This window comes from Bos javanicus, chromosome 3, assembly GCF_032452875.1.
Source record: "Bos javanicus breed banteng chromosome 3, ARS-OSU_banteng_1.0, whole genome shotgun sequence".
NCBI lineage: Eukaryota > Metazoa > Chordata > Mammalia > Artiodactyla > Bovidae > Bos > Bos javanicus.
Window position 1 is genome coordinate 17,000,521 of NC_083870.1, and position 144,179 is coordinate 17,144,699.

The following is a 144,179-nucleotide window of genomic DNA, read 5'->3' on the forward strand; positions in this document are numbered from 1 at the left end:
CTCTTCACATGAGGTGGCCAAAGTACTGGAGTTTCAGCTTTAGCATCATTCCTTCCAAAGAACACCCAGGACCGATCTCCTTTAGAATGGACTGGTTGGATCTCCTTGCAGTCCAAGGGACTCTCAAGAGTCTTCTCCAACACCACAGTTTATAAGCATCAATTCTTCTGCGCTCAGCTTCACAGTCCAACTCTCACATCCATACATGACTACTGGAAAAACCATAGCCTTGGCTAGACGGACCTTTTTTTGGCAAAGTAATGTCTCTGCTTTTCAATATGCTATCTAGGTTGGTCATAACTTTCCTTCCAAGGAGTAAGCGTCTTTTAATTTCATGGCTGCAGTCACCATCTGCAGTGATTTTGGAGCCTCCCAAAATAAAGTCTGACACTGTTTCCACTGTTTCCCCATCTATTTCCCATGAAGTGATGGGACCAGATGCCATGATCTTCGTTTTCTGAATGTTGAGCTTTAAGCCAACTTTTTCACTCTCCTCTTTCACCTTCATCAAGAGGCTTTTTAGTTCCTCTTCACTTTCTGCCATAAGGGTGGTGTCATCTGCATATCTGAGGTTATTGATATTTGTCCCAGCCATCTTGATTCCAGCTTGTGCTTCTTCCAGTCCAGCGTTTCTCATGATGTACTCTGCATAGAAGTTAAATAAGCAGGGTGACAATATGTAGCCTTGATGTACTCCTTTTCCTATTTGGAACCAGTCTGTTGTTCCATGTCCAGTTGTAACTGTTGCTTCCTGACCTGCATATAGGTTTCTCAAGAGGCAGGTCAGGTGATCTGGTATTCCCATCTCTTTCAGATTTTTCCACAGTTTATTGACTTAGAAAGATGTAAATCTATTTAAAGGTCTAAAGATAGTTTCCAAGATCTTTCAGGAATGTAACGCTTTAGTTTTGCTAAGTTAAATGATGGAAATTCCTTAGATGCCTAGATTATTTCCAAATAAGATAAAATGCTGAAACATTAGTTGCTAAATAAGCCTGAATTTACTTACTTTTTTCTTATTATTGAAAAACTAAAGATGTTTGGGTCTATTAGAAAAATGTTATGTACCACTGAAAAAAAGTTATGCTATGAGGAAATGTATATTTTTAGAAATTATAAAATGTATAAGTTTGCCAAAGAAAAAATACTGGTATAACAGTCTTCAATTGGTTGCTTCCTACTTTTAAATAGAAATTAAGGTTTCTAAGGGTTAATAATTCTAATTAACATATGTAATTAAAGTTACTAAAATTAAGAAGGAAAACATTCTCATATGCAAAGAAATTTTAGAAGTATAAAGTTATGGAAATGCATTTTGTTAAGGGAAAAGAAAGTAATTTTATACTAAAGAGAGGTTGAGAGAGAGAGGAGAATGGGACAAAATTCTGAATGTAAAGAATTAAATTATAGAAGATTTGTGGAAAAGGAACCTTGGAAAAAAGAGTTTTATATTTGGTCAAGGTGGCTAAGATTAAAATGAATTTAATTAAGTGAATGAGTTTTAATAAAGAAGTAAGCTGATACAAAATTAGAATCTGGCTTTCTCTCTCTAATAACAGGAGAGCATTTTCTTGGAATATTGATCTATTTTGAACTTGGGCCATGGCAGTTAAAGTGCTGAGTCCTAACCACTGGAACACCAGGGAATTCCCTATTGATTTTTTTTGGTAACAATTGTACAAATTTTTTTACCTTTTAAGTACTAATAATATGTTATAACTTCCTGTATTTGTCTTTGAAATCTTTTATTGAAACTTTGGTTAAATGGATAAGTATTGTTTCACAGTGACTTATGATCCTATTTGACCAAGTGTGTAAAAAATCTTTGATAAAATTTCCCACATCAAATGCTAAATAAAGCCCTTTTGACCGCTAGCTAACTTAGAGAATCAAAGGGCCCCTGAAACATCTCCAAAAGAGATATTAAACTAATTAGTCTCATTCATCATGTTAAATTACATGCAACACATTATCAAATAAATAATGATAAATCTACTTAGGTTATATTGTATGGATAAATGTCACTAACATAAATATGCTAGAAATTGTATAAGATTCATAAAAGTTGGATATGTCCTGTTATGTCATCAATTATATTTCTAGTTATTATGTTCAAATGTTGTATGTCACAGAAATGACCAAATATCTTTTTCAATTGCATTGTCATCAAATCTTTAATGTGGCATTTAAAGTCTTTTGGCATTTAAAGACAGTTATTATCTTACTCTGATGTTTTGGGGGAAATGCTTTAAGCTTCATAGATAGGACATTTTTTAAAAAAACAGACAAGTTTCTGATGACTTTTAGATAATACCAGTGAAACTAGGTAAGAAATTACAGAACTCTAATGAAAACGCTGATGGCTTTCTGAATATACTAAAAATACTAACAAAAGATCAAGATCAACAATAATTATATGGGACTAAAATGAACTGATGAGTACAATTCTAATTTGTATAACTTTTTGTCTGGAATATTCAGTTCAGTTTCAGTTCAGTTGCTCAATCGTGTCCGACTCTTTTCGACCCCATAGACTGCAGCACGCCAGGCTTCCCTGTCCATCACCAACTCCCGAAACTTACTCCAACTCATGTCCATTGAGTCAGTGATGCCATCCAACCATCTCATCCTCTGTCGTCCCCTTCTCCTTCTGCCCTCAATCTTTCCCAGCATCAGGGCCTTTCCAATGAGTCAGTTCTTTGCATTCAGTGGCCAAAGTATTGGAGTTTCAGCCTCAGCATCAGTCCTTCCAATGAACACCCAGGACTGATTTCCTTTAGAATGGATCTCCTTGCAGTCCAAGGGACTTTCAAGAATCTTCTCCAACACCAGAGTTTAAAAGCATCAATTTTTCAGTGCTCAGCTTTCTTTATAGTCCAACTCTCACATCTATACATGACGACTGGAAAAACCATAGCTGGGATATTACTGATTTTTTAATCTTTGTTTTCCAGTTATAAGGACAACTTTCCTTTTAAGCTAACTATGACTTAACAGCTATTTGGTAAATTATACCTTTGTAAGGACAGTTGAAACATTTATTTTTTTTCTCTCTCCCTGGTCCTTTTAGAAGTTGGCACCTCTTAGTGCGTGTTCTTATTTTCACAGTAATACGTGTGTGTGAGATAAGTTGCCTTAGTCGTGTCCAACTCTGTGAGACCCTATGGGCTGTGGCCTGCAGACTCCTCTGTTCATGGGATTCTCTAGGCAAGAATACTGGAGTGGGTTGCCATGGCCTTCTCCAGAAGATCTTCCTGAGCCAGAGATCCGCGGACCGCGTCTCTGATGTCTCCCCTCCTCATTGGCCGGCGGGTTCTTTACCGCTAGCGCCACCTGGGAAGCCCTGGCAATATAATTATTTAATATATTTGCTAAGAATCTGTTCTCCTTCTAATAGGACACAATTGGAAACACAATTATGAAGACTTTGGCTGGAATATCATATTTGAAGGAGACATGCATAGAATCAGATGTGACAGCTTTAAGGAGCTAAGATTGATGTTATTGAGTCTTAAAGCCCTTTGGAAAAATAGTCTGGAACCTTCCTTACAGGGTTCCCAGCAGTCTTACCAGGTGAGTAAGAATGGTCACTTCCTGGCAGGCACAAGAACCTCAGGATATTTGGGGGACCTCAGACAGAGAGGAATTCACCCAAATTTGTAGGGATCACAGGCAAGTCTGATGGCAGGTTGTTGGCATGGTTTCCTGACCTCGGAGGCGTTTAAAAGTTCACTCTGGAGATTTCTTATGAAAAGTTCTCAACAAGCTGATTTAAAAGAGCCTATTGGTCAATAGCTATTCTTGCTGGATTTATGTTAAATAATCAGACCAAGTTTAATGAAACTAAATTTATTTTGCAAATATATTAGTCTTAATTGGCTATCTTGTTTAGAAATGAGGGTGATTTTAGAAAAAAATTGTTTCAACAGAAACTATAGTAAATACTTGTAGATTTTAATTAATTAATTAATTTTGGCCACACCACGAGGCTGGACTTTCCTGTGTATGTATGTTATTAAACTTCTGTTTGATGTTTTCCCATTAATCTGCCTCATGTCAAGTTAATTCTCATACCAGCCAGAAGAACCGAAAAGGGCAGGGAACATTTTCTTCCTCTCTGACCGAATAAACTGGTGATTGCCAGGGGAGGGAGATCAGGGGAGGATGAATGAAATAGTAAGGGAGATTCAGAGGCGGAAACTTCTAGTTGTGAAATAAAATGTGAAAATTATAAGTAAAATAAATGTGAATGGAATAATGTGAAAATAAATGTGAAAAGCAAATGTGACATTATATCCCCATGGGGATATATATACAGTGTAGGGGACACAGTCAATAATATTGTAATAATTCTGTATGGTGACAGATGAAAATTAGACTAATTGTGGTAATCGTTTTATAATGTAACATTGAATCACTATGTTATACACCTGAAACTAATATGATATTGTAAACCAGTTATACTTTAATTTAAAAAAGAACACAATTTAAAAAAGCAATCCTCATCAGTGGTGCTGTCCTTGAGCTGTGAATGTAACTTTGTGGACAGTTTGACAGTTACTGAAGGTGCTGTCATCTTCATCTAGACTGAGAGGGGTGAGGGGCAGCTGGTTCCATCTCCTAATGACCCCATTTCTTAAAAAAATTTTTTTAATTTATTTTTTGTCTGTACTGAGTTTTCATTGCTTTGTGTGGGCTCTCTCAAGTTGCTGTGGTGGGGGAGGGCGCCATTCTTTATTGCCATGCGGAGGCTTCTCCTGGCCGTGGCCTCTCTCCTCGTGGAGAACAGCCTCTAGGCACGCAGGCTTCAGTAGCTGCGGCTTGGGGAGGTAGGAGGGGGCTCCGGAGCTCAGTAGTTGTGGCAAACAGACTTAGTTGTCCCAAGGCATGTGGAATCTTCCCAGACCAGGGATCAAACCCGTGTCCCCTGCATTGGCAGGTAGATTCTCAACCACTGTACCACCAGGGAAATCCTCATTTCTTGCTTAATTTGAGATGCTTTTGAATTTCTTTTCGGGGCCTCCTGTCTTTGTTGTTTGTTGTAAGGTACAGTTTCTGTTTTAAAGAATATACATTCAGTTTGCTTTGCCTTCCTTGTGCTGTGCTTAGTCGCTCAGTCGTGTCTGACTCTTTGCAACCCCATGGATTGTAGCCTGCCGGACTCCTCCGTCCATGGGATTCTCCAGGCAAGAATACTGGAGTGGGCTGCCATGCCCTCCTCCAGGGGATCTTCCCAACCTAGGGATTGAACCCAGGTCTCCTGCATTGCAAGCAGAGTCTTTACCATCCGAGCCACCAGGGAAGCCCTTGTCTTCCTTATTGCCTTCATATATGAATATGGATGATAATTTGGAGGAACTGGTATCAATTTTGGTACTAAAATGTCCATCATCCTTTGCCCAGGGATAAGAAGAATTATTTTTTACTATGTTGATTGCCATTTTCTGTCACCTTTTGCAGATTATGGAGGTATAGAAAAATGTTTTCTAATAGAGTTAATCTTTGTTTGAGTTGAAATTTTAATGTAACCTATAATTCTTAGGTACACTTCAATATGAAAATGGTTAGGGTTTCAGGTTTTAAAAAATATTGAATTAATGTTGCTATATTGACAAAATACTAATAGTTTGGTACCTAAGAATTACACAATGTACCAGAATACAGAAATATATAAAACAGGCATTATGATCACTTATTCTTTAAAATAAACGAGCAAGCAATCAAATTCCCAACCAAGCAGGATACTCCTCTGCCTGCCCTCACTCTCTCCGGGAAGGAAGACTACATTTGCCTCCAGGAATGAGTAAAAACTTAAAAAAAATTCTTTTAATTTTATATTGGAGTATAGTTGATTAAGAATGCTGTGATAGTTTCGTGTGTACAGCCAAGTGATTCAGTTACTCATTTACATGCATCTATTCTTTTTCAAATTCTTTTCCCATTTAGGTTGTTACATAATTCTGAGCAGAGCTCCCCCTGTTATACAGTAGGTTCTTGTTGGTTATCCATTTTAAATACAGCGGTGTATACACGTCAGCCCCCAGTTCCCTAACTATCCCTATCCCCCTGGTAACCATAAATTCCTTCTTTAAGTCTATGAGTCTGTTTCTGTTTTGTAAATAACTTCCTTTGTATTATTTCTTTCCAGATTCTGCTCATAGGATATTTCTCTTCCTCTGTCTGACTTCACTCAACACGATAATCTCTAGAGCTATCCATATTGCTGCACATGCATTATTTCACTATTTTAAATGGCTGCTGAGTAATGTACCATTGTATATCTGTACCGTGTCTTCTTTGCCCATTCCTCTGTCACTGAATATTTAGGTTGCTTTCATGTCTTGGTAAACAGTGCTGCAATGAACACTGGGGTGCATGTATCCTTCCAGATCATGTTTTTCTCTGGATATATGCCCAGGAGTGGAATTGCAGGATCACAGGGTAGTTCTATTTTTAGTTTTATAAGGAACCTCCATACTGGTCTCCATAGTGGCTGTACCAATTTACATTTCCATAAACAGTGTAGTAGGGCTCCTTTCTCTCCATTTCCTCTCCAGCATTTATTATGTGTGAATTTTTTTTTTTTTTGATGATAGCCATTTGAGTCAAAACTCTTTTAGTGCCTCCCCCTTCCCCTACAAAAAGAAAAGACGATGTGCACTGGCCTTCAGCCTGCAAAGAGCTGGGGCGTCTTCATTAATGCTTAGTTCTTTGCACGTTACGTGACGCATAAAAAAAAAAAAAAAAAAAAGACAAGACAAGCATTTCTACTCTCTTACCAAAATTTCCTACAAGTACATCATTTCCATTTTACTGGTGACACACAGTTCCTTCCTGTTGATGTTCCACATTTGCTAGTGTCCCTTAATTTTGGACATTTAGATGGTCCTTTCCTCCTCCCAGTTACAGATCACCTATGGTAAATATATTAATAAATATAGATTTAAATTGTGAGTTACTCTCAAGAGTGTGAATTATTACCAGATTGTAATTAGTTCTGAGGCTCACACCCAGCTCTAGCTTGTGATTTTATGTTCTGAGAAGGGTCCTTGCTCACAGCTCAGAGCATTTGTTTAGGAACACACAAAAATATGACCCAAAACTTGATCAGGAAGTTGCTGAGTTTGGTAAGTAAAAACCTTCCTAAGAAACTGGGAAGAGCCTTAAAAAAAAAAAAGTATGTGTGTATGTTTGCCCTGAATTTGGGGGGGAAAAAAAATTCCACCTCCTTCCTTTTCTGATCTCTTATTTGAGGTCAGAGTGGGGTTGGGGTGAGGGGGGCGGAGAGGCTGGCAATGATGGAAACCAAGGGATCAGGCTGTGCCAGGGTCTGGAACCTGGAAGATTTTCCTTTTCACCACGTGGTGGGAAGGCTCTGACCAGCCTTGTGACAGTCCAATTACCAGTCCTCTGGTGCCCCCTGCTGACCATTCAGTCTCCACTCAGCGTGGTCCTGTATACGGGGAAGCCTGAGAGGTCTGGGGTGGTGAGATTTTGCCAACAGATTGCCTGGAAGAACCTGATGGCCAGATGTCTTGATCAGAAGCCAGACCCTTCCTCTTTAGTGCTGAGTCACACCGCTCTGCTAATGGGAAGCCCTACAGTATAAGGAAAAATTGAGTTAGACCCGGTTTGTCTTCCACATTGCTGTCAAATTTGTCTTTCTGGCTAATAAAGCTGATTCTGCAGCTTAAAATCCTGTATTGACTTCTGCTATGGACTGAATGTTCCTTTCCCCCAAATTCATATGTTAATCCCCAACATGATGATATTTGGAGGCTGGGGCCTTTGGGAAATAATTGGGTTTGGATGAGGTCATGGGGGTGGAGCCCTCAGGATGGGATTGGTGCCCTTATAAGTGCCCTCTGCTGGTAGAAAGGAGCACTGCACACATGCTGGATACTTGCCCTGGTCCCTAGATCTTGCCGTCCATCCCATGATTTGTCCAGGCAATTTCTTCTGTCTCTCGGGAAACCCACTCCAGGCTCAAGTGTCACCTGCTTTGTGACATGTTAGGTCTCTGCTCTTAACTCCCATAGCACCTCTTACACCTGTCTATATTAGTCTGGCTACGACTTAGTGGAAACACCTGCCTATAAGCCTCTTCTCCTTCATTTCCCCTTCCTTCCATCCCCTCTCCTGATACTCACACTTGGAGCTACTCAGAGCGAGGGACCGTGTCATCCTTATCTTTATTTTAGCACAGAGCCCGCCACCTAATAAGTGTCCCATACATCTTTGTCGGATGGATGGACACACTTCTACACTCAGGAAGGATGTGGGATAAAGGGCTAGGAATGGGGGACTGCACAAGAATTTTTACATAGAACTCGGAGCCACACAACTTGAAGCTGGAGAACAAGTTCAGCTCTGAGGCAGGGGGATGGAGGAATTGATTAGTCAAGATCAGGCTTAACACGTGGGTTCTGAGTCTGCACATACCAAGCAGAGGGTTTCCATGAGTTACCCTTTCAGAAACATGGCTGAGGGGTGGCGGGGAAACACAGCTATGGGTGGGCATAGACCTGGAATTCCACTCTCATGGAAATGCCAGAAGGACCACGAGGAACCCGGGGTGTGTTCACTGCTGTGTCCCTCATTCCCAGCGCCGTTTGGGGTGCAGAGCAGGTGATTCACGAAACATAACCAGCTTATTGAATGCTCTGCACTCAGTGAAGTATAGATGAAAACGAATCTATTCCCTCCAAATGCTCTCCGTTAAACCTGATTTCTCATTCTTCTCTACCTGTGGAGGAAATCTTGCAGCTCTTAATTTTCAGGAAGTGAAAAGTTGAGTCCAGACTTCCATCTCTCATCCCAGTGAGAGCCCTTGGCCTGCCTGGTGGGGGACGAAGAGGGGTGGGGGTGGGGGTTGTGGGGTAGGGCGGTGGCCTCTTCACTGTTCCCACGTGCCCTTTCACCCTCCTTCCCTGCTCACCATGTCACCTCTGGCACTTCTAGGGGGACAGAGACAGGAGAGACAAGGGGTCACAGAGGTCTCAGTGACCAGGGCACACATCAGCTGGCCTTGGAGTCCTCATGGGTGGGGGCTCAAATGCTGACTCTCTCAGGGCGAGGGTAACTTTTGTGGGTTTGTCAGAACCCCCCTACATTGATCCTTTACAGCATCTCACCTCTACTCTGCTCTGACATCCAGCAGAAGTCTCCATGCAGGCCCTCATTTGGGGTCCCTCCATCCTGGAGGCAGGCCCCCTTTGGTGGGGGTCTGGCCATAGGACCCCAGCAATTGCCCCACAATTGCGGGAGGGCAATCTCACCCCTTGGCAGGCATCTCTCCATACCTGCTGTTGGAGCAGCCAGCCTCTTGCCTGGAGGGTTCAGGTGTCCACAGGACACAGCCCATTCCCTGAGAGGCTCTCACTTGGCTTAAGGGGAAGGAGAAGCGCCTTGCCCTCCACCTCTTTGGGGTGTCTCCACCACCCTGCCTCCCTCCTGTCTCTGACTGACCCCAGCCTTTCCTTCCCCCGAGTCGAGGGATAGGTAAAGACATTGCCTTTTTGCTTCACCTCCTTCCTAGGAAGTTCTCCATAGTTGGTCAAGAGCCTCTCTTTAGAATGTGTAGAAACTTAACGCTTTGACCTCAGCCTGTGGCCTCCGTCAAAAAGAAGACAGTTGAAAAAGTTCCATTGTTTTTTTTAACATCCTGTTATGTCAAGGTTGTTGGACAACAATCAGCATCAAGGCCTCAAAGAACAAAGAACTTCATTTGGGCTCTTAAGACCTGCAGTCTGGAGGCACAGATTGGGGTCAACCAGAAAGAGTGTTCTGAGGAAGAGACAGTCAGGGGCTCACAAAGACAAAAGCCACAAATCTGTCCTCTGACACAAGGAAGGAAGTATTGTCTTTAAGGGATAGGCTGTCGTGAGTTATTTTAGGGTAAGTGTCCGATAAGTATCTTGGAACATCCAGCAGATGCTCTGGATGTCTTTGTGAAGACAATGAAAGGTTAAAAGGTCAGTTTCCAGATGGGCTGAGACGTGCATAGGTCTCAGTCCCTCAGTGGCCTCTTGGCTCCATTTTAGGGCGTTCTCTTAGCAACACTGACTCTAGGGTTTGTGGAATGAATAAAGGGATGACCAGGAAGCTTCCTGGGTCAGCCATGAGGTGGCAGGAGGGCAGCGAGGGGGGCCCAGCTTGGATCCCCAGAGTAGACTGGGACCTGAATGCTGGCTCTCTCATTTCTTGGTTGTGTTTTGGGGACAGCTGCATATTCTCTCTACAATTGGCTCATCTCTAAATAGGGATAATTATAGAAGCCACCATACAGGGTTAGGATTAATGAGATGATGTAGACTAACGAGAACTCAAGTGGCGCAGTGGTAAAGAATCTACCTGCCAATGCAGGAGATGTGGGTTCGATCCCTGGGTCAGGAAGATCCCCTGGAGGAGGAAATGGCAACTTGCTCCAGTACTCTTGCCTGAAGAGTCCCATGGACAGAGGAGCCTGGCAGGCAACAGTCCATAGGGTTGCAAAGAGTTGGACATGACTGAGCCACTTAGCACATAGATTAATAGATGATGAAGTCTGCAGGAGAGTCTTCACTCTGGTAGTAATACATTTGTTGGGGTTATTGTTCCTCAGAGGCCAGGGGCGGCTTTGTCAGCAGGCTAAGGGTGGGGTTGGGGCTCAGGTTTGGTTGGAAGCAGCAGGAGGAGAAGAGACAGGGAGTGAGGAATTCAGTCCAGAGGGGAAGCCAGTTTCCAGCTCCTGGATTGGGCAGCTGTTGGAGGAGAAAGTCAGAGATGAATCCCCACCTTCCTAGCCACCCTCCCCCTCTCAACTCACTCAGCCTGGTTGCAGGCAATCTGCACTTCCTCACTGTGTGGGGAGGACCCACTCAGCCCTGAGCTGGGTCCCTGGAGAGTGGCCTTGGTGGGCAGGAGAGAGGGTCCTGTTCCCTCCGAGCCCCAGACCAGGTCCTCTCCTCCCCCTTCCTCTCTGCTGGGTCGGCCCCTCCTCCCTGCCCCAGGACCTGGGCCCTCATGGCTGACTCATGTGCTCTTGGGGTTCTCTGGCCAAAAAATTCCACAGCCTCCCCTCTCTGGTCTTGGAAATGGAAACTCTTCTTCATGGAGCTGGTGTAGGAAGCCAGCTGCGCAGAGCTGGCAAGTCAAACTGGACCACATGACCGGCGAGAAGGGCTCAGTAAGGTCAACTGCCCCATGAAGGCCCATGGAGGCCAGTTGGCTCTTGGTGTGCTTGCTGCTTTCATTTTCATGCACGCAGGTCTGAACACTCTCTCTTCCCCTTCTGAGGAACTTTCCTTCCCCACTCTCACTTCATTCTGGCTGTGCTCCCAGTTATACCGCTTTACTCCTACAAGCCGCAGTGGGTGCGTGAACGCAGGCTGGCTGGTCCGACAGCCTTGTCCCCTGGCTCTGCGGGCCCTGGCTGACCTGCTGTGCTCAGTCGGAGGAGACACCTGGTAGCTGAGGGTCGACGACCACGCTGACCTGGATGCAGTGTGGCTTTGCTACGGGAGTGATACAGCAAGAGGGGGCTCAGAGCCGAGAGGACATTGTGCCTGAAACTAGGGGTCAGGTCCAGGTGACACGGTTTCCTGAAGGTCAGCTTTTGATCTTGTCACTCTGGAGTTTCAGTGTGACAAAGTCGAAAACATGAGGGGGAATTGGAAAACTTCAGAGAACAGCTTCCAGCCTGAGATCCTCTGGAATGTCTTATCGGGTGGAATTTTTGGGGTCTTTTGCAATAAAAACAAACTACACAAATGAGGTGTCAAAATGCTCTTTTCTTCAAGCCTCAAATCCAGCTCTTGTGGACGATGTCAGCCTGGCCACAAGATTATTGAAGGGCAGACATGTGACCTTGTTCAGTTGCTCTGTTGTGTCCGACTCTTCTTTTTTGTTAAGTTTATTATTATTATTATTATTTTGTGTCTGACTCTTTGCAACCCCGTGGACTGCAGGACACCAGGTTTCCCTGTCCCTCACTATCTCCTGGAGCTTGCTCACACATGTGTCCATTGAGTTGGTGATGCCATCAAACGATCTCCTCTGTCATCCCTTCTCTCCTGCCTTCAATCTTTCCCTGCATCAGGGTCTTTTTTCAATGAGTTGGGGCTTCCCATCAGGTGGCCTAAGTATTGGAGCTTCAGCTTCAGCTTTAGCACTAATCCTTCCAGTGAATATTCAGGGTTGATTCCCTTTAAGATTGAATGGTTTGATCCCCTCCAACACCACAGTTCAAAAGCATCAATTTCTTGGTGCTCAGTCTTCGTGGTCAACTCTCACATCCATATGGTCAACTCTCACATCCACGCATGACCACTGGAAAAACCATAGCTTTGACTAGACGGGCCTTTGTTGACAAAGTGATGTCTCTGCTTTTTAATACGCTGTCTAGGTTTGTTATGGCTTTTCTTCCAAGGAGCAAGTCTTTTAAGTCATGGGACCCAAACTGGGCCAATTGGGGTCCTTTCCTGGGGGAAGGATGCTAGAGGAAGAAAGCTCTCATTGCCACACATATGTGATAAAAGCCGTCTGTCTTCTCATGGAGGAAGTCCTCCTAGGCAGAGGAGAATGGGATCTTCTAAGAGAGACAGGGCATCAGTGGATCCATCACCTAGAAAACAGGTGATATCATTTGAGTCTTGGCATTTCTCTGTATCCTCTAGTGATATGAGGTTTTTTTCCCTCTGAAGCTACATTTAGTTTTGTTCTTTTCAGTCAGAAGAGTCCTCATAAGACATACCTTCAGAACCCCTGCATTCACACTCTGTCACAGCAACTTATATCCTTGGTGGTTCTGCCCACCCCAACCCCAAACTCCTTGGGCCACTGTCTTTTGTCCACCTCCCCCCTCCCCACATACACATACAGTCGAGGATAATTAAGAGATAACTACTGTATTAATGTCTTCTCCTCCCATTTGGCTCTGCAAATGACTCTGTGAGGCAGATGGGCTAGCCAGGTCAGCTGTACTCCTACTTTACGGATGAGGAGACGGGCTGAGACAAGTGAAGTTCGGGGCCTGTGGCTCAGGGCTGGTGGTGGGGCTGAGACACATGTTCTGGTGCTGGATGGCATTGCAGAAGGGAGGGAGGTGGACTTTCAAAGGGCAGTTAACTTCTTTGAAACTTAGTTTCTTCAGCTGAAAAGTGGGGATAACATGATCCACCCCACAAAGTTGCCATGAGATTGCAAAGAGAGCTTCTGGTGAAAAGGGGTCTGGGCTGCATCCCCTGATACCATCATGTTCTTATAGAATGACTCATGACAGTTAGGCGTGTGTGCATGCTCAGTTGCTCAGTCATGTCTGACTCTTTGCAACCCCGTGGATTGTAGCCTGCCAGACTCCTCTGTCCATGGAATTTTCCTGGCAAGAACACTGGAGTGAGTTGTCATTTCTTCTTCCAGGGAATCTTCCAGACCCAGGGATTGAATCTGAGTCTCCTGCACTGGGACATGGATTCTTTACCACTATGTCACCTGGGAAACCCTTCATGGAAGTAGAGAGAAAGACAAAATCTCTACGGACAACAAGTATGAAATATGAGGAAGAACGAGGGCTGAGGAAATCTGGCAGCACTCTCCTCTGTCTTCTCTCAGGAGAGCTTCTTCTGCTTGTGAAAACAAGAGAGACATTTGTTATCTGAGCCATGGGTCCCAAACTGTAGCATGCATCAAAATCACCCGAAAGGCTTGTTAATACACAGATCGCAGAACCATCTGAGTTTCTAATACAGTAGGTCTGGTGGGGCTGAGAATTTGCATTTATCGCACGTTCCCGAGTGCTGCTGCTTCTGCTGTTTGGTGGACTGCACTTTGAGAACCACTGTCCTCAAGGGTCTTCTCTGCAAGGGCTCGGAGCTGGAGTTGGGGGCCCTTGGTGGTCTTCCCTCTTCTGGCTCCACTGAGTGATACCCCAAGCCCTCCCACTACTTAGGCTGCTGGACCAGAGTCACTGGTGGCTTTAAGTTAGTGCAGAACCTGAAAGGACATTGGTGTCACATTTTTGGTGCTTGCATTTTAAAGAGTTGGGCTAGAGATAATAAAGAAAATAAAGATTTGGATGCATATGTAATCCTTCCCTAAGACCCCTCCTCCAAACCTCAAACCCTGCACCTCCCAACCCCCAAGGAGCCAGGGCAATGACTGGGTGGGATTGGAGTGCAGGAGCAGACAGAGGTCACTGAGGTTACAGAACAAGCTCTGGTCCTGAGATGGTGCCTCTTGCAGCTGATCAGGGCCAGCATCTGCTGGTTCAGTAGGAAGGTGGCCCTGGGCCTGAAGACTTGGCTGAAACTTCCATCTCATTTTCTAACAGCCACATGGATGTGGGTGGGGGCCTGGATACCTGGAAGAATGGTAGTGTTTTTCTTGACCGCTGGCATGGAATCTTAGTTCCCCAACAAGGGTTCAAACCCGCATTCCCAGCTTTGGAAGCACAGTCTTAATCACTGGATCACCAGGAAAGTCCCAGAATGGCGGTTCTTAGAAAGGGTAGTCCCCTTCTCTCTCTCCTAATACGGGCAAGGAGGGAAGCTCCTGGCTACACAGGGTTATCATTAACTGGACAAGTCTCTTGAAAGGTTTATTTTATTTTAAGCGTGTATTTGCAATCCTGTTTTTCTCTCTATCCATCGGAGGTAGCCAGAGCCCCGAGATCTTTCCTGTTCTTCCCAATCTTTTGATATCTCATCAGTTCAGTTCAGTTCAGTCACTCAGTCGTGTTTGACTCTTTGAGAATGCAATTCCCAAAGAACCAGAGGGCAGGAAGAAGGTGTAAGAGAGCAGAAAGAGGAGCCTGGAAGTGGTCTGTGACATTATTGTAACAGTAATAGCAGCTGCTAAGTAGTCTAATAGGATTGTGAGTTATCACTCATGGAAGGCCTGGCCATTAACATGGGTGAGGTAGGTATAGGGGGACAGAACAAACAACAAGTCAACAACAACAAATCCCAGACTTACTCTAGAGCTGTAGCGTCTAGTACATGGATTAGCTTTTTATATTATTAAACATAATTCTCATTAGGAGTTTCCATAATGTGGTCCAGTGGCTAAGACTCAGAGCTCCCAGTGCAGGGGGCCCAAGTTTAATCCCTGGTCAGGGAACTAGATCCCACATGCCGCAACTAAGACCTGGCACAGACAAATAAATAAATAAACAAATATTAAAAAGAATACTTGTTTAAAAATTCATACTAATGCCTGAATATCTTCATTGCACACAGATAAATTAGAAATTATTCACATTATAAAAAAATTATTTGGGTTATATAAAAGGCTTACAACATCTTAACACTCTTAACAGAGGGAAAAATTAAAAACACAATTATTCCAAGCACTGTGGATTAAGTATCAAGTGCAAAATTAAGATGAAGCAAACGTGAGGTTATAATCATAAAAAGTGTTTTCCTTGTTCTTCCTTTCTTTCTACTTGAGTTTGAACAAGAAGACAAAACCCCGGTTACCTTGCAACCTGATACTTCTCAGGTCATTATGCTAATCCATTTATAAGCATCATATTTAATCCTTGCCAAGTGTTGTCACCGTGTTTTCACACATGAAGAAACAGCTTTAGGAAGATTAGTAAACATGCCCAAGATCACAGAGCTTGTGTGAGTCCAGGTGGGCCTGATTCCACACCTGGATATTTAATCTCAGCACCAGCCCGTGTGGTGACGATTGTTCCTGAGCAAGAGGGCAGAATAAAGAGAGCTGAAGTAATTATGTACAACACAAAGAAAGAAAATCTCCTTGGGATAAAAAGATAAAAGAATGTGTAGGAGGAGGACTTACTGCAATCCATGCAAAATTTATAAAGGCAGAGATGCCTAGACACGCTCTGGAAAAAGTTATTGGATTATAAGAGGGAAAATGTTATCTAGAAAGAAATGATTCAAGTGACTCGTACTTCTTAGAATCTGCTCATAAGGGTCACAAGTGAGCAAAATCTTCAGTTTCGTGGGGAAAAAGTTTTTGACTCAGAATTTTATAACTAAGTTATTGGCCATCTGTGAAGGCATCAGAAAAATATTCTCAGACCTGCCAAGGTCAAAGTGATCTAATTATATTCTCTTCTGGAAGTAAATATACTGATTATATTCTCTTCTTGCAATAAGTTACTGGAAGTATGACCCCAACCAAAAGATGAATCCAAATGAAGAACTTGAGGCATAGTGGCTTAGAATTCTTAATAATAAACCAATAAAGACACTTAACTTATAGTTAGGTCCACTAACAAAATATATTATTAATTTACTGTTCCACTAAACTTTAAAAGTAAGCTTAAAAATAATTATTTCAAGAAAAAATACAATGTAAACACAATAATTTATTGGCAACAATTGCAGTTTAAATTGTAAACCATATTAACATTAAACAGGAAGTGGGTTTGGAAAAAGCAAAAGTGTATACATTTCTTTATATTATATGAGGAAAATGAAAGGATACAATTTTATTCTTGACTTTCAAGATTAGAATAATATTCGTAGAAAGTTAAAAACAATTTTTTAAAAGTATCCACAGGAAAAATGGAGAGTGAAATACATGTTTTCCAAGTAACTGGAGAAACTATGATGAAATAAAGCTTGACCCCTGTAACAAAAGTAGTAATCAGAGGAAGAGCAAGAAAGTATAAAAAAGGAGAGCATTAAGAAAGCAGAAACAAGGGAAGTATATTAACCATGCCCTGTTAACGTATATATTGTTATATAATATTGCACATTAAATAATACAAAATTATGTGTACAGTATGTTTCCAATTTTGATATTACTCTAAGTATACGTAAGAGGTAACATATACTCTTAAGTATATGTAAGATGTAACAGCATCTCCCATATTGCTTTCTGTAGAGCATTACTTTCTGTGAGATGTTAATAATTGTTCTAGAAAAGGAGATGTGGTACTGCAAGGTGGGGAGAGCCTAAGTGAAACCTTATCAGACAGGATTTATTTTTTTCGAGTCTTCTCAGAGCCTTGTTGAATATGGGAAGTGGGTAATTTTTCATTTTGGCTGCCCAGCTCCTGGATTTCCATTTCATGTGTGGGGAAGATCTCGTCTGATGAAGTGGAATCCATCTGCCATTGTAGAAGCTCAAAATTCCAGTTATATACTTAATTTCTTTCTTCCTTGACAACTGCACCAAACAGAGATGCACCTGCCTGGAAGCTTGGAGGTGGGCTGGGCACCCCAAGAATCGGGGGTTCTGGAGACTCCTTGCTGGCCTTGGCAGCATCTGTGCCAGTGCCATGATGGCTGTGCAGCCCAGGGCCCATGTGACCACGCAGGTCCCTGCCAGCCTGCTACAGTGGCACAATTACGTCTGTGCTTCTGTTTGCGTGACTTTTGTTTATTCTTGCCCATTTTCGCTAGCCCGTAAGCTCTCATTCCCTAGTCTTCTCGGTGAACCTGTCAAATGTCTAACGTCATTTGACTAAAATCTTTTCCTGTTCAAATCAGTTTGAGGCAGTTCCCATTGCTTGCAATTCTGAACACTGACATTATGTTAATGTGTAACTATAAATTTCTAAAAGGGAATTTTTTCCCAAAGTGATCTGCCTACATTTTTTTCTTTTCTTTGCAGGAAACTTAATCTCCTGTGAAATTAATATGCTGTGGAACATGAACTGGAAACTTATGGTTAGAAAAAAATCTGGAAGAGAACATAGTAAATGAATCATAATGGATATTTGGCTCCAAATAATGGGTTGAGGATTTGTGTTTGTGTCTCTCTCCAGATATTCCATTGGAAAGGGGTGGAAGCTCATAGCAGGAAAGGTGATGTGAGAGGCATCAGACAGTGAGTCAGAGACTCAAAGATTTACAACAGATGGAAAATTGAAGGAGGTATGTTGGTTGAGTGAAGGAAGCCTCAGACAGAATATGATGCCAGGAAGGGAATGGAGTGAAACTGGAAACTCATATGCATTTTGGAGTACCAGGGAGACTTCAGGATGAGTTGGCCATGGAGGATGGGAATGAGTAGGGGGCTGGCATTGCTAGAGTTGGCTGAAAGTCTGTGGGCATCCAGAGCAGCCACATACCTCTCCTCTCTTCCTTTACCTGCTTGCAGAGCAGTAGCTGTCTGGACCCAGCATTTCCCTAAAGAAAATGAACAAGCTCCCTGGAACTTCTTTTTTAAAAAAATCATATCTGTTTCTTTCTGGCTGTGCTGGATCTTCACTGCTACATGGGCTTCCTCTCATTGCAGAGAGTGGGGACAACTCCTTGTTGTGGCGTGCAGGCTTCTCACTGCTGTGGCTTCCCGTGTTGCACAGCACCGTCTCTAGGCACGTGGGCTTCAGCAGTAGTTGTGCACTGACTTCGTTGCCCTGCGGCATGTGGTATCTTCCCAGACCAGGGATTGAACCCAAGTCCCCTGCATTGGCAGGTGGATTCTCAAGCACTTCTTCTGCTGCTGCTAAGTCACTTCAGTCGTGTCTGACTCTGTGTGACTCCAGAGACGGCAGCCCACCAGGCTCCCCCGTCCCTGGGATTCTCCAGGCAAGAACACTGGAGTGGGTTGCCATTTCCTTCTCCAATGCATGAGAGTGAAAAGTGAAAGTGAAGTCACTCAGTCGTGTCCAACTCTTCGAGATCCCACGGACTGCAGCCCACCAGGCTCCTCCGTCCATGGGATTTTCCAAGCAAGAGTACTGGAGTGGGGCGCCATTGCCTTCTCCAAGCACTGGACGACTACAAATTCAGCTGGTAAAGAGCCAGCCTGCAATGAAGGAGACCCCAGTTCGATCCCTGGGTCGGGAAGATCCCCTGGAGAGGGCAATGGCTACTCACTCCAGTATTCTGGCCTGGAGAATTCCATGGGCAGGGGAACCTGGCAGGCTTCAGTCCACGGGGTCACAAAGAGTCGGACACAACAGGACAGAGCGACTTTCACTTCACTCCGATACCCCGGAAGTCCCATAGTTGCCTTTTCTTAACCAGAGGAAAACAACAACAACAACAAAAAATCCAAAGCAACGAGTGACTTGAGATAAAATAGAAAATGATAAGAAAGTCATGGTGCAGAAACAAAGCAATCTAGAATGTGGCATGCTTTTGAGCAACGGACAGGATGAAAGCAAAGAAGGCTTTATTCAACTTTGATGCTAGGTCTGTCCTGTAAGAAACCAGGAGAGTGACCCTGGGCCACTAGATAAAACAGAGTCATCTTAGCAGCTTCTGGCTGTGGAGTAAACAATAATTATGTTGCCATAGCAATGTAAGCCCTGTGTTTTGGTTTCAATTATTTATACTAAACCTATAAACAGAGCCTGAAGGTTTAATTACGGTCCCAGAGCAGAACATAAATCTTTTGCACAACAGTTTATAAGACAGAAGGTGGGAGGAGAAGGAAGGGGGAGGTGACTGGTGGGGAGGCTGAAGTGCTGACAAGTTCATCTTAAAGAGGGACAGGTTAAGAGGCACTGCTGCTGCTGCTAGGTCGCTTCAGTCATGTCTGACTCTGTGTGACCCCATAGACGGCAGCCCACGAGGCTCCCCCGTCTCTGGGACTCTTCAGGCAAAAACACTGGAGTGGGTTGTCATTTCCTTCTCCAATGCATGAAAGTGAAAAGTGAAAGGGAAGTCGCCCAGTCGTGTCCGACTCTTAGCGACCCCATGGACTGCAGCCCACCAGGCCCTCCATCCATGGGATTTTCCAGGCAAGAGTACTGGAGTGGGGTGCCATTGCCTTCTCCTAAGAGGCACTGGCTGAACGCAAACAAAGGGGGCCTCCATTTCTTATTAGAAGTTGCACAAGTAGTCAAGAGAAGAGCTGGAATGATAGTTTATCAACACTGGGGAGGAAGACAGGGAGAAGAGTTAGGAAGTAGAAAACAGGCAAGTTAGGGACTTCGCTGCCAAGTCAGTGGTTAAGACTCCAGGCTTCCACTGCAGGGGGTGCCACGTTAGGTCCCTGACAAAAAATTTTTTAAAAAAATTAAAAAAAAAAGGCAAGTTAATCTTTATTGTTTATTGTAGGCATTCAGCAGATAATGTCTTAAGCCAGTGCCTGGAGTAAAAGAAGCATAAGCCACGAGCATGGCATGGTGATGAACAGTGAGTACAGAATAAGTGAAAGAGAAACAGTTAAAATGATGTGTATTTGGAGAGAGGATCTGCAGGCTGCAGGGAATGCTCTTTTTTTTTAATTATTAAAAGTTTTTCTGAACCATTTAACTCTTAAAAATCTAGGTGCTTGCATGAGTTGGGTGAATATATAAAAAAGGAGGTAGCTCTGGAAAATAAAGGGCTTCCCGGGTGGTGCTAGTGGCTAACTTGCTCGCCAATGCAGGAGATGGGGGATCGATCCCTGGGTCAGGGAGATCCCCTGGAGAAGGAAATAGCATCCCACTCCAGTCTTCTTGCCTGGAAAATTTCATTGACAGAGGAGCCTGGCAGGCTATGTATAGCCCATGGGGTCACAAAGAGCAGGACACGACCGAGTGACTAACACTTTCATTTTTCTTGCTGAGGGCCCTCTAAGATTCCCAGTATCTGCGTCTGCCGTGGCCTGTGTGGCCAGTCCATGGTGTTGTCTGAGGAATGTAGAAGGATACAGGAGGGGGTGATGGAAGGTAGGTAGGGGTGAAGCTCCGGCCGTGCGGGTAATAAAGGCCTTGGGCCCTGGGGAGAGGTGAGCTCATTGCTTGCTTTCATGGGAGATGGCTGTGAGAACCACAGCAGTGGTCAGGGAGGAGCTTATGTCATGATCCACTCCCAGGGTGTGTTGATTTTCTAGTGTTTCCTCCTTTTTTATATATTCATCCAGCCCATGCAAGTACCTATATTTTAAAAAGTTAAAATAGCGCTTTAATAATATGATTAATATCTGAGGGAAAAAAAATCAATATACCTTGATCCTCTTTGTCTCAGTAAAGTTCAGAGCAAGGTGACGCTGGCCCGTCCTTACCTTCTGGAAGCTCAGCTGCTATGTTTACCCTGGTTTGCGGCTGGAGATCTGGCCTGCAGCCGCTCTGTTCCTTGAGCTTGCTCTCACCCGCCTGAGGAAGCCAGGAGAAGTAGGGGCTAGCCCCCAATCATAGAATGACCCCCAGGAAACTCCTAATTTAAGGAGGGAAGACCCAAGTCCTGCTCTGAGCAGGAGACAGCCCCTGAACGCGAATTGCTAGTCTAATGATAAGGATAAGGCTTCTCTCTGGGTGGGTTAAAGTAGGCCTGTGGGTCTCTTCCTTGCCCTTCCAGCCTGATGCCAAGAAGGTAAGGATGTGTCCTTGACTCCTGGGAGCAGTAGCTGCAGGGAATGGTATATGTGAGGGGTGGGGACATCAGCCGTCTCAGTTCAGAGAAGCAGGCAGGACGAAGGGGACGGACTGCAGAGCTGCCTAGGGCCTTTTCCGAAATAGGCCAGGAGAGGGCAGCAGCGTTACTCTAATAAGAGGAGCGGGGCGAGGGGAAAAAGGAGGGAAGTCATTCCCATTTAGGGGGACTCAGAGAGAGGGGTGGGGCAGGAGGGCGTGGCAACCCACGTCAGGATTCTTGCCTGCAGAATCCCATGAACAGAGGAGCCTGGTGGGCTACCGTCCAGGAGGTCGCAAAGAGTCGGACACAACTGAAGTGACTTAGCGCACGTGTGCGCCTGTGTGTACATAAACACAAACACACACAGGAAAGAGGGTGGGGAGTGGTTTACTGGAAGCTGGTGGAGGCAGACGTGGGTCCTTTGTATGTCTTTCCTTTGTTTTTAGGTGGAAATTGAGGAAAAGATTAAATTTCACATGTAACTCATTGTTACAGGTTACGCATAGAGGTAGTTCAGAAAACAGTCTCCAGAGCAGAGAGAAGCGTGAGAATGTAAAGACTCCTGTAATTTGCAGGCATCTTGGGGAGGGCTTTGGACAGATGTGGAACTGGGGGCACAGAGGCAGGGCAGGCAGGGCAGGGGCGGTGGTAGCAATGCACGGGGGACCCCTGTTCACATGTAGGCAACAAAAGCAAGTTAGATGTTTTACTTGTTTATTCATTTATTTTAAGGTGGTTTTAGTATGTTAAAGTCTTTATTGAATTTGTTACAATATTTCTTCTGCTTTTATGTTTGGGATTTTTTGGCTGCCAGGCATGTGGGATCTTAGCTCCCCAACCATGGAGCAAACCCGCAGTGTTAGCCACTGCCCTGCACTGCCAAGGAAGTCCCAATTTATTTATTTTAAAAAATTTTATTTTTAATGAACATCTTTCTCGTATTTTTGTGTTTTTAATTTAATTTTTTGGCTGTCCTGAATGGCATGTGGGATCTTAATTCCCTGATCAGGGATCGAATTTGAGTCCTGTGCAGTGGAAGCCCGGAGTCTTAATTGCTGGACTGCCAGGTATTTTGATTTATAGATTCTGGTTGAGAGAAATATATAAAGGCCTAAAATACTTTGGAGATAAGTGCTGGAAAAATGTGAAATGGTCAGTCGGTGCTTGTGGTGTTTTGGGTGATACTGTGAGACCTGTGACTAACAAACACGAGAAGTTGCCCCTCTTTGTTGACATGGTATGTGCTCTTTGGCGATGGCAGGCTGGACCTGCGTCGGGATGCTTTTGGAGAACATGTTCACAAATAAAGCCACTGTGAACTTGTCCTTCTTGGAGTCAGAATTGAGGCAGGCAGAGCCAGTTCAGTTCAGTTCAGTCGTTCAGTCGTGTCCGACTCTTTTCGACCCCATGAATCGCAGCACACCAGGCCTCCCTGTCCATCACCAACTCCCGGAGTTCACTGAGACTCATGTGCATCGAGTGAGTGATGCCATGCAGCCATCTCATCCTCTGTCGTTCCTTTTTCCTCCTGCCCCCAATCCTTCCCAGCATCAGGGTCTTTTCCAGTGAGTCAACTCTTCGCATGAGGTGGTCAAAGTATTGGAGTTTCAGCCTTAGCATCAGTCCTTCCAAAGAAATCCCAGGGCTGATCTCCTTCAGAATGGACTGGTTGGATGTCCTTGCAGTCCAAGGGACTGTCAAGAGTTTTCTCCAACACCACAGTTCAAAAGCATCAATTCTTCAGCGCTCAGCCTTCTTCACAGTCCAACTCTCACATCCATACATGGCCACTGGAAAAACCATAGCCTTGACTAGACAGACCTTTGTTGGCAAAGTAATGTCTCTGCTTTTGAATATGCTATCTAGGTTGGTCATAACTTTCCTTCCAAGGAGTAAGCATCTTTTAATTTCATGGCTGCAATCACCATCTGCAGTGATTTTGGAACCCCAAAAAATAAAGTCTGACATTGTTTCCCCATCTATTTCCCATAAAGTGATGGGACCAGATGCCATGATCTTCGTTTTCTGAATGTTGAGCTTTAAGCCAACTTTTTCACTCTCCTCTTTCACCTTCATCAAGAGGCTCTTTAGTTCCTCTTCACTTTCTGCCATAAGGGTGGTGTCATCTGCATATCTGAGGTTATTGATATTTCTCCTGGCAATCTTGATTCCAGCTTGTGCTTCTTCCAGCCCAGCGTTTCTCATGATGTACTCTGCATAGAAGTTAAATAAGCAGGGTGACAATATGCAGCCTTGATGTACTCCTTTTCCTATTTGGAACCAGTCTGTTGTTCCATGTCCAGTTCGAACTGTTGCTTCCTGACCTGCATACAGGTTTCTCAAGGGGCAGGTCAGGTGGTCTGGTATTCCCATCTCTTTCAGAATTTTCCACAGTTTCTTGTGATCCACACAGTCTAATACTTTGGCATAGTCAATAAAGCAGAAATAGATGTTTTTCTGGAACTCCCTTGCTTTTTCCATGATCCAGTGGATGTTGGCAATTTGATCTCTGGTTCCTCTGCCTTTTCTAAAACCAGCTTGAATATCTGGAAGCTCATGGTTCACGTATTGCTGAAGCCTGGCTTGGAGAATTTTGAGCATTACTTTACTAGCGTGTGAGATGAGTGCAATTGTGCAGTAGTTTGAACATTCTTTGGCATTGCCTTTCTTTGGGATTGGAATGAAAACGGACCTTTTCCAGTCCTGTGGCCACTGCTGAGTTTTCCAAATTTGCTGGCATATTGAGTGCAGCCCTTTCACAGCATCATCTTTCAGGATTTGAAATGGCTCAACTGGAATTCCATCACCTCCACTAGCTTTGTTCGTAGTGATGCTTTCTAAGGCCCACTTGACTTCACATTCCAGGATGTCTGGCTCTAGGTAAGTGATCACACCATCATGATTATGTGGGTTGTGAAGATCTTTTTTGTACAGTTCTTCTGTGTATTCTTGCCACCTCTTCTTAATATCTTCTGCTTTTGTTAGGTCCATACCATTTCTCTCATTTATCAAGCCCATCTTTGCATGAAATGTTCCCTTGGTATCTCTAATTTTCTTGAAGAGATCTCTAGTCTTTCCTGTTCTGTTGTTTTCCTCTATTTCTTTGCATTGATTGCTGAGGAAGTCTTTCTTATCTCTCCTTGCTATTCTTTGGAACTCTGAATTCAAATGGGAATCTTTTCTTTTCTCCTTTGCTTTTCGCTTCTCGTCTTTTCACAGCTATTTGTAAGGCTTCCTCAGACAGCCATTTTGCTTTTTTACATTTCTTTTCCATGGGGATGGTCTTGATCCCTGTCTCCTGTACAATGTCACGAACCTCATTCCATAGTTCATCAGGCACTCTATCTATCAGGTCTAGGCCCTTAAATCTATTTCTCACTTCCACTGTATAATCATAAGGGATTTGATTTAGGTCATACCTGAATGGTCTAGTGGTTTTCCTTACTTTCTTCAATTGAAGTCTGAATTTGGCAATAAGGAGTTCATGGTCTGAGCCACAGTCAGCTCCTGGTCTTGTTTTTGCTGACTGTATAGAGCTTCTCCATCTTTGGCTGCAAAGAATATAATCAATCTGATTTCAGTGTTGACCATTTGGTGATGTCCATGTGTAGAGTCTTCTCTTGTGTTGTTGGAAGAGGGGGTTTGCTATGACCAGTGTGTTCTGTTGGCAAAACTCTATTAGCTTTTGCCCTGCTTCATTCTGTACTCCAAGGCCACCAGCTCCCACCAACTGGAGAATCTACAAGCCAGGGTGACCTTTATGTCGGCTGCCCTCTGGGGCCATGACTTAGGGAATAGGGTCTTGGTTTTTGTGACAGGCAGTAATGTTCATGGCAGTTAAATGATGACGCCTGTGACATTACAGGCTGAATGATGTGTTGGAGAAAATAAAATCTCAAGCTTTTGTGGAAGGAAGAGGTCAGAAGGTTTGCTGTGGTTTGGGAGGCTTTGCACAGCAAGGGAGACTTGATCTGAGTTTGGCAGGTGGAGGCCCATGGGTGGGTGAGAAAAGGAGGAAGGTGCAGCCTGATGGAGGGTGTGCAGTGGGGACTGTGAGACCTGTCCCACCAGAGAAGAGCTGTGGGCTTTGAATACAAGGAGGCCTTGAGTGCAAAGGTGGGAGGAGTTGAAACTGATATGGTGAAAAGCACTGATCTAGTATGAAAGAGGAAATTACAGAAGGAGGAAGTCACATTTAAAAAAAATTTAATTTTTATATATTTATTTAATACCTTGGCTGCTTTGGGTCTTAGTTGTGGCACACAGGATGTTAGTTGTGACACACGGACTTTCTAGTTGCAACGCGGTGTCTTAGTTCCCCAACCAGAGATTGAACTTGCACCAGCTGCTTTGGAAGGTGGATGATGCTTAACCACTGGACCACCAGGGAAGTCCCAGGAGGTCACATCTAGAAGATAGTAGAAATATCTTTACATTACTTTGAAGATAGCAGAAATAGCATACCAAGCTGCATCAGTGAAAAAGCCAACTGGATAACCGGACCTCATTTCTCTCTACCTTATCCCTCTTGACCTCCCTTTGGGATCTGATGATCTGATTTCCACATGCTCAGGTTTCCAGATATTAATATTTGCTCTACCTCTTTTTCTCTTAGTGATATAGATGGGAGGCAGGAGTTCAGCCCAAGTGGGCCCTGTGGCTGGACAGTGTGTGGTTGGGACTTCTGATTTCTGAGGTCTGATTTCTGGGCAGCTGCAAGGAGGGGAGCTGGAGATTGAGTGTCTCTATGATTAGTCTTGGGAAGAGGAAATTTGTACCAGTTGGGATCCTTTAGGCTGCAAAAAAACCAAAAAAACAAAAAAAACCAAACAACCAGAAAAACTGATTTAAATTGGATTCTAAATGGAGCCTATTATCTCATAACAAGAAACCTGGATGTCAGGGGTTTCTGGTCTGGGAATTCTGCAGCTCAACCATGCCAATTTCTTTGTAATTCTTTTTGCTCCCCTCTCCAGCAGTATAGTTCCCTCAGCAACAACAATTAACATAAGAAGGAGGTATTTCCCCTCCCCCCACAAATTCTTTTTCTTACCAAGACAGAAAATCTTTCTCCTAAATTCTCCAGAAGTCTTTCTCCTTCACAGCACTTCAGAACCAGGTCCCTTGGCCACTTCTAGGAGCAAAGGAACTTTGAGATGTCTTTGGCATTTTCAACTTTCTTCATGGAAGGTGAAGTTTGCCAAAAAAGAGGAAGGATGGGGAGGGGCCGATAGATGGTTGGTGACCAACAGTGATTGCTGCAAACCCAAAGGATGAAGGGGGATGGAGTTGCTGCAGAAGAGAGGCAAGAAGACCAACTCCTGGGGCCTTGCAGGAGGAAGAGGAGGAGAGATTTTGAGGTTAAAGATGGCCTATGTGTTGGGGTCCAAAGCATAACTGTGGGCTTGTGTATTTGATGTGAGGGTGCTTCACCCACACTGGGGCTGGGGTGTCCTGAAATCTGACATCAGAGCTGCCTGTTTCTGTTTTTCTTCCTGCCAGTTTCAACCACGATGACTTGCCTTGAGCCCACAGGGTGGAGGGTGACATTGCATCATTGGCAATAGAATTCCTTCCTTCTCTGTTGGGAAAAACTCCGTGGTGACCGGGCACTCCTGGACATGACTGGGAATGAAGAACTGGGACCAGAACACATCTCTTTCTCTTGAATTTCCTGATCCAAACGTCTTGTCCTTAGCAGTAGGAGGGCAGCGGTGCAGATGAAACAAATAGCAGACACCTGTTAGACAGGGAAGAAACAGCCCTGTCCTTGGGGAATTTTCAGCTCTGTAAGGGACGATGGGCCTAAGGGCTCTGATAAGACCTGTAAGTTGGGAGGCCTCACTGAGGGACGCCTTTGTGGAAACATAGATTGGATGGGAGGTGCTAGATGGAGGGGTGCTCAGCTGGGGAAAGACCAGGGAGGGGATTCAAGGAAGAGACCCAAAGGGCTAGGGTGAGAGTTTAGGGAACAGAAGAGAAAGCTCCAGAAGTCAGCCCATCTTGCCTCCTCAGGAGTCTCCAGAGCTTGCAAGTGTGAGTGTTGACCTTGTCCTTATTCAGTACCCAGGACACTGTCCTGGTGAGGCCGTGCCGCAGGGCCCAGGCTGGGCACAGAGAGGATGGGGTGAGCCGCCTCACCCTAAGCTTAAGTTGGAGTTTTCTAAACATGCTGAGGGGTGACCGTGGGCTTCCCCTTAGAACCCAAACTGCATATACCAGGACGTCCCACTCCAAGAGAGCTGAGGTGGCTTCCTTCTCCCATCTTGTGTTTCAGCAAGCTCCTTGGCTTGCCAACTAAGTGGTCAGCAAATTACGTAAGTGTTGCCCCGCTGAGGAGTCAATAGCAGCCCTCTAGTACCCTCCAAAGAAGGCATGAGTGCCTGGCTTAGGGTTCAGGAGCTCTGAGTTAAGACTGTGCTGTCCCTCCCTGGCAGTGTGGCCTTGGGAGAGCCACATGACCTCTGCCAGCTTTGGCCTTGTTATCTGTAAACCAGCTGCGCTGTTCAGGGCTGGGGGCAGGGGGCTCCGGTGGGAGCCGCAGCTCGGTGTCCGTGTCCTGTGTGACTTCAGGCAGGCTCACCTCTTTCAATCCTTGGTTTCCTCACTCAGAGATGGACAGTGGATCGTTTAGAGAGTTGAAGCTGTGCCTGGCACCTGGTTGGCACTCAGTGAATGTTAACTTCCCCTCTTTGGTTCCTGAGTGTTTCTTTTTCTTTTATAGCCTTTCACCTCGGGATAAGGGAGGCACTATTATACACCGTGTTGCTATCTCTTGCCAGGGGCAAGGTAAGCAGCAGCATCAGCCACAGTGAAAAGCCAAAACAAAATAGGTCACAGCTCATTAGTCTTTAAAAGGGATTAAAGTCAGACTGACGGGCTGGCTGGGACCCAGAGTCAAGTCGCCACCTGACTGTGGTGAGAATTAAGGGGATAAAGCCAGTGTTAAGCCAGTTTTGTACCTTGTGGTGGGCAACCAGATACAAAGAATTGACTGAGTGTTGGGTTTTCAGACAGGACGGCAGGCAGGTGAGGGGCCTCCCACTCGGCCCCCAGCCCTCGGGGGTGGTGGGGTGGGGCTCAGGCTGCAGCCTGTCCAGGTTTAGGACCAGGGAGACCTTGAAGGGCATTTCCTTAAAGGGGAAATACTCTGCATTTCTCTGGAGTCCCTGAAAATGGTGAGGAAGGGCTCAGTGTTTGATTAGCTCTTCTTTCTGGTTGAGGTGAAGGAGGAAGGTTGGTGGGTGAGGAAATGGCTTTCTGCTCCTCTTATTTTATTTATTTGTTTACTTTTATTGAAGTATAGTTGATTTACAGTGTTGCATAGTTTCTGCTGTACAAGCAAAGTGATTCAGTTACACACACACACACACACGCATATATTCTTTTTCATTATGGTTATTGAATACAGTTACCTGTACTATACAGGAAGACCTTGTTGTTTATTTTATATCAGAAGTGTATATCTACTAACCCAAAATTCTTCTTTTATCCCTCCCCTCTCTTCCCGTTTGGTAACCAGAATTTTGCATTTTGTGTCTGTGAATCTGTTTCTGCTTTGTAAATAAGTTCGTTTCATATTCTACTTTATTATTACTGCTTTAACTTTTTTGGCCGTACCTGGTGGCATGTGGGACCTTATTTCCCAGATCAGGGATTAAACCACATCCTCTGCATTGGAAAGCAGAGCCTTAACCACTCTACCACTGGGCAAGTCCTGTTTCACCCACTTTTAGATTTCACATACAAATGACATCATATGGTATTTGCCTTTGTCTGACTCTACCTACTATGATAATGTTTAGGTGCATGTTGCTGCATGGATGGCATTATTTCCTTCTTTTTACGGCTGAGGAACTTTCCACTGTATACATGTACCATATCTTCTTTATTCATTGATCTGAAAGCAAAAGTGTTAGTCACTCAGTCGTGTCCAACTCTTTTCAACCCCATGTACTGTAGGCTCCTCTGTCCATGGGATTCTCCAGGCAAGAATACTGGAGTTGGTTGCCATTCCCTTACTCCAGGGCATCTTCCCAACCCAGGGATCAAACCTGGGTCTCCTTTATTGCAGGCAGATTCTTTACTGTCTGAGCCACCAGGGAAGCCCAGTCTTCTTTATTCATTGATCTGAAAGTGAAAGTGTTAGTTACTCAGTCGTGTCCGACTCTTTGTGTTCCCAGGTACTGTAGCCTGCCAGGCTCCTCTGTCCATGGGATGCTCCAGGCAGGAATACTGGAGTGCCTTGCCCTTCCATTCTATATGTGTACCGTATCTTCTTTATGCATTGCTCCGTTGGTGAACATTTAGGTTGCTTCCATGTCTTGACTATTGTAAATTGTACTGCTATGAACATTGGGGTGCAGGTATCTTTTTGAACTAGAGTTTGGTCCAAACATATACCCAAGAGTGGCACACGTTGGTCCTTCTTTTATCGGTGCTCTCAGCCCAACTGTGCTTGTATCACAGGGCTCTGTACCTCTTCTCCTTTGGGCCCAGAAAGAAAAGGACAGCTCTACTTTCAGGATTCAAGTAAAACCTTGATAAATTCTAATGATCAATTTTAGAGTCATCAAGTTTTTCCATTTCACTCCAGTGGTTGAATGTCTACATTCGTATTCTTGAACTCTGATTATGGCGTGCACTCACTATTGACACCTCCTCTCCACCCCCAAACCCACTGCTACAACCACTGCAAAACCCACTGCCACTGCTACTGCAGAGTCATGAAGAACGTGGACTCCAGAGCTGGACTGAGTGAGTGAGTGAGTGAAAGTTGCCCTGTCGTGTCTGACTCTTTTCGACCCCATGGACCATAGCCCACCAGGCACCTCTGTCCATTGAATTCTCCAGGCAAGAAAACTGGAGTGGGTAGCCTATCCCTTCTCCAGGGGAACTTCCTGACCCAGGGATCAAACCGGGGTCTCCTGCATTGCAGATGGATTCTTCACCAGCTGAGTTACCTAGAAAGCCCGATATGAGGTGGTTTCTAAGGAGCAGCACCAGAGACCATGGCAAGGACAGCTTGACTGGACCACATGTCATATGGTCCTAGAAAAACAAGTGAAGCAGGAAGGACCTATACATGCACATATCACACAATGTAACAAATAACATAAAGAAGTGAATGAAGTCCCTCAATTGTGTCTGACTCTTTGCGACCCCATGGACTATAGCCTACCAGGCTCCTCCCTCCATGGGATTTTCCAGGCAAGAGTACCGGAGTGGGTTGCCAGTTTCTTCTCCAGGGGATCTTCCCGACCCAGGGATCGAACCCGGGTCTCCTGCATTCCAGGCAGATGCTTTAACCTCTGAGCCACCAGGGAAGCCGAAACAAATAACATAAAGAATGCACAATTACCCACCAGCTTAAGATATAAACCATTATCAAAGACCTAAATGCAATAACTAAAACTATAAAACTTTTGTAAGAAAACATATGAGAAAACTTTGTGACATTGGATTTGGCAATGATTTCTAGGACACAACATCAAAAGCTCAGCAACAAAAGTAAAAAATAGACTGGATTACATCAGAATAAAACTTCTGTGCATTATAGGATACAATCAAGTGAGTAAAAGGGAAATCCATGAGATGGGAGAAAATATTTGCAAATCTTGTATCTGATAAGAGCTTAATATCCAAAGTGTATAAAGAACTCCCAGAACTAAACAACCAAAGAAATAAATCTGATTGAAAAATAGGCAAAGGACTTGAATAGGTATTTCCCCAGAGACATGCAAATGGTCAATAAACACATAAAAAGTGCACCACAGCACTCACCATTAGGGAAGTGCAAATCAAAACCACAATGACTTTCCACCTCACACCCGATAGGATGGCTAATACAAAAAAAATAAAAAGAAAAAATCAAGTGTTGGAGATGTGAAGAAATTGGAGCCATTGTACACTGTTGGTGGGAGTGTCAAATACTGTGGCAAAATGTGTTGTAGTTCTTCAACAAATTAAACATAGAATTACCAGGTGCTATGCTTAGTTGCTCAGTCGTGTCTGACTCTTTGAGACCCCATGGACTGCAGCCCACCAGGCTCCTCTGTCCATGGGGATTCTCCAGGCAAGAATACTAGAGTGGGTTGCCATGCGCTCCTCCAGGAGATCTTCCCACCCCAGGGATCAAACCCAGGTCTCTCGAATTGCAGGGGGATTCTTAACAAGCTGAACTGCCAGGGAAGAAGTAGAATTACTGTATGATTCAGCAGTTTGATGTCTGAGTATATATTAAAAATACTGATAGTTAAAAGCAGAGTCTTGAAGAGATATGTGTACACCCTGGCTCAGATGTAAAGAATCTGCCTGCAATGTAGGAGACCAGGGTTTGGTTCCTGGGTGGGGAAGATCCTCTGAAGGAGGGCTTGGCAACCCACTCTAGCATTCTTGCCTGAAGAATTCCATAGACAGAGGAGTCTGGCAGGCTACAGTTGGGCCGGACTGAGCAACTAACACTTTCACTTTGATGTTCGTAGCAGCATTATTTCGGAGAAGGCAATGGCACCCCACTCCTGTACTTTGCCTGGAAAATCCCATGGTTGGAGGTGTCTGGTAGGCTGCAGTCCATGGGGTCGCTAAGAGTTGGACACGACTGAGTGACTTCACTTTCACTTTTTGCTTTCACACATTGGAGGAGGAAATGGCAACCCACTCCAGTGTTCTTGCCTGGAGAATCCCAGGGAAGGGGGAGCCTGGTGGCTGCTGTCTATGGGGTCACACAGAGTCGGACGCGACTGAAGTGACTTAGCAGCAGCAGCAGCAGCATTATTTACAAAGGTCAAATGGGAGAAAGTAACCCAAGTGTCCATCAACAGATGGATGGGTAAACAACATGGGGATATTTACATCCAACGGCATGTTATTTAGCCTTAAAATTGAAAAAATAAGGAAATTCTGACACATGTTATAACATGGATGAGCCTTGAGGATATTATGCTAATAAGCTAGTGACAGAAAGATAAATACTCTGTGATTCCACCTATATGAGGTACTTGGCAGTTAGACTCATAGAAGGAAGTAAAATGATGATTGCCAGGGGCTAAGGGAGGAGAGAACAGGGAGTTGTTTCAATGGGTACAGAGTTTCAGTTTTGCAAGATGAAAAGTGTTCTGAAGATGGATGTTGGTGATGGTTATGCAATAATGTAAATGCACTTAATAGCACTGAACTGTACACATAAAATTGGCAAACATCATGTTATGTGTGTTTTTACCACAATTACAAAAACTGTATAAACCACTGCAAATAAAGTTGAATCCTCTTTGGTCCCACTACTCTCTCATGCCCCTACACTCAAAGAGACTGTCATCTTGAATTTGGTGTTTATCATTTCCCTTGTGTATTTAGTATTGTTTTGTTTGCCTTAAACTTTATACTTTTGAAACTTGATTTGTCTTTTTTTAGCACTGTCTTTGTGAAATTCACCCATGTTGATACTAGTGCTAGTTCACTAATTTTCACTTGTATGTAGTACTGTATCGTGTATCATATTTCATTTCATGAATACTGCATAATTTATATACCCATTTTCCTAGAATTCTCCTATTTATTTATGTCTCCTGGAAGATAGACTTACTTCCTTTTTTTGCTGTTACAAACAATATTCCCATAAATTTTCTTACACATATTTCTCTGTATACAGGATTCTCTAGGGAATAAACCTCCATGTGAAGTTGCTGGGTCAGAGGGAATGTACATTTTTCCGACATTTGATACTGCTGAAGTTTTCTCCAAAGAGGTTATGCGAATCCTTTGAGCAGTGTTTGAATTTGTGCAAAGTCCTAAATGTCAGATTAAATATTTTCCCTAATCTGATATCCCAATGATATAATTGAAGCTTGAATTTCCATCATTGCTCTTCTGTGAACTGCGTGTTCTTATTCTTTAAACAGTCTTTCTATTGCATCGTTTGTCTTTTTCATGTTAATTTGTAGTTTTAAAAAAGTGTATTGGATACTGTATGTTTGTCAGTTATATGTGAAGACATATAACAATACAAAACAAATATTTTCCCCTGGCTGACAGATTTTTTTCAATAGTGCCTTTTGATGAACATAAATTTTAAATTTAAGTGTAGGGAAGTCTTCCCTCCCTGATGCCCCAGATTATACTCTTTTTATCTTTAAGAAAATCTTTACTGCCCTGATGTCATACAGATCTTTTTCTATAGTTTTCTTCTAAAGGTTTTAAAGTTTTATTTTTTACAAGTTTATATTTAAGTTTTTAACCCAGCTGGAATTTATTTTTGTATGCTATGTAATGTAGCATGGAAACCAGTTTTATTTTTTTCTCCACAAGCATAATTATTTCAGTGCCACTTGCGAACTAGGCTGTCCTTTTCTACTGATTTGCACTGTCCCTCTTGATGGCACCCCCTTATTCTCATTTCCATTTATATGTGTGGGCCTATTTCTGGGATCTCTATTTTGCTCTATTTCTCTGTCTCTGCACCATTACTTCAATGTTTGAATGACCACTGCTTTATAATGAGTCTTCTATCTGGTAGGGAAGTCCACTTCTTTGTTCATCTTCTTCAAAATTACCTGGGATCTTTCATCAACATTTCAGAGTTGATATATTTTATTAGATTGATTCCTGGATATCTACAATTTTTTTTTGTTCTATTATAAATGGCATTAGTAATTTCCCTCGGCTGAGTTGGAGAGGGATAAATTGGGAGATTGGGATGTACATAAGCACAGTAATTTATATAAAAAAGATAACTAATAAGGACCTACTGTATAGCACAGTGAACTTTACTCAATACTCTATGATGACCTATATGGGAAAGGATTCTAATACAGAGTGGATATATGTATGTGTGTAACTGATTCACTTTGCTGTACAGCAGAAACTAATACAACATTGTAAACCAACTCTACTCCAAGAAAAGTTATTAAAAAACTTCCCCTAACTGTTGTCAGTAGCTAGGGATACAACTGACTTTTGCAGACCGACACCTATTAGGTGGTCCGTACCTGTATACGTAGAGTGAGGGAGACAGGTCACGGAATTTCTAGGTTGCTCTGCTCTCCAGAGCACCTGTCAACGGCTGGAGGGACGGAAGTTCAAGTGGCTAGTTTGGACCAGAATGGCAATGTGGTGAAGGACAAGGGGTGGCAGAAGTGAGATGGCAGTGAGGGAACTGGATGAGACAGCTGGAGAGATTTTGGTGCTCAGACAGCACAGTTTAGTGGAGAGGAAATGGTTTCTGGTAAACATTTCTGTTAAGATTTCTGTATGCTGCTGTGCTTAAATCTACATGTTGAGCCTTTTAAGGAAGCCTAGAGCTGCCACTGTGGTCACGTTTGTGCCTCTTTTGACTGGAGCTATGTGCAAATCCAGCCAAGTTGGTGAAGTAGGGTGGGGAGGAAGAGCCAGTATTAATGGGATTAGACCTTGTACCGAGTAGTTTACCAGTAATTGCTAAGTGGTCACATCCACTTCAGCTTTTGGGTGGGTGTCAGAGACAAAGCCTTGAAGGGAGTTGCACTTACAGAATGGGGTTTGATATCTTTGCCTGGGTAATGGGGAGGTGGGTTGTCTTGTCCTTCCCAGAACCACCTCATAATATCCACAAGTTGCCCATAGATATCAGGGTAATGTGAGGAAGAGTATTGCAAGGCCAGCACTTAATAAGCCCTGAGTGAATAATGCCCTTCCCCTCCTGTATGCTACCTTGAGAGCCACTGTGGTCAAATTGGGTGTGTGGCCTTGGGTGGGGCTTGCTGTAAGGGGCACAATGACCCTGGACCCACGACAGATCTCACCACAGTCATGACCACTGTCAGTCCCATTAGAGCCTTGGGAATTAAAACTCAGTCAAACCCACACCAGAAGCCACATGAGAACTTCTCTAAATTTCTAGCTTGGCAGAACTTTGAAGCTGGTCTTGCTCATTTCCCTTCTTTGCAGGCATGATGGGATCCCCTCACCCCTTCCCTCCACAAGCTTTAATCTCTGAGGAGCTGGGATTAGGGCAGGCCGTCTCCTTTCTTCTGCATTCTGTGGCTAGAGGTCTGGCTCAGGGTGTGGAGAGAGAATTAGAGGCAGGAGAGGACCTTAGGGAGCTCCCAGTCTAAGTGGGGAGAATAAGCCTTGCTCCTGAGAACCACCCAGGGTGAAGGCAGAAAGCTCTCAGCCTTGGAGGTTATCGAGTCTGAGGGAGGAAGACCCAGACTCTGCTGAGAAGGGAGGAGGTGAAACAATCTGGGCAGCAGATCTAGGGTGATGTTCTGGGCAGCAGGGCTCTGAGATGGGGTGGTGTGGGGGTGGACATCAGGGCTAGAGCCCCTGGAGGGGACAGAATTTGGAATGGGAGAAGGGGCAGCAACAGGGATTACTTAGACTTATGGTGGCTTAAGCCAGGCCTGGGTGGTAGATGGAAAGTGGAGGGAGGAAGGGGCTGCAACTGGGCTGCGTGGTAGCAGATTGTGTCAAGGCGAACTTAAGCTTCCCAGGTGGCTCACTGGTAAAGCATCTGCCCACCAGTGTGGGAGATGGGGGATTTGATCCCTGGGTTGGGAAGATCTCCTGGAGAGGGAAATGGCTACCGATCCAGTGTTCTTGCCTGGGAAATCCCATGGACAGAGGACCCTGAAGGGCTATAGTCTATGAAGTTGCAAAAGAATCAGACAAGACTCAGTGACAAACAACAGCAAGAAGCTTAGGCAGTAAGATCAGAGAAGAGGTCCTGCACTGCTGCCAGCATCTAAGAGCTAACCATTTACAGGAGCCCTGCCCAAGTAGGGCAGCGCCTATGGCAAGGCAGGTGTAGCCAAGATCCTGGGTTGAGGGCAGGGGTGTGGAAGGTGAGGTTCCTGATTCCCAGGGTGAGGAGGGGTTTTGAAAAATGCTTACAACTGACAGTGGTTTCTCTGGAGTCCTCCTTCCTATGGTGGAGCTGAGGTGGAGGCAAAGTGGCTTCTTGGACCCCTCGCATCTTTCCTCTCCAAATCTGGTGTCTTTCCCAGGGCCATGAGTCAACAGCAAGTGTCAGCAGATGATCAAGGAGCGTTTCCACTTTCATGACTTTATGAATTCAGCAGAGAGCCACTTTGACCTTCCTGTCCTGTGTTGGTTGCTGGTAACACAGCCATGAATCAAGGGAGACTCTTTTCCTAGAGACACTGTCTTCCTGAGGATTCTATCCTACAGGGATATCCTACAGGATTCTATCCGTGGCTTCAGGGGAGGTCTTCCTGACAGATGCCTAAGACAAAAGGATGAAGGGTGAAAGGATGGAAGGGTGTGTGGAACAGTGTGGGAGAAGCCTCTGAAGTGAACTGGGATGGAGGATTTGGAAGGAAGCCAGAGGAGAATGGAATGTGGGGATGCTGGGGAATAGAGAGCCATGAGCCTGGAGGGCAGATCTCCTGGGGAGTTTGTACTTTACATGAAGAGAAATGGGAAGCCTTTTTGCAGGGAGGGGTGACTTAGGGTGACCAACTTGTTCTGATTTGCTGGGGACATTCAGGTCTTAGCAGTGAAAATCCCATGTCTGGGAGACCCCTCAGTCCCAAGCAAACCAGAATGAATTTGGCTGATTAGATTCATATTTTAAAAAGGTTATTCTGACTAAAGAATAATAATGGGATTAGCAAGGGCAAGAGAGAGAACAGTAAAGAGGTTGTGGCAAGGAGTAGATTCCAAATAAAGCACCTAATATTTATTGAAGGTTTACTATGTATCATTATGGTTCTAAACATTACATTTATTATGCTATTGAATCTTCAGAAAAAGTTATAAACTAGACAGCATTCTCATTTTTATTTTTGCAGGTGAGGAAAAAGGCCTAGAGAAATTAGGTACTTCAGGATACTCCAAGGTCAGACATCTCATGAGTGGTGGTGTGGGATCTGAACCTGGAGGTCGGACTTTAGTCCCTGACACCACACTAAACTGCTATGAGGGCAAGTATTGTGTCTGTGCCAGTGGAGAGAAGACTAATTGAAAGTTTGTGTTAAAAATAGGTGGACTCCACTCTCTTTTCCTACCTCTGCAGACAGGTAAATCTTCCTTCCTTACTCCAGCAGTCTCTAAATGAGGACCTCAAACAGAGCTGAGGGCAGAGGTGCTGCACAGAAACCAGGGCATTAGGTAAGAGGCTATACATTGATTGGAGGGACAGTCTTAGCTTCTCCCTCCACTCATCTGTGAGACACTAATGGCTGGCTTATTCCCTTCAGACTAGAGACTTGGCGATTCTTTTCTGGGGAAACTGATCACCACAAGACGGCCCTTCTCATGTGTGCGTGTTTCTTTTTTCTGTACCACCAAGTAATTCTCCAACACCAGCTGGCTGTCCTACAGTTCAACTCAATTCTGACACCATTTACCTGGAGATAGCATCGGATCCCACAGGTAGATCCCACAGGCTCAGTCCCACAAAACTGTCCCCTCACCTGACTTCAGATGGCAGTGGCAAGTCCAGGCTGTTACCCGTGCCTCTGGTCAGCTGCTTATAGATCAGAGGTTCCCATGTTCCCCTCTTGGGGTTTGATTAGTTTGCAAGAGTGGTTCATGGAACTCAGAGAAACATTTCGCATACTTGATTATAAAAGGCTCAGGAACAGCTAGATGGAAGAGATGCATAGGGCGAGACATGTGGGGAAGGATGCAGAGCTTCCATGCTTTTTCTGGGAGTGAATTCTCCCTGAAACCCCACATGTCAGAAGCTCTCTGAACCTGTCCTTTTGGCTTTTTATGGAGGCTTTATTACATAGGCATGATTGATTAAATCATTGGCTACTGGTGATAGATTCAACCTCCAGCCCCTCTCTCCTTCCCAAAGAGCAGGGGGTAGGACCAAATGTTCCAGCCCTCCAATTGCATGGTTGGTTTCCTGACAACCAGTCACTATCATTAGGTGCTTTCCAAAAGTCTCCTCATTAAAATAAACTTTGGTGTAGCTGAAAGGGGTTTGTTATGAATATCAGCATACTTCTATCACTCAGGAAATTCCAAGGGTTTTGGGAGCTCTGTGCCAGGAACTGGAAGGAAGACCAAATATATGTGTCTTATTATAAATTGCAATATAACAGCCTTCCCTAAAATGACTCAATCAGGTCACATTATAATGAAGATTACCGACTGAGAAACCCCGACTTTTAGTCAGAGCTTCTCAATAATTTTTAGTGCCTCATTCTTAAACAAGAGCAGACAGTCAAGGATCACCAGACATTTAAGGGAAGTCTTATATATGAAAGATTAAGAAAAATCCCAAAGATAAATAGAAAAACAGATAAAAGGAACTTGGGGAAAAAGTCAGCGAGGTCATAGAAGGAAACTTTACAGTATCTTCAGAGAGTTACAAGAAGATACAGCATTGAATCAGTGATACAAGAAAAAGAAGAAATTTAAAAAAGAACATCCAGGGGAGAAAAAGGTCTTAGAAATTACAAAATGGGCTTGCTTTTACATTTCCCCTTTTTTGACAAAAGTTAAAATTCAAGCGTGTTAGAAGATAAAGTAGAATAGAAAATAGAATTAAAAAAATAAAAAATAAGACAGAAAAGAAATGAATATTGGAGGATCAACTCTGGAAGTTCAAGAGTGGAGAGTGGACCAAGACAATGGAGGGAAGGAAATGATCAAAGACATGGTAAAGAAAATTGTTGTATCTGAAAAGCATGTTTAAATATAAAAATATGTTTTTATATTTGATTGCCCAGCACAATGAATTAAAAAAAAGGATTCTTAGCAAGGAATGTCATGATGAAATTTTAGAACAATGTGACAAGGGAAAGATTCTTAAACCTTTTAGTGGAATGAAACAGAATACAATTCTGGAAAATAGAAGAAAATCATAGTCTCCAAACTTCTGAAGGAAAATAATTTACAGTCTAGACTCCTATACCCAGACAAACTATCAATCAACTATTGGTAGAAAAAAATATTTCTATATATTCAAGGTCTTAATGTTACCTCCTAAGAACCCTTTCTCAAAAAGTTACTGGAGGATGTGCTCTTGCAAAACAAGGGATTAAGCCAAGAAAGAGCAAGGCATGAGATCCAGCAAATAGGTGATGCCACATGAAAGAAACATGAAGGGAAATCCTAGGGTGCAGATGTAGGTAAGATGCAAGAAAATGGCCTTGCAGCAGGTCTGTAGAGATTTGAGTCCAGATTGGAATATGAAAATGGAGGACTCCAGGAGAGATGTGTTCAGTTTAATGGCTCAGTTGTGTCTGACTCTTTGTGATCCCATGGACTGCAGCACGCCAGATCTCCCTGTCCATCACCAACTCTTAGAACTTACTCATGTCCATTGAGTTAGTGATGTCATCAACCATCTCAACATCTGTCATCCCTTTCTCCTCCTGCCTTCAATCTTTCCCTAGCATCAGGGTCTTTTCCAATGTGTCAGTTCTTTGCATCAGGTGGCCAAAGTATTGGAGTTTCAGCTTCAACATCAGTCCTTCCAGTGAATATTCAGGACTGATTTCCTTTAGGATGGATTGGTTGGATCCCCTTGCTGTCCAAGGGACTCTTAAGAGTCTTCTTCAACACCACAGTTAAAAAGCATCAATTCTTTGGTGCTTAGTTTTCTTTATAGTCCAACTCTCACATCCATACATGACTATTGGAAAAACCATAGCTTTGACTAGATTGACCTTTGTTAGCAAAATAATGTCTCTGCTTTTTAATATGCTGTCTAGGTTGGTCATAGCTTTTCTTCCAAGGAGCAAGCATCTTTTAATTTCATGGCTGCAGTCACCATCCACAGTGATTTTGGAGCCCCCCAAAATAAAGTCTCTTACTGTTTCCATTGTTTCCCCATCTATTTGCCATGAAGTGATGGGACCGGATGCCATGATCTTAGTTTTCTGAATGTTGAGTTTTACGCCAACCTTTTCACTCTCCACTTTTCCTTTCATCAAGAGGCTCTTTAGTTCTTCTTTGCTTTCTGCTGTGAGGGTGGTGTCATTTGCATATCTGAGGTTATTGATATTTCTCCTGGCAATCTTGATTCCAGCTTGTGCTTCATTTAGCCCAGTGTTTCTCATGATGTACTCTGCATATAAGTTAAATACGCAGGGTGACAATATACAGCTTTGACTTACTCCTTTCCCGATTTGGAATCAGTCTGTTGTTCCATGTCTAGTTCTAACTGTTCTTTCTTGACCTGCATACAGATTTCTCAGGAGGCAAGTAAGGTGGTCTGGCATTCCATCTCTTTAAGAATTGTCCACAGTTTGTTGTGATCCACACAGTCAAAGGCTTTGGCATAGTCAATAAAGCAGAAGTAGATATTTTTCTGGAACTCTCTTGCTTTTTTGGTGAGAGGTGTGTGCAAGTAATACAAACAAAGCTGTAGATCATCTAACATATTTAACTGAAGTGAGAGGAGGCTTATGATTTTGTGGACAGTTCTAGTAGGGTTAGTGATAGAAAAAGAGAACGCTCAACAAATCAAAAAAATAGGTCAGCTATTAACACTTGAGAAAACAAAAAGTTGCATAAGGAAGAAAATATATTCTAAGTAGATGACATTGTTTAGCTCTGAATAGCAGTTACATAGTCATAATACTGTATGACCTGAATTCTATTCTAACCAAAAACTGATATAACTATACTGGATGAATTGTGGGGGAGTGAGTAGTGGAAGAATATGTGTGTGTGTATATGCTGTAAAAATACTAAATCCTCATTTTCCAATATAGGAAGTCATTAGCTAGTCTAAAAAAAGTGAAAAAATCATCAACTAGAAACAGAGGGCTATTATCCAGAAATATAAAAGTAAATACAGGAAGACATGGATCCAAAGATTGAAGTGGTTGCCTCAGGATGGGAACTTGAAAGTGAGGAGAGGTGAGGTGGGGATGCTGATATTAGCCTTGTAGAACTGTTTGATTTCAAAGTTAGCTCTGTCGCCAACCGTACTTATATAGCATTGACTAAAAAAAATTCTGGAGGGATCAGCAGGTCTGAGAGAAAATGAGGAGAAGTGTTCTAGACAGAGGGTACAGTAAATATTTCAGAGGGTAGCGTATGGTCTCCTTGCTGGAGGTCTGGGAGCTAGGAAAAGCCAGTGTGGACGTCGGTGGGGGTTGGGGATGGGGTACAGAGGAGTGAGCCAATGGAGTGGTCTGGGACCCAGGGGAGTAGAGGGAGGCCTTGGTTTCCTGGGTCGTGGGCTGTGTTTGGAAGTCTGCAGAGCTCATCTGTGGTCTCTTGCCTTGGAGGTGGAGTTGGCTCAGTGACAGGAGGCAGTGGTCAGAGAAGGAAGAAGTAAACTGAGGAGGTTCTATACTTCCAACCTATGAGTCATTCTGAGATGAACAGCCTGAGACCTAAGGGGTGGGAAGGCTTTAGGGGCAGAGGCTGAGGAGGAGGTCCTGAGCATGGAGGCTCTGGGGTGGGCCAGGCACTGATGGGGCCGAGGCTGGGCTGGAGGAAAACTGCGCTCATGAGAACTGTGAGAGGTGGGGGAGCAGCGGCTTACAAAAGCCAGCTGAAGCATCATTCACATAGCAGTGAGTGTCCAGCATATACAGATGAGTGCTCAGTAAGTATTTGTTAAATAAATGAATACATGATTGTGTTCTCACAGGTGGCTGCACTGATGCTCTCCGGTTAGACTGGAGTCCCTTATTTTCTCTGGCTGAATAATTTGCCTAGAGAGGAGATTCATTCATTAAACATAATTTATTTAAAGCTTTACTATGTTCCAGGAACCAGTCTAGAGATTGGGGACACAGCAATTAACAGAATAGAAAACAATCCTGTGGGCTTGGTGCTATGTTTTGGAGGAAGTAGCTAGTGGTTACCTGGCACAGGCTATACCTTCAGTGCTGCTCCAAGCACTGTAGATTAACTCCTTTAATTCTCACAACTTTATAGAAAGATGTTATTAATTCTCTTGTTTTATAGACGGTGAAACCAAGGCAAAGAGAAATTAGATGGGATTTCCCTGGTGGCCTAGTGGCTAAGACACTGTGCTCCCAATGCAAGGGGCCCGGGTTCGATCCCTGGTTGGGAAACTAGTTCTCACAACACAACTGAAAGTTTGAAGATCCTGCAATGAAGATTGAAGATCCTGCATGCTGCAACTAAGAGACTCGGTGCAGCAACAAACGACAAGAACAAAAAAACCCCAAACTGAACTATATGGTACCCCACTCCAGTACTCTTGCCTGGAAAATCCCATGGACGGAGGAGCCTGGTGGGCTGCAGTCCATGGGGTTGCTGAGGGTCGGACACGACTGAGCGACTTCACTTTCACGCATTGGAGAAGGAAATGGCAACCCACTCCAGTGTTCTTGCCTGGAGAATCCCAGGGATGGGGGAGCCTGGTGGGCTGCTGTCTATGGGGTCACACAGAGTCGGACATGACTGAAGTGACTTAGCAGCAGCTGCAGAACTATACTTGAAAAAAATAAAATCAAGACAGACCAGCCAGAGACTCTGTCTTGTGGTGCCTTGCAGCAGAGAGCGAGCTTGTCCATCCATCTGTGAAAGCGGGTGAGACAGGCTGGACAGGGAACTGGAACTGCTGGGCCCATTGGCTGGCCACCCCTGAGTCTCTGGGAGCAGAGGTGCTCCCAGTCCTCTTGCTACAAATCAAACCCCAATCCTTACTACTGCTTCTCCACAGGGCTGGCAAAATGGCCAGAACATTTTAAAAAAAAAAAGAAAAAAGGCTACTTTTGGGCATTATTTGTAAGCAAGGGTGAGAATTCAGTGGGCAGATGTTGGCACTCACAGAATCTGAAGGGTGGGATTTGGTGAAGAAAGAAGCACAGTTGCTCAATTTCAGTGTGTTTGCCTCCAGCTGATTTATGTAAGTGCCTGAATCTGTAGCTTACACGGAATGAGGACTGGGCTGGACTAGGTGGGTGGAAGGGACCCCAAGTCTTCTTTGATGAGAATGATCCAGGAAGCTGAATTCACAAGAGGGCTGGGTTCTGGCCTCAGGAGAAGTGGAGGGGCTGGGCGCCTCCTTCCCTTTCTGTAGTTGATGTAATCTTTTGATCTAGCTGCTGCTACGCCCTGTGGAAGCTGAAACTGCAGCGCCACAGCCCACTTCTATTAACTGGAGTGTATCCGTGAAGGGAGATTTGGGATTCTAAGTCACAGGGTTTTACAGTGTCTCCTCGAAGTACACCTGAACGCGTCGGCAACAATCACACACTCTCTACGTCTACGCACTTTCTCTACGCACTTTTTTCTCTACTTTTCACTACGTCTACTCTACGCACTTCCCACCTTTCTGGGTGCTTTCATGGGTTTCCCAGGTGGTGCTAGTGGTAAAGAACTTGCCTGCCAAAGCAGGAAATGTAAAAGACACAGGTCTGATCCCTGGGTCAGGAAGATCCCCTAGAGGAGGGCATGGCAACCCACTCCAGTATTCTTGCCTGGAGAATCCCATGGACAGAGAGGAGCCTGGCATAAGCTCCTATGGACCCATACAGTCCATAGGGTCGCACAGGATTGGCCACGACTGAAGCGACTTACCACGCAACCGCGCAGGTGCTGTCGCATCCATTACCTCTGAAAAGCAGAATATTCATTTCCCATTTGACAGATAAGACAAAGACTTCTCAAAAACAAAGGAAGTACAGATTTTGCCTAGTGTCACACCGAGTTAGGACACTTCTCTTTTGGCCTCGGGGGTCATTATGTTAGTACTGGAGTCATCCCTCCATCTCCTGGTCAGCCGCGACTGCATCCCATAAACATGCGTGTTCTCTGTGACCTCCCGCTGTGAGATGGGGACATGGAAATGTAGGTAAGACCTCAGTGCCTGTTCCTGGGAGCCTGCTCCCTTGTTGAGGGGATGCCTGTAGAGAGGCAAATCCCAGTGCCATGAGGGTGTGCCACAGACAGGTAAGACTGCCCTGTGTCTGAAGCAGAAGGGGGAACTCTATTATCTTGAGGTAGTTAGGAAAGTCTTCACAGAAGAGGTGACTTTTGAGCAGACTCTGAAGGAGTGTGAAGACTTTTCTAGGGAGAGGGAGGTGGGGGGGAAGCCAGGCAGAAGCTGTGGCAGAGACAAAGTCATGGACAAGATGGGTAAATGTCAGGACTGAGTACAGATTTTGTGCGTGCTAAAATTTTAGGAGGATCCTCCATTCAGAAAAAGAATACATAAATTTTTATTTAGAAAGAGGAAGAGGCTATCGCAAGTCATGAATTTCAAAAAGTTGGTAAGTACCACACACATTACACAAGTCATAAAAATGGCAATATTTTGATTAACTGGATGACTCAACTGTCTACTTAACTATTTTTTCTATGTTTTCTTGGCTCTGTGATCTTTGATTGCTTCATATGACAATCATTTTGCAAAATCATGAGACTAGAAAGACAATTTAATCTTTCCTCTGATAGTGTTAATTAGTTTGCTATTGATACTTTAGAAAAGATTTTGTTTTCAGTTTTACAACTTGTTCCTGGTAATGTCTTGTAAATTCTTAGGATTATTGCTCAAAATCTTTATAAAGTTTCTTTCATATACGACCTGTAAAGTTTCAGGGCATCTCAAGTTATAAAATATACAATATCAAAAAATTTTTCTATTACAAAATTTCTCTCAAGAAAGTTATTTTCAGATTCTTTTCCATTATAAGTTATTATAAGATATTGAATATAGTTCCCTGTGCTATACAGTAGGTCATTGTTGGTTATCTGTTTTATATATATTAGTGTGTATATGTTAATCCCAAACTCCTAATTTACCTCTTCTCTGCCCCTTTCCTGGGTGGCTCAGACAGTAAAGAATCTGCCTGCAATGCGGGAGACCTGGGTTAGATCCCTAGGTCGAGAAGATCTGGAGAAGGAAATAACAATCCATTCCAGTATTCTTGCCTGGAGAATCCCATGGAGAGAGGAGCCTAAAAGGCTACAGTCCATGGGGTTGCAAAGTGTTGGACACTGAGTGACTAACACTCTCACTTTTTCTTTTACCCTTTTCCGCTTTGGTAGCCATAAGTTTGTTTTCTATGTCTGCGGGCCTATTTTGTGAGTAAATTCATTTCTATCATTTTTTTTTAGATTCCATATGGAAGTGATATTATATTTATCTTTCTCTGTCTTAATATGATCATCTCTAGGTTCATCCAGGTTGGTGCAAATGACATATAAAATGTAATCTTAAATAGTTTCCTTAAAAATAGTTTTAAATTGAAGAAAAAAATCATATACTAATGCATAAATGTGGAAGCTAGAAAGGTGGTACTGATGAATGTATTTGCAGAGTCGCAGTGGAGACACAGACATTAAGAACAGACTTATGGACACAGTTGCCGGAGGTGAGGAAGGAGAGGGTGGGAGGTATGGAGAGAGTAACATGGAAACATACATTACCATATGTAAAATAGATAGCCAGTGGGAATTTGCTGTACAACGCAGGGAACTCAACCCTTGGTAACAACGTAGAGGGAGGGGTGGGATGGGGAGGGAGGTGGGAGAGATGTTCAAGTGGGAGGGGACATGGGTAAACCAATGGCTTATTCATGTTGATGTTTGGTAGAAACCAACACAATATTGCAAAGCAATTATCCTTCAATTAAAAATCAATAGATTAAAAAAAAAAGGAAATGGTAATGGGTGATCTATTTATGCTGTCAGGCTCCCATCTATGCAACACCCTGAATTGAGATAGTTTTAACAGATTCTTTCCTTACCTTAACAAATGGCTTCTGTGCAGTAATAATACTTCATATAAACATAAAAAAAAAAAATTTAGCTTCTCAGTTGCACTAGCCATACATCAAGTCCTTGATAGCTACATGTAGCTAGTGGCCAGTGCGTTGGACAGGGTAATCTCTGAGAGTCAGCTTTAACTGGGGCCAATTGTAACATCACAGGATCTTTTGTAAATCACCAGGGAAATAACACGACAAAAGCAAATTCTCCTATCCCAGGAGGTGGATCTCAGGAGACAAATCTTACCTGTTTTTCACAGTTCCTTAGCAAGGTTCTTGCTGGTAATATTCAAGTCTCAGTTATAGGTGCTGCATATTGATACTTAACTTTAGGGGAGCAAATTCCTTTCAGAGTGGCCTATGGACTAGCAATATGAGATCCAAGGCTCTAGAGCCTGCTGAAGTCTCGCTCACTGCTGCTCTGGGCCCTGATGGCCACACAGCTCTCTGGGTTTCCCCTATCAGAGTCCGTGGGGCTGTGCTGACAACATTTATGGCCATCTGTCTTCTGGGTGGTGGGCTCCTGCCTGGTGGATCCTGATGTGACATACCAAGGACTTCATAAAACAGCAGAAGGATTAAGAGTCCGGCTTTGGAGTCAGGCTGACCTGGGTTTGTTGGCTTTATACTACCTGCTAGATGACTTGCTCACATTATGGAACCACTTTATTTTTTTATTTTTTATGGAACCACTTTAAATCTCAGTTTATTTATCTGTGTAATGGAGATGCTAATATTCATCTAATAGAATTCTCTTGCAGATTAAATAAACTGACTTGTAGGGGAATTCCCTGGACTTCACATGTCCACTGCATGGGTCCTGGCGTCAGTCCCTGGTTGGGGAACTAAGTCCCTGAAAGACACATGGCGTGGCCAAATAAACAAAAAACTGGTGTGTAAAGCACATATTGTACTTGCTTGGCACAGTGTTCAGTAAACAATAGTTTACTAAACAATAGTTCTCAATATCTATAGCCATTTTTTCCTGAATGACTGGAAGGGGAAACCAGGAGAGGCCATGTTTCTTTCCTCAGACACAATGAGCTATATTTCTTGGGGTTCAGCAAACTCCTCATCACTTCTCCAATTTAATCTATGATTCTATAACCCTGCTTCAACCTCTGGGGCTTGGATGGCTCAGAGGCACAGGTAGCCCCAGGGTTCTGGTGAACCCCAAGGCTCTGTTGAAAATTTCTGGGCATATCCAAAAGCTGGTGGAATACTGGCACTGGGTCAGCTGTGAGCCCCAGAGAAGCACCTGTTCCTTACCAATTTGTCTTTCTCTTCAGTGACTGCTATAGACAGTATGTTTATGTCCCCCTAAAATTCCTATGTTGAGATCCTAACTCCCAGTTGATGGTGTTGGAGGAGGGGGGCTTTGATAGGTGATTAGATTATGAGGGTGGAACTCTCATGAGTGGGATTAGTGCCCTATTAAAGAGACCCAAGAAAGCTCCCTAAGTTTTGCATGTGAAGACACAGTGAGAAGATGATGTAACATGTACTAAGTGTGTGCATATTAAGTCGCTTCAGTCGTGTCTGATTCTTTGTGACTCTAAGGACCGTAGCCTGCCAGGCTCCCCTGTCCATGGGTTTCTCCAGGCAAGAATATTAAAGTGGGTTGCCGTGTCTTCCTCCAGGGGATCTTTCCAACTCAGAGACTGAATCTCCATCTCTTATGTCTCCTGAATTGGCAGGCGGGCTCTTTACCACTGGTGCCACCTTGGGAAGCCCACGTGCCGTGCTGTGATGTGCTTACTTGCTCAGTTGTGTTTGACTCTTTGCAACCCCGTGGACCATAACCCGCCAGGCACCTCTGTTCATGGGGATTCTCCAGGCAAGAATACTAGAGGGGTTGCCATGCCTTCCTCCAGGGGATCCTCCCGACTCAGGGATTGAATCCACATTGTCTCCTGCTTTGGCAGGCAGGTTCTTTACCACTAGTGCCACCTGGGAAGACCATGTACTATGTACCAGACAGCAAATCTGCCAGCACCTTGACTTTGTACTGCCCAGCCTACAGAACTGGGAAATAAATGTTTGTTGTTTAAGCCACTCAGTTTTTGGCATTTTTGTTACAGCAGCCTGAACAGACTAAGACAGCAACTCCTCACAAGGTCCAATCAGCCTTTTGGATTCCTCAGGTGTAAATCCCACGTGCAATATTGAAGAGCAAGGGAACTTCCTGTGACTGGTTATCAATCATTGTCAGCTCACCAACTAGCTCTGACACCAACTGGGCTACGTGACCTGGAATGAGTCAGCACTCCCTGTGCCTCAGTGTGTTTATCTGTAAAATCAGGGTGTTGGGGCTACACCCATCCCAGGTCAGAAATTGATGCTATGAGTCTCCAGTCACGAGGAGCCACTGGGAAAATGCCTCCAATGGGAGCTGAGGACAAAGCCATATCTAGGATGACCAGAGCCCACTTTAGCCCCTTGGCCACTAACCTGCCTTTGTCTTTGATCTTCTTTAGCAATCTGGGCTGATAAATATTCCCAGAGAAGTGCCTGGGGGCCAAGTCAATCTTTCCCATATTCCCACTAGTCCTCATGCTCCATTGTCCTGGCCACCTTCTGCCTTGCTCTAAAAGAAGAGGTCAGTCCATAGGTCTGTAAGAAGAAAGTCCCATTATCCCCTGGGCACTCTCCTTGACTAATCAAAAAAAAAAAAAAGTACATCCTCAGTAGTGTCCTGGATGTTTCCCTGGCTGAGCAACTAACACGTGGATTTCCTTCTCTTTGGGGATAATTTTTTAGTGTGCTCTCAACTGCACATACCTAGGGCCTAGGGGGAAAAGGGGGTGCTATGTAGTAGGGAGTTCTTAGTGATAAAATGTACCACTGTCCTTTTCCTTTGGCCCCAAACCCAGTCCGGCCCCAAAACTAACCAGCAGCATGTGGTGTAACCATGTGCATGCATCTCTGTAACAACTTGCTTTCCAGAGTCCAGACTAGGATGACTGGCTTGTCCTGGCTTGACTAGGACTTGACCCGTTTTAGCACTAAAAGTCCGATGTCTAGGAATCCTCTCAATCCCAGGCAAACAAGGACAATTGGTCCTCCTAGTCCAGCTAACTAAGTCGCTTCAGTTGTCCGACTCTTTACGACCCCACGGACTGTAGCCCACCAGCTCCTCTGTCCATGGGATTCTCTAGGCAAGAATACTGGAGTGGGTTGCTATGTCCTCCCCCAGGGGATCTTCCCAACCCAGGGATCAAACCCAGGTCTCCTACATTGCAGGACCACTGAGCCACCGGGAAAGCCCCATTAATCAACTATATTCCAATTAAAACAAAACAGAAAAAGCTTAGGTCTTAGGAAAAGAGGGACAGAAATTTACAACTGTGGTTGATCCAATGGCCTCTTCTGATCCCTCTATTTGGTCAAGAAGTCTGGCAGGCATTTCTTCTGATTTTTTACTCTGGAAACAGTCTTCTTTTATGACTCTTTGAGAGCGTTCCTGGGATATTTATTTCTGCTTGTTCTCATGCTTGTGACCAGAGGTGGTCAGGCCACTAAATGTGTGTTTGGTTAGATGGAGGCTGCCCCAGAGTATGTTCTGTGGACAATGTGAGGTGTTATGCTGGTGTACAGGCTTTTGTGCATGTCTGTATGAATGTCTGTGTGTGTGTGCACATGTGTGCGTTAAGAGTTCCAGGAATCTGAGAGGGCCTGTCCAGAATGAGCCGAAGTCATGTTGTTCATTACTGTTGTCCTGCTGTGGACATTAGACTCCAGCCTTGACTTTCCAAACTGAGGAAAATTTTATTGCTAACTCTGAGACTTGAGGTAGAGAGGCTAGAAAGTCTTGCTCCTTTCTTGGTCCCCACAGGATGTCCTAATAACTGGCATCAGGGCCTGGACTCTTCCCACATGGAAACTCAGCTCTCTCCTTTCCCTGTGGATCGCAAGCACCACAGCCTTTCTTCTGCATCATCTCAGAGGCCTCACAGGGCCTGAGTGGTCCCATTCCCAGAATCGGGTCCTGATCTTGTGCCCTTCCAGAGCAACATGATGCTCCAGAAAACCACTCAGATTTTATTCTCTGTGGGGTGACTTCTAGAATACAACGTGAAAGACCTTGGGTGGAGATGGGTGAGGAGAGTGGCCCTTCTACGCCCCCTCATTCATCTGGATCAAAACTGAAAATACACTTAGTTCTGCTCTAATTTAGCTCTGTCCTCACGCCCTTTACATCCTCCTTCCTCCAATCCTTTCCTACCCATCTTATCGTCCATCGAATTTATTCTTTCCCCACAGATCCACACCCAGTGACAAAACACATCAGTTATTTCTTTTCTTTCCAGCAGCTCTTTGAAAGCAAAGATGAGTAATACTCACGTTGACAAGTCTTGAGTGGCACGTAGCTCTACTCAGATCTGATTCCATAATCAATCACACTGATATCTTCCCCTTGTATCTCTGACACATTTAAGAAGAGTTTTATTGCTACACAAAGACAGGGTCACAGTCAGCCAAAGTTTCAATGCAAATGCTGGAAGTTTTGCATGCATTACATTAAGATTTCTAACACTTGCACAGATGTGTTGAAACTGTATTATCAAGCATGTGAAACATCCACTTAAAAAAATTAAAACCCAAGCTAGATGTACTGGAAGAAGACTCTTACCTCACTCTGGTTTTGAGAGCTTTGAATCCCCCATACTGCCCCGGCCAGCTTTCACTGAAGGCTCAAGGCATGGATCCTTCTTCCCTTCTTCTCCTCTGACATATCCTGTGACTGGGGCAGAGACTCCACACTGACCAGCTGAGTTGCCCCCTTTCCAGTCCCACTTCTCCAGTGCACGGGGATGAGGGAGGGCAGCAGTGGTCTCTGCAAGCATTTCTAACCTCTTGTGTCTGCTACCAGTTCGTTACCATGATCAAGCTTTGCAGAGGCCCTTTTGCCTCAGTCTGTGTCTTCCTATCTCTATTTCCCCAGCCAATTCCATAGTTAAAGCCTGTACAAGAACTCTTGGTCCAGTCTCCTGGCTTTTTGCCTCCCACCAATGTCACGGTCATATTTTAGAGGGCGACCTATCTGAAGAGATGCTTCTGATTCTGAGGATGTTGTTCCTCTCCTGGGCACAAATTGTACCGCTTCATAGAAGAACAATTTGTTATAGAACCTGGTCCAGTTTTCAGTACACTTGCTCCCTCCTTGGTGAGTTTCTACAAGTCAGGTTTGCACTTTCAGTAACAGATCTGTCAATAATTCTGTTAACACCTCTTACGTGTATTGAATACGTTCATCTCCATCGTTTCTTGCTGTTCGTGGACCTGAGACTTGGCTGTCCTGGGTCACACAGAGATTTGCTAGTGGAGCTGGGACCAGAGGACCTAGTACTCTTGACTCTTGGGTCAATTCTTTTATTAAGATTATTTCATGCTGTGATTCATTATGTATTTATTTATTTTTGGATGGGGGCATGCCTTCTCTGTGTTGGGAGCTGTCTAGCTGTGACCATTCAAAGAGGAATGATACCTGACTGGCCTTCAGGGAGCTCCCTGTGATGCTGTGTTGGTGAGAGAAAGATGTAAACACTGACATTCAGTATTATTGGGGGGAGGAAGTTGAGAAATAGGGATGCACGTGTGGGCATTATGGCAGGAATGAGAACTCTGTTGGGTGAAGCAGGAAGGTTCACAGAGCAGTCGGAGAACTGGGGGAAGGGAACTGGGGGCAGTGTGGACAGAGGCAAGTGGTCCAGGAAGGGCTGGTGTGTCTGGGGCCCGAGGGGGCTCAGTGCGATGAGGGGAGGAGGGAGGTGAGCCTGCAGCCTGACTCAGGCTCTTCCTGAGAGTCCTGTTCCCTGTGAAGAGTAGGCCCTCTTGATGAGATGGCCTTTGTCTTCTGGTTCCTTTGCTGGTCCCGGAGGATGAATTGTGAAGGGGTCTATGCTGATGATGCCACCAAGAGCCTGGTCTTTGCCCTCTAGGAACTTATACTTTAATCATTTGTTCTCAGACTCTCTCCAGGATTCAATCCCCCCCAAAACTCCAAATGAAACCAAAACAAACAAACAAACAACAACACAAAAACAACCCCCAAAACCTGGGGATATGTTTAAAATGCGGATTCTTGGATTTCACCCCAGATAACCGGGGTCAGTAAGCCAAGAATGGGACACAAGACCTGCATTTTCACAATATCTGGAGCTTCTGACCCAGGTCGTCCCCAAAGCACACACCGAGGATTGCCAGTCTACGCAGAGGTGATGATGCAGCCGGCTGAGCCAGATCTTAACAATGGGACAAGTGTTTGTGTTAAGTCAGCAGCTCAGGCCACGCATCTGCTCTTGATCGGAAAAGGAGTAATATAAACACAGAGCAACCTTCTAGAATTTTCTTCACTGTCTTTGGAGAAGAAAACATTCTTTACTGCCTCTGGCTGTTGCTTGGATCACTGCATCATCCTGTGAGGCTCAGGTGACAGGAGCTATAGGCAAAAGCAGGACACTCCCCCTTCTAGTCCCTCCTGCAGCCTGCTTCACACCTCCAGACACTTCCCTGGGCACAGCCTCTGGGGGAAGCCAGGTCCTGGGCTCTCCATTGGTCCTTTTGAAGTTATTAAAAGTCCTGGAAACTCAGGCAAGCTTTTTTGTATGTAAAGGATTAATTATCAACTGTGAAGATACAGAACCAGAGAAGTGTGGGACCTCGGTGGGGGAGGGGCTCTCCTATTCCCGTTTCAACTTTGTCCTCTGCAATGGCTCAGGGGTGTTGACAGAGTGTCCAGTCCTCTCTCCAACCACCAGCTCCTTTTCTTGCCTTTAACGCAGCTGTCCTGCCTTTGCTGGTTACATGTGGATGGGGTGGCAGGCAAGCCTCAAGTGTGGAGAAGGAGACTGTGCTGCATATTGCCTTTGCTGAGGGTGATTCAGGAAGTTTTACCTGAGGTTTATGTGAGGGTCAGGCTCTGGGAGCGCTTTGCAGAGGTGGGGAGGGGGTGGGTGTCATTTCCCTAACTGAAGCTCTGCCCTCAGGAATAACTGCTCCTCCTTCCCCATTGTATCTAATTGAAGTCTTTCAACCAGGCTACTGTTACACCCAGGGAAGCTGTAAGCATGCATAACCCCCACCCACGTCTGTAAATTGGCTGTACACTGGAGAGGCCCACTTTCAGACTCTGAATCACAGATGTCACTCAGCACATCAGAATCTCTATCAAAAGGAACGCCACCTCTTCCCATTTCTCAACCTTGCCAAGTGTTTCTCACCCATTGCCTCCTGTGGTCCTCAGGGTTCTGTGAAGTGGTGTTTGTGTCCCCACTGATAGACGAATAGACTATGGCACAGAGATGGAAGTGCTATCCCGGCCAGGCCACATGAAGGGTGACTTGTCGGGTTGGGCTAGTACCCTGTGTTCCTTCCTGATCAGTGCAGAGACAGTGCCACTCTGGGGTAAACCAAGAGATGAGGAAGTGCCGCTGGAACCTGGGGTCCCTGCAAAACCTCTTTGAAGAAGTCAGGAAAAGCTCCACAACAGAGGTAGCTATTAACCTACATCTGAAAGAGGGATGTGTTTCCTGGGAAAAAAGGAGGTGGAAGGGAATGCCAGGTAGAGGACTTGACAGGGAGGGTTCAGGAAACCCTAAGGGGTCCAACGAGAAAGGAGGGGAGAGGCCAGTGCTGGGTAGGAGAGGTAGTCTTCTTAGAGACCTGTTTTTCTCTGGCTCAGAGATGGTACTCTGTTTCCAGGACACTGAGTATTTGATGAAGGAGTCTGGGTCCTGCTCCTGGAGAAGTTACACTCAAGATCAAGGCTTAAACTCAAATATTTTCAGAAGCAAGGGAGCAAAAATTTGTGACAGTCTGGTAAAAAAAAAACCAAGCTAAAGTGTAATTTAACTCCATTTTCAGTGGAAGAATCCAAAACTCAGAGAAGAGAAACAGTTCGTCCAGGGACACAACCACTGTGGAGCAGAACTGGAGGCCGTGGGTGTCCACTGGCATATTCCTTTTGGAGTGATCAAACTGAAAATTTAAATTAACTATGATTAATATGCCAAGAGCTATAGTGGAAAAGTGGGAAGTAGGTAATATGTAGGATTAGATGGATACCGTAACTGGAAAGATGAAAACTCTAAGAAAGTTATGCAAATAGTAGAAAATAGACATAGCAGAAATAAAAAACATTATAATAGCAACGAATGTCTTTGATGGGCTCATTGGTAGACTGGCTACAATTGAAAACAATCAGTGAGCTTAAAGATATGTCAATGGAAACTTTCTAAATAGAAAAGCAAAGAGAAAAAAACAAGAACAGAATATACAAGACAATTACAAAAGGTGTAACGTACATATAACAGGAATATCAGAGGAAAAGAAAGAAAGAAACAGAAGAAATATTTAAAGAAATAATTGCTGAGAATTTTCCTAAATTAACAACAGATACTAAACCACAGATCCAGAAATATCAGAGAACACCAAGCAGAACAAATGCCCAAAGAACCACATCTAGGCATAGATTATATTCAAATTTCAGAAATGCAAACACAAAGAGAAAATCTTGAAAGAAGCCAGAGGTGGAGAACACTGCCTCACCCTACATATAGAGGCACAAGAATAAGGATTTTACTGGATTTCTCTTCAGAGACCATGCAAGCAAGAATAGTGGGGTGAGTTGGACTGTGAAGAAGGCTGAGAGCTGAAGAATTGATGCTTTTGAAGTGTGGTGTTGGAGAAGACTCTTGAGAGTCCCTTGGACTGCAAGGAGATTCAACCAGTCCATTCTGAAGGAGATCAGCCCTGGGATTTCTTTGGAAGGAATGATGCTAAAGCTGAAACTCCAGTACTTTGGCCACCTCCTGCGAAGAGTTGACTCATTGGAAAAAACCCTGATTCTGGGAGGGATTGGGGGCAGGAGGAGAAGGGGACGACAGAGGATGAGAGGGCTGGATGGCATCACTGACTCGATGGACATGAGTTTGAGTGAACTCTGGGAGTTGGTGATGAACAGGGAGGCCTGGCGTTCTGTGATTCACGGGGTCGCAAAGAGTCGGACACGACTGAGCGACTGATCTGATCTGATCTGGTCTAAAGTGTAAAGACAAAACCCACCAAACTAGAATTCTGTATTCAGTGAAATTATTCTTCAAAAGTGAAAAAGAAATAAAGACAAAAACTGAGGGAATTTGTTGCTAGTTAGACCTGTCTTGGAAGAAATGTCCCAAGAAGTTCTTCAGGAAGAAGGAAAATGACGTAGGTCAGAAACTTAGACCTACATAAAGAATAAGAATGTTAGAGAAGGAATAAATGAAGATAAAATAAAATCTTTTTTCTTGAAAATTTTTTCATTTGTTATGAATTTACTTTTTTTTATCAAGGTGTAATTGACACACAACATGTTTTTCTTATTCTGAATTGATCTAACTGATTACAGTTTGTTCAAAATAATTATTGTGGTAATGTATTAGGTGATTACCTATAAGAGAAATAAATAATAGCAATGTAATAGGCAGAAGAGGAAATTGGGAGTACTCTGTTATAAGGTACCTGCAAGACCTGTTAAGTAATACAGTATTATCTGAATGTGGACTTAGATTACTTGCAAATGTATATTACAAATTCTAGGGCAACCACCGAAGACACTAACAAAACAGTATAATTGATATGTTAAGAGGGAAAACAGAACCATGTAAAATGCTCAGTTAAAACCAGAAAAGACAGAAAAAAGAGTGAAAGGTGAAAAAACTCACAAAAAGAGCTATGAGTAGAAAACAGCTATGAATATGGTTGATATTAACCTGACTATATTAATAGTCACTTTTAGTGTGAATGGTCTAAATATACCAATTAAAAGAGATTGTCAGAGTGAGTTAAAAAATAGGGCTCATCTGTAGGCTTTCTGCAAAAACTTGCTTTTATTTCATTTAAAAAACATCTTTTTTAGTTTTATTGTGGTATAATTGACAAAACTGTGTCTATTTAAGATATACAATATGATGGTTTTATATAAATATACATTGTTAAATGATCACCTCAGTTAAGCTGATCAACATTCACTACCCCAAATAGTTATCATTTTTCCCCCCTTTCCTTCTCCTACTCGCTACCCATGCAACCACCTGTTTAAAGAAATCATCTTTTAAACATTAAACACAAATAGATAAAAAGAGATGGAGAAAAGTATACCATACTAACACACACACAAAATTAGAGATTTTAATTAATTAACTAATGAATTATTAATTTCAGACAGATAAAACAGGACTTCAGAGCAAGAAAAGTGATCAGAGACAATGAGGGGCATTATGTAATGGAAAGGGGTCCGTTCTTCAGGATGACAACAACGCTCAACTGTGTATGCTCTTGGTTATAGTGCATCAAAATGCGGGAGGCAAAACCTGATTGAACTGCACGGAGAAATAGATGAATTCACGATTAAAGTTTGGAGAAGGAAATGGCAACTCACTCCAGTATTTTTGCCTGGAGAATCCCATGGACAGAGGAGCCTGGTGGGCTGTGGTCCATGGGGTTGCAAAGAGTGGGACATGACTGAGCGATGAACACTATTTAAGTTGGAGACTTCAACACCTCTCTGTCAGAAACGGACAGATACAATGGGCGGAAAATCAATAAGGACAGAGTTGAATTGGATAGATCATCAATCAATTGGATCTAACTGACTTTTCCAGGCTCCTTTAGCCAACAACAGCAGAAAACACATTCCTCTTAAACTCATTCAGTGCATTCATCAAGATAGACTATATTCTGGGTCATAAAACACGTCTTAACCAATTTTAAAAGAGTAGAAATCAAACATGGGTATGCTTTCAGACCACACTGGAAATAAAGTAGAAATCAATAATAGGAAGATGGCTGGAAAATCCCAACATTTTCACAGATCAAGTAACACACTTCTAAATAATATGTGGGTCAAAGAAGCTATATCAAGAGAATATAAAAAATATTTTGAACTAAATGAAAATGAAAAGACAATTTATAAAAGCTTTTCATTTTGGAATGAAGCAAAAGCAGTGCTTAGAGGGTAATTTTTATGTTTGAATATGTATATCAGAGAAGGAGCATCTAAAATTAATAATCTAAGTTTGCATTTTAGGAAATTCAATCATTAGCGTAGTACTTGGTACAGATTGTTCATAAATGGGAGCTCTTGTACTATTGGCTATTATTCTGCAAATGTCTGGATGAGTGCATAAAAACAATCTTCCTTTCCAGACACCCAAAGCCACAGTTTCTGGAGTTCAGCAAACCCTTTATCTCTGTTCTAACCCACTGTCTCCCATCCCTTTTACTCTAGCCCCATGGAGCTTGTGATGGAGCAAAAGTTCAGGATGAGTTAGCCTGGGTGCAGTGTGCACAGGTAGGTCCTGGGGTTCTGATGGGAAATTCTGGGCAGAGCCGCTATGCTCTGGGAGCTTGGTGGGTAGAACACAGCCAGGGTTCCTTGCTGGAGGCACCAGCCCAGCTCTGAGCCTCACAGAAGATCCTGTTCTTTTTCTCAGATCCATACTTTCCATGGGTCTTCCTCCTCCTCTGTGGCTCTGTGGCAGGCTAGTGATTTGAGTTTGCCCCTTGGCTTCCAATGCTCAGTGCTCCAGCCTACTAGGCTGCCCACTGACACAGGGGAACAATAATCTAAGCTTCTACTTTAGGAAACTAAACCACTAGCTCAGTGCTTGATCGCAAATAGTGGTTCTTTTATTAGAAGCTAGTATTCCTCAATGCCTGGATGGGTGAACAGAACAATCTTCCTTTCTGGAGACCCAAAACCTTACAGATGACTTAAGCTAGATTTGACTTGGATGAGCAGCCCTTGGGCTTAACCAAAAGGCATTTTTGGTTAAGGCACTGGAAGATTCCCTATAGCCTTTCTGGTGGTGGTGAGTGATACTGGAGATGCCAGGGTGCTGAGAATGGTTGAAAACATTGCTGTCTTTGACAGTAAACAGGACTGATCCAAAGTTGGTTCCCAGGACCTGGGCTCTGTGTCCTGAGACTCATCTCTTCTTTAAAAAATATTTGTTTATTTGACTGCACCGGGATACAGATGTGGGGTCTAGTTCTCTGACCAGAGATTGAACCCAGGCCCCCTGCATTGGGAGCCTGGAGTCTTAGCCACTGGACCACCAGGGAAGTCCCCCTTTCTCATTCCTTAAGCACAGCACAGATACAACTAGGGCCCACCCTGGGCCCCCGGCATACAAGTCATCAGACAGGGAGGCTGCTACACCAGGGGAACGTGAGGTCACAGGTCAAAATCTCTGATCACCTGAGCAGGATACCACTCTGAAAGGAAGATAAGAAAGTGAACAGTATGTAGTATCTGAAGCAGAATTTTTGACAATCATGGTCAGATCAGATCAGATCAGATCAGTCGCTCAGTCATGTCCGACTCTTTGCGACCCCATGAATCGCAGCACTCCAGGCCTCCCTGTCCATCACCAACTCCCGGAGTTCACCCAGACTCACGTCCATCAAGTCAGTGATGCCATCCAGCCCTCTCATCCTCTGTCGTCCCCTTCTCCTCCTGCCCCCAATCCTTCCCAGCATCAGAGTCTTTTCCAATGAGTCAACTCTTCGCATGAGGTGGCCAAAGTACTGGAGTTTCAGCTTTAGCATCATTCCTTCCAAAGAAATCCCAGGGCTGATCTCCTTCAGAATGGACTGGTTGGATGTCCTTGCAGTCCAAGGGACTCTCAAGAGTCTTCTCCAACACCACAATTTAAAAGCAACAATTCTTCGGCATTCAGTCACCTTCTTGCAAAGGAATACTGCACAACAGTGAAAAACCACAGCACACGACCTAACATGATAAAACTTAAAAATTTACTATTGATCTAAAGAAGGCGGACAGAACACAGAAAAATATTTCCATTCATGTAAAATTCAGAAATTAGGCAAATTACAGTGTATACTGATAAATGCTTAAATGGTAAACTATAAAGAAAATAGCTTCAATCATGTAAGTCTGGCTGGTGGTTTTCGTGAGAAGAGAGAAGAGGGGGTGGTGGCTGGAAGACATGTTTTATTTTTTGATCTAAGGAAGGTTATAGGTGGTAGAAATAAGTTACTGGGCTGTACATACATTTTTGCTGTATATTTCTGTAAGTTTGAGCTATATAAAAAAACATCAACAGCACATGGACCAAAATAACTACTCACATTTGCAAGAATGTATTCATATAAACAGAAGAAATTGATGCTTTTTTTGAAGAATGGAACGGGAATGGAGATTCAGATCAGATCAGATCAGATCAGTCGCTCAGTCGTGTCCGACTCTTTTCGATCCCATGAATCGCAGCACGCCAGGCCTCCCTGTCCATTAGAGGAAAATAAATACAACAAGAGCAGGACCTTGCAAGAGATCGGAGGTATTTGTGTTCCAGGAGCTTAAGATTATAAATAGCTCAGCCTCTGAAACTGAAGCTGAGAATGGAACAAAAGGAGAATTAACTCTAAATACTAAAAAACTAATTTTAAGTATTTTGAAAGGGTTCAAAATGTAAAAGCTACAGTTGGACTTTAAGAGGGAATTAAGTCTCAGTTCCCCTGCCCAAAGTGTCTTGTGTATTCTTCTTGGGAGGTTTCTCAACGGGGATGAGAATGGGTTAAATGAATAAATCAGGGAGGAGTGGTCCTGAGAAAGTGAGTGTAGTGTGAATAGGGATGCCTGTGTGCTGGGAGGCCCTGACTGGGGCTCAGCAGTGGGAAGGAGCCCAGGGACGCCAATGCCTGAACCAGCTCCCTCACTCCATGGGAGGAAGTCCCAAGGGGAGCAAGAGCTCCTAGTGAGTCAGCAGGGCAGGTCCCCAGAAGCCCCCAGACCTCAGCTTGACTCCAGGTTCCTGTTTTGTGCTCTGGAACCAGCCTTTCCGCAGCAGCTGGGGACACAGCAGAGCCCAGGGCCTGGCCGCCAACTTCCAAGAGACTGTTTAGCATGGAGGAAGGAGGAAGGTTATGGAAGACTTGGGGGATGCCAGCCTCAGGGTCCAAGAGGAGACTTTGCCCAAGTCTCTGCCTCCAGGCTCATCCCATGGTCATCACCACCACTGGACATAGACGGTGGGGCCCGGGTGGCCCAGGCAACCCAGGGCTGAGAAGGGAACTCAAGAGTGAGGAGGTGAAGTCAGGACTCAGGGTTCTGACCCTGAGTGTCCCCTCAGCAGCAGGAGAAAGGCCAGGCCCACTGCCTTCTCTGTGTCCCCTCATCTGTCATTGCCGGTCATGACACCTGTCTCCCTCCCAGGATCCACTGAGGATCTGGTGTGAAGATGGCAGTGAGGTGACCTACTTCACTCCCCTGGACTGTGAGTCCCAGAAGGAAGGTTCTGAGATTTAGTTGAAGGATTAATAGAAGGTTTTGAAATAGGCTTTTCTGGGATCATATCCGGAATCTACTGTCTACTAGCTGTATCTTAAAATCTTTATAAACCTGATTTTCCACTCGGACCTGGAGACAACAGATCTAGGTCATAGCTGGTGAGGACGAAGCAGGCAGCAATGGCAGCAGTATCTTGATGCCTGGCACAGCCTTTGCTCTTAGTAAGTGGTGGTTATTACACTCAGAACAAGTTTGTAGAAGGACTGAGTGAGTGAAAATGGAGACCTTGCTGCCTTCAGAGTCCAAAATTCCACCTTTCTTAGGTCCAGAAATCCAGTTTTCTCTACTCTAATCCCTGTCGTGTTGCCACACACTCCACTGGCCCCAGATCAAGCAGGGGACAGAGAAGCCTCTAGGGAAAGATCCTGGGAGGTGCAGTGTGTCCTGGGGTTCTGATGGGAAAGGCTGGGCACACCCTCCTGGGTGTGGCCCACCCACCTGAGTGGGGCAATGCTCCAAGAAGCAGAGAGCGAACAGAGCCGCAGGGCTCCCAGCCCCGGGAAGCTCCCGGCTAAGCCTTATAAAGGGACCAGTCTCTGTCCAGTGAGCATCTCACTCGTCCTTCTCCTTGGTGACATCTCTTCTGATCAGGTAAGTCTGCTCCGGCCTATCTACCTTTTCTAGGAGGAGCCGGGAAGCAGCTCTGGGAGGGGATGCAGGAGCCTGTGGTCCAGTCCTGACTCTGCTGCCAACATGCTGAGGTTCCATCTGTGTGGCAAGATGACCAATACTCCCTGCTCCTCCACTGGCTCCTCGGTGATGCTCTTGTGGACACGTGCCCAGTGGGAGCTGAGGACCCTCCCCCTCTTCTTGCTTTCTCTGGACTCACCTGATTATCAGGTCAAAAAACCCACCGACCCCACCCTTGATGAGAGTGGGAGCCCCAGCCAAAGTCTTAACCCCAGGCTTGGGACCCCCACTCACCATAACTCTGGTGAGACGTCCTGCCCTGACCTGGGTAGAAGACTGATCAACCAGAGCTCCCCACCTCCTCCCAGCAGGAAAATGCTCAGGGACCATCTGCACGCAGGGCTTGGCTCTGGTCTTGGCCACGTTGACAGAAGCCTTGGGTGGGTCCTCTTACTGACAGAACAGTGGGCTCTTTCTCCTACATCAGAAGGCAGTGGGGTTTGTCTTAGATGCTGACACGCGTGACTCAGGGTCATGTCCTGGCTGCATAGGAAAGTCTGGCATGGGAGGGCTGCTCTGTCCAGTTTCTCTGACTGGGGTCCAGGGCAGCCCAGACCTCTGACTGCTGGGGGAAGAACCTGCTTAGGGAAGTCAGATGTTCTCTTTATTTTAATGAGGTCAAGCCTTGGAGATGCACATAGTGCCCAGTAACAGAAAATCAGAAGGACCCCCATCTCCCACATTCCACTCAACAGCCTGGAGCTGGGGCAGCTATTTCTGTTCACTCCCAACCCCAGGCTGATTCTGATCCCCAGTCCCTCTTTCTCTCTCAGGGGTGGTCCAGGAAGGCCCCCACCAGGGCTCAGGACAGGACTGCATTTCTGTCCACTTATTGTAGAGCTTGCTTTATGGTCCAGGTGGGTTTCTAGGGAGTCTTCCTGAAGCAGCCCAGGAGGCTCAGACCAGATCAGAGGTGACACTGTGCTGCCCCTGTGACTCTGACCCTGATGCTGAACCTGGAGGAGATGGATTTGCTGCTGTTTGGGGTGTGGGGTCATTCAAAAGCTCTGGTTGCTGGGTCCCACCTCAGGCTCAGTCCTCTTACTGGGGCTGACCCCCCCCGTCTCTGCTTCCACATGCTGTGGTCCTCCCCAGAGTGGAGTCTGCCAATCTCCTTCACCTACTCACACCCTGAGCTGTGCGGACCCAGCCCCAAGCTTGGTCGGGCCCTCCTGCTGCTCAGCTACTCCTTCCACCATGCAGAGAAGCAGTTTCTTGTGCTCCAAATGAGCCAGGCTTTTGCTGGCTGCTCAGTCCCCATCCAGGTGTCCTAACTTGGGGACCCTCCCCTGGGGGAAGGACACAAAAGTCACTGATTCCTCTCTGGCAGCTCTTTGGAAGCCAAGATGAGCAGCTCTCAGCTTGAGCAGGCCATTACAGACTTGATCAACCTGTTTCACAAATACTCGGGATCCGATGACACCATCGAGAAGGAGGACCTGCTGCGGCTGATGAAGGATAACTTCCCCAACTTCCTCAGTGCCTGTGTGAGTGGGGTTCAGGTCCCCCATGGTGACTGGGTCCTGGCATGACTGAGGACCCTTTCCTGGGTGACTTTGGACAAGTCCCTCTCATTCTCTGATCCTCACTTTCTCATCTGCAAAAGGGCATCATAGAACTTCCTATCCTGACCTATATCAGGGCGTAAAGAGATGATGTATGTGGCAAAGTAGGAAAATGTGTGCATATAAGTAGTTGATGATAAGTTATCAAAAAGCGCTACAGCTGGAGGGCAGTGACGGGTCCCCTCTCGCCTGTCCCAGCTTCTGTATGAGACTCAAACTCTTCTGCTCAGATCTTGAGAGGCTCTAGAGGCTCCCCTCAGGGTTCTTGAGATCAGAGGGAAGGTGACAGAAATTCCATCATTGGCAGAATTTTTTTAATAGGAACAAAATTTTATTTATTTATCTAGAAATATATTTGATTTACAATGTTGTGTTAGTTCAAGCGTACAACATAGTGATTGATATTTTTATAGATTATACTCCATCAAAGTTGTTGGAACACATTGGTAATATTTTCTATGCTGTACTTTGCATCTTTTTATCTCTCTCTTTTTTTATACCTAGTAGTTTGTACCTGTTAATCCCCTTCCCCTATCTTGCCCCTCCACCTATCCCTCTCACCTCTGGAACAACTAGGTTGCTTTCTGTATAAATGCACTCCTGACAGAATTTAACCCCTCCTTTTACAACGAATTTGCTGACCTGCTTTAACCCGACAATTAGAATATTCTGAATGAATTACCAAAAAAAAAAAAAAAAATGAGGTTGCTGCTGCTGCTGCTAAGTCGCTTCAGTTGTGTCCAACTCTGTGCAATCCCATAGATGGCAGCCCACCAGGCTCCCCCGTCCCTGGGATTCTCCAGCCAAGAACACTGGAGTGGGTTGCCATTTCCTTCTCCAAAAAAAAGAGGTTACTAGGTAACAAAGAGGTTAGGTAAGTAAGAAAAGGAAACTCAAAGCATGTAGGATCCTGGAGGCCAAAAAGAGAAAATAGGAGAGGAGGGTTAGGTTGACGATGACAAGGATGGAGTTTATTTATTATTTATTGATTTAATTGAAGTATAGTCAATAATAGAGTTATAATATATAGTTATAATATAGTGTTAGTTTCAGGTATGCAACACAGTGATTCGATTATATTTACATATGAGTAGTTACTCTTGCCTGGAAAATCCCATGAATGGAGGAGCCTGGTAGGCTGTAGTCCATGGGGTTGCTAAGAGTCAGACACAACTGAGTGACTTCCCTTTCACTTTTCACTTTTCTGCATTGGAGAAGGAAATGGCAACCCACTCCAGTGTTCTTGCCTGGAGAATCCCAGGGATGGGGGAGCCTGGTGGGCTGCCGTCTATGGGGTTGCACAGATTTGGACACAACTGAAGTGACTTAGCAGCAGCAGCAGCAGCAGGGCTTATTTGGGGCTTCCCTGGTAGCTCAACTGGTAAAGAACCCACCTGTAATACAGGAGACCCTGGTTTGATTCCTGGGTCAGGAAGTTCCTCTGGAGAAGGGATAGATAACCCACTCCAGTATTCTTGCCTGGAGAATCTCCATGGACAGATGAGCCTGGTGGGCTACAGTTCATGGAGTCGTTAACAGTCAGGCAGACTGAGCACAGCACAGCGTTTATTTGAGTCCCGGAACAGAACTTAGGTAGGTTCAGCCTTGTAGGGGGTTGAGGGGGTGTTTTGGGGCTGGAGACCACCCACCAGCACACTGATCAGGGCAACTCAGGGCAGAGTCTGCTCACCATGTGAGTCTCTCATCCAAGTTCACATTTGGGGAAGGACTGTCTGTTGAACTGCAGGGAAATGTCAATATCCCTACCTCATCCCACACCTCCCCTCCTCAATGCCACACCAGACACCTTTGGGCTGTGCTGGGTCCTCATTTTTCTATCTCTGCCTCTTCCTCTTCTCCCAGCTCATCGCTCTTGTGGGGATGAATTTGCCTTGTTTTGTGTTTTTTCCCACAGGAGAAAAGGGGCAGAGATTACTTGTCCAATATCTTTGAGAAACAAGACAAGAATAAGGACCGGAAGATTGACTTTTCTGAGTTCCTGTCCTTGCTGGCGGACATAGCCACAGACTATCACAACCACAGCCACGGAGCACAGCTCTGTTCTGGGGGAAATCAGTGAGCCCAGAGGCCTCCGGACAACCCAAGAAACAATAAAGTGTCTTTTCTCACCAGAAACTTGTGTTACTTCCTCCTTTTTGTTGCTGCATGTAGCTCAGAGAGAATACACAATGGTCAGTTACCTGCTTTGAAGATTCCCCAGTATATGAGCAAATTCTTCCCAGCAAATCTCCTTCCCAGTGTACAGCAGTGATGAGAGTTTTTGCAAAGAAAATTAACAAGTTTATTGTCTAAGAGGAAACATCTCCTGAGGAAATACACAGACAGGCAGATTCACAATCACTCTGTGTGGTTTCAACACATGCCCACCTCCAAACACCCTCATTCACACAATCCCAACCATCTAAATGATGCAGTTGCTTCTGAAGACACTGGAATGTGGCCAGCGCATTTCCCTGGGAGATCAGTCTCTTGCTCTGTACCCCCAGCCCTCACCGCCTGTAGGGACCCAGGGTCAGGGTGTCTCTCTGGCCAGAGCGGGCAAGAGATTCCCCACCTTCATCAATTAGGTTGTTCCTCAGCAGAGGAATTATCCTTGGATATTGACAGTTTATATCGGCTATTCCATGCACCTGTGATTAGAGAGAAGAAAAGTATGAGGCTGTTACCATCCTGTGTTCTGTGCGCTAAGTCTTCTGGCATGCAATTTTTGTCCTCAGAAAATGAAAACTCTTTAAGCCAATGGTCCCAGAAGAAAACAGAGTGTACCCCTGTTAGAAGGGCTGGACTATTTCATGTAGGATCTCTGAGTTTCAACTTGACCAACAGTTACAAAATTCTTATTCAAAGGGGAAACATTTCTGCTGAGGAAAATACCTACTGTTATATGTAGTAATCGATGCAGTCTTTTTAAATGTCCTTTTGAATCAGGTCTGTGTTAATAATAGTTTTACCCTCAATATATCCCCCGCCAAGGCATTGTATACGTAAGTGATAATGTATGTTGTCAGATTTCTATAACTGTGTTCAACTGAATTAAAAATAAAGAAATGAAGGAACACTCTTATCCCAGATAAAGACAGGTGCACTTACCTTTAGGCTACCCAGAGCCTGTTCCGCAGCCAAGGCATGTGGCAGCTCCTCCACCAGGTCTCCATGGGAGCTGGAGGGGCAAAGGGTCAAGACACTGATGAGGCTGTTCAGGAATCCCTCAGCGTTTTTTTTTTCCTGATGGGAACATGGGGTGGAGTGTATGCTTAAAGGAGGTTAGTAACTATGGACTGAGCTGCCGTTGACTCATCCTCTTTGTTGGATGAAGGAGAGCAAAGGAGAGGAACAGGAAAGATATGAAACGGAGCTTCTGCATTTTAACTAATGAGAAGCTAACCAATGGGGAAAAAACAAACACTAAAATGCATGCTGGCTTTCCATGATAGGGACCCTTGACCCTCCTGCCTGTTTTGAGCTTCTGCTAAATCATCCATGTCTTCCCAGATCGCTGCCTCCCAAGGATCCACAGCTGCAGTTATTGTGCTTACTAAGTCGCCTATGAGACTTTGTTTTTGATTAAAAGCAAACTCTTTTAGGGGACTGTATTCAATCCTGCCTTTCCAAATAGATTTTATCAATCAAGTTTTATTTTTTCCCAGTCATTTTCCAAATAATGTGTGCATGTCCACTGAGTTAGTGGCTGTCCGCACTCACAGAAGTCATACATTTAATCATCCAAGTAGCTCCAGAATGAGAGAAGTACCCCTTTTCCATCAGCAGCCATATTCTCCTGAAAGAAAAGTGGGGAATGAGAGAGTTAAGTCTTGGGTAGGTTGATAAGGAGTCCAGGGCCCCAGAAAAGGAGGAAGGGGTCTGGAGCCCTCAAGGGGGAGAATGGGGTCCGGGTTCCTCGAGAAGGAGAAAAGGACAAACTTTTTCCCTACATTCCTTTGTTTAGTCACATAAAACTTTTTTTTTTTTTTTTTTAAGCCCAGAGCTAAAGATTACATGACAAAACAACATATCTTGCTCAATCAGTTCAGTTGCTCAGTCGTGTCTGACTGTGATCCCATGGACTGCAGCATGCCAGGCCTCCCTGTCCATCACCAACTCCCGGAGTCCATCCAAACCCATGTCCATTGAGTCGGTGATGCCATCCAACCACCTTAATCTCTGTCTTTCCCTTCTCCTCCTGCCTTCAATCTTTTCCAGCATCAGGGTCTTTCCCAATGAGTCAGTTCCTCGCATCAGGTGGCCGAAGTATTGGAGTTTCCAGCTTCAGCGTCAGTCCTTCAAATAAATAGTCAGGACTGATTTCCTTTAGATTTGACTGGTTTGATCTTGCTGTCCAAGGGATTCTCAAGAGTATTCTGAAACATCACATGGTCCACTGGAGATGGGAATGGCAAACCAGTTCAGTATTCTTGCCTTGATAACCCCATGAACAGCATGAAAATGCAAAAAGATATGACACTGAAAGATGAACTCCCCAGCTCAGTAGGTGTCCAATATACTACTGCAGAAGAGCAGAGAAATTGCTCCAGAAAGAATGGAGAGGCTGAGCCAAAGTGAAAACAATGCCCAGCTGTGGATTTGACTGGTGATGGAAGTAAAGTGTGATGCTCTAAAGAATGATATTGCGTAGGAGCCTGGAATGTTAGGTCTACGAATCAAGGTAAATTGGAAGTGGTCAAACAGGAGATGGCAAGAGTGAATGTTGACATTTTAGGAATCAGTGAACTAAAATGGACTGGAACGGGCAAATTTAACTCAGATGACCATTATATCTACTACTGTGGGCAAGAATCCATGAGAAGAAATGGAGTAGCCCTCATAGTCAACAAAAGAGTCTGAAATGCAGTACTTGGGTGCAGTCTCAAAAATGACAGAATGATCTCTGTTCGTTTCCAAGGCAAACCATTCAATATCACAGTAATCCAAGTCTATGCTCTAACCAGTAACTCTGAAGAAGCTGAAGTTGAATGTGTCTATGAAGACCTACAAGACTGTTTAGAACTAACACTCAAAAAAGTTGTCCTTTTCATCATAGGGGACTGGAATTCAAAAGTAGGAAGTCAAGAAACACCAGGCTGCTGCTGCTGCTGCTGCTAAGTTGATTCAGCCGTGTCCGACTCGTAACAGGCAAATTGGGCCTTGGAGTACAAAATGAAGCAGGGCAAAGGCTAACAGAGTTTTGCCAAGAGAACGCACTGGTCATAGCAAACACCCTCTTCCAACAACACAAGAGACAACTCTACATGTGGACCCCATCAGATAATCAGTTCTGAAATCTGATTACATTCTTTGCAGCCAAAGATGAAGAAGCTCTATACAGTTAGCAAAAACAAAACCAGGAGCTGACTGTGGCTCAGATCATGAACTCCTTATTGCCAAATTCAGACTTGAATTGAAGAAAGTATGGAAAACCACTAGACCATTCAGGTACGACATACATCAAATCCCTTACAATTATACAGCAAAAGTGACAAATAGATTAAAGGGACTTCATCTGATAGATGGTGTGCCTGAAGAACTATGGACGGAGATCTGTAACATTGTACAGAAGGCAGTGATAAAAACCATCCCAAGGAAAAGAAATGCAAAAAGGCAAAATGGTTGTTGAAGAGGCCTTACAAATAGCTGAGACAAGAAGAGAAGTGAAAGGCAAAGGAGAAAAGGAAAAATATACTCATCAAAATGCAGAGTTCCAAAAAATAGCAAGGAGAGTTAAGCAAGCTTTCCTCAGCGATCAATGCAAAGAAATAGAGGAAAACAATAGAATCAGAAAACAATAGAACAGGGTAGAAAGAATGCCCGCTTGCTAGTTTTTAGCAAGGTGTTGCATATGTTTTCAATGCAAACCAAGGCATTATATACTTTTCCAATGAAAAGCAAGACGGAATATACTTGATCAGTGCAAAGAAATAGGGGGAAACAATAGAATGGGAAAGACTAGAGGTCTCTTCAAGAAAATTAGAGATATCAAGGGAACATTTCATGCAAAGATGGGCACAATAAAGGACAGAAATGGTATGGACTTAACAGAAGCAGAAAATATTAAGAGGTGGCAACGATACACAGAAGAGCTATACAAAAAAGATCTTCATGACGCAGATAACCATGATGGTGTGATCATTCACCTAGAGCCAGACATCCTGGAGTGTGAAGTAAAGTGGGCCTTAGGAAGTATCACTGAACAAAACTAGTGGTGATGGAATTCCAGTTGAGCTATTTCAAATCTTGAAAGATGATGACTGGTTTGATCTTGCTGTCTAAGGGATTCTCAAGAGTCTTCAGCACTGCAGTTCAAAACCATCAATTCTTCAGCGCTCAGCTTCCTTTATGGTCCAACCCTCACATCCATACATGACTACTGGAAAAAGCATAGCTTTGACTAGACAGACCTTAGTCAGTAAAGTAACATCTCTGCTTTTTAATATGCTGTCTAGGTTTGTCATAACTTTTCTCCATTAGCCTCCTATCCTTATCTGTTAGAGGGCAGTCAGAATGAAAACCACAATCACAGTAGTCACGTATGGATGTGAGAGTTGGACTATAAAGAAAGCTGAGGGCTGAAAAATTGATGCTTTTGAACTTTGTTGTTGGAGAAGACTCTTGAGAGTCCCTTGGACTGCTGCTGCTATGCTAAGTCGCTTCAGTCGTGTCCGACTCTGTGTGACCCCATAGACAGCAGCCCACCAGGCTCCCCCATCCCTGGGATTCTCCAGGCAAGAACACTGGAGTGGCTTGCCATTTCCTTCTCCAATGCAGGAAAGTGAAAAGTGACAGTGAAGTCGCCCAGTCGTGTCCGACTTAGCAATCCCATGGACTGTAGCTCACCAGGCTCCTCCATCCATAGGATTTTCCAGGCAAGAGTACTGGAGTGGGGTGCCAATGCCTTCTCCCCTTGGACTGCAAGGAGATCCAAACAGTCAGTCCTAAAGGAAATCAGTCCTGAATATTCATTGGGAGGACTGATGCTGAAGCTGAAACTCCAATACTTTGGCCACCTGATGTGAAGAACAGATTAATTGGAAAAGACCCTGATGCTGGGATAAAAGTGAAGGCAGGAGGAGAAGGGGACGGCAGAGGATGAGATGGTTGAATGGCATCACTGACTCGATGCACATGAGTCTGAGCAAGCTCTGGGAATTGGTGATGGACAGGGATACCTGGCATGCTGCAGTCTATGGGGTCACAAAGAGTCAGACATGACTGAGCGACTGAACTGAGCTGAACTGAACTTCTTCCAAGAAGCAAGTGTCTTTTAATTTCATGGCTGCAGTCATCATCTGCAGTGATCTTGGTGCCCAAGAAAATAAAGTCTGTTTCCATTGATTTCCCATCTATTGACCATGATGGGACTGGATGCCATGACTAATTTTTTGAATGTTGAGTTTTAAGCCAACTTTTCCACTCTCTTTCACTTTCATCAAGAGGCTCTTTAGTTCTTCTTCACTTTCTACCATAAGGGTGGTGTCATTTGTATATTCAAGGTTATTGATATTTCACCTGGCAATCTTGATTCCAGCTGTGGTTCATTCAGCCCAGCATTTCGCATGATGTACTCGGCCTATAAGTTAAATCAGCAGGGTGACAATATACAGCCTTGATGTACTCCTTTCCCAGTTTGGAACCAGTCTGTTGTTCCATGTCTGGTTCTAACTGTTGCTTCTTGACCTGCATACAGGTTTCTCAGAAGGCAGGTAAGGTCTGGAATTCCCATCTCTCTAAGAATTTTCCTTTTTGTTGTGATCCACTCAGTCAAAGGCTTTATCATAGTCAATGAAGCAGAAGTAGTCATTTTTCTGGAATTCTCTTGATTTTTCTATGATCCAACAAATGTTGGCAACTTGCTTTCTGGTTCCTCTGCCTTTTCCAAATCCAGTTTGAGCATCTGGAAGTTCTCGGTTCACATACTGTTGAAGCCTGGCTTGGAGAATTTTGAGCATTACTTTACTAGCATGTGAGATATGTGCAATTGTGAGGTATTTTGAGCATTCTTTGGCATTGTCTTTCTTTCGGATTGGAATGAAAACTGACCTTTTCCAGTCTGGTGGCCACTGCTGACTTTTCCAAATTTGCTGGCACATTGAGTGCAGCACTTTCACAGCATCATCTTTCAGGATTTGAAATAGCTCAACTGGAATTCCATCACCTCCACTAGCTTTGTTTGTAGTGATGCTTCCTAAGGCCTACTTGACTTTGCACTCTAGGATGTCTGGCTCTAGGTGAATGATCACACCATTGTGGTCATCTGGGTCATGAAGATCTTTTTTATATAGTCTTCTGTGTATTCTTGCCAGCTCTTATTAATATTTTCTGCTTCTGTTAGGTCCATACCATTTCTTTCTTTATTGTGTCCATCTTTGCATGAACTCTTCCTTTAGTACGTCTAATTTTCTTGAGGAGATCTGTAGTCTTTCCAATTCTATTGTTTTCCCCTATTTCTTTGCACTGATCAAGTATATTCTGCCTTGCTTTGCATTGGAAAAGTATATAATGCATTGCTTTGCATTTAAAACCTATGTAACACCTTGCTAAAAACTAGCAAGTGGGCATTCTTTCTACCCCGTTCTGATGTCTATGTCAGAAGCTTTCTCTGTCTCTTTTATAGTTTAATAAAACTCCATTACACAGAAAGCTCCTAGTGATCAAGCCTGGTCTCTGACCCTGGAACAAAATCCTCTCCTCCAGAGGTCACGAATCTCTGCACAGCACATGTCTCGAAGCCGTAACCTACAGTCTCCAGGTTGCATCCTGACCCTAAATCTCCTCTTTGCTTTCCCATAGCCACTTCACATGGCCACCACCCTCAGACACCAGAAAACTGGATGGCAGATAATGAAGATTCAGAGAACGAGAGCAAGAACATGCAGGTCATTTATTTCCTCTTCCATATTTAAAAATTTTTTTTTGTTTTTCTGGTTCATAGACTCTTTCTTATAAACCTTTCCCATCTCCTCTTTCCATCCTTTTATGATTATCCTTCCGGAGGACCTGTTCTCTTATAGGCACTTCGGATCCTGGGAGCTTATATAAAATCTATGAAATCTGTCTGCAGCCCTCTTCCCCCACTTTCTTAGCATCGTCCTCACTCCTGACCTCAGGTTGGCACCCTTGAATCTGGCTTTGTCACCATGAGTGGCCTGAGCAGGAGTTGAGGCTGGAGTCAGTAGGTCTGGACCCACACAGCTGAAGGGCCCCCATGAAGTTTGCACTGCCCTGGTCTATGCTATATGGATGCTTTCCTGCCCTGGAAGGCCTTGGACCTGCCTGCCTGATCTTTTCCTTCCAGATGTCAAAACATTCTCTGCTCATGTCCTTGAGGAAAGTTTTTGAGGATGTCAATGGTGATGATAAAGAAAAGGATCGGAAAGAGCAAGTGTGAACGTGCAGCCTGGGATGAAAAGATGAGGCAGACGAGGGCATGTGTGTCCATCACGTCCCCAACTCTCTTGCTGGTGTTTCGGAAACATTGGCAAAAACACTGGAGGCAGCTGTTGAATGTGACCACAAAAGTGGGAGACAAGAGGGTGGTAATAATCTATACAGATTTGAGGATGCCCTGAGCACGTCTCCCCAGAGCACAGGTCCCCATCCACAGATGCCCCTGAGATTGTTGGGCTGGGTCCTCTGGCAGCTCTATGTTAGTAGGGAGGCTGGGGGGCACTGTGGGGTCACTGTGTGTATGAGTCCAGGAGCTGCTGTTCCAGCATGTTCTCTTTGAAGATCCTCACTGGCGGGTTCCTCATCTCCTTCTGCAGGACCCAGCTCTGCCCTCCCAACCCCCTAAAGGCATCAGGAAGCATCCCTAGTTCAAAATCAGCTGTAGTGAGAAGTTGGGGTGGACCCACCCTCCCTAGTCCTAGGCTCCTGGGAATAAGTGGAGGAGACACAGGTGCCCAGAGCTCATTCAGGTAGGCAGTCACCTTGCAGCTCTGCATCCCTGTGGATGCTCCTTGGTCCTGACGGTCCCAGCTAGCCTGAGAAGGAACCGAGCCTGGGGTCCCTCAGCCTCTGGAGCCCTGGGGGTCCTGGGTCACCTCGGGGCACCATTTCTCAACTGGAGTTGGAGGTTCCATAGATTCTTCTGTGTGTGTGTGTCCAACTCCAACTAAAGAAACAGCAGAAAGCAGCTCAGTGCAGTGTGTACTTGGGATGCATGACAGAATTCAAGTTACCCACGTTCCTTTTATTTTTATTCCAATTCTTTCTGTTTTTTCTTTGTAAACCCAGACATGCTTCTGCTTATTTTTTTTTTTCGTGCACCCCTATATCCAGAGCAGCACTATTTACTAGAGCCAAGATAGAGAATCAATCAACAAGGCCAAAGACTGAAAAATGAAGATGAAGTGAGACAGCCAGATGCTGGAATACTCCTCACTCATAAAACAGAATTGTAAGGAGAGTGCAGAGAAAAAGAGAATGAGCCAGGCAGTCAGGCAAGAAAAGGGAAATTAATTAGAGGCAAACAAGAGGGTGACTGGCCCTTGAGGAGAACCAGTGTCCTCCCTTTCTGACGGGGTCTTTCTTATACCCCACCAATGAAAAGTTCTCTGAACGGATGGTTAATTTTTAGCCTATAGTTGAGTCCTGTGGTCATGTAGCCTGAGGTCTGGAATCTGGTGGTCTTTTAGCTTTGAGAAGGTAGTCACCAGTGAGAAAACAGAATGTCGTTTGGGCAATTTTTGGTCAGTCTCAAGGGTCACTGTGATTTTATTCTTTGTTGGGAGGTCAACATAACGAGCCATCTTAACAGTGAGCCCCCATGTGGGGTCTATGAATCCTTTACCCTCACAGACAAGAAATGTGAATCTGTATTAGATAATCCACAAGGAATATTCTTTTCTCTCCTTCCATCCTTACTTCCTTGCACAGATACACAGAAATCTGTAACTCTAGGAGGTAATCCACAGTAATTATCTCCTAAGTTTTTTCTATGTATACACAGAAAAGTATAACTGAGATAGATAATTCAGAAGGACCTGATGTTCAGCATTCTTCTCACTCTTCTATGGCAAAAAAAAAATAAAAATAAAAAAATAAAAAGAGAGAGAGCGATATCCCACCCCATAAATACGTATGCCTGAGTCAGGAGGCTGTATCTGCTTATTTTAATTAGATAAAATTAGCAAGGAGATTAAGGTAAAAGAAGAAATGAAAAATATTTAAATGTTCAGTAGAATTAAAAAAAATTAATTGAACAATGAGGTACAAGAAGGAATACAACACAGACACATCTGAAACGTTCCTTGGATTTCATATGAGTTAAACCAGTCTCCATGGCAAATAGATGGGGAAACAGTGGAAACAGTGTCAGACTTTATTTTTCTGGGCTCCAAAATCACTGCAGATGGTGATTGCAGCCATGAAATTAAAAGACGCTTACTCCTTGGAAGGAAAGTTATGACCAACCTAGATAGCATATTAAAAAGCAGAGACATTACTTTGCCAACAAAGGTCCATCTAGTCAAGGCTATGGTTTTTCCAGTGGTCATGTATGGATGTGAGAGTTGGACTATAAAGAAAGCTGAGCACCGAAGAATTGATGCTTTTGAACTGTGGTGTTGGAGAAGACTCTTGAGAGTCCCTTGGATTGCAAGGAGATCCAACCAGTCCATCCTAAAGGAGATCAGTCCTGAGTGTTCATTGGAAGGATTGATGTTGAAGCTGAAACTCCAATACTTTGGCCACCTGATGTGAAGAGCTGACTCATTGGAAAAGACCCTGATGCTGGGAAAGATTGAGAGCAGGAGGAGAAGGGGACAACAGAGGATGAGATGGTTGGATGGCATCACCGACTCAATGGACATGGGTTTGGCTGGACGCTGCGAGTTGGTGATGGACAGGGAGGCCTGGCATGCTGCGGTTCATGGGGTCGCAGACAGTTGCACACGACTGAGCGACTGAACTAAAATGAAACCAGTCTCCAGACTAGGGGAAGAAGAACTCTCTTCCTCACCATCTTTAATTGTAGATTCGGGGGATGTGGAAGAACATTCTCCAGAAACAACTTCCTTCTTCTCTTCAGATGTCACCAAGAATAAAGAATCAGTAAGTATCATTCCAAATGGCCCACAGTACATCCAATTCAAACCACTCACCTGTTTCCTGTCCAAATTTATTTGCAAGCTCTCCGGAGATTTTTCCCCTTTTCATTTTATTTTTCTCCCTACTCTCTCTCCCCATTGAGCCAACAGGCCAATGAGGCCAATCAGAAAACCACACCAACAACACGCTCCAGCCCCTGTGGATTTTCCAGGGGCAAAGACTTCCCAGGTTTTTCTTGTTTGCATCTGTTACGAACAAGTGGTTACTTGATAACACAGACATACATAGGTGTGCTCTTGCATTCCCCACGGCCCCCAATTTTTGGTTTCTTTTTCCTTTTTGCAGAAAATGCAAACAAAAGAAAAACAGGGTTTTCTACTGAAGGTACATCTCTTCTTCAATATGAAGACATTAATTGAAATGATTGGATCCCCCATGCAGTGGTCAGCAAGGTCTTTTGGCAACTGACAGAACATCTTGAGTCTCAGGACCTGGGGTTTGTTTGAAGAAACTTCCCTACACGAGTCATGAGCAAAGGGAGATAGATGTGTGGGGAGGGAGAGGGCTCGTGGGGAGGAGGACGAAAGGAGAAAAGAAAAGAACGTCATTGGTGAGGAAGAAAATGAGAAACTGCTTCTGTTTCTCCCCCCAACCTCCTTCCCTATTTTCTTGCCGAAGGATGACTCCAGCCCACCTGGGGTGTGAGCTGAGTTCACTCTTGGGGTCTTCGATGCATACTGTTTTGTGTTCACTTCCACTGAACATCACCTTTGTGTATTTTTATCATTACATATTTGGTTCCCAAGGCATCTTAATTGTGTATCAGTCACTGAGAAATGAAGGTTGCCTATTAGGAGTAGGTCCAGCTTATTCTTTGTTATGACAATGCATTTCTTAGGTGAGAGGTCAGTCTCTCCAGAATATTCCACAGTGGTCCACTTCTGGTTCCCCCTTGAGCCCGGTCCTTTTCCCTCCTCTCCTCCCCACAGAAAACAAGAGTTGTCATGTCATTGCCATTGGTGACTGACTCATCTGGACCCTCATAGATAGAATGCTGTTCAGAACCATCTTCTGATGACCTGCCGAGGTGACCCTTTTTCTCAGGAGGTCTTCTGATGTCATCTGGGTGACCAGCTGGAGGGATGTGAAGCTGGCAGTGAGGAAGCTGTCCCTGTACTGGACCATCTTGATGGCACTGAGCCAGTCATCCACGGTGGTGAAGGCCATGAAGTCTGGGATGGAGCAGTGGAGCAGGGGCTGGGAAGGCACGGTGGTGATAGTAGCCACAGTCTTGAGGATGGCCAGGTTCCGGATCATCTTGTCCAGGGTATTGACAATCTCTGCAAAGCAGGGCTGGCTGTTATGGTCCTTCTGCCAATAGTCCAGCATGAGCTGGTGTAGAGCAGCTGGGCAGTCCATGGGCGGGGGCAGCCCGTAGTCCTGCTCAATGGCATTGATGATATCTTGGTTGGACCTGTCCCAGAAGGGTCTCTTTCCAAATGACATGACTTCCCACATGACAATCCCATAGCGCCAGAGGACTGGCAGATGTGAACTTCCAGTAGGCGATGGCCTCCAGAGCCATCCATTTCACAGGGATGTTGCCTCTCAAGGACCTGGTGTGGGTGGGATCTGAGGCGTCATCCTGGAGGTAGTGGGAAAGGCCAAAGTTGGACACCTTGCACACCAAGTGACTGTTGATCAGAATGTTCCTTGCAGCCAGGTCCGGATGCATGTAGTTCATCTCCACCAGGTACTTCATACCCACGGCGATGCATCCCTACCAGCTGGATCACCATGAACTGTCTGTAATTTGCCTGAGGAAAGAATCCAAAGCACCAATCTCTGTGAACTCTGTGATGATCAAGACTGGCCGGCTCTTGGTGACCACATCCTTCAGATGAATGATGTTGGGATGGTCAAACTGCCCCATGATGCTCGCCTCGCTCAGGAAGTCCTGTCACTGCTTATCTGAGTACCCAGCCTTCAGCATCTTGATGGCCACATAGATTTCCCTCTTGCCCGGAAGTTTCCAACGCCCCTTGTGCACCTCTACAAACTCTCCTGCTCTGATGACCTCTTCGCAGTACACAGCTTCTTTGCTGTAAGCACATTTCCTGCTGCAGGCAATGGACATGGCCAACATGAACACCACCCCAGCTGCCATCGAATACCATGCCAGGCTGCAGGCCATTGATCCGTACAGTGTTGGTCTGGCTCCTGGCCATGGAGGAGTTGAACTTACTGTGTTCCTTCTCACAGTACCGGATCTCATATTCCAAGATGATGCCATTGGGCTGCTCGAACTGTGGCCATGACAACATGATGCTCCTCATGGTGGCACTGACCTGTGCATGAGGGAAACAGTGGAAGGGATGAAGCCTTAGACTTCTGTCTCCATCGTCTTCTCAGTCTGCGCCTTGTTCTCCTGTGGGTAACTTCAAGGTCCACCTGAACATCATACACTCACCCCCCAAACCCACAATTCTTCTATTTTTTTATTCCAATTCTGTCATTAATAACATATAACTTGTTTTATTACAGTTTAAAAAACAGTCTTCTGTAAACTTTAATGTTGCAATACACTAAACATATACAATATATATTTTTATTAAAATAGCAATTAATACTTTAAAACCACAAACGTCAGGAGAGTTTGGCTGGGGGTTAGAAAGGATTATTACGGGAATTAGAGACTACTGGTGTCTGTCCATTTCTGATATGCAGATCTCAAGAGCAGTTGTATTGAGTGTAGGATGGGTGGGCAGGTTCCCCCACTCCTGTGGCATCTGACTTCCTGCTCCTCCCAGGGCCCCAGGGGAGGGGGGACTTGGCCTTTTAGTCCAAGATCCCAGAGCCCCCCATTTCTCTGTCTGAGTCTCACTGTCCAGGGGACCTGTCAGTTGAAGGCTGCTGGCCAGATACCCAGGTGGAATTACTCCTGTGGGACCTTTCTAGACACTCCCTGCTGCTGCTGCTGCTGCTAAGTCGCTTCAGTCATGTCTGACTCTGTGCGACCCCATAGACGGCAGCCCACTAGGCTCCTCTGTCCCTGGGATTCTCCAGGCAAGAATACTGGAGAGACACTCCCTACTAACAGACAACTCCCTCAGCAAAGAGCAGCAAACAGACCCAGTGTCTTGTGGACTGACCCCCGGGGACATCAGGACCCAAGGTCATATCCAGATCCTGAGGCTGTGCTTGCGTCGTGCACACCCTGTCCAGAAAACCCCCTTCTGTCTGACTCTGCACCTCCCTAAGGACTCCATCACCTGTGTTTGTGTTGCAGGTCTGGTCTCAATCCTGGACTCCAGGCTGGGCCTCTGAGAGGATGGAGCCTACAGGCCATCAGGAGCCTTATCTGGACAAACATTGAGAGAGGGCTCACTGCTCATCTCCTGAGGCCTGTATTTAGTACAAGCTCAGTTGTTTGGTCGTATAGATTTAGTTTTAGTATTATCTACAGTTTTTTTTTCTATTATGTGTATTTATATTCGATATGTTCAGTTATGTATGTTTGTTCTATAGTTAAAGTTTTTTATATTAAAATTTATTTATCCATCTAGTTGCCTTTAAATTGATTTTCCATAAAATCAAACACACATAAGACAGCACTCTGAAAGGAAGTAGAACTCAGTGGATAATTATAAGGCAGTCACCCTAGCATCCGCTCCCTCTCTCATGTAATGCTCATTCGTCTCGTTTGAGTAAGGAACTGTAAATTTAGTATCCATCATCTGTCCTTGTGTCTGTCTGTCAAAGGATTCTGTTTTCTGAAGTCTGTTTTTCCCATTAGTCAAGGCAATGTTATTACCTTAGGCCTTTCATGATGACTTGGATGTGTGGACTTTTGATACCCAATCATTTTGTCTGGAAAGGAATTCACGCATCATGGTGTCTCTCCTCGAGTATCTTAACTGTGTTGCCCTGTTTACTTCTGACACAGGGTATTTCTCTCCATAAAGGTTGATAAAATTCTAATTTTTGTTTCCTTATATGTCACTTGTTCTTTTATTCTAGATATCCAGAGGCCTTTTGTTTTTCTTTAAAGCCCAATAATATTTCCAGAACATCATTGGCTATTAGTCATTGCAAGTTAATTCTCATAGTTCTGTTTAATAAACAGTTTCAAACTTTTTTTTTACTTTCAGAACAATTTGTATGATAATGTTTAGTATTTGCTTTCCATCTTGGCTTTGATTTTTTTCCCATTTATTCCAATCATTCATATATCAGATCTATCTTCCACTTTTGACACATTCATCAAATAGCTTTCAATTTTTTTGCTATATTTATTTTCCAGAAATTTTTATTCAATAGGGTTTAAGAATTTCCTTCATACCCTCTACATTCTTATAATACATTTTTATTATATTTCTCTTAATTTGAAATTTATCTACAATGATATTTTCAATGTTTTATTAATCTTTGGAGCAATGTGCATTCATTTCTGAGTTGTTTAATCCTGATCTACGATATACTTTCCTATTTTGAATCTTTTCTTCAAAATTTCAATCTTTATTATTAAACATGTCATTATTCATGAAAAGAGAATCATTGCACCCATGGAGAATTTGCTAGAGATTTGTGTAGGGCTTGCTTATTTCTTAGTTCTTTGTACTTTTTAAAAATTGAAGTGTAATTCACTTACAACAATGATAGTTCCAGGCGCCCATCATAATGATTTAATATTTCTGTAGATTACAAATGATCCCCACAATAATTCTAGTTACATCTGCAAGCAAACTTATATTATTGACTATAGTCTCCATGCTGTATATTTCAACTCCTTACTCATTTATTTGTAACTGAAAGCTTGTAAGTCTCAATTTCCCTTTCCAATTTCTTTTATTATCTCTCCTCTCTGGAAATCACATTTGTTCTCTGTATCTATGACTCTTTTTCTGTTTTCTTATGTGTACTGTGAATTTTGTTTTAATGATTCCACATACAAGTGAAACTGTACTATATTTGTCCTTCTCACCCTTATTTCACTTAGTGTAATACACTCTATGTTCTTTCATGTCACAAATGGCAAGATTTCATTCCATTTTTATGGCTGAGTAGCATTCCATTGTGGAGAAGGCGATGGCACCCCACTCCAGTACTCTTGCCTGGAAAATCCCATGGGCGGAGGAACCTGGTGGGCTGCAGTCCATGAGGTCTCTGGGAGTCGGACACAACTGAGCGACTTCACTTTCAGTTTTCACTTTCGTGCATTGGAGAAGGAAATGGCAATCCATTCCAGTGTTCTTGCCTGGAGAATCCCAGGGACGGGGTAGACTGGTGGGCTGCCGTCTATGGGGTCACACAGAGTCGGACACGACTGAAGCGACTTAGCAGCATCAGCATTCCATTGAATGTATGTACTACATCTTCTTTATCCATTTATCTGCTGGTGGACATTTAGGGCTCTTGTATATCTTGGCTTGGCTTTTTAAATAATGTTGCAGGGAACATAGAGGTATCTATGTCTTTTGAAATTACTGTTCTTATTTTCTGAAGAAAAATACCTAGAATTGAAATAGCTGGATACTATGGTATTTCTAATTTTCACTTTTTTGAGGAAATCCCATACTTAAGATAGCTCATAATAATGCATCTTTGTACACTTTGACTCATGCTGTACATACAACAAAAATTCCTGTTTTCTTTACTATATATTGGTTCTTAAAGGCAGAGAAATTCTTAGAACACATCTTTTTTCCCCCTGATCCTTATACATAATTTTCAGTAATCAGAATTATGTTTGTCTTTTTCCTCATGTTTTGAAGATTCTTTACAATTCCTATAAATAAAGTTGGTATTTTCTATAATCATGAATTATTGAGGGCCACTGAATGGGATACATAAAGAACTGGAAAAGAAAATTTAATAAAAATAATTTTGATTACAAAGCACATTTGTTCCTGTGTTAATGGATTGTTTGATAAGATATAGGCTGGGATGCAGAATTATGGAAAAAGGAGACACAAAAAGTGTGGGAATGCACGAAAGGGCACACTTCTCTGCAAAGGCAGAAAAAGTAGCATTTATTTGTCCAAAAATAGAAAATATAATTCTGTATCAATGGTGGAAAGTGAATTTTCCCCAGGAAAAGATTTAACTCCAATATAGTAAACTTAAAATTTGTTTTCAGTTTTTGACAGTTTTCCTTTTTGGTAGAAAAAATGTTAGTGCTAACTTGCATGTGTGTGTGTGCTCAGTCCCATCCGACTCTTTGCCACCCTCTGGACTGCAGCCCACCGGGCTCCTCTGTCCATGGGAATTCCCGGGCAAGAATCTGGACTGGGTTACCATTTTCATCCTCCAGGTGATCTTTCCAACCCAAGGTTTGAACTCTCGTCTCCTTGTGCTGCAGGCAGATTCTTTACCACTGAGCCAACTGGGAAGCCCCACTTAACTTTCATGGTTGATGTTATTTTGCTGGTTCAGTTTACAAAATTATTTGCAAACTTCATTGAAACTAACTGCACTGTCACCTTATTAGCCAAGCGGACATGAAAGTGAAAAAAGTGTTACACAGTCATGTCAGACTCTTTGTGACCCCATAGACTGTAGCCTGCCAGGCTCCTCTGTCCATGGGACTGTCCCTGCAAGGAAAATCGTGGGTGTGCCTTATGAAGGGAAGAGGGGCCAAGATTAAAATGCGCTTCAAGTGAGAGATGATGGGGCATTAGACTACCAATCTGGAGAAGCATCGATGGATTTAAGAGAGATTTATCGGAAGATGATTTCTTCTCTAGGCAGCCTAGCCAGTAACCACAATCACTCCATCCTCCCCTCACCGTGACCCATGCATTTTGATTCACTTTTACATTTATGCATACTGCATCATAAAAGGTATTTATGGGGTTACCATAACACTTATATCTAATTAATAATTCTCATCAATTTTTCTCCTTTTACCCATGCTTCATTTTTCTTCATAGTCCTTACAAGGAATTCAGTCACTTTATAATGCATGTTTTTTTGCTTATCTGTTTGTCAGTATTCCCTGCAATTGTTTTGAAAGCAAGATGTGACTCCTTGGCTCACTGCTAGATCCCAGCTTGAGCAGCACTGCTACACCTTGCTTAAGAAACAGCGTCTCTAATGGTGCAACCACAGGCTGCATCTCAAAAGACAGGTAAGAAGAGGCACTGGGGGATGATAACTCATCCCAACCAGAGGCTGGTAAGATGCAGCTGCACCACCACCAAGGCTTCACTGTGCCTGCCTGGAAGAGCTCTTCACCGTCGTCAGCGCTGGTGGACGCTGACTCTGACTTTCTGACCACTTGCGCTGTGCCTTTACCTCTTGTCAGGATGGCATCATTTTGGTTCACTGGAAACTCTGGTGACAAAAGTACTCAAAAGCCATTCACCAAAATTGCTTTTAGTTCCTAGTATTCCATAGTTAGCACATGAGAATGGAAGGAAGCCAGAGGTGATTTGTGAGTGGGTCCTCTCTGCTCAGAGCACCAGGTCTTCCCTGGACAGGAGGCAGATGCAGGGACACCACAGCAGCCCTTCCCTGCAGCCCAGAGACTGCAATCACGCTACCTTGCTAACTGAAGAAAAAGTTTCAGTTTCCTTAGAAATTCATACAAAAAGTTCATTTTTCTGCTTAGAGTTGTTAACCATAGAAATGCATCATGTTCTTGCAGACAAACCTTTGGTAACAAATTTGTGTGAGTGTGTGTGTGAATCACTCAGTCATGTCTGACTCTTTGTGACCCCAGGGATTGTATCCTGCCGGGCTCCTCTGTCCATGGAATTCTCCAGGCAAGAATACTGGAGTGGGTTGCCGTTCGCTTCTCCAGGGGAACTTCTGGACCCAGGGATAGAATCTGGGTCTCCTAAATTACAAGTGGATTCTTTACAATCTGAGCCACCAGGGAAGCCCAACAAGAGTATACCTTTATTTAAACATCAAGCCTTTGAAAAGACAACCAAACAATAATCAAACAGACTCCTCTGTCCTCCTCTATCCTCCAGATTTTGTTGAAATTCATTTCAACTGTGTCAGTAATTCTATTTAACCATCTCATCCTCTGCTGCCAGCTTCTCCTTTTGTCTTCAATCTTTCCCAGCATCAGGATCTTTTCTAATGAGTCAGATCTTCACATCAGGTAGCCAAAGTATTGGAGCTTCAGCTTCAGCAACAGTCCTTTCAATGAATATTCAGGGTTGATTTCCTTTAGGATTGATTGATTTGATCTTGCAGTCCAAAGGACTCTCAAGAGCACCACAGTTCAAAAACATCAATTCTTTGGCAGTCAGCTTTCTTTATGGTTCAAACTTCACATCCATACATGACTACTGGAAAAACCATAGCTTTGACTACACAGACCTTTGTCATCACAGTGATGTCTCTGCTTTTTAATATGCTGTCTAGGTTTGTCATAGCTTTCCTTACAAGGACCAAGCGTCTTTTAATTTCATGGCTGCAGTCACCATCCATGGTGATTTTGCAGCCCAAGAAAATAAAATCTGTCACTGCTCCCATTTTTTCCCCTGAAGTGATTGGACCAGATGCCATGCTTTTAGTTTTTCTAAGATCACTCTTTTCTTTCTCCCTCATCAAGAGGCTTTTTCATTTCTCTTCACTTTCTGCCCCTTCATGGTTCACAGCCTTGTCATAGCAAGGGGGCTTGCATGACTCAATGAAGCTATGAGGCCTACCAGGCAGGGCCACCCAAGATGGATGGGTCATAGTGAAGAGCTCTGACATAAGCTCCAGTGGTCCACTGGAGGAGGAAATGGCAACTCACTCCAGTATTCTTGCCACAAGAACCGCATGAATAGTAGGAAAAGGTAAAAAGAAATGATATTGGAAGATGAGCCCCTCAGGTCAGAAAGTGTCCAGTATGCTACTGGGGAAGAGCAAGGGGAAATTACTAATAGCTCCAGAAAGAATGAAAGGGCTGGGTCAGAGCAGAAACACTCAGTTGTGGATGTGTCTGGTGGTGAAAGTAAAATCCAATGCTATAAAGAACAATATTGCATAGGAACTTGGAAGTTTAGGTCCATGAATCAAGGTAAATTGGGCATGGTCAAGCAGGAGATGGCAAGATTGAACATTGACATTTTAGGAATCAGTGAACTAAAATGGATGGAAATGGGCAAATTTAATTCAGATGACTATTATATCTACTACTGTGGGCAAGAATCCCTTAGAAGAAATGGAGTAGCCCTCATAGTCAACAAGAGTTCAAAAGCAGTATTGGGTGCAACCTCAAAAACAACAAAGTGATCTCAGTTCATTTCCAGGCAAACCATTCAACATCACAGTAATCCAAGTCTATGCCCCAACCACTGATGCCTAAGAAGCTGAAGTTGACCAGTTCCTTGAAGACCTACAACACCTTCAAGAACTAACATTAAAAAAAAAAAAAAAAAGGGATATGTCTTTTTCATCATAGGGAATTGGAATGCAAAAGCAGGAAGTTAAGAGATACCCAGAATAACAGGCAGGTTTGACCTTGGAGTAAAAAATGAATCAGGGCAAAGGCTAACAAAGTTTCATCATGACAATATGCTAGTCATAGCAAACACCCTCTTCCAACAACACAAGAAATGACTGCACATGAACATCACCAGATAGTCAACACCGAAATTATACTGGTTATGTTCTTTGCAGCCAAAGATGGAGAAGCTCCATACAGTCATCAAAAGCAAAACCTGGAGCTGACTATATCTCAGATCATTGGCTCCTTATTGCAAAACCCAGGCTTAAATTGAAGAAAGTAGGAAAAATCACTAGACCATTCAGGTATGACCTAAATCAAATCCTTTATGATTATACAGTGAAGGTAACAAATAGATTCAAGGGATTAGATCTGGTAGACAGAGTGCCTGAAGAACTATGGACAGAAGTTAGTAACATTGTACAGGAGGCAGTGACCAAAACCATCCTGAAAAAAAGAAACGCAAGAAGGCAAAGTGATTGTCTGAGGAGGCTTTACAAATAGCTGAGGAAAGAAGAGAAGTGAAAAGCAAAGGAAAAAGGGAAAGGTGTACCCAACTGAATGCAGAGTTCTAGAGAACAGCAAGGAGAGATAAGAAGCTCTTCTTCAATGAACAATGCAAAAAAAATAGAGGCAGACAAAAGGATGAGAAAGACTAGAGATCTCTTCTAGAAAATCGGAGGAAAAATATAAAGGAAACATTTCATGCAAGGATGGGCATGATAAAGAACAAATGGTAAGGACCTAACAGAAGCAGAAAAGATTAAGAAGAGGTAGAAAAAAAAAAACAGAATAACTATACAAAAAAAAAAAAAAAGGTCTTAATGACCCTGATAACCACAATGGTGTGGTCACTCACCTAGAGCCAAATATCCTGGAATGTGAAGTAAAGTGAGTCTTAAGAAGCATTATTACTAACAAAGCTAGTGGAAGTGATGAAATTCTAGCTGAGCTGTTTCAAATCCTAAAAGATGATGCTGTGATACTGCTGCACTCAATCTGTCAGGAAATTTAGAAAACTCAGCAGTGGCCTCAGAACTGGAAAAGATCAGTTTTCATTCCAGCCCAGAGAAAGGCAATGCCAAAAAATGATCAAATTACTGTATAATTTCACCCATTTCACATGATAGCAAGGTTATGCTGAAAATCCTTCAAGCTAGGCTTCAGTAGTACATAAACTGAGAACTTTCAGATGTACAAACTGGGTTTTGATAAGGTAGAGGAAAGTGAAAGTGAAAGTAAAGTCGCTTAGTCCTGTCCGACTCTTTGCGACCCCATGGACTGCAGCCTACCAGGCTCCTCCATCCATGGGATTCTCCAGGCAAGAGTACTGGAGTGGGTTGCCATTTCCTTCTCCAGGGGATCTTCCCAACCCAGGGATTGAACCTGGGTCTCCCGCATTCCAGACAGACGCTTTAACCTCTGAGCCACCAGGGAAGCCCAAGGTAGAGGAACCAAACATCAAATGGCCAGCATTCATTGGATCATAATGAAAGCAAGGGAATTCCATAAAAACATCTGCTTCATTGACTGTGCTGAAGTCTATGACTGTGTGGATCACAACAAACTGTGGGAAATTCTTAAAGAGATGGAAATACCAGACCACCTTACCTGTCTCCTGAGAAACCTGTATGCCGGTAAAGAAGCAACAGTTAGAATCAGACATGGAACAACTGACAGGTTCAAAACTGGCAAAGGAGTACGTCAAGGCTGTTTATTGTCACTTGGCTAATTAACTTCTATGCAGAATACATTATGGGCTTCCCTGGTAGCTCAGCTCGTAAAGAATCCACCTGCAATGCAGGAAACCCCAATTCAATTCCTGGTCCGGAAGATACCCTGGAGAAGAGATAGGCTACCCACTCCAGTATTCTTGGGCTTCCCCGGTAGCTCATAGGGTAAAGAATATGCCTGCAATGTGGGAAACCTAGGTTCGATCTCGGGGCTGGAAGATCCTCTGAAGGAAGGCATGGCAAACTACTCCAGTATTGTTGCCTGGAGAATCCCCATGGACAGAGGAACCTGGCAGGCTACAGTCCATGGGGTCACAAAGAGTCAGACATGACTGAGCGCCTAAGCATAGCACAGAGTACATTATGCAAAATGCCAAGTGGGATGAATCACAGGCTGGAATCAAGATTACCAAGAAAAGTACCAACAGCCTCAGAAATGCAGGTGATACCACTCTAATGGCAGAAAGTGAAGAGGAACTAAAGAACCTCTTGATGAGGGTGAAAGAGGAGAGTGAAAAGCTGGCTTCAAACTCAATATTTTATACATAGTAGTGTATATATGTCAATCCCAATTTCCCAATATAATTGGGAAATATATATTGGGAAAAAATATATATTATTTCACCTCCCCTCCGTACCACTTCGATGTCCATAAGTTTTCTCTACATCTGTCTCTCTATTTCTGCTTTGTGAATAGTTCATCTGTGCCATTTTTCTAGATTCTGTATATAAGTGATATTATTATATGATATTTGTTTTTCTGTTTCTGACTTACTTCACTCTGTATAACAGGCTCTAGGTCTATCCACGTCTCTGCAAATGGCACTGTTTCATTCCTTTAAATGGGTGAATAATATTCTATTATATACACCAAATCTTCTTTACCCACTCCTCTGTTGATGGACATTTAGGTTGCTTCCAGTCCTAGCTATTGTAAATTGTGCTGCAATGAACATTGTGGTGCATGTGTCCTTTTGAATTACTTTCTCCAGGTATATGCCCAGGAGCGGGATTGCTGAGTCATATGATAATTCTATTTTTAGTTTTTTGAGGCATCTCCATGCTGTTCTCCATAGTGGCTGTACCAATTTACATTCCCACCAACAGTACAGAAGGGTTCCCTTTTCTCCACATCCTCTCCAGGATTTGTTGTTTGTAGATTTTTTTACAGCAGCCATTCTCACCAGTGTAAGGTAATACCTCTTTGTAGTTTTGATTTGCCTCTCACTATTAGTAATGTTGCTGAGCACTGAAGAATTGATGCTTTTGAACTGTGGTGTTGGAGAAGACTCTTGAGTGTCCCTTGGACTGCAAGGAGATCCAACAAGTCCATTCTAAAGGAGATCAGTCCTGGTGAAACTCCAATACTTTGGCCATCTGATGCGAAGAGCTGACTCATTGGAAAAGACCCTGATGTTGGGAAAGATTGAAGGCAGGGAGGGATTGGGGGCAGGAGGAGAAGGGGACGACAGAGGATGAGATGGCTGGATGGCATCACTGACTCGATGGACGTGAGTCTGAGTGAACTCCGGGAGTTGGTAATGGACAGGGAGGCCTGGCGTGCTGCAGTTCATGGGGTCGCAAAGAGTTGGACACGACTGAGCGACTGAACTGAACTGAATTAGTAATGCTGAGCATCTTTTCATGTGTTTGTTGGCTATCTTTATGTCTTCTTTGGAGAAATGTCTATTTAGATCTTCCACCCATTTTTTTCATTGGGTTGTTTGTTTTTTTGATATTGATATACATGAGCTGTTTGTATATTTTGGAGATTAATCCCTCATCAGTTGCTTCATTTGTAAATATTTTCCCCCATCCTGAGGGTTGCTTTCATTTGTTTATGGCTTCCCTTGCTGTGCAAAATATTTTAAGGCCATTTTAACAATATTAATTCTTCCAATCCAAGAGCATGCAATATAATTCCATTTCTTTGAGTCACCTTCAGTTTTCTTTATTAATGTTTTATAGTTCTCAGCATTTAAGTCTTTCACTTCCTTGGTGAGGTTTAGTCTTAAGTATTTTATTTTGGGTGTTTCAATTTTTAAAGGTTTTTTTTTTTTTAATATTTGTTTTCTGACATTTCATTATTGGTGTTAAGAAATGCAACCAATTAGACAGAACCAATCAGCTTTTACTCTATCCCATGCCACCCCAGCCCTATCCCCCGGAGTGAATGATTCAGAAGTCTGTGTTCCTTCTGAGCTGAGAGATAATAGAAAGTATACATTGGTCTCTGCCCCCTGTTTCTGGCACAGAGCTCCTCAAACCCTTGCATTAGAAACATCTTTTGTTCTAATTCTTGGTCTTTGACCCTGACTCAGGGTGCCGGGGTCCAGCCCCGGTGGATCCAGGGAATTCAAAGCGGGGACAGCGTCGGTGAGGATCAGGAAACAATTGCTTAATTAAACATTAATTAAGGATATAAAAAGTGGTGAAATAAGGATAGCTCAGCAAAGAAATTCAGTGGAGAAAAGAGGCTGAATAACTTGGTTTACATGGAAAGCTAATAAAATTCCAAGGCAAGGAATTTACGTCACCTATGTAGGCCGCAGGCGTCCTCCCGTTCTCCCGAAGGAGAGGAGACACTAAGGCCTCCCCGGTCAGATCTTAGAAGCCCAGGTATAATTAGTAGGCTTGACGAGCCTCCACGCTCCAGATGGGAATTCAGCCAGAAGGTGAGAGAAAGAACGACATGGGGAGACCAAGTTCCGGTGAACAAGGCCCGCACTTTATTTCCCAAAGTAGTTTTTATACCTTAAGTTGTGCATAGAGGATAATGGGGGAAGGGGTAGAGTCATGCAAGGACAGCAGTCCTTGATCCTAATCGAAGCCAGGCTTTCTTCCTGCAAACTTACCATATGCAAAAGTTTAAGTGAGTTACATCATCTTCTGGCCAAGAGGCCTGTTAACACTTTATGATCCTTTCTTCAGAAAACTTATTTTTCTCTAAAGGTGATCATTCTAAAGTCAGGCGCCACCCTCCAAAAGCATTAGATAAAGTTGCATTCCTATAGGGCAAAGGTGTGGTGGGCTATAACAAGAAAAGAATTAACTCAAGGGTCCAAGGTTACAAACATTAAAGCTACTACTTACATTCCTATACATCAATTATATTAATCAATACACTCCCAGGGACACAGTAGGTAAGGGATATGGAAACTTAGCAGCAAACATTGGCCCAACAAGTGAAAAACCCTTCACCAATACAATTTGTAATCAATCTTTTAACTGCTCAAAGGAATCTGTATTTAGACAGTTTAGAACATCTCATGCCTCTCACAGTTGGGAGGCTCTGAACAATCACATGTGGCCGGAAGAACCTATTCAGGCAGGCTTGAGGACTTCCAAAGGAGTTTGTAGGTTGAAACACTCTTGTCATGCCCAGGAACTTTATTAACTGGAGCTGTAAGTTAACTCTTTTTCAGAGAGAGGTAGTGGGGGACAGCCCCCTGTAAAGTCAGAGGTGTAGGTTTGAGCACAAAGCAGTGAAGTGGGCAGACTCTGGTTTTGGGGGTAGATGCTCGAGAATTTCCAGGGGGACTCCTGAGGCTGGATCCCGCCTTTGCGTATGCCAAGCCTCCTTCCTCATGACCTTTGCCACGGGTGGAGTTCCTCACGCTGGCTCCCGGCAACAGGGCATTGAAACCCTTGTACTCTCCTGGGTGATGGGAGTGTCACTTTAAAGAAGTGACTCTGGGTGGGCTGCTCATTGAGGGTTGGTCACCGAAATGACCAAACCATGATTAGAAGCTTGAAATTTTCAGTTCTTCCCTCATTCTCTTAAGAAGAGAGAAGTACTGAAAATGGAGTTAATGATCCATCATCCCAAGTGATGAAGACTCCATAAAATCCCAAAAATAAAGGATTTGGAGGGCTTCCAGGAGGTATAGGAGAGGGGCACAGCCAAAGAGGGCATGGAAGCTTCATTCTTCTGCTTCTATCCCCAAAACATGATTTTATGCAAAGCTTGGTGGTAAGCATTGGGAAAAGATTCAGTTCAGTTTAGTCACTCAGTCGTGTCCGACTCTTTGCGACCCCATGAACCGCAGCAGGCCAGGCTTCCCTGTCTATCACCAACTCCCAGAGTCCACCCAAACCCAGGTCCATTGAGTCAGTGATGCCATTCAACCATCCCATCCTCTGTCATCCCCTACTCCTCCTGCCTTCAATCTTTCCCAGCATCAGGGTCTTTTCCAATGAGTCTTTTTCCAAAGAGTCAGCTCTTCCCATCAGGTGGCCAAAGTATTGGAGTTTCAGCCTCAACATCAGTCCTTCCAATGAACACCCAGGACTGATCTCCTTTAGGATGGACTGGTTGGATCTCCTTGCAGTCCAAGGGACTCTCAAGAGTCTTCTCCAACACCACAGTTCAAAAGCATCAATTCTTCTGTGCTCAGCTTTCTTTATAGTCCAACTCTCACATCCATATATGACTACTGGAAAAACCATAGCCTTGACTAGACGGACCTTTGTTGGCAAAGTAATAATGTCTCTGCTTTTTAACATGCTGTCTAGGTTGGTCATAACTTTTCTTCCAAGGAGTAAGCATCTTTTAATTTCATGGCTGAAGTCACCATCTGCAGTGAGTTTGGAGTCCAGAAAAATAAAGCCTGACACTGTTTCCACTGTTTCCCCATCTATTTGCTATGAAGTGATGGGACCAGATGCCATGATCTTAGCTTTCTGAATGTTGAGCTTTAAGCCAACTTTTTCACTCTCCTCTTTCACTTTCATCAAGAGGCTCTTTAGTTCTTCTTCACTTTCTGCCATAACGGTGGTATCATCTGCATATCTGAGGTTATTGATATTTCTCCCAGCAATCTTGATTCCTGCTTGTGCTTCATCCAGCCCAGCATTTCTCATGATGTACTCTGCATAGAAGTTAAATAAGTAGGGTGACAATATACAGCCTTGATGTACTCCTTTTCCTATTTGGAACCAGTCTGTTGTTCCATGTCCAGTTCTAACTGTTGCCTCCTGACCTGCATACAGGTTTCTCAAGAGTCAGGTCGGGTGGTCTGGTATTCCCATCTCTTTCAGAATTTTCCACAGTTTATTGTGATCCACACAGTCAAAGGCTTTGGCATAGTCAGTAAAGCAGAAATAGATGTTTTTCTGGAACTCTCTTGTTTTTTCCATGTTCCAGCGGATGTTGCCAATTTGATCTCTGGTTCCTCTGTGTTTTCTAAAACCAGGTTGAACATCTGGAAGTTCATGGTTCACGTATTGTTGAAGCCTGGCTTGGAGAATTTTGAGCATTACTTTACTAGCGTGTGAGATGAGTGCAATTGTGCGGTAGTTTGAGCACTGTTTGGCGTTGCCTTTCTTTGGGATTGGAATGAAAACTGCCTTTTGCCAGTCCTGTGGCCACTGCTGAGTTTTCCAAATTTGCTGGCACATTGAGTGCAGCACTTTCACAGCATCCTCCTTTAGGATTTTAAATAGCTCAACTGGAATTCCATCACATCCACTAGCTTTGTTCATAGTGATGCTTCCTAAGGCCCACTTGACTTCACATTCCAGGATGTCTGGCTTTAAGTGAGTGATCACACCATCGTGATTATCTGGGTGGTGAAGATCTTTTTGTACAGTTCTTCTGTGTATTCTTGCCACCTTTTCTTAATATCTTCTGCTTCTGTTAGGTCCATGAAGAGATTAGAGTATAAATAAATAAGAAGAATATAAATTAGAGTATAGATAAATTCAGAAGCTTTCACTACCAGAAGACACAGCTGCAAAAATTAAAATTTGCTGATTGGTGCTCACATGGAAACCAGCAAAGACATCCCAGCAACCCTGGAGAAACCTCATGTGACAACTGTGTGTGACAAGTCCTCAGCAGCACCACCAAGCAGAAGCTAAAGAAAGAGAAAATCAAATATCTTCGCTCAGGGCAGGAATCTCCCACTGGGTCTATGATTGGCATCACCAGAATAGGAACAGTGCTGTCTGTAGATGAGAATCTCAGGGAGCCTTTTGGGAATGGACCCCACCACTTCCTCCCACTCTCCAGCTTCAGTCTAGATGTGCTAGGCTTACCTTTAAGAGACTGGGAAGCAGATCAGGAATGATCTTTGCAAATTTGAGTGGATTCTCCACCATGTCCCATATTTGAGCAGAAGTAACCCTAGGGTCACCCCTCAACACTGTCTGCATAGATGACATAACAGAAAGCAAATTCCTTTGGTTCTCAGGGTCACAGAATTAATAACAGTAAATCCCCCCTACACACCCATTCCAGTCAAGATCTGGAAAGCTTTTCAGGAGGTGAGCACAGGCTCTGGGCTGCATTAGAGTTTCCAGGGTGGCAACTGAGAAGCAGTGTTGTGTCCTGATACCCTCCAGCGAGTGCCCCACCCACACTCCCTCCCTTCTTGCCCCTCCCCTAACTCCTTCTGGAAGCCCAGGTCAATGCTCAGCACAGCCCTAATGATCATAGACAGAGCGAGTGACTATCTCTGATCACCATCTCACTGCCACCTCCCCAAAGTGTGTCAGCTGCTGGCAATGCTCCAAGGCTATTCAAAGGATGCCCCCAGCCAAGGTGTCCCTGATTTCCCCACCTGACAAGTGATTTCTCCCACCTCAGAATTCCAACAGTCTTCCCCTGAACCTTTCTGACGATACCTCACTTGCTGGTTCAACCAGTGTCCGTGGAGTTCTCACCTAGCTCTGGGCATCGGGGCCAGTGAGAGTGAGACGTGGACCAGACCTCAGTGAGTGCGGCCAGGGGACAGTGAGAAACCAACCCACATGCACAAGGACGTGGGGACCATGACTCTGCCTGGAGGCTTCCCGTGGGAAGTATCACTGAGCTGCAGGAGGTCTGGGGCCAGGGCCTCCCACCCTCTCCCTGCTTCCACCACCATCGCACTGTATATCCCCAACACAGGGTAGACTGGGTTACTCGTGTGCCCCCAGGAGATGGAGCAACACTCAAGTACCATCCACACCCGCAATATCTTTCTCTCTCTGCTCCCCCTACACACACATCCAGAACAGAGTCTACAATCAAAATATAAGCAATACATAAGTATAAATAAAAAGATAGACAAACAAGAAAAATAACAAGTGGTTTTTTGTTTTCTTCTGCCACCAAAGTGGGATCTTTTAGGAAGCCTGGACTGTGCTGCCTCCGTGAGAAACCCTCAAGAGATGCCAGACATTGACCACCCGTTTGGGGTCTCCATTCCCTGCTATGACCTGTCCTAGTTGGTGGAAAGCTACTTGGGTGAATGAGATTGGTCCAAAAAATAGGTCCCATCCTAGCGTGACATCAGACCAGCTCAGCAGAGGCCCAGGGAGCCTGAGGACTACCCACCAGATGAACCAGGACACTCTTGTGTCATATGAGGAAATTCAGGAAGAGGGAGCAGGAAATTGATCAGTATCAGTGATTCATCAGCCCCTTTCCTCACCAAGCCTAGAGGGGCTCTGCTGACTACCCCATCTTGTTCCCACACCTAGCATTTCAACAGCAGGTTCAACACACCAGAGCCCGGGGCTTGCCTGCCAACTCCGAAGATATTGTTTAGCATGGAGGAAGGTCAAAGGTCATGGAAGACGTGTAGGAATTCAGCATCAGAGACTTTGGGAGGAAACTTTGCCCAAGTCGTAGCCCCCAGGATCATTCCACGGCTGTCTCCACCACTGGACCCAGACAGTGAGGTCTGAGTGGTCCAGGCGCCCCAGGAGCTGCGAGGGGAATTCAAGAGTGAGGAGGTGAACTCAGGACTCAGGTTCTGGCCCTGAGTGTTCCCTCAGCAGCAAGTGAGCAGGCTGAGCCCACTGCCCTCTCTGTGTTCCCTCGTCCGTCACCGTGGGTCCTGACACCTGTCTCCCTCCCAGGATCCACCGAGGACTAGGTGTGAAGATGGCAGTGAGGTGGTGTGACTGTGAGTACCAGAAGGCAGGGCCTGAGGTGACACAAGTCTACTTAAAGCATTAAGACTAAGAATTGGACCAGATTTTCTGGGATCTGATCCTGACTGCTGTCTACTAGCGGTGTAGTCTTAGTTTACTTAAAGCCCTGATGCACGTATTTTCCACTCTTACATGGAGACAACAGATCTAGAGCCTAGTTGGTGAAGGACTAAAGAGAGAGCAAGAGCGGGTAGGTATGCTGAGCCCTGGAGTACCTTCAGTTCTCAGTAAGTGGCGGTGGGGTTATTGTTCTGAGACCGAGTTTGTAGAAGGACTGAATAAATAAAAATGGAGACCATGCAGCCTTCAGAGTCCAAAATTCCATCCACTTTAGGTCCAGAAACTCAGTTTTCTCTACTCTGTTCCCAGTCCTGTTGCAATACATCCCACCGGTTGCCCAGCCCCAGATCAAGCAGGGGACAGAGAAGCCTCTAGGGAAAGATCCTGGGAGGTGCAGTGTGTCCTGGGGTTCTGCCGGGAAAGGCTGAGCACACCCTCCTGGGTGTGGCCCACCCACCTGAGTGGGGCAATGCTCCAGGAAGCAGAGATCGAACACAGCCGCAGGGCTCCCAGCCCCGGGAAGCTCCCGGCTAAGCCTTATAAAGGGACCAGTCTCTGTCCAGTGAGCATCTCACTCGTCCTTCTCCTTGGTGACATCTCCTCTGATCAGGTAAGTCTGCTCCGGCCTATCTACCTTTTCTAGGAGGAGCCGGGAAGCAGCTCTGGGAGGGGATGCAGGAGCCTGTGGTCCAGTCCCGACTCTGCTGCCAACATGCTGAGGTCCCATCTGTGTGGCAAGATGACCAATACTCCCTGCTCCTCCACTGGCTCCTCGGTGATGCTCTTGTGGACACGTGCCCAGTGGGAGCTGAGAACACTCCCCCTCCTCTTGCTTTCTTCCTTCTCTGGACTCACCTGATTATCAGGTCAAAAAACCCACCGACCTCACCCTTGAGGAGAGTGGGAGTCCCAGCCAAAGCCTTAACCCCAGGCTTGGGACTCCCACTCACCATTACTCTGGTGAGACGTCCTGCCCTGACCTGGGTAAGAGACTGATCAACCAGAGCTCCCCACCTCCTCCCAGCAGGAAAATGCTCAGGGACCATCTGCACGCAGGGCTCGGCTCTGGTCTTGGCCACGTTGACAGAAGCCTTGGGTGGGTCCTCTTACTGACAGAACAGTGGGCTCTTTCTCCTACATCAGAAGGCAGGGGGGTTTGTCTTAGATGTTGACATGCGTGATGCAGGGTCATGTCCTGGCTGCTTAGGAAAGTGGCATGGGGGGGCTGCTCTGTCCAGTTTCTCTGACTGGGGTCCAGGGCAGCCTAGACCTCTGACTGCTGGGGGAAGAACCTGCTTAGGAAAGTCAGATGTTCTCTTTATTTTAATGAGGTCAAGCCTTGGAGATGCACATAGTGCCCAGTAACAGAAAATCGGAAGGACCCCCATCTCCAACCTTCCACCCAACAGCCTGGAGCTGGGGCAGCTATTTCTGTTCACTCCCAACCCCAGGCTGATTCTGATCCCCAGTCCCTCTTTCTCTCTCAGGGGTGGTCCAGGAAGGCCCCCACCAGGGCTCAGGACAGGACTGCATTTCTGTCCACTTATTGTAGAGCTTGCTTTATGGTCCAGGTGGATTTCTAGGGGATCTTCCTGAAGCAGCCCAGGAGGCTCAAACCAGATCAGAGGTGACACTGTGCTGCCCCCGTGACTCTGACCCTGATGCTGAACCTAGAGAAGATGGATTTGCTGCTGTTTGGGGTGTGGGGTCATCCAAAGGCTCTGGTTGCCAGGTCCCACCTCAGGCTCAGTCTTCTCACTGGGGCTGACCCCCCGTCTCTGCTTCCACACGCTGTGGTCCTCCCCACAGTGGAGTCTGCCGATCTCCTTCACCTACTCACACCCTGAGCTGTGGGGACCCAGCCCCAAGCTTGGTCGGGCCCTCCTGCTGCTCAGCTACTCCTTCCACCATGCAGAGAAGCAGTTTCTTGTGCTCCAAATGAGCCATGCTTTTGCTGGCTGCTCACTCCCCATCCAGGTGTCCTAACTTGGGGACCCTCCCCTGGGGGAAGGACACAAAAGGTCACTGACTCCTCTCTGGCAGCTCTTTTGAAGCCAAGATGAGCGGCTTTCAGCTTGAGCAGGCCATTACAGACTTGATCAACCTGTTTCACAAATACTCGGGATCCGATGACACCATCGAGAAGGAGGACCTGCTGCGGCTGATGAAGGAGAAGTTCCCCAACTTCCTCGGTGCCTGTGTGAGTGGGGTTCAGGTCCCCCATGGTGACTGGGTCCTGGCATGACTGAGGACCCTTTCCTGGGTGACTTTGGACAAGTCCCTCTATTCTCTGATCCTCACTTTCTCATCTGCAAAAGGGCATCATGGAACTTCCTATCCTGACCTATAACAGGGCGTAAAGAGATGATGTATGTGGCAAAGTAGAACAATGTGTGCATATAAGTACTTGATGATAAGTTGTCAAAAAGCGCTACAGCTGGAGGGCAGTGACGGGTCCCCTCTCGCCTGTCCCAGCTTCTGTATGAGACTCAAACTCTTCTGCTCAGATCTTGAGAGGCTCTAGAGGCTCCCCTCAGGGTTCTTGAGATCAGAGGGAAGGTGACAGAAATTCCATCACTGACAGAACTTAAGACCATTTTATACAACAAAGAACTCATCCACCGACCTGATTTAACTGGACAATTCGATGAACTGAACTGACTACAAAAAGAAGAGGTTACTGGGGAAAGCAAGAAGAGGGAACTCAGAGCAAGTAAGACCTCATAGGTCAAAAGAAGAAGGGGTTGGCACGAGGCAGACAAGGGTAGGGCTTATTTTGAGTCCCTGAGCAGAACTTAGGTAGGTGGTCACCTGCAGGGAGTTGGGGGAAGAGGGGGGGTGGTCTGGGGCTGGAGACTCCCCCCACCAGCACACTGATCAGGACAGCTCTGGGCAGAGCCTGCTCACCATGTCAGGCTTTCATCCAAGTTCACATTTGAGGAAGGACTCTCCACTGAACTGCTGGGCAACGTCAGTGTCCCCACCTCACCCACACCTCCCCTCCTCAATGCCATACCAGACACCTCTGTGCTGCATTGGGTCCTCATTTCTCTGTCTCTACTTCTTCCTCTTCTCCCAACTCATCGCTTTTGTGGAGCTGAATTTGCCTGTTTTGATGTCTTTTGCCCACAGGAGAAAAGGGGCAGACAATACTTGTCCGATATCTTTGAGAAAAAGGACAAGAATAAGGACAAGAAGATTGACTTTTCTGAGTTCCTGTCCTTGCTGGCGGACATAGCCACAGACTACCACAACCACAGCCACGGAGCACAGCTCTGTTCTGGGGGAAATCAGTGAGCCCAGAGGCCTCCGGACAACCCAGGAAACAATAAAGTGTTGTCCCCCCAGATTCTGGCTTATTTCCTTTCTTTATGGGGGCGCCTATGTTGTCAAAACTGCTACTCCTTGTGAATATTTTCTGGAATTTCCATCAGGTGGATGGACCAAGAAGGTGCTAGCAGTGCGCCCTCTCATGGCCTCCAGCATCAGCGAGCATTCTTCTCGGCAGGGCCTCTTGTCCACCTCTGTCCCTGCTCCCTAACAAATGTAGCCAACATGCGGGGTCCCAGAGATGGAGGCCAGGACAAAGCATTCCAGCAGGCCCCAGACATGCTTTTCCTTGTGAAGGCAGGGCTCAGCATCTGGTGACCAAGAAACTGCAGTAAGCAGAAGCCAGTGTCTCCACACTGGGCCTCATGCCCCAATATTTTCCCGAGGGGCTGTGGAGACTGGCACCGATTTAAAAGGGTTTTCTTGCTGGGCGGGTGCACGGGGGAGTTTGAGGACACAGGGCCATTTGTCGCTGTGAACAGGAGGCTCAGCAGTACCAAACGGTTGAATCTCCTGTCCTGTGGCCTGGGGTCCCTGGGCTGTGTCCTGGTCCCCGTGCAAGCCTTGGTGTGTTTTCGCCTATGTGAGTGTCCCTGTGGAAGTGAGAGTCACCCTGTTTGCTGAGCTGATTCTCAGCAGCTGTTTGCTACAAGCCAGGAGCTGTGTGTTTGGGGATAGCACATGGTGATGGATGCTCCAGGCAGAGGAGGTCTAGCTAGTCCAGGGGTCCAGACATCCCATGGGAGTCAAGTGAGGAGACAGGACTGCAGAAGGAGCCCAGTGGAGAAGCCTCTCAGGGAGGAGAAGGGGCCCTGTGCCGAGCGTGTACATGCCCGTCTCCTCTATCTGCCATGGGTAGGGGCATGTCATTACCCACTGGCCCTTTGAAGCCAGGCAAGGTTCTAGGGGCTGAGGATTTAGAAGCCAGTACAACACCGGGGCTTCCCAAACAGATCACTGGCACTCCTCAGAGTATCTCCAGGGCGCCACGAGGCAGAGTCAGTGCTTACCCCCTCCCCAGTGCCACTTACAGATCATATCCCCTGCAGATTCAGCCAGCGTGCCCTCCTTGAGGGCATCTCTTCTGGCCCTATCACTCCCCACCCCTCCACCTCCGCCCACTCAGCCTCCCACTAACCTCTTATTCAGGCAAACCTTCTTCCTGGATGAATCAGGCAACCGTCTCCACATCCTTCTGCTCTCCCGCCAGCAGGTGACATGTAGGACAAGTTATTGTCCGCGCGGGTGACTGCTCAGCTTCCTTGACAGCATTCCTTGAGCACTTCAATTTCCAGAACATCACCTCCTCTCTGCTTGAGGAACATCCTTTGCAGACTATTTTGCCAACATTTATAACCAATGAAAAATAAGAAAATAGGCTGATTCATGTCAATATATGGCAAAAACCACTACAGTATTTTAAAGTAACTAGCCTCCAATTAAAATAAATAATTTAAAAAAATAAGAAAATAACAGTAATAAAAGTGATTAAAAAATAACACTAGTAATCAGAACAAGGCAGGCAACAGTTTATTGACTCCTGAGAGGTCTTCATTGAGACCTCTGGGCTGAGCTGGGCCTGGCTAATCTCTGACCCTCAATACAGGGCTTCTAGCCATGGGACTGGCTGTGTAAATCTATGGCAACTGCAGCCTCACTCTAGAGAAACTCGGGAAAGCTGATCTTCTCATCTTGGTCTTGTCTTGTTTCTTAAAGAACTCTTCTAAGAAACCTGGCTCTAACAAACTCACAGACTTAGAGAACCAACTTATGATTGCCAGTTGGGAGGGATGGAACGAAGGGATAGTTAGAGAGCTTGAGATGAACAGATACACACTTGCATATTTAGAATGGATAACGAACAAGGACCACCTACTACATAGCAGAGGGAACACTGCCCAATGTTAAGGGGCAGCCTGGATAGGAGAGAAGTTTGGCAGAGAATGGATACATATACACGTGTGGCTAAGTCCCTTCCATCCACCTGAAACTAGACAACATTGCTATTAGGCTACGCACGCATGCTGAGTCGCTTTAGTCACGTTCGACTCTGCGAGGCTATGGACTGTAGCCCACTAGGCTCCTCTGTCCTTGGGATTCTGCAGCAAGAGTACTGGAGTGGGTTGCCATACCCTCCTCCAGGGGGTCTTCCCAACCCAAGGATCCACCCATGTCTCTTATGGCTCCTGCATTGATAGGTGGGTTTTTTACCACTAGTGCCACCTGGGAAACCCTGTTAATAGGATATATCCCAATACAAAATAAAAAGTTTAATTAAAAAAAAAAAAAGCAAGAAATCTGGCTCTTTCTTTACTGTGGGGAGAAGATATCAAACAAAGGAAAACTTGATTACAGCCCTGGCCTGGAGCGAGGCGGGAGGACGGCAGAGGCAAAGGGAGAATAAGCAGGGTGAGTGTGGGCTGCAGGGATGGGGTGGGAGCCCTGGCCCTTGGCTTTCCAGGGGCGGCTCTTCGGCTGTAATGACAGCACACACTGGACACCAGGAAGTTCTAGGGAGGGCCTGCCTGTGCTCCGGGATGCTCAACAGTCATTCTCCCTAGTCTGACACCCCTGGGATCGCAGTCTCCAAACTACCCTCGCTCACCACTATTCCCCTGTGTGTGTGTGTACGTTCTCGGACACTCAGTCGCGTCCAGCTCTTTTGCAACCCTATGGACTGTGGTCCCACCATGCTCCTCGGTCCGTGGAGTTTTCCAGGCAAGAATACTGGCGTGGGTTGCCATTTTCTCCTCCAGGGGTTCTTCCCCACCCAGGGAATGAGCCCACAGCTCTTGCATCTCCTGCCCTGGCAGGTTCTTTACCACTTGCCACGTGGGGAACCAGGTTCTATGGCCCAACCGGAGGAGCCCCTCCGGGCTCTGCTGGAGGTGAGGCTAATTTTCACCAAGGTCATGAGATGCAAGTGGAGACCAGAGGGTAATGGGGCATTTGCTCTTGGGATTTGTAGGCTAGTCCATCCTAACTCCAGATCAAGACAGGCTGAGGCCAGAATAATGGTGAATAGCGGTCCCAGGACTGGGACAAGGGGGATGTTGCAAACATGGAGGTATGGGCTGTGAGCCCTCCAGTTCCTCTCTGAGCACCTTGAAAACACCGGAGCCCAAAAAGCTAGGGGATGCCACAAACTGCAGAGTAAGCAGAAAAAAGGCAGCAGAGGGTAGAGAAGGCTCTGGAAATCCTAGATTTGGGTCTATCCTCAATTACCTGGGCTTCCTTGGTAGCTCAGATGATAAAGAATCTGCCCTGCAATGCAGGAGACCCCGGTTCGATTACTAGGTCAGGAAGATCCCTTGGAGCAGGGATAGGCTACCCACTCCAGTATTCATGGGCTTCCCTGGTGGCTCAGATGGTAAAGAATCTGCCTACAATGCTGAAGACCTGGGTTGAGAAGATCCCCTGGAGGAGGGAATGGCAACCCACTCCAGTATTTTTGCCAGGAGAATCCCCATGGACAGAGGAGCCTGGGGGGCTACCGTCCATGGGGTCACAAAGAGTCAGACACGACTGAGTGACTCAGCACTAAGCGCTTGATTACCTACAAAGACATTTTCCCTAGAAGTTTGTGAATCTCTCTGGATGTCACAGAGCCACCAAAAGGACGTAGGAGGTTATCTATCTAGTCCAGCCCCTCAGTGCCCAGTAGAGCACATTGAGGCCTAGAGGGAGAAGAGGAATGACTCTTTCTGACTCCCCCAAGACTCTTGGCCCAGAGGGAGTGCCCTGGGCTGAGCAGGGAGCAAAGCTGGGGCCTCGTGCCTTCAACCTGTAAGAAGCAAAGCGGCATGGAGGAGTGAGAGCTCTGCTCCGAGGTGAAGGGCGATCCCTTCACAGTCCTCAGATTTGCACTTGTTCCATCAGTTGCCCAGGTGACACTGCTCTGGGTGGGGACTCACACTCAGGACTCAGCCCGACCCAGACCCCGCTCAGAGCCCTGTGGGGCTGGCCTGGCAGCTGGTGACAGAGGGAAGATGAGAGGGATGCTGTGCCTCAGGAAATAGAACATTTGGGGCTTTGCAGGTGGAACCAGAGTGTCTGATTATGTATCCAGTGCGTCACTAGACCAACTTTCATTAACTGTCAATCACGTAAGAGCTGCTGCCCTCAGTGACAGTTTACTCCATGCCGGACGGCGTGCTAAGAGCTTTAAATGCATCGCCTCACTTACTCCTCAGAAAAACCCTGTGTCACGGGTCTCAGTATCCCAGTTTACAGATGTGAGGCTGAGGGCTCAGTAAACCTCCCAGGAGTGCTTCCTGGTAAATGCCAAAGCCAGGGTGAAACCCAAGACTTGCAGACTCTGAAGGCCAGCTCCTAGGACAGCAGAAATCCTGAGTCTCTGTCCGTCTCTGGGCTGAGCGAGGAGGGTCTCTGCCCTGGCTCTGCTCCACCGGAGCCCACCATCCAGGGCAGGTGTGTGCACAGACAGGTGGCCGGGAGAGCGACAGCAAAACCACCAGGGCCCTGACTCATCAAGGCCCTGGGAACCGACTCCACGGCCCAGGCAGTGGGGAGGGGCTTCTGTGATCCAGAGCCCTGGTTCTCCTGCTCCTGCTGATCACTGGCCACTCCCAAAGGGTCTGCTACAAAGGATGCACTTGTGCCTTCTGAGGAAAACCACTTTTACTGGAAACGTTTTGCCTAGCCAACGGCCCAGAAAGGCAACGAGGGTATTTATCCCATTTTACAGCTGAAGGGACCGTGGTCCAGGAGGCAGGTTGGCTTGGCCGAAGTCACAGAGCTGGGAAGGGGCAGACTTGGGGTCAGACCCAGTGGTCCTGACTTCTGCTGAGCATCCCTGCTGCTCGGGCTCAGAGCCCTGGGGGTCTGAATCCTGCATGGAGGATGTTGTTACCTCCAGTCACCAAAGGGACCTGTGGGGGCTAGAACAGCAGCCTGCTGACTCACTGGGTTCACTCTGCTTGCTCTGCACTACGAATCACTGTCCGTGGAGTGAGGGGAGCCTGGGATATTCAGTGAGCACCCACCCCGGCACCCTCATGCTCCTCGGGGCTGCTTCTCACACCTCTCTGCAGAAGGGCCCATCCCTGAAGCCCACCCTGTTCCCCTGAAGCTGCTCCTCCCAGCTGTCAGGGTCTACCAGGAGCACCAGCACGCATGCATGCTCAGTCACTAAGTCATGTCCTACTTTGCAACCCCATGGACTATAATCCACCAGGCTTTTCTGTCCATGGGACTCTGGAATCCCATTTCAAGAATATTGGAGTGGGTTGCCATGCTCTCTTCCAGGGGATCTTCCTGACCCAGGGATCGAACCCGCATCTCCTGAGTCTCCTGCATTGGCAAGCAGGTTCTTTACCACTGAGGCACCAGGGAAGCCCTGAAGAGCACCAGAGGCCTCCCTAAGGCAGGCGTTTTGGTTCTGCTTTTCCCCCAGCTTTCCCTCAACATGCACACACACACACACACAGCATGGACCCATATATATGCATCCACTGACTAAATCTGCACTTTACCTCTACATGGCCTGCCCGCCAGCCTCCTCCAGGCAGGCCCTCCTGTACCAGGTTTTCAAATGATTTTACCACCAGACACCTTCTGCAAACAAAATTGCTTCCAGTAACCAGAGATAGAAAATGGTAGAACAGACTTGTGGACACAGCAGGGGAAGGAGAGGGTGGACGAATTGAGAGAGTAGCATTGAAACCTATACATTACCACACATAAGATAGATCAGTCAGTCAGTTCTGTCACTCAGGCGTGTCCGACTCTTTCAACCCTGTGGACTGCAGCACACCAGGCTTCCCTGTACATCACCAACTCCTGGAGTTTATTCAAACTCATGTCCATCAAGTCAGTGATGCCATCCAACCATCTCATCGTCTGTTATCCCCTTCTACTCCTACCTTCAATCTTTCCCAGCATCAGAGTCTCTTACAATGAGCCAGTTCTTCCCCTCAGGTGACCAAAGTATTGGAGTTTCAGCTTCAGCATCAGTCCTTCCAATGAATATTCAGGACTGATTTCCTTTAGAAGGGACTGGTTATATCTCCCTGTAGTCCAAGGGACTCTCAAGGGACTCTTCTCCAACGCCACAGAAGAATTGATGCTTTCAATCTTTTCAGTTCTTTTGAACTGATGCTTATAAAGCACAGCCTTCTTCATAGTTCAACTCTCACTTCCATACATGACTACTGGAAAAACCATAGCTTTGACTAGACAGACCTTTGCTGGCAAAGTAATGTCTCTGCGTTTTAACATGCTGTCTAGGTTGGTCATAGCTTTTCTTCCAAGGAGCATCTTTTAATTTCATGGCTGCAGTCACCATCTGCAGTGATTTTGGAGCCCCAAAACATAAAGTCTGTCACTGTTTCCATTGTTTCCCCATCTATTTGCCATGAAGTGATGGGACCAAATGCCATGATCTTAGTTTTCTGAATGTTGAGTTCTAACCCAGCTTTTTCACTCTCCTCTTTCACTTTCATTAAGTTCCTCTTCACTTTCTGCCATAAGGGTGGTATCATCTGCATATCTGAGGTTATTGATATGGCAGTCTGGCAGTCTCGATTCCAGCTTGTGCTTCATCCAGCCTGGCATTTCGCATGATGTACTCTGCACATAAGTTAAATAAGCAGGGTGACAATATACAGCCTTCACGCACTCCTTTCCTGATTTGGAACTAATCTGTTGTTCCATGTCCAGTTCTAACTGTTTCTTCTTGACCTGCCCCAGATTTCTCAGGAGGCAGGTAAGGTGGTCTGGTATGTCCATCACTTGAAGAATTTTCCACAATTTGTTGTGATCCACACAGTCAAAGGCTTTCTTGTAGTCAATAAAGCAGAAGTAGATGTTTTTCTGAAATTCTTTTGCTTTTTCAATGATCCAAAGGATGTTAGCAATTTGATCTCTGGTTCCTCTGCCTTTTCTAAATTCAGCATGAATATCTGGAAGTTCACAGTTCATGTACTGTTGAAGCCTGGCTTGGAGAATTTTGAGCATTACTTTGCTATCTTGTTAGATGAGTGCAACTGTGGGGTAGTCTGAACATTGTTTGACATTGCCTTTCTTTGGGATTGGAATGCAAACTGACTTTTTCCAGTCTTGTGGTCACTGCTGAGTTTCCCAAATTTGCTGGCATATTGAGTGTAGCACTTTCACAGCATTATTTTTTAGGATTTGAAATAGCTCAACTGGAATTCCATCACCTCCACTAGCTTTGTTATTAGTGATGCTTCCTAAGGCCCACTTGACTTCACATTCCAGGATGTCTGGCTCTAGGTGAGTGATCACACCATCGTGATTATCTGGGTCATGAAGATCTGTTCTGTAGAGTTCTTCTATGTATTCTTGCCACCTCTTCTTAATATCTTCTGCTTCTGTTAGGTCAGTACCATTTCTGTCCTTTATTGTGCCCATCTTTGCATGAAATATTCCCTTGGTATCTCTCATTTTCTTGAAGAGATCTCTAGTCTTTCCCATTCTATTGCTTTCCTCTATTTCCTTGCATTGATCACTGAAGAAGGCTTTCTTATCTCTCCTTGCTATTCTTTGAAAGTTTGCATTCAAATGGGTATATCTTTCCTTTTCTCCTTTGCGTTTTCCTTCTCTTCTTTTCTCATCTATTTGTAAGGCCTTCTTAGACAACCATTTTGCCTTTTTGCATTTCTTTTTCTTGGGGATGGTCTTGATCCCTGTCTCCTGTACAATGTCATGAACCTCCATCCATAGTTCAGCCACTCTATCAGATCTAATCCCTTGAATCTATTTCTCACTTCCACTGTATAATTGTAAGAGATTTGATTTAGGTCACACCTGAATGGTCTAGTGGTTTTCCCTACTTTCTTCAATTTCAGTCTGAATTTGGCAATAAGGAGTTCATGATCTGAGCCACAGTCAGCTCCCGGTCTTGTTTTTGCTGACTGTATAGAGCTTCTCCATCTTTGGCTGCAAAGGATTTAATCAATCTGATTGTATCTCAGGCAGGGATTGCCCTGTCTAAGATGGCACAGTAGAAGGATGTGCGCTTATCTTCTCCTGTGAGAACTCCAAAATTACAACTTGCTGATGAAAACTGTTGACAGGAGAATGTTGGATCCCACCAAAAAAAGATACCCCACGTCCAAGGGCAAAGCAGAAGCCCCAGTAAGATGGTAGGAGGTGCAAAATCACATTTAGAATCAAACCCCATACCCACCAGAGATGCTCAGAGGGCTCGAACAAATCCTTGTGCACATGAGGAGACCTCACAGAGACTGAGCCAGACTTGCCTTTGAGTGTTTGAGTGCCTCCTGTGGAGGTACGGGTCAGCAGTGGCCCGATACAGAGGCAGGAGCTCTGGGTACAGCCAAGCTGGGTATGGCATAAGCCCTTTTGTAGGAGGTCGCCATTAACCCCACCATAGAGCTACCAGAACTTACACAGGACTGGGGAAACAGACTCTTGGAGGGCACAAACAAAACTTTCTGTGCATTAGGATCCAGGAGAAAGGAGCAATGACCCCGCAAGAAACTGACCCAGACTTGTAAAATAGATAGCCAGTAGGAATGTGCTGTAGAATTCAGGGAGCTCAACCTGGTGCTCTGTGACAACCTAGAGAGATGGAATGGGTTAGGGGGTGGGAGAGAGGCTCAAGAGGGAGGAGACATTTGTGTACCTATGACTGATTCATGTTGATGTATGGCAGCAACCAACACAACATTGTAAGGCAAATATCTTGCAATTAAAAATAAGTTAAAAAAAAAAAAGAATAAGAAGGAAATCAGTACATTCTCAGTTGAAGAAAAAACTAAGAATTCCTCCCCAGCAGAACTACCTAAAACGAGCAGCTGAAGGAAGTTCTTAAAATAGAAAAAAAATAATAAAATAATGAATCTTGGAACATCAGGGAGAAATAAAAAGCACAATAACCAGAAAAAAAGAAAATTATAAAAAAGCAGAGGTGTTTGGGGGAGGATTGGAAATGGGGCCAGCAGCTGCCTTCAAAGCACTTCCAATGGATCCTGGTTAATAGCATAAATTCTGGCCCCAGGTTGGCAGGACTTACCTTCTCTGTGCCTCAGTATCTCACCAGTAAAGGGGGGTGGCAGTATGTGCCTCCTCGATTGTTTTGGAGGGTAAAGGAGTTACCTTAGACAATGCGCTTTAGAGGGAGATGGACAGGTGGTGTCTGCTGTGCATGCATGCTCAGCTGTGTCCAACTCTTTGTGACCACATGGGCTGTACCTCACTAGGCTTCTCTGTCTGTGGGATTTCCCAAGCAAGAATACTGGAACAGGTTGCCATTTCCTTCTTCAGGGGACCTTCCTGGCTCAGGGGTCAAACCCACATTTCCTGCACTGGCAGGTGGATTCCTTACCACTGCACCATCTGGGAAGCCCAAGTATCTGCTGTACATGTTTGCTATTATTATTCTGTTTGCATTCAAGAAAGTAGACTGAACGATGTGCTGCAAAGGAGCTTCCAGGCCCAGGAAAGCCAGGATTGCCTCCTCTGGGGACAGTCTGCTGTTTGTTAGGGATGACCTGACAAAGGCGAACAAAAGGTGGGCCTCGCTGCCTCAGAATCGGACAATCTCTGATTTCCTTCATCCTCTGGAGCCCCTCATAGAATCAGACTGAATCGAAACAGAAGCTGAGCTCTCATCTTTGTCGTGCCTCTTCCCCCATCCTGTGCAGTTCCCTCATTTCCTGTCATGCTTCCCCTGAGAGTACTCCCCCAATAAACCACTTACACAAGAATCCCCATCTTATCTCTCCTTCTGGGAAATCTGGCCTAAGACGGTGGACTTACTCCAGATATACTGTCCTGGCAAGACAGAAAGGGTGAATGTAAGGCCCATGTCTAACCCCTCTATGCATCAGAAATGTGTGCAAAAAGAACAAGAAAGGAGGATAAATCTCATGGCAGCCTGATGAAAGCCTCAGTGGTGGGGAAGGTTGTGAAAGTGTGCAGAACAGTGGAGAAATGCTCTGAAAAAGGTGCTGGAGATGGGCACCAATGCTAACTCTGACGCTTGCTCTGAAGGGTTTGAAGGGCTTCCAACTGGAAAGAATTAGCAACCCCAGTGGAAAGGACATAGAAAATGGGCACTTTAGAGACAGGGGGCAGCCATTACAACATTTTTATTTCTGTATCTCCATTTCTTAGCACAGTACCTGGCTCAGAAATGACATGGAAACTGTCTGCTCCCAGCCAACCCTTGCATCTGGTGCATGGTTAGCACTGTTCCAAAATGACCATTCAAAGCATTGACTGGAGCCAGCTAGACTTCTTACCAGTTTCATTTGTATTGAAAGGACTCCTCACACTACAGCAGGGACTGACTCATTTACCTTTGTCCCCACTTGGCCCAGCGGGGTATGTGGCTTTAGAAAACCATACTTGAGAGAAAGGTGACAAGTCTGCTTATTGCCCTCATGAAAGCAGACTAGGAAGCAAGTGCCCACCTGGCCCCTGCAAGGTCTCAAATGCGAGTTCTGGTCTGTCCTTGCACACGGTCACCTAGATGGGTGCCCTACTTGGTTCCAGACGCAAAGAGCATGGGTGAATCTCCAGCTCCAACAGACCAGAAGACCCAGCGCAGTCTCAGGGCCCTTTTTGGAGAAATCTGTGTATTCCCTCTTATGCATTCAACATAGCTCTTCCCCAGGTTTGGTTCATGTATTCAGCTGAGAGGGTGCAAGGATCTATGTTCTCAGCATTTGATCTCCTAAGTGGAAAAGCCAAAATAAAAACCCAGGTGGGGGGGGGGGTCCAAGTGTGGATGTTCTGACCTGCCCATGACAGCCAAGGGATCCTCGTCATGGAGCAAGGGGTTCCCTGCTCAGTGCCCATGCCTGGAAGTACTAACAGCACCAGAGGACAAGACCCCACCCATAAATATAAGCTGATCTCTGTGGTAACAGAACCCAGGGCAACTATGGGCATATTAACAGCTGACTTAGGCAGTCATCAGTGTGAAAGTCTGGGTGCAGCAGACCTAGGTATGGCATAAGCCCTCTTGGAGGGGGTCACCATTAACCCCACCACAGAACCACCAGAACTTACACAGGACTGGGGAAACAGACTCTTGGTGGGCACAAACAGAACCTGTTGCACACCAGGACCCAGGAGAAAGGAGCAGTGACCCCACAAGAGATTGACACAGATTTGCCTGTGAGTGTCCAGGAGTCTCCAGCAGAGGCGTGGGTTGACGGTGGCCTGCTGCAGGGTCAGGGGCACTGAGTGTGGCAGTGCGTGCATGGAACCTTTTGAAGGAGGTCGCCATTATCTTCATTACCTCCACCATAGTTTGGCCTCAGGTCAAACAACAGGGAGGGAACAAGCATTGCCTATGAACAGAGCACGGGCGGCTGCAACGGCGCACAGAGTGCAGCCAAGAGGAGTCACCCCACATCCAAGGCCAGGGGCAGCAGCCGAGAGTGCCAGGCTGCGACGGCGCAGGAATGGCCGAGAGGAGCTACCCCACATCCGAGGCCAGGGGCGGTGGCCGGGAGGAGCAACCCCATGCCCAAGGAGCGGTGGCTGTGCAGGTGCAGGAGGGCCAAGAGGAGGTATCCCACGTCAAGGTCAGGAGGGACGGTGGTGATGAGATATCCCTCATCCAAGGTAAGGAGCAGCGGCTGCACTTTGCTGGAGCAGCCGTGAAGAGATACCCCATGTTCAAGGTAAGAGAAACCCAAGTAAGATGGTAGGTGTTGCAAGAGGGCATCAGAGGGCAGACACACTGAAACCATAATCACAGAAAACTAGTTAGTCTAATCACACTAGGACCACAGCCTTGTCTGACTCAATGAGACTAAGCCATGCCCATGGGGCCACCCAAGACGGGCAGGTCATGGTGGAGAGGTCTAACAGAATGTGGTCCACTGGAGAAGGGAATGGCAAACCATTTCAGTATTCTTGCCTTGAGAACCCCATGAACAGTATGAAAAGGCAAAATGATAGGATACTGAAAGAGAAACTCCCCAGGTCAGTAGGTGTCCAATATGCTACTGGAGATCAGTGGAGAAATAACTCCAGAAAGAATGAAGGGATGGAGCCAAAGCAAAAAGAATACCCAGTTGTGGATGTGACTGGTGATAGAAGCAAGGTCCATTGCTGTAAAGAGCAATATTGCATAGGAACCTGGAATGTCAGGTCCATGAATCAAGGCAAATTGGAAGTGCTCAAACAGGAGATGGCAAGAGTGAACGTCAACATTCTACGAATCAGCGAACTAAGATGGACTGGAATGGGTGAATTTAACTCAGTGACCATTATATCTACTACTGCAGGCAGGAATCCCTTAGAAGAAATGGAGTAGCCATCATGGTCAACAAAAGAGTCCAAAATGCAGTACTTGGATGCATTCTCAAAAACGACAGAATGGTCTCTGTTCATTTCCAAGGCAAACAATTCAATATCACAGTAATCCAAGTCTATGCCCCAACCAGTAACACTGAAGAAGCTGAAGTTGAACAGTTCTATGAAGACCTACAAGACCTTTTAGAACTAACACCCAAAAAAGATGTCCTTTTCATTATAGGGGACTGGAATGCAAAAGTAGAAAGTCAAAAAATACCTGATAACAGGCAAATTTGGCCTTGGACTACGGAATGAAGCAAGGCAAAGGCTAATAGAGTTTTGCCAAGAGAATGCACTGGTCATAGCAAACAGCCTCTTCCACAACACAAGAGAAGGCTCTACACAAGGACATCACCAGATGTCAATATCAAAATCAGATTGATTATATTCTTTGCAGCCAAAGATGGAGAAGCTCTATACACTCAGCAAAAACAAGACTGGGAGCTGACTGTGGCTCAGATCATGAACTCCTTATTGCCAAATTCAGACTGAAATTGAAGAAAGTAGGGAAAACCACTAGACCATTCAGGTGTGACCTAAATCAAATCTCTTATGATTATACAGTGGAAGTGAGAAATAGATTCAAGGGACTAGACCTGATAGAGTGCCTGAAGAACTATGGATGGAGGTTCGTGACATTGTACAGGAGGCAATGATCAAGACCATCCCTAAGACAAAGAAATGCAAAAAGGCAAAATGGCTGTCTGAGGAGGCCTTACAAATAGCTGAGAAAAGAAGAGAAGCCAAAAGCAAAGGAGAAAAGGATAGATATACCCATTTGAATGCAGAGTTCCAAAGAATAGCAAGGAGAGATAAGAAAGCCTTCCTCAGTGATCAGTGCAAAGAAATAGAGGAAAACAATAGAATGGGAAAGACTAGAGATCTCTTCAAGAAAATTAGAGATACAAAGGGAATATTTCATGAAAAGATGGGCACAATAAAGGACAGAAATGGTATGGACCTAACAGAAGCAGAAGATATTAAGAAGAGGTGGCAAGAATACACAGAAGAACGCTACAGAAAAGATCTTCATGACCCAGATAATCACGATGGTGTGATCACTCACTTACAGCCAGACACCCTGGAATGTGAAGTCAAGCGGGCCTTAGGAAGCATCACTATGAACAAAGCTAGTGGAGGTGATGGAATTCCAGTTGAACTATTTCAAATCCTAAAAGATGATGCTGTGAAAGTGCTACACTCAACATGTCAGCAAATTTGGAAAACTCAGCAGTGGCCACAGGACTGGAAAAAGTGTTTTCATTCCAATTCCAAGAAAGGCAATGCCAAAGAATGCTCAAACTACCACACAATTGCACTCATCTCACACACTAGTAAAGTAATGCTCAAAATTCTCCAAGCCAGCCTTCAACAATACGTGAGCCATGAACTTCCAGATGTTCAAGCTGGTTTTAGAAAAAGCAGAGGAACCAGAGATCAAATTGCCAACATCTGTTGAATCATCTAAAAAGCAAGAGAGTTTCAGAAAAACATCTATTTCTGTTTTATTGACTATGCCAAAGCCTTTGACTGTGTGGATCACAATAAACTGTGGAAAATTCTGAAAGAGATGGGAATACCAGACCACCTGACCTGCCTCTTGAGAAACCTGTATGCAGGTCAGGAAGCAACAGTTTGAATTCGACATGGAACAACAGACTGGTTCCAAATAGGGCTGTATATCGTCACCCTGCTTATTTAACTTATATGCAGAGTACATCATGGAAATGCTGGGCTGAATGAAGCACAAGTTGGAATCGAGATTGCCGAGAGAAATATCAATAACCTCGGAGATGCAGATGATACCACCCTTATGGCGGAAAGTGAAGAAGAACTAAAGAGCCTCTTGATGAAAGTGAAAAGAGGAGAGTGAAAAAGTTGGCTTAAAGCTCAACATTCAGAAAACTAAGATCATGGCATCTGGTTCCATCACTTCATAGCAAATACATGGGGAAACAGTGGAAACAGTGGCTGACTTTATTTCTGGGGGCTCCAAAATCACTGCAGATGATGACTGCAGCCATGAAATTAAAAGACACTTACTCCTTGGAAGAAAAGACCTTTGTTGGCAAAGTAATATCTCTACTTTTTAATATGCTATCTCGGTTGGTCATAACTGTCCTTCCAAGGAGTAAGCGTCTTTTAATTTCATCTTGCTTCCTGACCTGCATACTGCAGTTTAATTCTCATAGTTCTCTTTAATTAGTTTCAAACCTTTCTTTACTTTCAGAATAATTTGCATAATAATCTTTAGGATTTGCTTTCCATCTTGGCTTTGATGTTTTCCCCAGATATTCCAATCGTTCATATATGAGATCTATCTTCCACTTTTGGCACATTCATCAAATAGGTTGCAATTTTTTGACTACATTTATTTTCCAGAAATATTTATTCAATAGGGTTTAAGAGTTGCTTTCTTTCCCTCTACTTTCTTACAATACACTTTTTCATCATATTTCTCCTAATTTAAATATTATCTACTATGATATTTTCAATATTTTATTAATCTTTAGAGCAATGTGCATTTGCTTCTGAGTTGTTAAATCCTGATCTATGATGCACTTTCCTATTTTGAATCTTTCTTCAAAATTTCAATCTTTATTGCTAAACATGTCATTATTCTTGAAAAGAGAAACATTTCACGCATGGAGAATTTGCTAGAGATTTGTGCAGGGCTTGCTTATTTTCTAGGTCTTTGCAATTTTCTTTAATTGAAGCATAATTCACTTGCAACAATGATAATTCCAGGTATAACTGACTTACAACAATGGTAGTTCCAGATGCACAACATACTGAGTTAATATTTCTATAGATTACAAATGACCCCTACAATAATTCTAGTTATATCTGCAAGAAAACAAACTTCTTATATTACTGACTATAGTCTCCAAGATGTGTATTTCAGCTCCTTACTCATTTATTTATAACTTGCAAGCTTGTAAGTCTTAATCTTCCTTTCCAATTTATTTTATCACCTCTCCTTCCTGGCAATCACGTTTGTTCTGTGTATCTATGACTCTTTTTCTGTTTTCTTACGTATGTTGATTTATTTTTACTATTCCACATACAAGTGAAATTGTGCTGTATTTGTCTTTCTCACTCTGACTTATTTCACTTAGCTTAATATACTCTATGTCCTTTCATGTTGCAAATGGCAAGATTTCGTTCCTTTTATTGGAGAAGGAAATGGCAACCCACTCCAGTGTTCTTGCCTGGAGAATCCCATGGATGGGGGAGCCTGGTGGGCTGCCGTCTATGGGATCCCACAGAGTCGGACACGACTGAAGCGACTTAGCAGCAGCAGCAGCAGCAGCCTTCCATTGAGTGTATGTACTACATCTTCTTTATCCATTCATCTGTTGATGGACATTTATGGCTCTTCTATATCTTGGCTTGGCTTTTTAAATAATGCTGCAGGGAACATAGAGGTATCTATGTCTTTTTAAATTACTGTTCTTATTTTCTTAGGAAAAATACCTAGAATTGGAATAGCTGGATCCTATGGTATTTCTAATTTTCACTTTTTTTAGAAGATCCCATACTTAAGATATATTACTTAAGATATCACCTAATAAAGCATTTTGTACTCTTTGTCTCATGCTGTACATACCAATGAACATCTCTTTTCTTTACTAGATATTGGTTCTTAAAAGGCAGAGAAATTTTTAGAACACATCTTTTTTTCCCTGATCCTTAAACATATTTTTCAGTAAGTAGACACGAGTTCATGAAATTCTTTTTCCTCATATTTTGAAGATTCTTTACAATTCCTTTAAATATAAAGTTGATATTTTCTATAACCATTAATTATTAAGAGTATCACTGAATGGGATACATAAAGAACTGGAAAATCAAGTTCACTAAAAATAATTTTGATTACAAGCATGTATGTTTCTGTGTTAATGAACTGATTGATAGCATACAGGCTGGGATGCAGAATTATGGAGAAAAGAGACACAGAAACTGTGGGAATGCATGAAAGGGCAGACTTCTCTTCAAAGCAGAAAAAGTATCATTTATTTGTCCAAGATAGAGAATGTGATTCTGTAGCTACGGTGGAAAGTGAATTTTTCCCAGGAAAAGATTTAATTCCAATATAATAAAATTAACATTTGTTTTCAGTATTTGACTGTTTTTCTTGGTAGAAAAAATGTTAGCACTATCCTGCATGTGTGTGTGTGTGTGTGTGTGTGTGTGTGTGTGTGCGCGCACGTGCGTGTGCTCTCAGTCCCATCCGACTCTTTGCCGCCCTACGACTGTAGCCCACCAGACTCCTCTGTCCATGGGACTTCCCAGGCAAGAATACTGCAGTGGGTTGCCATTTCCTTCTCCAGGGCATCTTCCCAACCCAGGGATTGAATCCTCATCTCCTTGCACTACAGGCAGATTCTTTACCACTGAGCCACCTGGGAAGCCCCACTTAACTTGCATGGTTGATATTATTTTATTGGCCCAGTTTGCAAAGTCATTTGCAAACTTCATTGGAACTAATTGGATTGTCACCTTGTTACCCAAGCTGATACGAAAATGAAAAAAAGTTTTAGTCGCTCAGTCATGTTGGACTCTTTGTGACCCCAGGGACGGTAGCCCACCAGGCTCCTCTGTCCATGGAATTGTCCAGGCAAGGATACTGAAGTGGGTTACCATTCCTTTTCCAGGGGATCTTCCCAACCCAGGGATCGAACCCAGGTCTCCTGCATTGTGGCAGATTCTTTATCTTCTGAGCCATTGCCCAAACTCATATGGACAATATATTTTCAAAGAAGAAATACAAATACAAAAATTTTTCTCGTTGAAGAATTGTGAATAACTCTTGGATTGTGTTTATTAAAGTCTTCAAATTTTTACTCTCAATTATTCATTACAATGAAATCTGAATTCCTGCTGGTTTTGGTTCTGACTGCAATGACTACCTCATCACTGTAAGGTCACAATGAGTTGTTTTGGGCAGGATACATGCGCATGAATGTAAAGAAGCAATATCTCACCCTGGGTTGTGCTAATTCAGGCAGAAACTTTCTTTGAAGGGCTTTGTTGGCTTGTGCAGACTGTGATCTAAGGCCATTTTGCTGAGGTTGTACTTTGAAAAAGTTGGTAGTCATATCTCTGTTGATGTACATCTTCATCACTGGTGTTTGGCATCTCGTGGGCACTTTTCCACTTCTCATTGGGCATCAGGTAGGAGTAGCCTGCTTGGCCTGGCGCTTGCTCTCATAACTGCAGAAATGCCTCCTGCTGTTCTTTTTTGTCTCTGTCTCACGGTTGGTTATACTCACTCTGCCCTGTGACCCCCACAATCCTAAACGTTTTTAATATTGACTCTCATGTCCTCATGACTCAGCCTTAACTTCTGTCCTTAAGAAATATGATGGAGGAAAGCAGGGAGCACTCAGCTCACATAGTTTACTCTTGCTTTCTCCTAACTCCTAATGATCACAAATCATATTTTCTGTTCAAATCATGAATATTGCCAAGTAATAAGTAATATCAAACTGTTAGATATTAAGCAAGCAAAATAACCCTTCTTTTCAAGTTTAAAAATTAAAATATGAACATATATTTAAATTAATATCAAAGTCATTTATCAAATCTCAAATACAACTAAAGTTTTTATATGTAATATTCCTTTAGAGCTTATTGCTTTTTCAATATTTCATTTCTATATCATTTCATTTATCAAATGTCTAATAATTTGAATTGTCATTATGTCACTAAATGAAACTGAGATTCTACTAAATAGTAACTGTTTTACCAAAAGGTAAGAGGAGTTATATTTTACATGAGCTCATTAACACTTAAGAGATCCTGTTCCACAAATTAATATTCAAAATATAGTTTGCTTCTGTTTGTTTATTGTTTGTGTAGTCTTTTCAAAGACTTGCTTGGTGTTTGAATAAAGGTATACTCTTGTTGGGCTTCCCTGGTGCCTCAGATGGGAAAGAATTCACTTGCAATTCAGGAGACCCAGATTCTATCCCTGGATCTGGAAGATCCCCTGGAGAAGAGAGTGGCAACTCACTCCAGTATTCTTGCCTGGAGAATACCGTAGACAGAGGAGCCTGGCGGGCTACAGTCCTTGGGGTCTCAGAGAGTCAGACATGACTGAGCGACTAACACACACACACATTTGTTTCCATAGGTTTGCCTACAATAACATGATACAGTTCTATGGCTAACAAAAAAGAAATGAACTTTTTTATGAATTTCTAAGTAAACAAACTTTTTCTTCAGTTAGCAAGGTAGTGTGATTGCAGTCTCTGGGCTGCAGGGAAGGGCTGCTGGGATCTCCCTGCACCTGCCTCCTGTCCAGAGAAGAACTGGTGAGCAGAGAGGACCCACTCACAAATCACCCCCGGCTTCCTTGCATACTAATGCGCTAACTACAGAATAGTAGGGACTGAAAGCAATTTCAGTGAATGACTTTCGCGTACTTTTATCACCAGAGTTTCCGATGAACCAAAATGATGCCATCTTGACAGGAGGTAAGGACACAGCGCAAGTGGTCAGAAAGTCAGAGTCAGCCTCCACCAGCTCAGCTGATGACAGTGAAGAGCTCTTCCAGACAGGAGACAGTGAAGCCTTGGCCGTGGTGCAGCTGCATCTTACCAGCCTCAGGTGGTGATGAGTTATCATCCCCCACTGTCTCTTATTACCTGTCTCTTGAAATGCAGCCTGATATTGCACCATTTGAGACACTGTTTCTTTTTCTTTTTTTTTTTTTTAGATTTTTTTAAATTTTATTTTTAAACTTTACAATATTGTATTAGTTTTGCCAAATATCAAAATGAATCCGCCACAGGTATACCTGTGTTCCCCATCCTGAACCCTCCTCTCTCCTCCCTCCCCATACCCTCCCTCTGGGTCGTCCCAGTGCACCAGCCCCAAGCATCCAGTATTGTGCATCGAACCTGGACTGGTGACTCGTTTCATACATGATATTATACATGTTTCACTGCCATTCTCCCAAATCTCCCCACCCTCTCCCTCTCCCACAGAGTCTATAAGACTGATCTATACATCAGTGTCTCTTTTGCTGTCTCGTACACAGGGTTATTGTTACCATCTTTCTAAATTCCATATATATGCGTTAGTATACTGTATTGGTGTTTTTCTTTCTGGCTTACTTCACTCTGTATAATAGGTTCCAGTTTCATCCATCTCATTAGAACTGATTCAAATGTATTCTTTTTAATGGCTGAGTAATACTCCATTGTGTATATGTACCACAGCTTTCTTATCCATTCATCTGCTGATGGGCATCTAGGTTGCTTCCATGACCTGGCTATTGTAAACAGTGCTGCGATGAACATTGGGGTACACGTGTCTCTTTCCCTTTTGGTTTCCTCAGTGTGTATGCCCAGCAGTGGGATTGCTGGATCATAAGGCAGTTCTATTTCCAGTTTTTTAAGGAATCTCCACACTGTTCTCCATAGTGGCTGTACTAGTTTGCATTGCCACCAACAGTGTAAGAGAGTTCCCTTTTCTCCACACCCTCTCCAGCATTTATTGCTTGTAGACTTATGGATCGCAGCCATTCTGACTGGCGTGAAATGGTACCTCATAGTGGTTTTGATTTGCATTTCTCTGATAATGAGTGATGTTGAGCATCTTTTCATGTGTTTGTTAGCTATCTGTATGTCTTCTTTGGAGAAATGTCTATTTAGTTCTTTGGCCCACTTTTTGATTGGGTCATTTATTTTTCTGGAGTTGAGCTGTAGGAGTTGCTTGTATATTTTTGAGATTAGTTGTTTGTCAGTTGCTTCATTTGCCATTATTTTCTCCCATTCTGAAGGCTGCCTTTTCGCCTTGCTAATAGTTTCCTTTGTTGTGCAGAAGCTTTTAAGTTTAATTAGGTCCCATTTGTTTATTTTTGCTTTTATTTCCAATATTCTGGGAGGTGGGTCATAGAGGATCCTGCTGTGATGTATGTCAGAGAGCGTTCTGCCTATGTTCTCCTCTAGGAGTTTTATAGTTTCTGGTCTTACGTTGAGATCTTTAATCCATTTTGAGTTTATTTTTGTGTATGGTGTTAGAAAGTGTTCTAGTTTCATTCTTTTACAAGTGGTTGACCAGTTTTCCCAGCACCACTTGTTAAAGAGATTGTCTTTAATCCATTGTATATTCTTGCCTCCTTTGTCAAAGATAAGGTGTCCATATGTGCGTGAATTTATCTCTGGGCTTTCTATTTTGTTCCATTGATCAATAAGAGACACTGTTTCTTAAGCAATGTATAGCAGTGCTGCTCTAGCTAGGATCTAGCAGTGAACAAAGGGGTCAAATCTTGCTTTCAAAACAATTGCAGGGAATACTGATAGATAAACAAACAAACATGTATTTTAAAATGACTGAATTCCTTGTAAGGACTATGAAGAAAAATGAAGCATAGGTAAAAGGAGAAAAATTGATGAGAATTACTAATTAGATATAAGAGTTATGGTAGCCCCATAAATAACTTTTATGATGCAGTATGCATAAATGTAAAAGTGAATCAAAACGCACGGGTCATTGAGAGGGGAGGATGGAGTGATTGTGGTTACTGTCTACGCTGCCTGGAGAAGAAATCATCTTCCGATAAATCTCTCTTAAATCCATCGATGCTTCTCCAGTCTAACGCCCCATCATCTCTCACTTGAAGTGCGTTTTAACCTTGGCCCCTCCTCCCTTTTAAGGCACACCCATGATTCTCACAAAGTGTTGTCCTTTAACTTTGTTCCTCAACTTATCAGTTCCCTCTGCCTGAACTACTTTATCCATCTGTCTTGCTCCTTACATTTCAAAGATTAACAACTAGTTTCTTTTCAAACCTCAGACATCTGAGCATTCCATTCTTTGCAAAGTCGTCCTTAACACTGAAATGATTCCAACTGACACATTTAGATTTTGTGTGTCCAATTCCTTTTCCCATTCCTTCCTTGTGCTTGAATAACTGTTTCCCATTTGTGAACTGTATCTCCCTTACCCTCTTGATTCAGGTAGATTTTTAATAAAGTGTTTCCTCTCCACCAAAAGAAGAAGGAGACAACAGAAGATGAGATGGTTGGATGGCATCACCGACTCAATGGATATGAATTTGAGCAAACTCCAGGAGACAGTGAAGGACAGGGAAGCCTGGAGTGCCGCAATCCGTGAGTTTGCAAAGAGCTGGACACGACTTAGCCACTAAACAACAAGGGTAAGCATATTTACCAGGCTAAAGAGCTCCTTACAGCTCTGAAGTCAGTGATTGTTCCAAGAAAAGGCATAAGGTCTATGAACACGTAGTCAAAATAGTTTGTGATATACTAACAAAATGATGAGGGAAATCTTCTAAAAAGGAGCCAATAATAGGAAATAGAATGAAAAGATGGAGAGCAAGTGACAGAGTGCTGATAACAGTGATCAGTCTGTGGACCCAGCTTCTCTTGAAGCCAGTCAGCCCTCAGAATCTCTGATTTTATATGAGCAAAAGACAGAAACTAAGACACAGATGTGTAACGGGTTTTAAAACTTATTTTAAAATTAAACTTGCTAACTAATGCTGCTCTCCCCATATCTTCACCAACAAAACACATAAGACATTCATTTGTAACTCTGCCTACTTATTCCTCCCTAGACTGCTGGGCTACAGTCTGTGGGGTTGCAAAGAGTCAGACACAACTGAGTGACTGAGCACACACACTGATAAGGAGGGAGAAGGAGGATGTTGCTAGTTTGCTGTGACAGTCCCAGAGTTCACTATTCTATCTATTGCACTCTATCATTGGGAAAATAATTATCAGAATCTGAGCCAAAATATAACAATCTTTATCATATTTTCCATGTCACTTTATATCATAACCCTGAGCTGGACACCTTTGAGTCTGTGTTAAGGTTTTTTTTTTACTTTTTTTTCTCCTTTTTATTTCAGTGGAATTGTTTCTTCCCCTTCTGTTGATTCCTATAATCACACATTACAGGGCTGCGTGTTATTCTCTCTTAACTATAATAATAGTTAGGAAAGTCTCAATAATCGGTGGGGATTTCCAATCAATTTATGACCTGTATCATAAGAGAAAATTTCTGATTATTTAGACCACGACAAACAAAATAACCCTCAGGAATCTAGTGGCTTTCACTCATCCATGGTTACTGCTATTGTTCAGTCACTCAGTCATGTCCGGCTCTTTGCTACCCCATGGACTGCACCACACCAGGCTCCCCTGTCCTTCACTATCTCCCAGAGTTTGCTCAATCTCATATCCATTGAGTTGATGATGCCATTCAACCATCTCATCCTCTGTTGCCCGCTTCTGCTCCTACCCTCAATCTTTCCCAGCATCAGGGTCTTTTCCAATGAGTCGGCTCTCACATCAAGTGCCCAAAGTATTGGTGCTTCAACTTCAGCATCAGCCTTTCCAATGAATATTCAGGGTTGATTTATTTTTGGATAGACTTGTTTGAGCTCCATGAAGTCCAAGAGACTCTCAAGAGTCTTCTCTTCCACCACAATTTGAAAGCATCAGTTCTTCGGCACACAGCCTTCTTTATGGTCCAACTCTCACCTCCATACACTGCTGCCGGAAAAACCATCACTTTGACTAGATGAACCTTTGTCAACAAAGTGATGCGATGCTTTTGTAAATGCGATGCTTTTGTAAGCAACAATCATCTATATTACACGTATACTTGCTTCAAGTACCCAAAGTAGGCAGTGGTTTCTTCTCACAGATATGAATGAAATGGGCTAGATCATCAAAGTGTTTCCAAAAGAAAGACCATCAGAAATGGCAACTGGGATATTTTTTCATCCATTTTGAGTTAATTTTTGTGTACAATGTAAGATAGAGACCTAGTTTCATCTTTGTATGTGACTATCTATTTTTCCCAATATATTTTTTGATGTGGCCATTCTATTCATATCACATTCTAAATTAATTGATCATTGATGTGTGCTTTTATTACTATTCTCTATTCTGTTCCATTGATTTATGTCTATTTTTATATCAATACCATACTGCTTTGACTACTATAGCTTTGAAATGTAATTTTAAGTCAAAGAGCATGAAGCATCAAGTGTCGTTTGGTTTTCTAGAAGATATGTTTGCTATTTGGGCATTTTATGCTTCTGTATACATAAGAGGGTTGTTTCACTTCTGTGAATAATGCCACTGATATTTTGATAGGGATTTCATTGAATCTGTGGATTGCTTTGGGTAATATGGTCATTTTAACAATAACAATTCTTTCAGTCCATGAGCACAAAATATCAATTCGCTTCTTTTGCCTTTCTCAGTTTCTTTTATCAGTGAATTACAGTTTGCATTGTAAAGAACTCTCACTTTTCTTTACTAAATTTACTCCTATGTATTTTATCCTCTTTTGATGCAATTATAATTTTAATATCTAAAGCTCAGGCACATTTTCTGCTGATCTTATCTTTTTTATTGAATAGCTGTTAGAGAGACCACCGCTGATTAAGAAAGTTTGATCAGATATTGGTCATGTGATTATATGCAGCCTACTTCAAAATATACACTTTAATAAGTGCCTCCTTTATTAAGGTATAGCTTCAAATCTCCATGTGATATATATATAATGTATATTTAGCAAGTTAGGTAGGTAATTAAAAAATAAAACACTAGTGTTTGATTTTCTTCACTTTGGTAAGATAAATGCAAAATTTCTATTAATTCAATCAAGTTATTTGCTTAATTTCTACTTAGGAAAGTTCTAATTCTACTTAGGAAAGTCATAAATAAAGGGGTTTTTGGTTTTGCTTGCTTTTTTCGTGGTTTTACTTTTTTTAATGCCCTAAGATGACCATAATGTATTCTCATTCCTTCCTACAATTGAATTCTTCTAAAACTATTTGACTGGCCAAAAAGCTCCCTCTGGCTTTTCCATAGCATCTCATGGGAAAATCCAAGTGAGCGTTTCGGCGAACCCAATACCACAGTTGACCACAACGACAAAAGAGAATAAAGTATTATCCTTGAGCGAATTATTTTACATAGATTGTCAGCTTCTCATGAAGATTCTCTGATTTTACATCTTATGAAATGGGTAGAGGATAAACACAGACTGCCAGAGATAGAACATACTGCGTGCTACTCAAGAAGGAAAGTGTTAGTCATTCAGTTGTGTCCAACTCTTTGAGACCCCATGGACTATAGTTTACCAGGCTCCTCTGTCCATGGAATTCTCCAGACAAGAAAACTGGAATGAGTTGCCATTCCCTTCTCCAGGGGATTGCCCCAACACAGGGATAAAGCCCAGGTGTCTCCAACTGCAGGCAGATTCTTTACCATCTAAGCCACCAAAGTAGGACCAAAGAAAGAAAAGTCAAGTTATAATTTCATAATTCAAGATTATGTACACCATACTACAGATATCATAAAGAGCTTGACAACTTTAACCATCCATATTACATGTGAAGACCACATGTTTGAAACAAAACAATCAAGGAAATAATTCTCTAAACACAATATCAAACTATACAGCAAGAAAGATTTTTGGCAGATTATTCAGTACCATTACTAGCACTGTAGAGTTGCTACTACTGTCACAGTGATTACAACTACTAGCTAGCTCCACGACATTGAGCCTCTAATACAAACTGCAAGGATAATTAGCATTCATACAGTTTACCATGTAATACTCAAAATACTTTTGAAAGTATATGACATGGTTAATTCAATTTTACATATAAAATAATCATGCATTAAAAAATTAAATAGTTTATACAGTGTCACACTGTTTAAATGCACTGGGAAAAGGTCAGCTTTCATTCCAATTCCAAAGAAGGGCTATACCAAAAAATGTTCAAACTACCATACTGTACTGTAAATGTGCTCATTGTGCATGCTAGTAAGGTTCTGTTCAAAAACCTTTAAGCGGGGCTTCAGCAGTACTTGAGCCAAGAACTTCCAGATGTACAAGTTGGGTTTAGAAAAGACAGAAGAACCAGAGATCAAATTGCCAAAATTCCTTGGATCATAGAGAAAGCAAAGGAATTCCAGAAAAACATCTATTTATGCTTCATTGACTACACTAAAACCTTTGACTGTGTGGATCACAACAAACTGTGGGAAATTCCTAAAGAAATGGGAATACCAGACCATCTTATCTGTCTCCTAAGAAACCTGAATGCAGATCAAGAAGCAACAGTTAGAACCTTACATGGAACAACAGATTGGTACCAAATTGGGAAAGGAGTACATCAAGGCTGTATATTGTCACTCTGTTTATTTAATGTATATGCAAAGTACATCATGTGAAATGCTGGACTGGATGAATCACAAGCTGGATTCAAGATTGCCAGGAGAAATATCAACAACCTCAGATATGCAGATGATACCACGAAGAGGAACTAAAGAGCCTCTTGGGGGTGAAAGAGGAGAGTGAAAAGTCTGGCTTAAAACTCAACATTCTAAAAACTAAGATCATGGCATCCAGTCCCATCACTTCATGGCAAACAGATTGGGGAAAAGTGGAAACAGTTGCAGATTTTATTTTCTTGGGCTCCAAAATGACTGGGATGGTGACTGCAGTTAAAAGTAATGAAATTTTACCCACCTCCTGGAGTAATGGGATGGAGAAGGCAATGGCACCCCACTCCAGTACTCTTGCCTGGAAAATCCCATGGATGGAGGAGCCTGGTAGGCTACAGTCCATGGGGTAGCGAAGAGTCGGACATGACTGAGCGACTTCACTTTCACTTTTCACTTTCATGCATTGGAGAAGGAAATGGCAACCCACTCCAGTGTTCTTGCCTGGAGAATCCCAGGGACGGGGGAGCCTGGCAGGCTGCCGTCTATGGGGTCGCAGAGTCGGACACGACTGAAGCGACTTAGCAGCAGCAGAGTAATGGGGGAAAAAATTAAAATAAACAAGTGGGACCTAGTTAAGCTTAAAAGCTTTTGCACAGCAAAGGAAGCTACAAACAAGGTGGAAAGACAACCCTCAGAATGGGAGAAAATAATAACAAAGAAAACAACGGCTAAAGAATTAATTTCCAAAATATACAAGCAGCTCATACAACTCAATAACAGAAAAGCAAACAACCCATCAAAAAGTAGGTGAGAGAGAAATAGGCAGGAATGCCAGGGGTCTCCAAACGGAGGAAATAGCCTGCAAGCCTCAGACATTTTTATCTCTCTTAAGCGGCAGGAGGAAACAAACTAGCGATATTTTTTTCCTTCCCTATACAAATTTAAAAAAAGGTTTCTCTTAAAATACTGTGTTGCCATAATGACACCTGGTTTCACCCGAAGTTAACTATTCTCAAACCTTGAGTTAACCAATGCATTTTTCTTATGGAAATGTTTGTCTTAAGCTATGTTAATGTACTCTGCATTTACCCCAGACTCTGTTTTCAAGTCGGTTCTGCCTAATGGCTCAGAACCTACTTGACAAACCATTATGTTATACTCAGGTATTGTTCCCCTAATCTGTGTAAATGAAACTATTTGTATGGTAATCTGCCCTTCTACAAGATTCAAGTCAATTGTTTTATGGCCCCAGATGACTCATCTGGTGCGAAGATTATCCCAAAATACATAAAATGTATTTTGGCCTGGTGCCATTCTGAGTTTTAAGACATTCCTTTCTTTCATTAACAGACTGCTAGTGACTATATAACATCCAGCTGAAGACTAGCAGGGGGGTACTCTTTCTGCCCCCTTCTGATGCCTATATCAGAAGCTTTCTCTATCTCCTTTATACTTTAATAAAACTTTATTACACAAAAGCTCTGAGTAATCAAGCCTCGTTTCTGGCCCCGGATTGAATTCTTCTCCTCCAGAGGCCAAGAATCCTGGCATCTTTTCGTGGTTCAGCAACAAACTTTCACAGGAAAGGAACCTGAAGAGACATTTCTCCAAAGAAGACATACAGATGGTTAACAAGCACTTGAAAAGAGGTTCAACATCACTAGTTATTAGAGAAATGCAAATCAAAACTACAACAAGATACCACCTCACACCAGTCAGAATGGCCGTCATCAAAAAGTCTACAAACCATAAATGCTGGAGAGGGTGTGGAGAAAAGGGAAGACTCTTGCATTGCTGGTGGGAATGTAAACTGATACAGCCATTATGGAAGACAGTATGGAGACTCCTTAAAAAGCTAGGAATAAATAAAAAACACCATATGACCCACCAATCCCACTCCTAGGCATATACCCTGAGGAAATCAAAACTTAAAAAGACACATGTACCCCAATGTTCACTGCAGCACTATTTACAAGAGCTAGAACATGGAAGCAATATAGATGTCCATCAACATGAATGGATAAAGAAGCTGTGGTACATGTATGCAGTGGAATATGACTCGGCCATAAAAAGGAACACAGGTGAATCTGTTCTGATGAGATGGATGAAACTAGAGCCTATTATACAGAGTGAAGTAAGTCAGAAGGAGAAACATAAATATTATATACTGACGCATATATATGGAATCTAGAAAGATGGTACTGATGAATTAATTTTCAGGGCAGCAATGGAGAAACAGACATAGAGAACAGACTTATGGACACGGTAGGAGGAGAGGAGGGAGAAGGGGAGATGTGTGGAGAGAGTAACATAGAACTTTACAATACCATATGTAAAACAAATAGCCAATGGGAATTTGCTGTGTGACTTGGGGAACTCAAACAGAGGCTCTGCGACAGGCTGAAGGGTACGATGGGGAGGGAGATGGGAGGGAGGCTCAGGAGGGAGGGGACATGGATGTACCTATGGCTGATTCTTGTTGATGTATGACAGAAAACCACAAAATTCTGTAAAGCAATTATCCTTCAGTTAAAAATTTAAAAAATAAAAGTAATGAAATTTTACATAAATTAAAAGACACTTGCTCCTTGGAAGGAAAGCTATGACAAACCCAGACAGCATATTAAAGAGCAGAGACATCACTTTGCTGACAGAGGTCCCTACAGTCAAAGCTATGGCTTTTCCACTGGTCACATGTGGCAAGTTGGACCGTAAGAGTGAGTGTAAGTGTTGGACGGTAAAGAAGGCTGAGACCAAACAATTGATGCTTTCAAATTGTGATGCTGAAGAAGATTTGAGAGTCCGTCCGACTGCAAGGGGATCAAGCCAGTCAGTCCTAAAGGAAATCAACAGTGAATACTCATGGGAATGACTGAAGCTGAAGCTGAAGTTCCAATATTTTAGCCTCCTGATATGGAGATCAGACTCACTGAAAAAGTCCCTGATGCTGGGAAAGATGCTGCAAAAGGAGAAGAGGGAAGCAAAGGATGAGGTGGTTAGATAGCAGCACCAACTCAATGGACATGAATTTGAACAAACTCTAGGAGATAGTGAAGGAAAGGGAGGCCTCAGTTCAGTTCAGTTCAGTCGCTCAGTCGTGTCTGACTCTTTGCAACCCCATGAATCGCAGCACGCCAGGCCTCCCTGTCCATCACCAACTCCCAGAGTTCACTCAGACTCACGTCCATCGAGTCAGTGATGCCATCCAATCATCTCATCCTCTGTTGTCCCTTCTCCTCCTGCCCCCAATCCCTCCCAGCATCAGAGTCTTTTCCAATAAGTCAACTCTTCGCATGAGGTGACCAAAGTACTGGAGTTTCAGCTTCAGCATCATTCCTTCCAAAGAAATCCCAGGGCTGATCTCCTTTAGGACGGACTGGTTGGATCTCCTTGCAGTCCAAAAGACTCTCAAGAGTCTTCTCCAACACCACAGTTCAAAAGCATCAATTCTTCGACGCTCAGCTTTCTTCACAGTCCAACTCTCACATCCATACATGACCACTGGAAAAACCATAGCCTTGACTAGACGGACCTTTGTTGGTAAAGTAATGTCTCTGCTTTTCAATATGCTATCTAGGTTGGTCATAACTTTCCTTCCAAGGAGTAAGCGTCTTTTAATTTCATGGCTGCAGTCACCATCTGCAGTGATTTTGAAGCCCAGAAAAATAAAGTCTGACACTGTTTCCACTGTTTCCCCATCTATTTCCCATGAAGTGATGGGACCAGATGCCATGATCTTAGTTTTCTGAATGTTGAGCTTTAAGCCAACTTTTTCACTCTCCTCTTTCACTTTCATCAAGAGGCTTTTTAGTTCCTCTTCACTTTCTGCCATAAGGGTGGTGTCATTGACATATCTGAGGTTATTGATATTTCTCCCGGCAATCTTGATTTCAGCTTGTGCTTCTTCCAGCCCAGTGTTTCTCATGACGTACTCTGCATATAAGTTAAATAAGCAGGGTGACAATATACAGCCTTGATGTACTCCTTTTCCTATTTGGAACCAGTCTGTTGTTCCATGTCCAGTTCTAACTGTTGCTTCCTGACCTGCATATAGATTTCTCAAGAGGGAGGTTGGGTGGTCTGGTATTCCCATCTCTTTCAGAATTTTCCACAGTTTCTTGTGATCCACACAGTCAAAGGCTTTGGCATAGTCAATAAAGCAGAAATAGATGTTTTTCTGGAACTCTCTTGCTTTTTCCATAATCCAGCGGATGTTGGCAATTTGATCTCTGGTTCCTCTGCCTTTTCTAAAACCAGCTTGAAGGGACGCCTAGAGAGCTCAAATCCATGAGGTCGCAAAGAGTTGGACATGACTTAGCGACTGAACAAAACCACAGTGTCACACAGTAACTAATTTGTTCTAGATTTAAAAGTAAGACCAAGACTTTTTCAAACTCTCACATTCAGCAAATTGTAATATGCAGGAAATATTTTCAATGAGAAATAAGTGATTCTAGGTACTCACTAATGGATTTAATTATGATCCTAATACCATAATCAGTGAAGGACTAGGAAGCCTGGGAGTGCTGCAGTCAATGGAGTCACAAAGAGTCAGACATGACTTAGTGATTAAACAACAAACTGTATTTTAATAAGCTTTCTTCAACTTTACCCTGACTAATATGCTTGGAAATAGGAGTAAGCATGTATCTGTATGTGTTCAGGAGTCTGGGTGTCTCAGTGGGATCCCAAGCTGATAGAGGATGTCTGGCATGACTCAATTTTATGCCTAATCCCTCACACTGTTCCCATCACAAGAATAGTCATTAAAATATATGCTCTAATTATCATAGAGCAAAACACCCAGAACCCGTGATTTATTGTCATTGTTGTATTAGTTCCTCATTAAAATGTAGAATTGTAAAGTGTATAGTAATGAAAAGGTATTGTGGAGAATGCTGAGGGATTATTTTTACTACTTCATTAATTCAGAGGTTCCTCGTGTTAAACCACAGTGTAAAATGATCAGCAGTACCTGTCCATCAGATCAACAGATTTTCTTTTGTTTATTTTTGCCTTTCAATCAAGTACTAATAAGGAAGAACTAGGACTTTACCAAAAGGGCCTAAACAGTCCCCACAGTTTGTCTAAACTACAGACAATTTTAAAACTAATTTGTATTGGAGTATAGTGGCTTTACAATGTTGTGTTGGTGTCTGCTGTACGGCAAAGTCAATCAGCTATATATATATATATATATATATATACACACACTCATTTTTAGACTCTTTTCCAATATAGGGCATTACAGAGAGAGGAGCCTGGCAGACTACAGTCATCAGGTCACAAAGAGTTGGACACAACTGAGTGACTAAGCACAGCACAGAGAATACTGAGTAGAGCCCTGTGTTATATAGCAGACTCTTATCAGGAGGGATTGGGGGCAGGAGGAGAAGGGGACGACAGAGGATGAGATGGCTGGATGGCATCAGCGACTCGATGGACATGCATTTGAGTGAACTCCAGGAGTTGGTGATGGACAGGGAGGCCTGGCGTGCTGCGATTCATGGGGTCGCAAAGAGTGGGACACGACTGAGTGACTGAACTGAACTGAACTGAACTGATCAGTTATCTACTTTGTATATAATAGTGTGTGTCAATCCCAATCTCCCAATTTATCCCAGACATTTTTTCTTGATCTCCTAATTCTCTGAGCATCTACTTTAGAAAGTGTACCAGTTGCTTCTCTACCATGATGATATGTGGACCTATTTCTAAGTTGGACCTATTTCATTGTTCTTACCTAATGTATCCTGTTTAATTATCATAAATATTCACCAACTTTTATAAACAGTTGTTGAATCAACTTACGAAAATTTTCAAAAAACCCAATATGTTGCTTGGTCAAGAAATACACATCTACTAGGCATATTGAAGCTGTATTAAAACTCAGTTAATTCTCCACCATTGAAATCATTCATAGGACATAACAAATTTAATCACAAGTTCTTTTAATGTTCTTTAACTAGAATTAATTGAACATGCCCCTCTTTTCTCAGCAAACAACAAGTTCATTATCTGATGAATAGACACATCATAAATGAAATCTGTTAAAATGACTTAATCATTGATATACCATCATCACTTCTAAAACATTCTAAGTTTTTTAAGACATAAATTACCACTTGTGCTTTATAAAATACTCAGTTTAATTTATGATTGTATCAGGCTATTTCTACTTTATATCATTTATGGGATAAAATTTATATCATTATCCTAAAAACTAATTAGTCCATTTTGACATACATCTTTGGAAATATTCAAAATTGTTTAGTAGAAAAGTTTGTCTTGAAACACCTGTAGACATTTTCCTATTTAGTAAAATATTTTTAAGGAGTATTTAGCCCTTAAGAGGAATATTAGTCATAATATCCTTCCCCCTTTTCCTTCTCACTGACAAAATAACAAAAATATTTAAATTACTGATATTTTTGAAAATAAAATAAATGTCTTTGTGATATAAGTAAAAGTAACTGCAATAAAAAGACGGTGATGGGGACTTCCTCTGTGGCCCAGTGGCTAAGAATCTGCCTGTCAATGCGGGGTACGTGGGTTGGATGCCTGGTCTGGGAAGATCCCACATGCCGCTGAGCATCTAAGCCTGTGCACCACGACCACTGACCCAGAGCTCTAGAGCCTGTGAGTTGCAACTACTGGAGCCTGTGCACCTAGAGCCTGTGCTCCACAACAAGAAATAGCCCCTGCTCAACAAAAATAGACAGAAGCCAAGCACGGCAATGAAGACCCAGCACAGACAAAAATAATTTTAAAAATTTTAAACAACTTTTTAAAGATACAGAGAAATTGAAAATATACTTACAACACATGACAAAAACATGAATTTTTTGAGGAGAAGAATTTATAGGACTCCAAATAAAGAATACAAGTCCATGTATTAGACATGAGAAACTTAACTTTGTTTATAAGAAGATTAAATTTTATACTTTGTTTCATCTAGGGAAGTCCAGTGACTCAGAAACAGTAGAAATGGGTGGAGATTGTAATGTGGTGGGGCGGGCAGACAGCCAATATTGCAAGGTCTTTAGCAAGACCCTCACCCCAGGGCTTCCCTGGTGGCTCAGCTGGTAAAGAATCTGCCTGCAGTGCGGGAGACCTGGGTTCAGTCCCTGGGTTGGGAAGATCCCCTGGAGAAGAGAAGGACTCCCAACTTTAGTAGTCTGGCCTGTAGAATTCCATGGAGTCACAAAGAGTCGAACACAACTGAGCTTCAGTAGCCCAGGGGTTAGAGATCATGCTCCACCAATGGGCAACCTGGGAGCAGTCCTGGCAAGAATGCAGTGACAGTCGGACAGAGGCCTTCTCCACGCACTATCCAGGCCCTCAGGCCTCAGGGCAGGTGGGTGAGATGGAGGCCCAGGACAGTTTGAGGACTGTGTCCCACAGAGCTCCAGGGCCCGCAGCCCAGGTGCCTACCAGCCAGGTCCAGGCCTCAGAGCAGCCACAAACCTCTCCTCATCTCTGCCTCCGTGACACATAGGCACCAGCAATCCACTTGGGCAGTGGTCCCCAGATGCCTCGGAAGCTGGAGGATATGACATTGACCAATAAAAAAGAGCTTCACCAGCTTCTGTCTTTCCATTCACATTTCCATACTTGGTCCAGTGTTGATCAGTTGTCCACCCCCAGGAGGTGACAGGGAGGTTAGGGTTGGTGTACAAGAATCTTACACATCATTACTTGAGGCTTGCCTCAATGGTTGGGGCCTCTCTCAAAGAGGGTAATTGTGAACTGGGGATTAATCTGATTGGTATTTGCTACAAGTTATTCTCTCCAGTTTAAATGAAGAGTCTGAGGGCTTGTCCCTTTTCAACAAGAGTCCTCTCTGTTTTCTTTTGGGGCCATTGACATAAAGAGTTTCAGTTTTCTGAGGACAAAAACCACACAACATAAGATTCAGGGCACAGAGCACAAGATGCTGTCAGCCTCACACTCTTCTTCTCTCTAATGACAAATGCATGGAACAGCCTATGAATACCATCAATATGCAGGGATAATTCCTCTGCTGAGGAACAATCTAATTGATGAAGGTGGGGCTCTCTTGCCAGCTCTGGTTGGAGAGGTGCCCTGATCCTGAGTCCCTACAGGAAATGAGGGCTGGGAGTAGAGAGCTAGAGATTGATTTCCCAGGAAATAGTGATGGCCCCACATTCTAGTGCCTCCATAAACACGGCATCATTTAGATGGTTGGGATTGTGTGAATGAGGGTGTTTGGAGGTGGACATGTGTTGAACTCACATAGTGTGACTGTGAATCTGCCTGTCTGTGTATTTTCTCAGGAGATATTTCCTCTTAAACAATAAACCTGTCAATTTTCTTTTTGCAAAAAGTCTCATCACCACTGCACACTGTCTTTGCATTCCCGCTTATGCATTCAACATAGCCCAGGTTCAGTTCATGCACCCTTTAGTCAGCTGAGAGGGTGCAAGGATCTGTGTTCTCAGCTGTTGACCTCCTAAGTAAAAGGCAAACTGAGAACCTAGGGGTCCCAATGTGGCTGCTCTGGACCCCTGACCTGCACTTATCACTCAGTCATGAGAATCTTAGTCATGGAGCAAAGGGATCCCTGCATCTTTGTCTGTGCCTGGAGGTATTAGCAGCTCCAGAGGTCCAGATCCTTCCCATCCTTATACAGTGGTGTAGCTAGACCCCAAATTGTTGAGGCAGCATATACTCCTTACCCTCATATAGAGGGTCTCTGATCCAAGGGCCCCGAGTAGCAGTTGGAAGAAGTGATGGCACTCCTAAGAGTTTCAACAACCATTTGTAACTTAAAAGCCTTCATGTGGCTAAAAACAAATCCAGCTACACTGTTACAGATGCAGGGAGCAAACAGTAAAGACAGAGCAATTATAGTTATTAAAATTAAGATAATTTTCCATTAGTTAATGTGGAAATTAGTCAATGTCTCCCAATGTGGCCTTAGGAGTATCCATAGCCTGAATCATCTTGTTCCTGAGTTTAGTAAAGTGGGTAACATTCGTGCTTATATCAGGTATATATGTACAACATTGGGTTTGAATAATGGCACAAGTCCCTCCTTGTGCAGCTGGTTAGAATATCAAAGGCCAATCTTTGTATTTTGTGTTTTGTAAAAAAAAAAAAAAAAAGGTGTTTTGTAAAACCACCTTTCTAATTTGTATTTGTTCAGCATTAAGGGCTGAAATAGCTTTTTGAGAATCTTGTAAAGCCTGTTGAGTAGAGTTAATCAGAGCATCAACTTGTAGCATAAGGTCTAGAGTTCCCAGAGAGGGAACAAATATTGCAGCCAAATAATCATACCAGTGAAATACAGACCTTGTCCAATGAGCTCTAAGGTGTGGCAAATTAGGCTTCTCTGGTTCTGAAGGTTCTCTGGAGGTTCTGAAAATATGAAGCCATGAGTACAAGCTTGACCTAGGAGCTTGTGGTGGTTTAGTTGCTGAGTCATGTCTGACTCTTGCAACCCCATGGACTGTAGCCTGCGAGGCTCCTCTGTCCATGGGATTTTCTAGGCAAGAGTACTGGATTGGTTTGCCATTTCCTTCCCCAGAGGATCTTCCCAACCCAGGGATGGAACCCAGGTCTCCTGCACTGCAGGCAGATTCTTTACCAACTGAGCTACCAGGGAGACCTAGGGTGCATCTCCCTATCCATCTGGAGGGAAGCCACATCCATAGATAAGAGCCACATATCCAGTAGGTGCCATTTGGAGCAAGCCAGTGTAACTTAGGGATCTAGTCCCAGTCAGTGTCTGGCCAGTCAAAAGGAGGACCTCAACTGGGATTATAAGACACAGGAATGAATACATTGCTTCTTGAGGCAAAAATCCCAGTTGTTTCCGGCCATTATAACTAAGTTGCTGGCTAACTTCTGGGGATGGCTCCATTTGTTCCCAGCATAAGGGGGCAGTAGACATTGGGTGTCCCTTTTCAGGAGTTAGCCATATAACCTCATCCCATATTTGATATACATCTAGTAAAAAAACCACCGGACCTAGACCCATTTGTCTTCTTCTGTGCAGCAAAACAATCATTAAACCAAGACAAAGTATAATCAAGGTTAAAAATCACATTATGTCCATAGTTCAGGTACCGAGTGTTACACCAGTCCATCTTAGGATTGTTAGATGTCTTCAGATTGAGAAGAGGCATCACATACAATTGCTGTTGATGAAAGTAGATGCAGACTCGGAGAAAGTCCTTTCCCTGAAGCGGAGAAGCCCACCGTGGGAAGCCTGCCACTGGTGAGGAGGGGGAGCACTCCACAGACCCAGCAATTAGATCAATTGTGGAATGCAGCTTATCTGTGAGCCCAGGACAGGAAGCCATTGTCTTGAAAAAGTCAAACAGCAGACTCAGGATTTTTGGAGTCAGCAGAAGTAGGAGCACATAGGTTATCGGGCCCATTGAAAAGTAAAAACTAAAAGCATAGAGAATAAAGACATAAAAATGGCATCGCTTAGTCTGGGATCAGGATGCACCCACAAATCAATTCCTGGCACCCTGACAGCTGTGGGAGAGGAAAGAATAACCTGATAAGGGCCTTTCCAAAAGGGGCTCAAGAGATTGCCCCCCACCCCAGATATCCTGTTGCCACACTCAAGTTTTGTGAATGTGACCAGGAATGAGGCTGGGTCAACCTGTTCCTCTTCCAGGCTGTCACTGTCTCCATGCATCTCTGCTTACAACCTTGCCTTCCTCCTTTTCCCGCTGCTTCCTCTCTACTTCCTTCTTCATTCCTCTCCTCTAATCACTGTTCCTTTCTTTCCTCCTTGAACCTCCACCTACCTTAGAGTTCTCCAATGTGGGCTCATTGGAGGAAAGATCATGGGTTTGTGGCCACCGTCTCCAATCACAGCTCTCAAATCAGGCAGAATTAGAGCTAGAGAGGACCTGGGGATGGGTCCAACACACCCATTTACAGTCAAAGGGGAAGGATCCAACCTGGGCACATTGGAGGAAGGATCATGGTGTATGGCCGCCAATCAGTCCATTGTTTAATTAACCAACCCATCCCTCCCAGGGAAGACCTGGCATGGGGCTGAAGGTGTGTTGAGCCCTGGGGGAGGGAAGGATGAAAATTCCACATAACAGTGTCATGTTGCCTGTGGTGACCTGAGTTACCTGGCAGATACTTAATGCTCATAGCAACATCTTAAGTTTCCCAGACTCTTAGAGAGGACAAAAGCAAACACATCCATTTCATTTAGCCATTATGATGTGACAATGATCGTCCAAAATAAATACATGGTAGCTGCCGGGTTTGCACCGAGACTTGGAAAACTGGGAGGGATGGGACCTAGGAAGATGTAAGGAAAGGACAGAGGATGGGGCAGGACAGGAGTCAGGAGAGAAAGGGACAGGCTGCCTGGATGGAGCAGTGGGTTCTGAGAGGAGCAGTGGCCCCAGAACCTGCTGCCCTGAGCCTGGTCAATTCCAGGAGACCAGGTCAACAGGGCTGTGAAAGCAAGTGTGTGAAGAAGCCCAGCAGCCCCTTCACAGTCTCTAGACTCCTGCGGCAATGGAGGGTCTCTAGGAATGCCTCAACATGGACCTCTCACATGGAAGCACCTTCAGCACATCAGCCTCGGGGAGCTGTGGAAGCTGAGATGAGCTCCGGGAGACAGCTCAGGCAGGGACCCCAGAACACATGTGCTGTGATTCATCCACCCTGGGAGCATCCTGTGCACAAATAAACAGTGAGGGCAAACGTGAGCAGAAGCCTCAAGTCCTGAAAGATCAAAAGGAGAGAGTTCATGTCTCACCCACCACCTCACGTGCCCTACAAGGACGTTGTCTCCAGTGTCAAGTGGCAATGAGGGCTTTATGCCCACCAGGATATGGTCATCATAGTTCAACATGCAATAGAAAACATAGTCTGCAGTGTGCAGTACCCTAGATGTGCTGACCAGAGTCCAGGCTTCCATATTAGTCTGTGACAAAAGCAACAAAGAGCAGCTCCTATGGGAAAAATAAGTTTTGAAGAGCAAAGCAAGAAAAGGTGGTTATAAACAGAGCACAGTGCAAGTCCAAGGACTCAATCTCTCTATCATATCATTAAAATATGAAAGGAACAAACCAAAGCTCTGCCCATATTTCCTTTTTCCTGATTCCATGTTCATCTTCCTCAGTCTCCAAGCAGGCGGTTTAACTCTAAAAGTTCCAGGAATTCTCTCCCATCAGATCCGTCTGAATATTGTTTCCTACCTCTGTCCCCTTCTTCATCACTGCAGCAAATGCTGTCCACAAGGCACTCTATAGAAACATAACCATAAGCAGCAGGTGATTAGAATGAGTGATCCACCCACTTCTCCTGCTCCAGTTGAGGCCCTGCTGGCCCTCAAGCAAGACCTTGATCTTTCTCCCAGGGTCCTGGAGAGACACCCCACTATGGATAGCAGATGGCAGTCATCTGTGCTCTGTGCAGTCAGAGCCCTTCAATAAGACACTGATCTCAGTTGCAAACCTAAAGATAGAGATGCTGAAAAAGTCAGTTTTCAACTTCTCACTTCTACAAGCCGATCAGAGCTCTCACCTTCTTTCTAATCAACCTGAAATTACAACAGTCACATCTGGCTAGTGGCTACCACACTGCAATGTACAACAACCACTATATATACACTACACACACACACACACATATTTCTATATGTGTGTGTGCTTAGTCACTGAGTTGTATTTGACTCTTTGCCACCCCGTGGACTGTAGCACGCCAGGCCCTACTATCATGGAATTCTCCAGGCAAGAATATTGGAGTGGATAGCCATTTCTTCCTGCAGGGGATCTTCCTGATACAGGCTAGAACCCAGGGCTCCTGCATTGCAGTTGAATTCTTTATCATCTCAGCCACCTGGGAAGATTGATTGGATCTTAAGATCAGCACCAAATATTCTACCATTTCTGATAGATTATAGCAGAACAGATTTTGGAGTACCAGGGGACTTTGGTACAAGGGAGGGTGTAGGGCTTCCCAGGTGGCTCAGTGGTAAAGAATTTGCCTGCCAATGCAGGAGGTATGGGTTTGATCCCTGGGTTGGGAATATCTCCTGGAGAAAGAAATGGCAACCCACTCCAGTATTCTTGCCTGGAGAATCCCCATGGGCAGAGGAGTCTGGCAGGCTGCAGTCCATGGGGTCGCAAGAGTCAGACATGATTGAGTGACTAAACCACCACCACTATCCCTCACATGATTATTCCCTCTGCATTATCTGGGCATGTCAAGACAGCTGTTTATTGATAGATTAACCTCTGACCCATGAAAACATTTAGCCTGAGGGACTAAGAGGGATGTGGCCCTCTACTTGTTTCTGTGGTAACCAATGAGCCAATCTGCTGTTTATTCCCCCTTTAACTGGTAGACTCCCTATCCCCCCAGAGTGAAGAAGGCTGGTGCTGCTGTGATCTGCCTGTTACCTGCTATCCACAGTGGGTGTCTCTCCAGGACCCGTTTTCTTCAGACATGTAAGACATCCCATCTATTAAACCTTTGATATCTCTGTCAACTCTGGTATCTTTCTTTGGCCTTAAATCAAGGCAAGTACAGGGCTTGCAGGCCTGTAAAGTGTAGCTCAATAGCTTCTGCAGAGTATTTGGCTGGCCTGATTCAATGATTCATTTGTATGTATTTCCTGGGCTCATGCACACATCCCAGGTACTCAGGAGCCTTTGGGGACACTGAATCAGTTATGTCAACACCCAGATCTTAGAGGAATTCCCAGCGGGTGTTCCACATGAGGAGACAGGTAATGGACATATGGCCCAGTGCACCTGTGATAAACATAATCAGAGAGCAGATGCAGAAGGGAGGGCGGGACACTTCATCTCTTCGTGAGCCCATCCTTCCCACCACTGTCTCTGAAAAATCCATGGAGGGCAAGGACAAAGTGTGTTTAGAAAGGAAATGACCTCTACACTAAAAACTACAAACCGCACTGAAAGAAGGAAACAAGGCACAAGTAATTGGAATGCTCATAGACTGGAGACTTAGTATTGTTGACATTTCTACACTACCTAAAGCTAAGTATAACTTCACTGCAATACCAATCAAAATACTAATATCATTTTCATAGAAATGGAAAAGACAAATCCAAAACATATATGGAACCACTCTGTGTGCTAGTCTCTCACTTGTGTCCAACTCTTTGTGACGCCATGGACTGTATCTCATCAGGCTCCTCTGTCCATGAAATTTTCCAGGCAAGAATACTGGAGTGGGTTGCTATTCTCTTCTCCAGGGGATCTTCCTGATTCAGGTATCGAGCCCAGGTCTCACACATTGCAGGCAGATTCTTTACCATCTGAGCCACCAGAGAGTCTGTGGCTCAGATGGTAACCATTAAGGTTTCCAAATACACAAAGTAATCTTGAGAACAAAGATCAGAGTTTCTCACTTCCTGATTTCAAAGCACATTACAAGAGGAATCAAAGCTGTATGCTACTGACGTAGAAACAGATACATAACCCTAACGACCAGAATAAAGAGCCTTCAAGTAAATTCATGGAAACCCGTTCAAATGAAATTCACCAAAGTTCTAAGACAACAAAATAGGGAATGGGTAGTGTCTTCAAAAGTCAGTAGGACGAAAATATAATGTACAGAAAAATTGCAGACCGTATATCAGATAAGGAGGTCATACTCAAATAATAACCACAGCTCAAATGTAAAACAAATGAAAATTTTTAAAGAGTAAATAAATGAGTTGAGGAATGTGCAAAGACTTAGACATTTCAGAAACAAGACATACAAATGGCTAACAGACACAGGAAAAGGTTCTCAACCTCACTAATCATCAGGGCAAAGTAAATCAATACCTCATGCCTGTTAGGTTGTATATGATAAAGACAAAAAAATTAAGAAGTTAAGGCCATGATGTGAGGAGCTGGAACCTTGGGACTCTACTAGTGGGAATGTAAATTTTGCAGCTATTTTGTGGAAAACAGTACAAAGGTCCCTTATAAAAGTATAAGCACAATACCATATGATTCATCAAACAATGTTCTGGATATATATACAAAGGAACTTACATCAGTATCACAAAGAGATATCTGCAGTCCTAAGTTCACTGCATCATTTTCCTCAACAGCCTAGATACATAACCAACTTCACAAAGCAAATAAGTGTCCTGTGCCTGAGGTAAAGGTAGCTAACTGGGAGATACTTAATTCTCAAAACAACTGCATAAGTCTCTTAGTCCGTTAGAGTGGAAGAAAACAATGTTAGAATTAAAGTAACATGTCCACATTCTTAGTCTGAAATGGTGCAACAAATGTTCTATAGATCGAGAAGCCTCATACAAGCACAGCACCTCATACATACACAGCACAGCCTCATACATACACACCTCATATATATACACAGCACTTACCTCAACCTTGGAAGGACTGGGAGGAATGAGACCTGAGAATGTCTGAAGAAAAGTCAGAGGGTGGGCAACTGGGGTGTGGGGAGCAGGGGCAGGGCTGTCTGGATGGAGCACTGGGTTCTAAGAGGAGCAGTGACCCTGGGTCCTGCTGCTCTGAATCTCTGACCTGGGTCTGGTCAGTCCGAGGAGACCAGGTCAGCAAGGCTGTGAGAGCAAGTGTGTAAAGAAAGCCAGCGTCCCCTTCACAGTCTCTAGAGTCTGCAGCCATGCTGGTCTCTAGGGGCAGCTTGACATGGACCACTCTCATGTGGAGGCACCTTCAGCATATCAGCCTTGGGGAGATGTGGAAGCTGAGGTGAGCTCCAGGAGACTGAGCCCAGGCAGGCACCCCAGAGCAGTGCCTTTTACTCATCCAACCCTGAGAGCACCCTTTACACAAATAAACTGTAACGACAAACATGAAAGGAAGCCACAAGTCCTGAAGCTGCAAAGAGAGAGAGTTCACATCTCACCCGTCACCTAACTCTCACTCCAAGAACTTGGTCTCCAGTGTTAAGTGATTATGAGACTTTGGTGCCCACTAGGATATGGCTCTCAGAGGATAATTTAAAGATGAAGCCAAAGTCTCTTGTGCATAATACCCTGCAGGTACTAGCCAGAAGTTAAGTGTTCGTATTTGGCAATGAAAAGATAAGCAAACAGTAGTCTTGTGAGAAAGGACATTTCTAAATTTCAAAGCAAGAAGAGATGACTACAAGCACAGTACATTAAAGCACATGGACACACAGCTCCACTATATTAAAACGTGAAAAGAACAAATCAAAATTCTATGCATAGTTGCTTCTTCTTTCTCAATTTATATTCACCTTCCTTCATCTCCAAAGAAGCAGCTATAACCTGAGTGGTCCTCTAAATCCCACCTGAGAGTTCTCTTCCACACCACTGCTGCAATGCTCTCCACAACCCATTCTGTAGAAACACAACAAAGAGCAACAATATAGTTATTACACACGTTGACCCACTCATTTCAAGGAGAAAGGTTCCCAGACCACCCTTGTGCTTTGTGGAGTCAGAGACTTTCAACAAGACGTTGATCACAGTTGTAAAATTTCTCATTAGAGAGAGATGCTGCGAGAATCACCTTTCAATCTTACACTTCTACAGGCCCAATATAGCTCCTACCTTCAAGCTTACCAACCTGAAATTCCAACACTTATGGACACACTTGAAATATGGCTAGTGTGACTAGGCCATTGCAAAGGTGTTTTTTTTTTTTTAATTTATTTATTTTAATTGGAGGCTAATTACTTTACAATATTGTATTGGTTTTGCCATACATCAACATGAATCCACCACGGGTGTACACGTGTTCCCCATCCTGAACCCCCCTCCCCACACCATCCCTCTGGGTCATCCCAGTGCGCCAGCCCCAAGGTTTTGTGTGTTTTTAAAAATATAACAAGTTTATTATTGTTTGAATTCTGTTATTTACAGATAAGCAGATCTGACTAGTGGCCACTATACTGGAAAGTTCAACTCTATAAGCTGGAAAGATAAGGAAAACATGACTAACTGCCTGTCCCTTGGTGGTTCTTTATTGCAGAATGTTTAATGGTCTGATGTGATCATTCATATATAGGTATATCTGGGGCTCTTGGGCCCAGGCCAGGCATTGGGAGAGTCCTTGTGGACATTCAATAGTAAGGTGGACACTCAGACCAATAGAAAATTCCCAGTTGGAGGCTCACTTATAGGCAGACGTGAAGGGCGTGGCCCAGGGCACCTGTACTACATGTAACAGAGAGTAGGTACAGCAGGGAGGGAGGGACTTTCAGTCTCTTCAGGAGCCCGTCCTTCTTATCCCTGACTCTAGAGGACCCAAGCAAGGCAGGGGAAAAGGCTCCTTAGGACGTGAAAGATTTGTGCACTGAAAACCACAGGACATTGTTGAAAGAAAGAAGAGATAAGTAATCAGAGTGACATACCACATTCATAGACTGGATTATTTCGTGTTGTTGACCTTCCTCTACTGCTAAAAGTGATGTACATATACATTGTAACCACTCCCAAAGTCCCATGCCATTCTTATAGAAATGGAAAAAAAATTCAAAAATATTAATACTTATGGAACCCAAAAGAAACCCAAAGAGAAAAAACAACCTTGAGAGCAAAGAACAACAATGGTGACTCAGGCTTCGTGAATTCAAAACACAGAAGAAAGCCACAGCAGTCAACACCGTGCTGTAGCAGCAACACAATAGGCAGAGACTAGTGAACCGTAAGAAGGGACTCTCAAACAAATTCACATGTGTGTGGCCAAATGATCTTTGCCAAGGTTCTAAAATTACCAAGTGAAAAAAGGTAATAATAAATAATAAAAAGGGAACCTGTAGAATGAGAGGGTGTATCTGCAAACTTTGTACCTGAATAAGGAGCCAATACCCAAAATACCGAAGCAGCTAACAACTCAACTTCAAAACAACAGCAGGCAAATCACTGAGTTTATAAAATGTGTAGAAAGTTTCAATAGACATTTCTTCATAGAAGACAGAGAAGTGATCAATATATATAGGAAAAGTGCTCAGCATCACTAAGTATCAGAGAAATGGAAACCAAGTAAACAGGAGATATCACCTTTCAGGATGTGTTTTAAAAAAAAAAAAAAGAATAACAGTTGTTGGCAAGGATGCAGACAAGTGGAACTTTTGTACCATGTTGGTAGGAATATAAAATGGCATAGCCATTATGGAAAGCAGTTTGGGGGTCCCTGAAAAAATTATTAAGAGAACGACCATAAGATCCAGCAATGACTCATTAGAGTTTATGTCCAAAGGAAATAAAACTATAATGTCCAGGAGGTATCTACAATCTCATGTCTATAGCCACACTGTACATAACAAATAGAAAAACTGACCAGTGTCCAGAAGCAGATGAATCAATAAAGAAAATGTGGAGTATAGGTACAGTGGAATGTAATTCAGTCTTTAAAATAGAAGGAAATCCTGTCACTGGCAGCAATATGGATGAAGCTGGATGACACTAATTAGTAAGAGTGAAATAAGCCAGTCTCAGGATGAAAAAAATACTGCATGGTTTCCTTTAACTGAGGTATCTAAAGCAAAACTCAGAGATCAGAGAGTAGAAGGGTGGTTCCAACAGCTGGGAGGAGGTTGACGTGGAGAGTGCATGTTCAATGGTTATAAAATTTTAGTTGCAACATGGAAAAGTTCTAGAGACGTGCTCTACAACACAGTGCGTGGAGTTAGCAGGACTGAATGGACACATCAAAGCTTAAGAGGCAAAGCTGGAGTGAACTTCCTCCATCTACACCTGGAGGCTCCTCCTTTCTCAGATTCCTCTAGAACTGGGTATGGCATGTAGGCACCACCAGGGGCTCCCTGCAGAAGGAAGGAGGCCCCCAGAACTAGGTGTCTCAGGTGAGGGGGAAGGATTCATTCTGAAGTTCTAATAGGAAAGTTTGAATGAGGCAAGTGGCAGAGTGATGAATCATGACCAATCAAAATGACGTAAGACCTACTAAGAGGTGAGATTTACTATCAAATGAAGCTGTGACTGACCCAATAAGGGGCATTCTGAAATGGAGTTTCTTGTTCATTAAGAATTTTGTAGGACTTCCTGGTGGCTCAGTGATTAAGAATCTGCCTGCCAGTGCAGGAGATTTGGGCTTCATCCCTGATCCGGGAAGATTTCACATGCCACAGACCAATTAAGCCTGTGCCCCACAACTACTGAGCTCTAGAGCCCAGGACCAGCAACTACTGAGTCCACATACCAAAACTACTGAAGCCCAAGAGCCCTAGAACCTGTGCTCTGCAAGGAGGAAGCCACCACAGTGAGAAGCCTACTCACCACAACTAGAGGGGAGGCCTCGCTCTCCACAAGCGGAGAAAAGCCTGTGCAGCAAAAAAGACCCAGCTAATACATAAAAATTAAAAATAATCCTGTAAACATTTCCCTGGGTAGTGATGGGATTTGTCTTCCAGGTTAAGAATGTTCACTTGGTATAAAATCAATCTATACAGTGAGTGTATATACTTTAATTTTTATGTACGTACTCATTCATCGTGCAAAGGTGATGGGCATTTTTGGGGGGAAGTTGATACCATTAACAGTGATGTTTAAGGGTGACATAAATCAAGGAAATCACAATACAAAAAATTCATACACACACAAAGAATCATACTGTTCATTACACATAGAGACACACCCAGTCCCATAGACACAAAACTACACTGCTAACCATAATACAGTTTCTTCCTGGAACTACAGAAGGCCGTATTACTTTATTTGTATTACTTTCTATCAACAGGGCCCCTATACGCATTTCCAGCAGGAATTACGAATCAGTTTCACCTCTACATTAAAACCGCCTGAAAGCCCCAACTTTCTCATCTATAAAGCATTTCCTCCCCAGGCAAATGGTTCTAGAATGCATACGCTGAAAGGGTCACCTGCAAGTACAGAAGACAAGAACGATGAGGATTAAATCACAGTGATGCGCAGTCTTTGCTTCATTTGGTGTCAGTACGAAACCTGATGAGGGAACAGTGGTGGAGTCCAGGGGACCCAGCAAGATCAGAGCACACAGACTCAGGATGAAAGACAAGGCCTTGTCCCGGAGGATGGGATTTCCCAGTCCATTTAGGTTGGAAACTACATAGTTCTTTTCCTAGAGGAAAAGTTGCTCCAGGAGACAAAACTCTGTACTCTCCAGAGTGTGAGGAATGCTAACAGTTTTAATCCTTAAGGACAGGCATCATGAGTTGGTAGTAAGTCTCTTACTCCACACTTTTCCAATCAAGGGAATCATCTATATCTGGAACGAACACCCACGAATACACATAATTAATTCTATTAAAAAAGAAATGAACCAATATTTCTATCTCAGACCAGGAAAAAACAAACAAACAGCTTCCCAGCAGCTTGCCTTGGAGACGCGTGGAATCTCCTCTGTCCTGTCACAAGGCGGGTGACTGGCAGGTCCTCAGTGGAAGCTAGAGGGACACAGAGAAGCTGTTAGAACACCGGTGAGGCTGCTCAGGAGCCATGCAGGGGGCTTTCTCTGTGTGTGGGCATGGCCTGGTGTGCATGGATGTGGGAGGTTAATAAGCATGGGCTGAACTTGTCTTCATCCATCCTCTTCAGAGGAGGAAGGAACATGAAGGAGAGGAGGAAAGAAATGAAAACAGAGCTTTGATTTTCTAGCTAAGAGGAACCTAATCAAAAGGAATTATTCAATCTAAAAAAGGAAAACTCTAAAAGGCATTCTCCTTTTCCATGACAGAGACCAAAAACTCCTCCTGCCTGTTTTGAGCTCCTGCTAAATTGTCACTGTCTCTTGATTTTTCCCAGATCACTCTTCCTCCAGGATCCACAGTTGCTGCTACTCTACTCATCATGTTTTCTATGAGACTTTGTACTTGATTAAAAGCAAACTCTATTAGAGGAGTGAATTCAGTCCTGGGCAAAGTATGCTTGTCTTCAAGAAAATCAAATATACAAGGTTGATAATACTGAATTCTTACCATTTAAATATAGCCACTATCAATAAAACCATATTTCTCTATCAATATGTATTTTCTATACAGTGTATGCATGTCCACTGGGTCAGTGTCTGCCCATAATCATAGGGGTCATGAGTTTAGTGGGACAGTTGATTATACAAAGCACAGAGTAAGCACTGATGGTCTCTAAATCATCTAGGTAGGAGATGATCAGCCAGAGTCATGGTCACCAGGCTAACAATCAAGTTTACTTTGAGTTCTTAGTTGCCACTATCCCTTGTGTGTGTGCTGCAAGAAATATTTCCTGAGGAAATATGCAGGCAGGAAGATTCACAATCACGCTATGTGAATTCAACACATGTCCACCTCCAAACACCCTCATTCACACAATCCCAACCTTCTAACTGATGCAGTTGCATCTGGAGACACTAGAACATGGCCAGCGCATTTTCCTGGGAGATCAATCTCCTGCTCTGTATCCCCAGCCCTCACTGCCTGTAGGGACCCAGGGTCAGGGTGCCTGTCCAACCAGAGCTGGCAAGAGAGCCCCACCTTCATCAACTGGATTTTTCCTCAGCAGAGGGATGACCCTTTAGTACTGATGATATTCATAGGCTGTTCTGTGCACCTGTGAATAGAAAGAAGAAAAGAGTGTGAGGGCG

The 144,179-nt window shown here is 44.1% G+C and overlaps 2 protein-coding genes, 2 non-coding genes and 1 pseudogene across 6 annotated transcripts; 2 read left to right on the forward strand and 3 right to left on the reverse strand.

Annotated features, from left to right (window-relative positions):
* Positions 1-30,505: 30,505 nt before the first annotated feature.
* TRNAS-GGA (transfer RNA serine (anticodon GGA)) lies at positions 30,506-30,577 on the reverse strand. Its single transcript has one exon. It is a non-coding gene; the product is annotated as a tRNA-Ser (tRNA).
* A 13,222-nt stretch (positions 30,578-43,799) lies between these two features.
* On the forward strand, positions 43,800-64,654 carry LOC133240881 (protein S100-A7). Of its 3 annotated transcripts, none has more exons than XM_061405890.1 (4): positions 43,800-43,992; positions 57,180-57,242; positions 62,284-62,440; positions 64,434-64,654. In XM_061405890.1, the coding sequence occupies exons 3-4, from the start codon at positions 62,300-62,302 to the stop codon at positions 64,596-64,598; spliced, it is 306 nt and encodes a 101-aa protein (XP_061261874.1). In that variant the 5' UTR covers positions 43,800-43,992; positions 57,180-57,242; positions 62,284-62,299; the 3' UTR covers positions 64,599-64,654. The 3 variants fall into 3 exon arrangements, with proteins under 3 accessions (XP_061261874.1, XP_061261878.1, XP_061261875.1); XM_061405894.1 differs by lacking the exon at positions 43,800-43,992 and adding an exon at positions 44,862-45,224; XM_061405891.1 differs by lacking the exons at positions 43,800-43,992; positions 57,180-57,242 and adding an exon at positions 59,393-60,854.
* A 374-nt stretch (positions 64,655-65,028) lies between these two features.
* Positions 65,029-91,867, reverse strand: LOC133245089 (ephrin type-B receptor 1-like; annotated as a pseudogene).
* On the reverse strand, positions 85,398-85,469 carry TRNAS-GGA (transfer RNA serine (anticodon GGA)). Its single transcript has one exon. It is a non-coding gene; the product is annotated as a tRNA-Ser (tRNA).
* A 2,388-nt stretch (positions 91,868-94,255) lies between the features above and the next one.
* On the forward strand, positions 94,256-97,097 carry LOC133245282 (protein S100-A7-like). The gene is made up of 3 exons (XM_061413217.1): positions 94,256-94,358; positions 95,792-95,948; positions 96,881-97,097. Exons 2-3 carry the CDS (start codon positions 95,808-95,810, stop codon positions 97,043-97,045), a joined length of 306 nt encoding a protein of 101 aa, XP_061269201.1. The 5' UTR covers positions 94,256-94,358; positions 95,792-95,807; the 3' UTR covers positions 97,046-97,097.
* The last annotated feature ends 47,082 nt before the right edge of the window (positions 97,098-144,179 follow it).

What these genes read in the sequence shown, in the direction of transcription:
- LOC133240881 (XM_061405890.1), top strand. Translation starts at nt 62,300, where the DNA reads ATGAGCAGCTCTCAGCTTGAGCAGGCCATTACAGACTTGATCAACCTG. An exon ending in CCAACTTCCTCAGTGCCTGT is followed by an intron (nt 62,441 to 64,433) that starts GTGAGTGGGGTT and finishes TTTTTCCCACAG; the next exon opens with GAGAAAAGGGGCAGAGATTA.
- LOC133245282 (XM_061413217.1), top strand. Translation starts at nt 95,808, where the DNA reads ATGAGCGGCTTTCAGCTTGAGCAGGCCATTACAGACTTGATCAACCTG. An exon ending in CCAACTTCCTCGGTGCCTGT is followed by an intron (nt 95,949 to 96,880) that starts GTGAGTGGGGTT and finishes TTTTGCCCACAG; the next exon opens with GAGAAAAGGGGCAGACAATA.